The 112,888-nt window shown below is 48.8% G+C and overlaps 1 protein-coding gene across 5 annotated transcripts; it reads left to right on the top strand.

Moving 5' to 3' along the window:
* Nucleotides 1-17,149: 17,149 nt before the first annotated feature.
* On the top strand, nt 17,150-95,328 carry LOC135913105 (glycogenin-1-like). Of its 5 annotated transcripts, XM_065445769.1 has the most exons (9): nt 17,150-17,219; nt 17,562-17,900; nt 20,548-20,797; nt 21,479-21,604; nt 26,377-26,552; nt 35,320-35,470; nt 51,368-51,412; nt 71,303-71,419; nt 94,642-95,326. In XM_065445769.1, exons 2-9 carry the CDS (start codon nt 17,662-17,664, stop codon nt 94,864-94,866), a joined length of 1,329 nt encoding a protein of 442 aa, XP_065301841.1. In that variant the 5' UTR covers nt 17,150-17,219; nt 17,562-17,661; the 3' UTR covers nt 94,867-95,326. The 5 variants fall into 5 exon arrangements, with proteins under 5 accessions (XP_065301841.1, XP_065301860.1, XP_065301851.1 ...); XM_065445788.1 differs by lacking the exon at nt 71,303-71,419 and having other exon boundaries at nt 94,642-95,328; XM_065445779.1 differs by lacking the exon at nt 51,368-51,412 and having other exon boundaries at nt 94,642-95,320.
* Nucleotides 95,329-112,888: the final 17,560 nt, after the last annotated feature.

Below are 112,888 nucleotides of genomic sequence, written 5' to 3' on the forward strand. Positions count from 1 at the left end.
TGTGAAGACTTCAATGCTCAACACGTAGCCTGGAACTATAATAAGTGCAGCCCACGCGGTCGTCGTATTATGGAAGAGTTTGACCATTATGGACTATCGCTCCTTAACCTGCCGCAATCCCATACGAGGCTCGCACAGGACACAAGGCAAGCAGACATGACGCCAGACCTAACATGGTCCTCGAGACCCAGAACCTGCCAATAGAAAATGCTAGAGGACCCTCTTGGCAGTGACCATCTTCCAATTGCCATCACAGTGAGAACAAATGGTTCCTCGTGTCACCCGTCGTCTTACAAACGGGATTGTATGATTACGCACTGGGACAAATATCGGATGCTGCTAGCAGAAAACGGCCCAGTTAACAAGCTTGACTCCTTAACGCAAGCTATGCCGCGTGCCAAGCGCACAGCAACTAAGACGCTGCGGGTTTCTCCGGACCAACCTGATCCGGATAGGCACCTCCTGCATCTATGGAACCGCAGGCTCAGATTTCTGTCTTCTTAGCAAGAAAAGGGGCGCCCCCGAACACTACGAACTAAACTACGCCCTCTACAAGAAGAAATCGAGAAGTATATGGGAGAGCTAGCTTCCGAACATTAAATGCAGGTGTGCGAGCAACTCAACGGATCGACTAATGCAAGCAGGGCGTGGGCTATATTGAGATCTCTTCGTGGGCAACGTAAAACCTCAGACGCCGCAGCCCGTGTTGCCATGAAGGAAGGCATCACCAATGCCGAACTCGGAGAGAAAGTGGCAGATATATTTTCCCCAGTCAAATAGTACCATAAATAGAACCTATGCGAGGGACGATGACCAAGACGGACACGATGATCTAAACCAACCCTTCACGGCCAGCGAGCTCGAAGACTCCATACGCAGAACGAACACCCGTGGCGCAGCAGGGGTTGATGGAATAACGGCAGCGCACATCCAAAACCTTACCGAAGGATGCAAAATTACTCTTCTGTGGTGTTTAACCGTATATGGAAAGAAGGAACTCTCCCACGAGAATGGCGCCACTCTATTGTCACGCCTATTCCGAAACGGAACAAACCACCGAACTGCCTGGAAAACTTAAGGCCAGTTTCGCTCACGTCATGTCTGTGCAAACTTTTGGAGAGCATGGTGAACGCAAGGTTAATATGGTGGTTGGAGCTAAATTGTCTTCTGCCTCACACTCAGTGCGGTTTCCGGCCTGGTCTTTCTACTCTGGGTATTATGATCCGCCTAAAAGAGGACGTGCTCGATGTCTCGTCGTCGTGTCCTCGCATAGTTGTTAAGGTGGACATCAGGAAAGCTTTCGAAAGCCTTCCCCACGCCTCTATCATGCAGGCGATACAATAAATGGGCATCAAAAGCAACACGCACAACTTTACTGCTGCGTTCCGGCAAGACAGAACGTTTCAAGTTCAAGTAGGCAGCGACGTCATCTCCTATCATCATAACGGAGTTCGAGTCTCACAGGGAGCCGTAATCTCTCCAACATTATTTAACATCGTCTTAGCAGCTCTTCCTGCAAACCTAGACACAATCACAAGCATTGAGCATGCTATCTACGCAGATGATGTGACGCTGTGGACTGCACGAGGTTCCCTAGGAGAACAAGAGGAAGCCCTGCAGACGGCGTTGAATACCATCGAGAGCTTCACGAGGGAGATAGGGCTTACACTAGCACATGAGAAGACCGAGTTTGTCGTTGTCCATGGTGGGAAAAGGTCCAACTCGAAGGACGAGGAGAAAGCCAGCGTCCATCTCTCGATCGGACAGACACCCATTCTAAGCAAGTGGGTCATCCGCATACTCGGAATGTTTTTAGACGAGCAGTGTACATCCATAACGTGGTACAATCAAGCAGTAAAAGTCACCAAGCAGGTCACTCAAATCCTCCGCAGGGTTTCCAAGCGTACTAGGGGCGTTAAAGAAAAAGAAATGAGACACTTTGTGCAGGCTTTCCTGCATTCTCGCATCCTGTATGGCGCCCCTTTTCACCCCATCACTCGAACACTGCTACATACTCTGGAACGCCTCAACAACGAGGCAAAGAAAGTAATGACGGAATTGCCAAAGTACACGCCACTCCCTGCACTCAAGAGCTGCAGCGCTTTGGGTGACATCGCTGATCTTATTTCAACGCACGAGCATACCCATTTGACACGCCTCAAGTCCACAAACGCAGGAAGGGCCACTTTGGTTAAAATTGGGCTTGACATCTCTAACCTTCCGGCGCTCCTCCGGATATCTCCACCTTGGGAGCACGTACCAATTGCGGATCCCAAGCCACTACCGAAGAACATGGAACAAGATCAATTGGCAAGAAGACAGGCCCACGCTAAACGCCATAAGAAATATACGCACCAACTACATGAGGGGGGCAACGACAACTCTGGCAGGTGCCATATAGTCTATGTGGATGCTTCTATCGGAGCACCAGAGGACGACCCAATGTTCACTACGGCGTGGACAAATATGGAAGTAACCGAACGGGGCAGTAAACTCCACCTCACAAGACATGTCGTTCAGAGCTCTACGGCAGAACTGTATGCCATCCTAGATTTTGCCAAGCATGCTGAACACACTGCCAACAAATTTTGAAGAAATGCTAAGCACCACTACAGAGTGTTTACGGACTCTCAAAATGCATTTAGAGCTTGGTAGGACACTCGCACAAGCACTACTGTGGTCCAACAACTCCGCCTCCACGTCCGTCGTCTGCGTGACCAAGGTTATGACCTTTAGTTACACTGGATCCTGGGGCATACGGGTATACCAGGAAATGAGCGGGTCCATGGACTAGCGCACGCCACGCTACTATCCGCGCTGTCAAAACCGCCCGAACAATTACTGAACAACGTACCTGAAGACACGGAAATACACAGTCAGTGGTACAACCCCATGGAAGCAATAGCCGAAGCCAAGCGCCACCGATGCAGCTTTCTCTTCACTACGTCCAATCCCATGGACATTCCTCCCCTTCCCTCCCAGGCTGTCGGCAGCAGGTTCTGCTCCGGCAGGTACAGACTGGCACCCTCCTTACTCCCTTCCTCGTGCAGCGTTTTCGCAGAAAGGAGGACCCTCGTGGCCTGGAATGTTCGCGTGCGGGTACCTGCAGCCCCTGCAACACCAGCGCGGACCTCGAACACTTAATCTGGGACTGCCCGCGGTATTCTGGCCCCAGGCAAAGGACCCTTGCTTCACTCCCAACGGAATGGCGACCAACCTCCCTGCAGACCTGGGCGCTGGCGAGACACTGCAGTGCTGCGACCGCCAACGAGCTCTGGCGGTCACAGTACGAATTCCTGAATGATCCCGATGCTCCAGCCACTGGGACCAGGCTTCTTCATCTCGAGCGTACCAGCGAAAGCGTCAGACCCCATGATGTAGATAATTAGGTCCCCCATCGTTCCCCTTACCTTCCCACTCCCGCCACTTCCCAAGCCAATTCACCGCAGCCCTTTAAAGGCAAAACATTTGAATAAAGACGTGTAAACAACTTACGATGAACAATCTTTGTCTACAAGCTACCTTCCCTTCCAAACTTATTAAACCATGAAGATTTTGATCCTTCGTGTAGTCAAAATTGTCTTATAAACACTTCGCCAAGTCCATTTATTTCCAAGAATAGTAAAGCCTTTCGAATTTTCTTTTGTCTTTCTTGTCGATCGCTACTTTTCATGTTCATGCCATTTCAAGCTTATGCAAATGGTTTCTATTGTTTCGCGCCTTGTTACAAAATTTTGTGTCACGCGATGCTATGTGATATTCGTCGATTTATTTGAACTCTGTGCATGACTGACCGTCATCCTGCTGTTTTGCCAACTGTAATGGGGTCGGGGCCTCGCCAAGCTGCTCAAGCTTTTAGTCTCGTACTCCTCCTATCCAAAGTAAATAAAGCTCATTTATTTATTTATTTATTTATTTAAATTTGGCTTTCCCATGTTACTTACATTCATTTTTCCATCCTAAAAGCTTATCTACCGTTGTCATATAGAATAATCCACCTAATCTTGGCCCAACCCCCATAGTGGGTATGAGCCACGTATGTTTCTTAGCTAACCACATTATCCACATAAGTAACTCCATCTCTATGCTGATGACATTGGATTTTTCTCCCCTTCACGGCATATCAATAGTTACAGCCAATTCTGCACTCTTATTTGTCTGCACTCGAGTCCTGGCTGGACACTCTGTCTTTTTCCCTTTACGTCAAGAAACGCTCGTTACTCGTGTTTCCATTGTCAAATTCCATTTTTCTTTCTCTTCGTTATCGAAATGAGCCAATACCGCAAGTTGCAGCTTTGAAGTACTTAGGGATAACATATAATGGTACGTTAAACTGGCTGCAGCAAGTAGAAACAAATGCTAATAAAACATGCATTGTGATTGTTGCGTCGCTTCACTAATATAAAGACGGATATATACGTACGGCTACGTTGCTGATTATTTATAAACATACGTCCGCTCCATTCTCGAATTCGGCTGTGTCCTTCTCAGAATGTTCAGCATAAAAGCTAAGACCTTTAATACAAATAGAAAGGCATGCACTGCGTCTTTGTTCTTGCCTTCCAAGTTTTGTGGCTAACGATATGCTTTATCTGGAGGCTGGAATTCTTCCGCTAGAGTCCAGATTTGGGACTTAAAGAATGTTTGATGTTTAATCGCGCAAGGGCCAAGTATGGCCAAAGAGCGCCATACCCGTGGTAATTAGTTCGCAGTCTAGTTATGCGTTCTATGAAGTCGGTGTGAAGTGACTGGAAGGGGCCTTAAAATAGTCGCTCTAAAATGAGTAAAATCTGTATAGTAAGAATATGGCGATGACATATGACGTGTACTATAAACATTAAGATGCATTTCAAAAAATTATGCAATGGATAGATGCATGGATGGATGGATGGATGGATGGATGGATGGATGGATGGATGGATGGATGGATGGATGGATGGATGGATGGATGGATGGATGGATGGATGGATGGATGGACGGACGGACGGACGGACGGACGGACGGACGGACGGACGGACGGACGGACGGACGGACGGACGGACGGACGGACGGACGGACGGACGGACGGACGGACTCCATCACTGCTGGCCGGCAGTAGAGTTCTCCATGGCCGTAGAAAGCGGGACCTCGCACCTTGGAGTGGGCCAGCTCGTTGAGGTTTGTGGGGCCTCCCATGATGGATGTCATGTCAGCGGGGAACCACGTGAGAGTGTGGGCGGTGATGCTTTTGCCGTCGAGGATGTGACTGGCTTCCTTACAAACGGCGCCAACGCTGAAGGCGCGGATGGCTGTCCTGGAGTCGCTGAAGATATTGACATGTTTGTCGTCCAGGAGGGCCAAGGCCATGGCCCTCATGGACTGGCTCGGCCGCACGCGACGACGTGCTTCGTACCGAAGCGGCGTTAACGGTCGAACCCCTGTGGTTGATCGACACTACCGTTAAATTGTTGCTGTACGATACGATACGATTATACGATGTATAAAATACATCAGATTCTAAGATTGGCTCGAGCACTACTGCCTCCTTGAGCCTTTGAAACACAAGAGCCTGGAGGCAGGTGCTATGCAAAACAGTTATCGCAGCGGCACCCCTTGGAACGAGGATGCCCTATGAATTTAATAGATTTATAATATGTAAGATCACATCATTTAAGAAACCGATGACTGCCTTATTGTTAAAAAGCGCTCCCTTACCAAGAAACAGCCGGGTGAAGAGGGATGTAATAACGGTATGCAAGAGGAGAATGTTTCTTTCTCTCAGCTTCAGCGTCCCGACACTCCAGGAGCACGTGGAGGACGTTCAGCCTCTCACCACATTTACCACAGGTTGGAGGTTCATTTCCAGAAAGTGGAAAATTATGAGTGCCAAATGTGTGTCCTATTCTGAGTCGACAGAATATGACATTTGTTCGCCGTGATTTTGTTACGGAGGGCCAAAAACCGAACTGTGGCTTTATCACGTGCAGCTTATTATTTGTTTGCGCATCCCATAACCATTGCCAGTGGTTCCGCAGTTTCCTTCGTAAGAGAGGCTTCAGATAAGTAGCAGGGACCGCAATGGTAAGAGTAGCTTGCGATGTAATTGATCTAGCCATTTGGTCTGCTAGAACATTTCCCTCAATGCCTATATGGCTAGGTACCCAGCATATAATGATATGCTGGTTAGATATGTGTGCTCTACACAGAAGGGAGTAGAGCTCAATAAGTACAGGTTTTTTGGGTTTACAGAGTGACTTCAGGACTTTTATAACGCTCGGAGAGTCTGTAAATATGACTGTTTTTAAAGTTTTCATTTCATTATATGCTTAACTGTCGACAATAGTGCATGGGCTTCTGCCCTAAATATACTAGTTTCCGGGTGCAGTGCGCCAGATTCTGAAATGGATGGGCCGATGGTTGCGTAAGAAACGCCTTCATCTGACTTGAAAGCGTCCGTGTAAAACTCAGTGCTACATTTCTTATACTGTAGTTCTAAAAAATGCATTTTAATATGTGCCTCTGGCGCATGTTTCGTGACATCTACAAACGACATATCACAGTCTATGAACTGCCACTACCATAGCGGTAACAGTTTCGCTTGAGTCATAGGAGAATGTTCCAGAAGTGGAACACCCGTTTCCTTAATGAGGTTCCTCACACATAAAGCAAACGGCTTCCTCACTGCAGGTCGGTTATGGAAGAGGGTAGCAGCGTCGATATCGTTTATGGTTTATTAATAAGGATGTTCGATGTTCACTTGTACTCTCAGAAAATATGTAAGACTGTTATATGACCGCTGCAGATGAAATAGCCACTGATTTGACTCTACGTAGAGGCTCTGGATTGGACTTGTCCTGAAAGCACTGGTCGCGAGACGGATACCCAGATGGTGGACGGGGTCTAGGATTTCTAATACACTTGTGGTTGCAGAATTATAAAATATTGCTCCCTAATATAAGGCAGTGGTGCAGTGGTAGTATTAGGGGCAGTTGGTAGCACCAATGCCCCTAATACTAGGCAGTCGTGCTACCCCTCTCTTGTTTGAGAAGAGTACGCAGGTACTTTTTTGGGTGTTTATTTTGAAGCCGTTCTTCTCTGCCCATTCAGACTATTTGTTTAGCCCAAGGTGCACTTGTCGTTCATGCATTGCATGATTTGAAACTCACGTGTACATCCTCAACATAAACGGAATAAAACATTGCACGTGGAACCACTGTATGCAGGCTGTTCATTTTTGCAATAAACAGTGTGCAACTAAGTACGCCCCCTGGCAGAACACCAGATTCTTGGGTGAATGATTTCGATAAAACTTTACCAACTTTTACGCGAAAAGTGCGGTTAAACAAACAGCTTTCGATTGTGTTTAACATGTTCCCATGGACTCCCATCGCGGAAAGATCGCGGAGGATCCCGAATCGCCATGTCGTGTCGTACGCTTTCTCTAGGCCTAGAAATAAACAAAGTAAGAACTGCTTATGAATGAACGTATCTCTAATGTTTGCCTCAATGCAGACAAGGTGGCCTATTGTCGACCTTCCCTTTGAGAAACCGCATTGAAAGGGGTTTAGTTTGTTGTTACTTTCTAGGAAGCTGATTAGGCACCGGTTTATCATTTTTTTGAAGAACATTGCACAGACACTTTGTTAGCGCTATTTGCCTGTAGCTGCTGGCTAAGGTCTGGTCTTTCCCTTGTTTAAGTACGGGGGCGACTATAGCTTCTTTCCAGGACAATGGAATATACTCCGCCACCCACGTGGTACTGAAAAGAGATGGGCGTGTTTCCAGTGCTTCAGGGTATAGGTGCCTAATCATTTCGTATATGATACGATCGTCACATGGCGCCGAGTTGTTGCAAGAAGCGAGAGACGCCTTAAGTTCCGCCAAAGTAAACGGGCACTTGTAAGCATCACTCGATGACCCTTTGCGGTTTGTGTCTTCGAGTTGTTTCTGTATAGTGCGATGCACTCGAGTTATATTGAAAGTGTTCACCTAGACAATCCGCGTGATTTTCCAGGCTATCACCTTGGCTACTTACTAACGCTAGGGGTTGTGACTCCCGACCTATTAGCTTACTTACCCTATTCTATACTCTTGTTTCATCAGTGTACGAATTTATACTAGAGATGTAACTATCCCAGCTTTCTCTCTTTGCACGTCGACGTCTTCTCCGGCCTTGTGACTTGACTTGTTTGAAATTAGTAAGGCTTTCAGTGGTTGGACAATTTCGAAGCAATCTCCAGGCTTTATTTTGATTTTGTCGTGCTTTCCGACATTCGTCGTTCCAGCATAGGATGCGACGTTTACCTGCCAGTCGGTTAGCTTGCGTGATACATTTAGTTCCAGCGTCAATAATAAACCTGTTAGATATGCCACAGCGTCGTCTATACATTAATACCAGCAATGTTATCTCCGCCTAAACACGTCAGCTCTTGGAACAGTTCCCAGTTGGCCGAGCTCATCTTCCATCGCGGAAAATGTGGCAAAGCATCCATCCTGTTTCGTTAGGTTTAAAATAATTGGAAAGTGGTCGCTCCCAAAGTAGTTCTTCAGAACAGTCCACTCAAGATACGAGATTAGGGTACTCGATACTACACTCAAGTCTATGGATGAGTACGTGTTATGTGCCACTCTGTAGTACGTTGGCTCTTTCTTATTAATTAAACATGCTCCTGAGGAGGGGAGAAAGTTTTCAATTAGGCGACCTCTCGCATCGGAACGAGAGTCTCCCCACAGAGTGTTATGTGCGTTTAAGTCACCGACGACTATGTAGGGCGCCGGAAGTTCATCTATATAGTTTTGAAATTCTGTTTCGTGAAGTTCGTAATTCGGAGGAATCTATATACAGCTAATATTGACTAGCTTGTCACTAGTGACTAGCCTCGGACCGCGACTGCCTCTAGGGGCGTATGGAGTTTTAATTCCCGGCAAGCAACACTTTTGTCCACTATAATAGCCACACCCCCGGACGACACGACTGTGCCATAATGATCTTTACGAAAAATACCGTGCTCTCCAAGAAAATTTGTGTGCGTATGTTTGAGGTGTGTTCCTTGAACACACATCACCTTTGGACTATATTCATGTAGAAGTTCTTTAATGTCGTCGAGGTTATGTGGAAGTCCTCGGACATTCCATTGGAGTATTTGTGTCTCCATTAAAAAATCTGTTGTATGCAGTGTGTTTAAGAGACGACGGTTAGCTCAAGGGCCCTTTGGAGGCGCCGTGACGCAAGTTTTCTCTTTTTTGGTGCGGTCGAGAGAGGCTCGCCGCTCTTCAGGCGCTTGTGGTGCCGTCTGGCTCGTCGTTGTGTCCATCGCCTCTTGCAAGGCGCTGGACACGCGCTCTTCCGAGCGCTTTGTTTAACGTGAAGGCCTCGGCACGTTAGACGACACCTTAAAGGCCACCTGCCTGGAGGTGGATGGCCCCTTCTTCTGGGGTGGCAGAGCAGTGCTAGCTGCAACCGCCGCGGGGGCAGGTGGCGTAACTGCCGACTCACTGCTTGTGAGTCGGACAGCCTCCGGAAACCGTTGTGTCGCTGCCCCCTGACGCGTCATATCGGCAAAGGTGTTCTTGGGCTGGTATGAAACCCGCCTGCATGCCTTCTTGAAACTTATGTTTTCTTTCACTTCAATTATAACAATTTCCTTTTCTTTTTTCCAGGACGGGCACGACCGTGAGTACGTGGCATGCTCGCCATCACAGTTTACACAGTGGAGAGTGTTCTCGCAAGATTCGGAGGTGTGTTCATGGGCACTGCATTTCGCACGAGTTTAGCGGCCTCGGAAGCTCTGCGAAATGTGGCCGAAACACTGGCATTTGAAACATCGGAGGGGATTTGGCACGTATGGCCGGACACGAAGTTTGATATAACTGGCCTCGATAGACTTGGGAAGGACACGTGAGCCGAAGGTGAGTATAAGGTGCTTGGTCTGGATCTCTTTGCCATCCCGCCTCGTCTTAATTCGTTTAACGTTAATGACATTCTGTTCACTGAAGCTCTCTAAGAGTTAAGCCTCAGTCAGCTCCCGCAAGTCATTGTCCGACACAACGCCGCGGGTGGTGTGCATAGTACGGTGCGGGGCTACTGTTAGTCGGGTCTCCCCAAATGACTCTACTTTCGGCAGTTTCTGGTATTGCTTCTTATCGCGGAGCTCCAGGAGGAAATCACCGCTTGCCATCCTCGTCGCCTTATAAGCGGGACCAAAAACATCAGTCAAAGACTTTGATACACGGAACGGTGAAATGGTGCGCACTGGTTTGTCGGGGTTTCCCGAGTGAACTACATGGAAACGTGGGTAGTTGTGGACTTGGCGCATATTTAAGCAACTTACTGGCCTGACTTTTGCGAAGCTTTGCAATGCGTGCCCCTACCGCTTGCAATCCGTTTTCCTCAATTCTCGCGATTATTTTTTTTAAACGCTTTGGCGGCGCTATCGACAACCTCAAGTTGTTTTTGTTCCGATACTGTGATCGAAACTTCCCATTCGGCTACCCTGGTCTGATTTCTTCAATAACGAATTCGTTAAAGGTGAAACTTTTGAAGATATTTTTCCAAAACACGCAAAATTTCTTTCAGCGTGCATACTTGAAGGTCTCCTTCGAGATCATCTTAGGCAATTTCTGTTTCTTTTGGTTCTTTCTACGGATGCGACAAAAATATAGAGAAGGCCGCAGTGCGAATTTTTTCAAATCGGCTAACTGGCCTTTTGCTCTCCCTCTCGCTGATTATACCCCAATATTTCTTGCAGGCTTTTTGGCAACTATTCTGGCCATCAGAAAATTGGGTCCACATAAATTTAAAATGATAATTGTTACCAATGCGCTTTTGGTTTGTACAAATTTAACTTCTCATAATTGGTCACACCTGCTGAGTATACTTTGCACTCTTGCCCCAGACAATTTGTCTGAAGTACGCTTTGTCTGGACTCCCGCTTATAGTGCAACCTTCCTAAATGAATCAGCTGACTCGCTCGCATGGTCGTCACTAAATGGCCCAGTATTGAATATTCTTCCTGATTTCACTTTTATAACAGCAGCTAGACTTCAAGGCCTTTTATTTCTAAGTTGTAATAAATCATCTCTACTTTCAGCAGATTATTTTAGGCATTTAAATTTCCGGTAGAACATGAGCAAATCGCTTTCACGACAATACGAGGCGACCTTATCAAGCTACCGTTGTAGAGTTCTCCACCTAAATTTTTTACCTTCAAAGATTTGGCTTATCTATAATTAGCCGCTGCTCTTTTTGCAATGAACCAGAAACTATGGACCATTTCTTTCTTTCTTGCCGCCGCTTCTCCTCTCTCCACAGAATTTTCCGTCATGTTTCCAACTAGTAAGCTAGAGTTAGCGCTCACAACACCAAAGATGTTGTCCTTTGGTTCCTGTAAATCAGGCACAAGCCATAGTTCAATTATTACGACTATACACAAGTTCACTGAAGCGTTAGGAAGCTTTCGCTGCTACTGTACCGACTGTGGGACATTTTATTTTCATTTTATCCTAAATATATGCAGCGTGCCTCTAGCAATTTCTATTAGCATTTGGTTGCCTAATGCCTCATTTTGAATGTTTGCCTTCAGCTCCTTTTGGTATTTATTTAGGTGCTCTTTTCACTCAACGCAGTGTGGCCAGTCTCCCCTGCGGGTGCGAGCCGTGTTTTGAGGCAACAATAACAGCAACCACATAAGCGACATGAGTGCGAGGAGACAAGAGTGACGGTGGATGTGGAGTCGTGCTACCCGCCGCCGCCGCTGTGGCCCGACCAGTCCGCGAAGGGCCTTCAGCAGTCGTGGCTATGCTGTCTGTGCCTCCTTGGTAGCCAAGGAGTACGGACAACTCCCCGCGACCGTCCCTCTTCCAAAACGTGTGTATTCAACAGAAGCGTTGAAACTTGCTGCTTGAATGGGCGTTCAGAGCTTAGCTAAACACCTGCCCTGTGATGTGTGAAGTTGACGTGCTGCTTCCTCATTTCTTGCACATAGCTGTTTACTGCGTCAGCTTCATGCTGAAGCTGCTGCTGCAGGAGAAGAAAATTGATGTTGTCCGGGGTAGCAAATTTTTCTTAGCAGGCTTGAAGAAGGTTGGCTCATTCTTGTCGTACACGCATTCTTCATAATTAACGTAGTGATGCGCCAAGCTTCACATGCGTGCCACATTTGGCATTTTGCTTGCCCTCTTGTGGCTCTTTCAACATACTCATTCATTCGCTGGCTAATTGAGCCCTGCGAGAAACTTTTCGGCACGTGTAATTAGTGTAGGCAGCTCCTCGGAACGTGCTTCTGCAAACGCCAATTTTCGAAGGAGTTGCGGCTATCTAATTCGCGGTGGCTAGAACATCGCGCTTTACTCCGGGTGTACCATGAAGAGTGCTGGCCTCACCCCTGACGCAGCCACTTTCGCGTAGAACTGGTTCAGCTCCTCGTCTGCTGGTGATTGTGGCACTTGTAGCCTGGCTTCTGTGCAGTCGTCCGCATTTTTGGGCGCTCGACTCGGGATTCGTGTTGTCCATTCGTCTGATTTTTGTTGTTGAGAAGATGCGAAATCTGTGTCCTTGAAGCATTCGTACTGCGCCTGACAATTATGTGCTGGCAGCCACATGTGGCTTTCGTTTGTGCATGTCTTGGCGTCTCAGAGTGGAGATTCGACATCAAAAGCAAATAATGTGGCTTCAATGTGTGAGCACGCTTCGCCCAGCCCAGCTGTACAAGTGCAATGCGCTGTCACAATGCTTCCATCGGCTGCTGTCGGAATCCAGGCCTTGAGCGAGGGAACATTTGGCAACGGATGGGCTTTCGGAACGGCTGACCTGGAAAAAAAGTCACGAATTCAAAAAAAAGCTACTACAGACTAGGCATGTTTTTTTTTTAATTACTCTTGTTGCACAGTGCACACAACTCGACATTTGTACCGGGGTTTACGTGGCCGCGCTCGCGTTTACAAAGAAGGAACCCGCACTAGAATGACAAATCGTGCACGGCAGTGCAACAAAGGAGGAGGGAAAAAAGGGAGGGAAGGCAGTGGTGCAGGGTGGGTCCCTATTCCGAGACTACAGTGGCCATCGCGACCCACCCTGCTTGATCCAGGAGACCCTTCTGGGTCTCCAGGTCAGGTAGAGAGAGAATGGCCTCCCACGGCTCCCTTAGTAAGGTGAGTACCAAAGGTGAATTAATAGTATGAGGTCTTTTGGCGCACTCCCATGTTATGTGAGGAAATGAAGGCCAGGAGCCAACCCACGGGCACGAGTTAGTGTACAAAGTAGGGTTTATTTTATGGTATCTACCTAAATGTCAGTAGGTATGCGTCTGTATTCTTCTGTACTTCTACACCTACTCCACATTGAGGAGTTTGTATGGCGGGGCGTACTGTTGTCGGGTTCTTCGCTGGTGGTCTATTATATCGCGGACCAATAGTGGATCGTCTTTTTTTATCTTTGTGCTTACCCCCAGCTTGGTTAATTAAGCCTCAAGCTAGCTAGAGTGTGTGCATGTTGGTTTCCCGAGATACCCTTGGGGCCAGGACACCATGAAGTTACCATGATCTTCTTTCCATTCCCTCTTTTTGTGCAGAAAAAAAAATAGGAGCGTACTTTACTGTAGCAAAAGTCGGCCCTAACAGTACCGTGCTGTAGCTTGTGCAGCAAAAGTTGTTTAAACAGTACCTTACATATAGGGAAGCCTGAACATGGTATGCTGTGTAGAGGCCGTCCCGTGGTAGCATAGCAATAACAAGTAAATGGGCTGCAGTTCGGCATCGAGTAAGTTTGTTGCTTTAGCTGCTGGAATAGCGTCATTAAAAAGACGATTTCGCCCGAAAGGCCAAGCATCGATTGTGATAGCAAAGGAGTAGACAGTCATACGAAGTAAAGATAGTACTTTTATCGGCCGCATAAACTTGTAAGCATTCGCTCGCTAACTACATTAGTAAGCATAGTGTCAGCGAGCACAGCAAGCATGAACACATCACACTCGAAGACTGCGGACACTCGCTGCCAAAATGCTGGCGTGCAGCAGCAGCAGCGAGCGAAGTGACATTCGGTCTATCGCTTCAACGCAAAGCAAGCGCCGAGGACACGCAGCACGAACAAAACTACGAGCCGCTGACGTACGTACCTAGACTCTGCCCCCAAAGTACGCTCGCAAGATACCTTTACCCGCCATGGTTGCTCAGTGGCTATGGTGTTGGGCTGCTGAGCACCAGGTCGCGGGATCGAATCCCGGCCACGGCGGCCGCATTTCGATGGGGGCGAAATGCGAAGACACCCGTGCACTTAGGTTTAGGTGCACGTTAAAGAACTCCAGGTGGTCGAAATTTCCGGAGTCCTCCACTACGGCGTGCCTCATAATCAGAAAGTGGTTTTGGCACGTGAAACCCCATAATTTTTTTTTTCGCAAGAAACCTCCGCGCGCTGCCGCCACATGCGCAGTTGCAGCCGGAGCGAACACCACTCCCCCCTCTCCCCACCGCCTCGAAACGTTGGGTGCCTCGCGCGCTGCGCGAGAAGACAGCGCGCGCGAGGCATTCGCAATCGTCCCTTTCCCCCGGGGAGATCGAGCCACGATCGACGGCTCCCGTCGCATGCTTTCACTCGCACATACAGCGTAGTGCGTGCGGCGATGGTGTTATCGCCCTTGAACTTTACATGGAACCTCACGGCGACGGCGACGCCCACACCTACGGCATGAATACGCTTGGAGTGTCGATATAATTGCTATCGCAATAAAATGCGCGAATACGCCCGAAAAACGCGCTCTCTTCTGTGAACTCACCTTGCTGAGCACGACGGTACGTAGTTGCTTCGCTGAGAGACCTCTAACCTATCCGCTTGTGAAAAAGATATGAGCTCCCAAAGACTTCACCATGCTCATCTGTTCCTGTGTGGTGTTCCATCTGTTCCTCCGCCCAATGGGGTCGGTGGTGGAGCCAGGACAGCTTTCTGCCTTCCGCTGCTGGCATCGTGCAGCTTTGTGCGCACGTTCGCTATAAGCGCGTTCGCCATCATTCCTACTGAGCTGCGGTGTGCGTGGACTGGTCTGATCGGAACGGACAATGAACGTCAAGCTAACAATTGTTTACCTGCGCTGGCAGTTTCGCGTCGCTCACATATCGTGCACGAGCGCAATTGCCTACAGCGCCGCTGGCGTCGTTCCTCACCCCACCAGCGTAACGCCAGCGTTGTCAGACGCCTGGTGGCTGCCAGTGCACAGTTACTTCAGAGCAGCAGGGGCTTTGCATTCAGCTTCGCGCCAAGACGTAGCAACTGTTTAAACCGTTATATACACCATCCAAGTCGTTCAGGCACCATGCTAAGCAATGCTGAATCGCTATTTGGGCTAAAGTGCCAATTTCATAGCGATTAGAAATATACCGAAATTGTACCAACTTTGCGGTATGTTGGTATATAAACTCTTTCACTCTGCAATAGGGCACGTTTACCGGATGTCTCAGCGAACACTTTCACATCTTTCTTTAGTGTCCTGTGGCAGATAGCACAATTGTAGTTCATGAGCTGGTCTACTCAAAGAGGCGGGCCACACTTGTACAAAAGATTGAAATGCATAGTCGACTAATTATCAGAAATCCACTAAGTAAGTTTGTAACTAATTACCCATGGCACACATTGCAATTTACAAATGCTACCCGGGGAGTTCACAAGGCTGATCCACTTGGAACAAATTTTTAGGATAACACCAGTTTCGAAATATTATTTCCCGAACTTTGCAGAGAAATGCATTGGCGTTCCAGTTAGTTTTGTGCTTGCGAGCATAAAACGACGTATTGTTAATAAAAAAATGGCTGTGGCTTAGGTAAGGTTAAGCCCAGGATGCGAAGCATACTAGCCTTTATTTTAGTTGTTGAACCACTGTTTAGCCTGGTGAAATGCTGTTGCTTGGCTATATTTGGTTCGGCTAGACGAAGAAACAACTCATGCGTTACTCTGCGTCGCGTTCAAGAGTGGAACGCGAGAGCGTTCCCGTCGACCCGCCAAGGGGTGTAAGACTATGGGCTACAGGGCAGCGACTACGCGCCCCGCATTGGACGCGGTGAGCGTCGAGCAAAGCAGCGTTCGGCGCGGCAACGAAATGTGCGCCTGAGCAAGAGACGCACGCCTTAGAAACAGCTCGTTTCTAAGGCAACACCGCATTCACTAGAGGCGCTTTTGTACCGATTTGAAGCATCGTACTCGTGGCTCAGTGGTAGCGTCTCCGTCCCACACTCCGGAGACCCTGGTTCGATTCCCACCCAGCCCGTCTTGCAAGAGTTGAGCCAAAGCCACTTCTCCTCTGTCGTGACGTCATGCTGTCACGTGGTTTCATGGCGACAGCGCCGCGCCTGAGGAGCTGGGTTGAGCTCTCGTAATATGCTTCGCATAATAGCTGGAACGGCAGTGCATTTTTACTGCAAGTTTGACGGCGCACATCTCTTGAATGGAGTCATCCACACAATTCTTTTCAAGTTGATATACCTTGGAGTTTCACTCGCTTGAATTAGTAAATTGCAATATGTCATAAGGTAATCATTTAAAACTTCATTAGTGACTTTTTGTAAATTAGTCCACTATGCGTTTCAATTTTTCGTGAATGTCCGCCTCTTCGAGAGGACTAGCTCATGGAGCATAATTGTGCTACCTGCCACAGGCAATCTTTGAAACATATTGAAAATGTTCGGTGAAACACCCTTTGTGAGCTACTGGGTCTTAGTACGAATAGACCAAATTTTGACCACGGCGTATATGTCCACCCTTGATTAATCCACCATAATTAATGTGTACCATATTCTCTAAAAAATTATTTACGATTTCTACTGTGTTGGGGAATCGAACCCGCATGACACTGCTTCCTCAAACCGGTAGCCCGATGCTTTAGCACGCTGCTCCACGGATCCGCACTGGTAACGAGCTTTGATCCCACTAACGAGCTTTGGGAGAGAGCCTTGGCCAGCTCCGACCTCGAGGATCAGCAACGGCTGATTGCGAGGGCCCAGGACGTGGCCCGAGCTCAAGGCATTCTAGAATGAGGACGCCTCTCCAAAGCTGCATTTACCTAATAAAAATGTTTATTTTCTCTCTCTCTCTCTCTGGTAATGAGAGAACAGTCAGCGTTCGCTCGCACTGGCACACCACGCATATTGGAGGCCGTGCTCGGACTATTTGGTGGCGCCACTAGATGGCGCAGTATTTTCACAGGAAAGCGGGAGAGAGGAGCCTCATACACGTCTCGCGTTTCGGCGGTGGCAATAAGGTGCGTGGCTGCATTTCTTCACTACTAATCTCATTATCGTCGACCGTCATAATGACACGGGTTCTGTCGGAATCGTTTTCTCCCCTACCTATCTCCCTTTTGTATAATTGGGCCTCATCGTAAGAATTACATTGATCCTTGTGAGAAGGATAATAATTTATCCTTGTGAGACGCATACAAAGATGGGCGAAAGGTAAACGAAGCTGTAGTATGGCGATATAACCTTAAGAGTCGACACTACAAAGAATGGGCAAACATTGGACAGCCAAAATTGACAAAGAAAGCAGAAAGGCCCCTGTATAAACTTGCGAGCCGTCATTTTTCTTCTTCTTCGATGTTTAGCATGAATGCAGATGACGCTGCCGTCGACGTGCGCGAGTGATCGTCAACGTCGCACGTGCCAGGGACTCGTGAAGCGAACAAGAAGAAACTGCGGACGGACATGGCGTCGTGCTGCCCGCCGCCGCCGCCCGACCAGTCCGCGAAGAGCCCCCAGCAGTCGTGGGTGACGCTGGCCACGGACGACACGTACGCGTTCGGCGCGCTGGTGCTGGGCTACTCGCTGCGGGAAGCCCGCACCCGCTACAAGCTCACCGTGCTCGTCACGCGAGACGTGGGGCCCGTCATGCGACACCTGCTGGCCCAGGCCTTCGACGACATCGAGCTGGTCACGCTGCTCAGGTATGCCGCTCGAGAGCTCCCCGGATAATACAGATACGCGATCCGTTCGTGGCTCCACGCGAGCGTGCCGACAGCTTTTGCAAAATGGTGCCGTTAGGAAAACGGCGAACGCGCGAAGCGTCGCTCCCTGCTTTCTCGCACCTCCGATGAACCGTGTGAGCCTTGAGCGAACAAGCGTGGCGTCACGCATAATCTATGCACAGGCCTGGGGTGATCAGGCAACTACAGAATGTGACGGCCAGGGAAGCCGAGTACTTGAGCGAAGAAGAGCGTATGTCATGCACTGACTGCAATGCTTGTAGATGCCAATCGAATTTCCGGGGTGTAAACAGGGCGTCAGCATAACCATTCCAGTGTCCTTCCTGCTATGTGATGCACGTCCACTAAGTTCGTCAACGAGCAGAACTGCGCGGCAGCTGTTTGGTTGAAGCATTTGCAGAGTGTGGTTTTGGTTTTCCTCATTGGTGCCGGCGAGGTCTCTTGCCGACATTTGCATCGAGTGAAGCAGACTGGCGTAAAGAACATAAAATAAACATTGATTTTTCGGAGACAAACAATGACTGCACGTGCTCTAACCACATCTGCGTGTTAATTTTTACACGATAATACTCTTCTTTCTCTGAAACCTGTCGGCGCTGTAATTTAGATGTGAGATATGACCTGAGCTGATTCTCTCGCTGCAAAGCACAACACAAGTACTAGGATAACAACATCATTTTAAAACGAAATCATACAAGAACAGCTGAACATTAATAAATGTACTCCGTTTCTGTCATCAGTGGAAAGGCTGTATACTCTAAAGAGACTTTTTGAAGTGGCTGCGTTCGCACTTAGAAATAGCTTTCATTTTTTACCACAGTTGTGCGAAACGGTTCTTTATATAAGCTCAGTATTGAACGAACAACGTTCTATTCCTCAGAAACAAACAAACTATGGCATATGGCTGCTAATGTGTTGTTTAAGATCAATTCGCTTTTCGAGTATTTTATTTGCAGCCCGTCGCAGCAGCCTCACGCGCATGCTTGCGCGAGCAAATGCCGTTTGCACGCAGCGAAGCAACGACGAAACGCGCGGAGTGATAAACGTTCGCGACACAACTTCTTGCGCATTTTCCCCAGCGTTGCCCCCGATGATTGAGACGGAGTACAAGTAGGTGAAGAGCCGGGCCTGCCGCCGACGGGCGTTGATCACGCTCATTTTCTGTACACGATATGCTCTTTATCCAGCGTTCCGTGCAGCGTAGCGTTGGTCGAAACGGCGCGTATTTCCGCAAGGGACGCGCAGTGCACTGACGGAGACAGACACGGACCGCAGCGACACAACGCCGCCACTCTAACCACAGCATCTGTAGGCCTTCGCATGCAGCAAGGCTCATGTTTTCATGAGACATGCAAGAATAGTAGTATATTCCGCCCCGAAAATCAATAGAAATCAGATCTTCTGACTCAATTTATGCACTAAGATTCTGACACCACAAATTCTGCACTTCTTGTTTTTACTCTAATGTCGCTTCTTCTAAGCAGCAGGGCTATAAATGGCGCCCGAGAATTTTGGAGGGGCACGTGGTTTTGAGGAGCCGGGGATCTCGAAAGACATACACAGTCTGTGGAAGTCGCAGATGCAATATATGTTTGAAGGGCTCGATACTCCTCCAGAAAGTGGTCGACTGCAGAAAGTGATGAGAACGACATTGTTTGACTTGGATGAATCGGTTTGTTGTTTTTTCAAGTTCAAGAAGAGCCTAAAATTTCTTCGTGTCCATCCGGCGCCGCCTTATACGACTTCAGTTGAAGTAACTGTACACTGCACGAGATCTTTGACAACACGTGGAAGTTTGAAACAATCGTGTGATGCGCACAGGTGGAATGAATGACACGTGCACCTTAGAATAAACATGTTGGAAGTATCCTTGTTAAGGAGTAGCATCACAGCGTACTTGCTTCGCCGCCGACAACGACCGCACGTGGCGTCACCCTACTAACCTGTTAAAACCACGGCGTAAAATTATTCTTACACCGTGCTTCAAACTAACCTGCCGATCATGACAAGGCCGTCTTTGACGAAGATAGGTCCCCCTATCGAAACGTTGGCCAGCCTTTCTGAGGCATCTTATCCCTTTTTGTAAATTTTATTTGACAGTTCGCTACCAATCATGACATTTGCGTCACGGCCGCATTTCGCGTGAGAACCTTGTATAGGTTGCGTCAGAGCACGGTCTAGTTGGACACGCCGCACAGGCCTCCTCCGCTGTCTTTGCTGCCCTCTCCAGTCTTCCACGCAGCCGTGCACCTTTCTGTGTAATGCCATTCATGACGAAGGCGCTGGCGAGGACCAATCGGCGAGCATTCTCTCCTCATCCGACTTCACGGGATCGCACGCCGCCCTTTTCCTCCGGCGAGATACCCGGCCACCGGCGCACAACCATGCGAAACGGCAGCCCAAGAAAGCTATCCAGTAACCTCATTTGATTTATGGGAACAGACGAACGTTTTCAGATATTATGACATTGTTGCATACATGAAGTTTCAAAGTTATGCAAAGAAGAATACTACGCATATGTTTCTCTGTGTTTGTGTAGTCCGTAGCGCACGCAATCACCACTGTGCTGCGCTACAAACGAGTCTCTTTTCAATTCGATACCCTGCAGCGGCCGGGATCCTCTGGGCTGCCCCACTCGGGAGGCTGACGGGGTGTCGTGCTCCTACACGAAGCTCCACGTCTGGCGCCTGCAGCAGCTCAGCAAGGGCGTCTTCCTGGACGCCGATACCCTGGTGCTGGCCAACTGCGACGAGCTGTTCCAGAGGCGCGAACTGTCCGCTGTGCCTCTGAGGGGTTGGCCCGACCTTTTTGACACGGGTGTCTTTGTCTTCCAACCCTCCGAGAAGACGCATGGCCTGGTAAGCACTCCGTGTCGCCTCTGAGCCTCGAGCAGACGTTACGCACATTTAACTGTGCACAGAAATGTGAGGTGAGTTTAACTGTTTCTCTAGCACAGTTGACGAATACGAGGTATTTAAGTGCTGTAGGAGGTCCAGAGGCAAAAATTGCCGCCAGGGGAACATTCTAACCTGAAGCATAGACAATGTAGTTTGCGCAAGTCAGTGCTGACCTAGTAATAGTGAATACAGATGTGGTAAACACTAAGTCGAATAAAGGTTAAGCGATTTATTTACGTGAGTTATGTAGCTATTAACACCGTTACAGAACGTGCTATGCAACAGCTTATAGGATTCATAAAGTAGCTAAACCATAGTAAAGAAGATTGGCGATGCACAGTCAGTTACTATGTATAAAAAACAGACAAAACAATCGCGGAACGCAAATGCAATTACTACGAAGGATGGTCAGCCAATATTTCAAAAATTACAAGCTTTTGGACGACTCAAAATATACAGTCAGTAGTTCTCAGCAAGTAGAAACTACCCTGCTAGAAAGTCCCAGTGACTCTTGCAGCCCCTGAAGAAAATATCATTGCCACCCCCAGCGTTTAAACTTAAATGACACGCAAGTGGAAGGTGTTATTGCACCTGCATGCTTACTCATGCATCACTGTTCACCGTGGACTGACCTAACCACAGGTGATGAAGGTGGCCAGAGAGACGGCCAGCTTCGACGGCGTCGTCCGTGGCGTCCTCAACGAAGTGTTTGGCCAACGTTGGAGGAAGGATTTGGCGCTGCGGCTGCCCTTCACCTACAACCTTCAGGCAAGCGCATCTCTCCTACCACGGGCACGCCGCTACGCTTTGTGCTTTTATTAGGTTTACAAGTTTAGTGCTTCAAAGTAGTTACAAGATTGTGGCAGATATGAAATCCAAAAGGAAGCTCCATAATGAAAGACTGTATTGAGACCTCCGGATAAGCTCGGGAGGTGAGAGGAATGACTATATGGCCGAGCTCACTTTGGCCGAGGAAGCCGAGCTCACGTTGCAGCTCGGCCTCTTCCTTATAGAATTTGTCCACGGATCAAATACATTATCAATAGCTGCATTACCTTTGCCAAAATGTTGCAAACGAATTCCTGAACGCTACGCACCGTCAAGACAAGTAAAATATGTATTTTTTCATGAAAGAATATACTCGTATGACCCAAAACTTGTGCCCGAAATAACGGATATCAATGCTTCCATGTTTTTTGCCTAATAACTCAAGAAAATGTCACACGAACTATATCGTCACGTGGTAGTGACGGTAAAGAACACGGTAGCAATACTGTGAAAGACAAAAGTAGCTTTTATTGGGCGAACCTTTGCCGACAAAAACAGGCGACACTTAAAAGCACAACGAAAGCGGCGAACACAGTCGATGATCGTCGAAATCTGATGAGCGGGTCAAGCGCGTAAGCTTTTATACATGAGCCATCGAACTTTCAAGAGTAATGGCCGGTGCCCGCGTGTCTTCCAGAAAGTTATACACCATTCGCGTCGCGCATACATGCAATCAGATACACGAGGTTCGGCGACAGACAGCGGATAGAAACGTCGATAATGTTCTACAAATTCCTATACATGCAGGCGCATCCTGCGGTGTTCGATAACATTTGTAAGGCGGCGAAACCTGTTCTAGTCATATAGGAGGTCCTGGCAAAGTACTGCACCAAGGTGGCCAATCCTGCTCTGGTGAGGGAGAGTGCGTTACCGGTTCTGGTCCGGGATCAGGGCTGTTTATGCAATTTTATCAACAGGCGTATTTTTTTTTTCATTCCGTTGGAAAGTTGCCGGCACCTGGATCGGAACTACGGTCCTCTTGCACGCAAGGCGGATGCTCTACCTCTACGCTAACGCTGCACCACTTCAGTGCTTTCTTTGATGACGAGAAAGCGTTCGATTCAGCCAAAACGTCAGCAGTCATGGAGGCATTACGGAATCAGGGTGTTGACGAGGAAAGCATGTTGACCACAATCGAATGCTTACTTTGGGCACCTAATGTAGCTACCGAAAAAATATCGAAGAAAACGTGAGACGCGTGCTCCACAGAGAACCTTATACGCATACTGCTATGTATCCTGCACCACCGAGACAATTTTTTCTCGAGAGGTTGCGCTGAAGCGAACGCGTTGCAATCCTTCGTGTCCCCGCAGTGATGGCGGCGAGCGACCATACATTGTTTATTTTTCGCATCTGCTAGCGAGAAAGCGTCCAAAACTCTGCCAGGCGGAAATCCACTCGGCCAGAGAAAAACGAACGCGAATCGAAGTGCGCGTGCGCGGTGGTCGGGGTAACACTAGAAAGCCGCATGCGATCTGGCAGGCTCCGGCAGCCCGCGGGTAGCGAGAACGAAAAATCGAAGAGGCTCAATGTGTCCTGGCGAATGAAAGTGAAAAATAAATGAGAACGTAGTTATCTTTGCTGGCATCAGTGTCTTGACATGGATGCTTTGGCGCAGGTGCAAAAAAATACTGACAATGTTTACTGTGACATGACGGCAAAAATGAACCACGAAATGAACGCTTCGTCTCATTGGACCTCGCTGCGTATTGTCAACTTGTCTGGTAGTGTGTTGATTTGGCTTGTTTCGTTGTACGGTACAATATACTACTTTCGAATTCTAAAGTCACTGCATTTTTGGCGTCAAATGTTTATAACAACATTAAACCCACAAGGTTCGGCAATTGAAAATCTAAAGCACGACTTTGGTAATGTCAGTGCACCTTTAGCCTCAAAAATTTATGAGAACCTTATTGGCGGCGAGGAGTTACGGAGTCGCCATCTAGCGGAAGCGCCTCGCTGGCGTAGTATGAGGGATCACGGGGCGCGCTCCTCATAGGTTTTGCTGTCACCGCTCACTGAAAACACCACGCGCGAGCTCTCCCGGATATTTCTGTAAGTACTTTCGAAACGAGAGAAGTTTTTTACTGTCTAAATAATAATCTTGGGCAAACTGAAAGCACACAATCGTTTACAGACGCTATCTCTTTACCGAATACGTACAGTGAACGCCCCTGCGCGCGGTCGCCGCGATGGAGTCTCCCGAACCGGCTTCTTGCGTGAAAGTTAGGTAAACGCTGAGAGCAAGCTATGTGAAATATGTTCTTATAGTGTTTGTATTACTTAATGGAGCGTAATAGAACGAAGCCTCAATGCAGCGATCGCGCAGATTCGGAGCGACCGACTGCGCGTCTGCATGCTTGTCCGCGCACTGTTTCGCTTTCTCCGCGCGCGCGTTTTCGCACCATGCCATGAGCTTTAGGCCGCAGAATATGAGCATTTGACAGTATGCAAGCAACCATTGTTGCGTGGGTGCTATCAGAGCTGTTCAAAAATAACTTCACTGTAGAGACTTCGACGCCTACGGGGACAGTGATGTGCCGTCGCGACGATTCAATCTTTTTTTTTCTTCTAAATTATTTGACCTTTCAATATTATTTCTCGAGTTGCGTCGCACTGCATGTTTATCGGTGTTCTCAGCGTGCCATTTCCCGCTGCTCCTTTTTTTTTGTAATCCAGTGCATTAATTCATAACGCAAACATGACCATATGCCATGTTTTTTTTTAATGTGCTTCTTACCGTTGCCTTTCCACTCCACTGAACTTGCCAGTATCTATAGCATCGACAAGTTCATAGACCAAACCGTCATGACATTAGTCGGGCAGCGGACTCGGGCGAGCGTCTCAGTGTGCGTTTTCCGAACATTGCAGACCCGGCGCCGTAGCAGAAATCTTCCTCGCGTCTGTGCTTGCTGTATACCCGAGTTGTAGCCGATTACTGTTTGCCGGTTTTATGTTTCGCGAGCCAAGCTTCACGCAGCTTCTCGTCCTGTGGCTACGTGTGACTGACACCGGCCTCCGTTGCGTGCGTTCGACCCTGCGGCACCGAGCAGTAGCCTACCATGTTGCGCGCCTTCAAAGGCAGCTACTACCTATTGAAGTGCTTTCAGGCGTTGTAAAGGAGACACTCGAAGCGGGAAAATTTCGCCACTAAATGAGGACCGCAGCATGCGAGGGAACTTAAACTCTCCTTTTCAGCTCGGTTCGGCGCTCCCGAAGCAGCCGACGCGGTCGCAATGTCCACGTGATCCCTCCTAGCACGTCAAGCCGACGGTGATGCCAGCTTTTCCAGTGATGGAGCTCGAGGCCAATACCGTTCAAGTTTCGGAATCGAAATCCATGTGCTCCGTAGATTCCGTGGCCTCCGCGAGATGCCGCGACGAGCCCACTCGCCATCAAAACGCCCTTGAAACTTTGTGTTCCGATGGGGGATCCTTGCATCATGCGACTCCCGGTGCATGCGCGTTGCCGCAAAATACAGCCCGATTTCACTATGTTCGCGCTGAAATGTCTTTTCGAGCGTGAAAAGTACATTCTAGGCAAAATATAGAATGATTTCCGGTGCCGGGGGTTGTCTTGGTCTGCGGCGCATGACAGCACGAAAAAATATCGAGGAGGAGGGGGGTGGCTAGAACCCCATAAGCGCCCCTAGTGTTCCTGTATATGCTCCCGCAGGGAGGGAGCATATACAGGAACACTAAGCGCCCCCTACTGGCTACGCCCCTGGTGACGATGTAATGTTTTTCGTCGTATTTGACACGAAGGAGACAACATGACAATAGGAGACCTCGGAATAAGCGCATCAGCTTGTCTTATGTGCTGGACGCTAAGCTCTGATACAGCTCTGACTTGCGACTACGCTCAAACTGCAGGGGGACGCATCGAGTGGAACGGACGGGGAAAGACAGCACGTGCTGCCGGATCTCGGAGGTCATGTGCTGACTGAAATGAAATTAAATTATGGAGTTTTACGTGCGAAAAGCACTTTCTAATTATTAGGCACGCCGTAGTGGAGGACTCTGGAAATTTCGACGACCCATCGATATGCGGCCGCCGTGGCCGGGATTCGATCCCGCGACCTCGTGCTCAGCAGCCCAACACCTTAGCCACTGAGCAACCACGGCGGGTATGCGTTGACTGAGCAGCTACACACGCCTGCGTCACGCGAGCGTGTCTTGCCTCTGCGACTTACATAAATAGCAATGCGATTTAGAGGCATAATGCTAGTGTGTGAGAAGCAGAAAGCGACGCTCCAATCCACGGGTAAAGGAACAGATGTTTAGGTGTTAACTGGCTATGAGCGCCGACATGAGCCGTGTGATCAAGTTTCTTGCTTCTCCAAAGACCCCAATGGCGCAGAGCCTCGAAAGCAGGGATATTTTTTCATCAAGACATAGGCTACCTGCATTCCCTTATGGGCAACCGGACGTTTTTGAATGCATAAGTTCTACGCGCGCTGAATCGCAGTGTTTGATGACGAGGTCTTCTCTACTTAAAAGTTTGAATAAACCTGTTCAGGAGCAAATTACTTTATCACATTCTTCCGTTGCTTATCACAGCTATACAAAGCAATCCTGCACCACTTATTGTCACGTGCGCACAAATAAAGGGACTTCGGAAATGTTTGCACCGGCAACTCACGCAGCTCAGCATATGGAGCTCATCCACTAAATTCGCCTCGCATTCGGTACTTTGCGCTTTCCTGGAAACAGGGCTCGGCGGGGCGTCCGTTCTTCGACCGCGCGTACCAGAAGTTCGGCGAGTCTGGCACCAAGATCGTGCACTTCTGGGGCGCCGACAAGCCGTGGACTCAGGTTTACGACTGGTCCAAGGCACGGGTGCACCCTTCCCCGGGCTGCCAGCACCACCCGCAGCACCTGCAGATGTGGTAAGCCGTGGCGCGCATTCTGCGCACGTCGATAGGCGACCACTAACTATAGCGCAAGACTTCGCTTCGGGTTGTTAATGGCCCCACACTGGGCAACAGTGATTACAAAATTCGACAGAGACACTTAATACTGCTTACGTGTGGGAATGCGAAAGACTCGTAATGCCTCTGGTGAAATGTTTTTTTTTTCTAAGCTTCAAATGCTGTTAGCTTCGTTTTGGTCGACGACCTTCAAGTGACCTTGAGCCAAAAGCCAACGCCGTTATCCTGGCACTTAAACGAGAGCCTCTGGGCAAGTTACGAGAACAGAAAGAAATCACCCGGGCAACCAGACAAGGCCACCTTACATACTTCCCAAATAACTTACAACAAAATCATAGATTCCGAGTTCTTTTCAATGTATGTTCACAATACCACTTAAGCTTGTACGCTGAAGTTTTATTTGTCATGTCCTATAGCGACGACGTTCAAAAGGCAGATACAGGCCACTATACGTTTGATTGTCATCTTTTGGCGCTGAGTGGCCTTTTCAGCGCCAAGGTTCGTGAATCACACGGTGCGTCCGCCGGCGCCTCGAATAGCTGTTTGACCGAGACGAAACCTGCAATGCGGTTCTTTCTGCGACAGGAAACTATTGTGTCCATATGGACCAGTGCACATGACGCATTGCGTGGTGTGGCGTGGTGGGGTGTGCCGTTGCGAACATGCACTACACCCATTTTGAGGTTGTGGATAGTATCATCTCCAACGAATCTGGGGCGGCTTCCACTAACATTTCATAACGGAAATAATAACGAATTTATGAACGCGTTCTTGAATTCCTTATTACTTTCGTGAATAAATGTTCGTGCAAGCCACCCTGTCTTGCCGGTAGCCATTTCATGCTTACATCGACTCTCGATTACGGGAGAGCCGGGATTTTCTTCTTTGCGCGTTCCTTGCCCGCGCGAACTCTCGCCTGCGTTTTAACAGCTGCTCGGTAAGGCCCAATGGAAACGCGCCAGGTGTCGCCACTCGATCGCTTGCCCGCGACGAGTTCGTAACTTGAAAAGCCGCTCGGCGGCATTCAAACCAGACATTACCGGTTTTTATTTTATGCGCTCATCTTATACACGCATGACATGGCGCCACCTCCTACCCATTGGCTGCGCCACCACGTGCTCGACGACGCACGCACTAGGCCAGACGTTTAGTCTGCCAGATGGTTGCCACGAAACGTCCGCAAATGACGCAAGTACTAGGCACACATACGTTGTTCAAATTATCTATACCGTTTATGTGTGAAAACGTTGCTCATGGCCGCCACAATCCGTGCATAAGCTACACACATCTGTAAAAGGCGCGGAGCAGAAGCGGCCCTTTTACTAGCCATTGCTGGCCCCAGAGAGTTGGAATCTCTCACGCGCCGGCCGAACAAAAGTGTCCTGCAAGTACGTAAATGAATCGACGGAACCACGTACATGTACTTTCACGCAGTGAATAACTGAAACTGAGGTAATTGCGCAAATGTTTTAGGCACACCGTGTGCATGCGTCGTCTTTCAGCAACACGAACTCTCAACGTGCGGGCGCTTTAGGCCTTAAATAATGGTCTTTTTCTCTATTTTTTGCGCAATTTCAACACGACTTTATTAAGGCCTCTGTTAACGACGGACCAAACAAGATGTCGCCTCGAAAACTGCTCCAGGCTCGAACGAACTTTTCCGCTGATTTTCTCCGGCAGCGCGTTAGCCGTCATTTGCTATACGGCAGGGCCAGCGTAGGCGGCGCCACTGAAGAGGCCGCGCCAACCGCGGGAGTGGAGCGAAGGAGCAGGGAAATGGTTGGCGCTACTTTTGGAGGTTGACGGGTTTTACGATGAATGGATGGGTGGATTGATGGATGTCATGAGCGTCTCCTTTGGAACATGGCGGTGGGTTGCGCCACCAAGCTCTTGCTATTATACTGCCTAATGTCCTACCTAGTCTTTAAAAAAAAGAAAAAAAGAAAAAAACGCGCCATGAATTCCCATAACCAAATTTCCTGACCCCATATTGAGAACTTTGTTTTTGTAAGACTCCGTCTTTTCTTTTTCTTTTGTTTGCCGTTTCGCTATTTTTCTTCCACCAATCTTCCAATTGCCTCTTACTAATCTCTATTGCGGACTTTCCCCCTCCTCTCACTGAACCCAAGGACTGCAAGGAGTCCAGTGGTGTCTAAATCGACCGCTGGGCAGATATCTTCACATTCTAATAACACATGTTCCATCATTTCCCTAGCTTTACCGCAGCATGCAAGCACATGCTTCTTCTTCGTTCTTATATCTCGCTTTATAGGTGCGTGTTCTAAGGCATCCTGATCTCGCCTCGAAAAGGGATCAGCTTCCCTTTGAGTTATCACAAATTATTTCTTTCCTGATTTCGTTTTTTTCCTCTTAAGCAGTTACTCATGGCAGGTTTCCTTTCCACTGCCACCACCCTTGAGATTATTTCAGCCTCTCTGACTTTCCGCTTGACCTTCTTTGTTGCTGTGTTGCTCACCTTACAGGCCGCATGCTTCCTAGTTATTTTCCTCCACTGTTAATTAATCTTCATCCTGTACAAATACCTCAACACTCTCCCAGCACATTTACTTTCCTCCATATTCCTCAGTCGTTCTTCATAATCAATTTTACTGCGAGCTTCCTTCACTTCAAAACTAGTCCAGCCCATATCACCCTGCACAGCTTCATTTGTAGTCTCCCCGTGAGAGCCCAGTGCGAGGCGTCCCACTGACCTTTGGTTCCCGTCGAGTCCTGATTGTACCCCTGATTTATAGCAAACAACCGCATTTCCAAAAGTAAGTCCTGGAACCATTACACCTTTCCACTTACCTCGGAGGACCTCGTACCTATTGTATCCCCATAGCGCTCTGTGCTTCATTATGGCTGCATTTCTCTTCCCCTTTACTGTTACGGTTTTTTCCTGTGTTTCCATATATCCATTGCCTTCGTTTATCCATATACCAAGGTATTTATATTCTGTTACCCGAGGTATTTCTTGGCCCTGTATCTCCACTGTCTGTTCACTGTTTTCATTGAATACAATAACACCTGATTTTCTAACACTAAATTTCAAACCTAAATTGTGTCAGATTTTCTTGTGTCACATTTTGAGAAAGGTCACCACTCGTACGAGGCAGGTCACATTCATGGCACCAGGTAACATATAAAGTAGAAAACTATTGCAAATTGCGATGTATATTCACCCCGTCAGCAGAGCTCACCGCGGTAAACTAGGGCGTGGAGCTCTAGCATCTATATTCTAGACATTATTTTTCTGTGCACGTTAACCTTGACGCGTACTCAATCAAGTAAGCAGGGGAAGAGCAGAAAAAGAATTCGCCAACGATGTTTGAAAAATGTTCAAAATACGTACCACTGGGTATGTATGCATGGGGTCGCTGTGTGTGTGCCGCTGGGTATATGCCCCGGGGGTTAACGGGCGTCTGCTCCTCTTCAGCAAACCTTTTTTGACGTCAACTTGCAAGTATCCCCAACAATATCACACCGACACAGCGACATTGACGTAATGCGGTTTTTCTTGCAAGGGTAGGCGTCGACGTTGTGTGTGTTTTTTTTTTCGGCTCTCAAAAAAGCACGTTCTTGCCAAATATGACCTGCAACATCGCACTTTTGCTCTTTAAGAGCTTTGCATGGGAGACATTGAGCTAAGGCTTTCCCTGCAACCGAAGCTGTTTACGAAAACTGTTCCAATTTTCTCGTTAATCACACTTTGACGCAGTACTTGTCAGAATACAAAGATAGTTACTAGAGTGACTGCAGCGGTTATGAGAGATAACACGTAGCCTTGTGCGTCTACTTTTCGGCTTTAAATGAATTTCGCACAATCGTAACATAGAAGGAAGGATAGAACCCTTGACACCGCAGGCACGATATTCAAACCGTCCGCATGCTTCCCTCGTCGTCGAGCAGCTCTACTTTGTAGAGTCGAGCACCTGTACAAAGAAAGCCTTATAGGACGGAGTGACCTATATAACGGTCGGAGGCCCCAAACTTTTTATAAAAGCGTTCGACTGTATTAAATTTCTTTGGCATGACTGCCAGGTATACGTCACGTACCGCATAACATGAGTTAGATCACTCATGTGCTCCATACTCCATTCCACAAGCCGGTTGCAGCACTGCCAAAGGTACGATGCGTACACAGGCAATATCCTTGTGCAGCAGTAAATAGTTCCAGCGGTAACTGGCTTATTATTGGCTACACTAGAGAGTTTTATTTATTCTCGCTACGTGATACGGTACACCGCGATACGTGACATGTTTGGACCTCTTCGCGTGCACGTCGTATACCGAGAATTACACCCGCCGTGGTTGCTCAGTGGCTATGGTGTTGGGCTGCTGAGCACGAGGTCGCGGGATCGAATCCCGGCCACGGCGGCCGCATTTCGATGGGGGCGAAATGCGAAAACACCCGTGTGCTTAGATTTAGGTGCACGTTAAAGAACCCCAGGTGGTCGAAATTTCCGGAGTCCTCCACTACGGCGTGCCTCATAATCAGAAAGTGGTTTTGGCACGTAAAAACCCCAAATATTATTATTATTACCGAGAATTACTGTGTCAGTTACCGCCGGTTGCTGCAGTAGCGACCCTAACAGTGGTAACAAGGCAGCGCCCGTGTAATTCCGACCACCCGCTTCGATTCAAATTCGCGCTCGTTACTGGTTCTCTAACAGCAAGAAAAAAGCGGCGAAATCCGTCATCGCCAAGCTTCCTCTCAAACTGAGGTCAAATCATTAGGCATGTTTTGTCGTAATTATTGACATCGGCTATGTGTTCTCACGCTGCTAGGACTACAGAAACGGCACCGAGCCATAAAACTGGTTTGATTTCTAGTTAAGCTGGTGGCGCCACAGCATTAACAGTGGTGCTGCGCTGATGATGGGGAACGCTACAAAAGCCTAATTGTTCGCTGCATTATTATTCTATTAGCCCGCTCTAGCATGGTACATGATGACAGTAGCGAGGAAACGCTACGTAGACGCCGAGTAGACGCTGTGGCACAGGTGAACATTTGTTAGGAAATTCGGCCGTACTACTTGCTAAGGAGGCTGCAAGGCAACTGCAGGGAAAGTTTACACCTAAATCGAAGCCCCGCTGTCGCATGCATGTAAATGCAGCCTATGGTTACGGCGTCAAAATATTTTTTTCCGTCAAGCCACCTACCATGGACCACACAACATGATGGCAAGTTGATGCTGAGCAGACAACGCGGCGCGGATGAGCACATCTCAAGGGGCGTTCGGTCTCCCTGTTGGCTGAGAATTCGAATAGCCTCGCCAGTGCTGCAACCAGCTTGCAAGATCAAGCACAGCTTCCATTCGGCCATTAGAATTAACGTCGTTCTTTCTTCACGAGCGGGAGCATGTCAGTAAGTCCAATTCTCGCTTCGTGGCAGGTAACTCTTTCGGACACTGTGTTAAACTGAACTTTCACCTTCATATTCGGCTCTGGAGTACAAGATTCGCCGACGAATATGATACTCCCTAATGCGAAATTCATACGTGTTTTCATTTCGTGGTATATTGGCTGGCGCGGATAATCTGTCTAGTGCGGCACATTGCAAACGGAGCAAAGTGGGGTGTGACTGTCTCGCTGATCGCGAAATAGCAAGAGGCAACTTCGCGGGTGACGTGGGGGCGCGATTCACCGCAGCTGCCGCAACCAGACTTCCGTTCATGCAGCATTGTTTCCATATGTGGTGTCGGTGGGCATGTCATCGGTGAAAAGACTACGACGCGCTACTCTGGGGCCATCTCGTATAGCAGTCGTCGCCGCAGAGCTCGTCTTGCGTGACACAACACTTCTCTTCGCACGCTTTCGCCAGACCCTCCTCCTCCGCATTCCTACTCGCGCTCTCATCGCTCCCGCCGTCTTTCATGCCCTGCTGCGCTCTCCGCTTGCTCTTTCATCCTTTGCTGTGTTCAGTCGCACGGTTACGCCGACGCTCAACGCAGGAACGGGCGCCTAAGAGCTGCGCTCTAAAATTATGGACATAATTGGGAGACGCAAAGGGGAGAGAAGTTCCCATTCTCTCCCCTTTGTAATTATTTTTGTTGTTGCAATGCTTCATCGTTATTAGTGCCTTAGAAACTAGCCCAATCCTCAGTCATGGTCCATTTCACACAGCGCGACTATAGAGCCGTCGGTGGCTCTGGTTGCTGCCCTCATACCGGCAACATCGGGGAGACGTCGCTCAAGATTGTCGCTCGCATGGGATACCACTTGTGAGCGACGAGCGAACGCGACAGCCACCTCCATCACATCGCTTGTCGCTGTCGCGCGCGAAGGGGCGCGCGTGCGGCCTCAAATCGAGGAAGGTGAGAAGGGGAGCGAGCCCCCCCCCCCAAAAAAAATAAAGAAGAAAAAAACTGTCGGACGAGCACTGCAGCAAACACTCGTGCCGTTTATTGCGTTGGAACTCCGCTGGCAGCACTACGTCGGTGCGGAGCCGAATACCTGTGTAGCGTAAGACTCCAACTCCACTTTACCACGGAAAGCCTCCAGGGCTTCGTTCGGACTGCACCGTGAACTGACTTTGATGTTGCCGTCTTGCATTGATGGCCAGCAAATTGATCAATGAACCCTTGCGTTACTCTTGGGCGACACTTCAAAAACATAACGTTACTTACGCAATCTCCTTGCAGCGTCTGCCCAGCGCGTGCCTGACTTCGCGTACTTGCTTAAGGCGCGGTAACACTGGGTCGATACGAGACCGACAAGACACTGAAAGCAGCAATTCGCCGACTACTCAGCACAGTGCGTCGCGGAGACCATTCTATCATAGCAGGCCGACGACGATACACCCGATGGGCGTGAGTCGTAGCTCGACGGACTTTCTTGTTAACGGCACCGACAAAATCAGCGTGCAGACCGTGATCATTCGACCTAACTGCACGCTATCGGCCATCGAACCGATAACGCAATAGCCGCGGGGCCTTCACTTTTATATATCATTATTCGCGTTCAGAATGTCTAAGCATGACTTCAAATTTTAAATGCCCAAGCTCCAGTCCTCGCAAACCGTGCGCATGAAGTTTGAGCCAATGTTGTTTAGCGAAGGTTGGGTTAGGCCTCGCCCCGTCGAGTTCGTGCACCCGATACCGGGTGACCTGAACTTAAAATAACGAGTTACGATGAAGGACACTGCTTTGATAGTCCAGTCGTGGTCCTATAGTTTTTCGATGCCAACTTCTCTTTACTTCGCACGGCGCGTGCACAATAAGTAACAAGCGGCGACACAGTGCTGTGGCAACATCCCTGCGTCACCGTTCCCGATGGCTGCCGATCGCATTGGCTACGTAGATGGGTGGGTCAGCACGTGTTGTTATGCCGACACATTTCTTAATTTCAGAGAAGCACTGTTTCCCTATGCGTCATATGGGAAACAAGAGACAATGCCTTCGATATAGAGCAGAAGAAACGACTGCCTCGCTCAGTTGTATACCATCTGTGTCAGCAATGGCATCCGCCTTTACGGGAGAGAACAACACGGCCTATAAATGAGCACTTAATTTATATGAGCACAGTTTTCTCTAATAATGTTTCATGGCACGCGCAAACTATAAGTATGATGGAGTTAAAGAAAAGCGAGAATCAGAAATTAAGTAGCTGCCCGTAATATGTTATCTGAATCACATTTGCCATTGTTTCAGTGATTCGGCCGCTCATATTGTCTCGTCTCGGGGTATGTTGTCTCGGAGTATGTTGTCTCGGGGTATATGTATGTTTTGCTACGTTCTGGCGTTATTTAATATCAGCGATGCACCTTTTCCACAATATTTGTCACTCTCAACGACCTGCGTCTGTAGATGTCGATGCAAACAAGTGCACCGCTTTGATAAATCCGGCGGAGAAGGCTGGGCTCCAACACTTCTTGAATATGTGAAATGTCAGAAAAATGTTTAAGAAGAATACCAAATGCGAGCTGCAAGTGCAGAAATCAGCGACAGCAAACTCCAAGGCAGCCGTGTCGGCAAACGGAACTCGACGTGCCTTTATCGGTCGCACTGTTTGCAGAATAGCGCACATAGGCCTTCTCACCCGGTAGTCATTGAGTGCTACATGACTTCCAGAGACGACATGCTGCCCCGGAGACGGTATTATTAATTAACGGAGATCCACGAAACGCACAACAGACGCACTCTCAATATGGGCATATGTACACAAATCAACCGATGAAAGCCCCGGCACTCTTCCAAAACATTTTCAGCGGAGTGCGGCATAGGGCAGCACAGGAACATGAAAAATGCGGATTGCTAAGCACTGAGCGTAGTGTTGCCTACAGACCGCGCGTATCTAGTCTTCCCGCCGTTCCATCTGGTTAGGCCGCGATGTAAAATGATGTAACTGAATGGGCTAACCAGCTTCAATAATGTTTCAGTGACTGTTCGTACACCCAGAAACACATGTTTGATCAGATTTCGTTTTACGTGCTATTTCGACAACACAACATGGAAAAAAAAACTACGGAACATATTAAATCAACGTAGTCGGCGGCAGCGCCTGCTGATGCCGGCCCGGCCGTCACATTCCATTATATTCGTGGCGCCGCCGCATAAAGGGGCCACCGACGCAAACTGATCGTGCCCGGTGCCTATAGAAACGTTCTAGAATGCAGGTATTTTTTGGACTTGATACTATGTCATTTCAAACGGACCCTCCCTTTGCGTCCCATTATAAGCATGGCTGCCGTCTGTGGCGCATCTGAAACACCCGTCCTCCATAGGTGGGACCTGTTCAGCCGCCACGTGCAGCCCAAACTGGCGCGACACCCATGCGGCGACGAAGGCCGCAAGCCGGGACTCGTCTGCCGTGACGAGATATGCACCCCACTCTACCGGGAGGAGCCAGCTACCCCGCTGCCCATCGACACGACGGTGAGAGGCTTTAACCATTTGCTGCTAAAGCCCCTCAAACTTCGTAAAGTAGTGCCACGCTTCGAAGAATGCCGCCTCCTCCTCGCGCGCTCTGGTCGAGGCCGACGCTGCGTCGCCATTGGCCTACTAGCATCACGTGGACACTCGCGCTGTGCATCAGCGCCATTTTCGCTCGAGAAGCGTCTACGGAGTGGCGAGGAGCGCATGTTGGCGCCATAGCTACGCTCGAGCAGTGTAGGCGGCGCCACGGTCGAGGAGGGAGCATGAAAGAGAGGAGAAACGAGGAGAAGTGAAGGCGGAGGAGGAGAGTGCCGATACTTTACGAAGTTTAAGGGGCTTTATTTGCTGCCCAATCCAATACGGTTCGCGGCAATTACTCCGAAGAGCACGTCCTTGAGTGACTTCATTAGACCAATCTGCTGCCTGATGTCACTCTGGACATAGAATAAAGAACCAACTTTAGAGAAGGTAAACTGTACCTTCCGCAGTGGTACGAAAATAAGCAGCGGTAGCGCATGGAACTTATTTAGGTGGACTCCAGATGGCGCTGCTTAACCAGGAAGCGGACGTCCCTTTTTTAAAAGCAAAATTCCAATGGCCGCTTTTTGCCGGTAGCGTACGCTGGTACGCGCCGTCCTTGCCCTGCAGGCTATGTGGCATGCCTCAATGCCTTGGCTGCCGCGTAGCTGGTGCGTTCTAATTGCCAGGAGACCAAAGAGCCTCTACTGACGCCCATACAATCAAGCCATAAGTGAGTGAACAGAACGTGCGATTTTATTGGCAGAAGACAAGCAGTGTACACTCTCGTGCAATAGCCGAAATAAAATTTCCATGTGGAGATACGCTGGAATCTTTGACGCGAGCTCGTAAGCGGCTCACCATCGTCATCGCACATGGCGGTCTAGTAACGAGCGACAACCAGCGGCGCCAGCAGATTGGACAGAGTGTCCCGCCTGTTTGCAGCGGCAGTCGCCGTTGAAGATGAGCAACTTGCATTGCGATGCTATCGGGTGTTGCAGGCATCTGCTGCAGCAGCCAACACAGCGACATGGCCTACCGGGCATTTTAGCGTTGACTCCTTTCCAACCTGCACGTTACTTTTCTTTCGGGGGCCGCTAATGTGTGGCTCACACTTGGTGTCCCACATTGTCTCAACATGGACAAGTCGCTTTCTTGGGCATCACCTTCATCAGCCACTTTTGCGGGCCTTTGCACCCAACTTCACAGACGTCGGACCATGTAAGCACGTATGCTGGTCTCCGTTCGTGCTTAATCGCGGCCGAGAAAGGCCGCAGGCTCAATTTGCCCATGGCAGCAGCAGGAAAGGCTGAACGGGCAGCACGAATCACGGTGTGTAAATTGGGAGCCAATGTCACTGTGCGGACTGGAGGAGCAAATGCTTACTTCGAGAGACTGCTTCCCAATGCAACTGACCTGGTCGCCATATTCAAAAAAACGTAACACGGCGACCGTAACCAAGTAAGATAACAGCTAAATTAAACAGAAATCAATTAACACATGACGCTCAGAGAATACATTATACATTGGCTACGAACGATATGGCAACAGTGAGCATTCACATACACGGGTCTTTTAGAATAAATTCAGCCGCCTACTTACTGGCATAATGCTTGCCTTCATCGCATGTGGTGGTCTGGTAATGAGCGACAACCAGCAGTACAAACAGATTGGACAGAGCGTCGCACCTTTTTGAAGCAACAGTTGCCGTTGAAGATGAGCAACTTCCATTGTGAAGCAATCAGGTGACGCAGACATCTGCTGCCGCAAGCAACACAGCGAAATGGACTATCCGGCATTTTAGCGTTAACTCCTTTCCAACCTGCACGCTTCTTTTCTGTCGAGGGCCGCAGATGTGTGGCTAACATTTGGTGTCCCACTTTGTCTCAATGTGGACAAGTCGCTTTCGTGGACATCACCTTCGGCAGCCATTTTTGCGGGCCTTTCCACCCATACGGCTACCAACTTCATACACTTCGAACCATGTAAGCACATATGCTGGTCCATTCTGAGCAAATCCTGCCCGACGTAGGCCACAAGCACAATTTGCCCATGGCTGTAGCAGGAAAGAACGAACGGGAGCATCAGTTACGGTGCCTGTATACTGGGAGTCTATGTCACTGTGCAGACTGCAGGAGCAAACGCTTACCTCGAGAGACTGCTTACCAACGCAACTGACCAGGCCCCCACATCCGAGAAATATAACACGGCGACCACAACCAAGTGGCACAGCAAAACCAGATTCTGCAATCAATCATTCAGTGTAGCTTGCGCAAGGAACCAGGATATCGAGGAAGAAGAGCAATCATCAACGAGACTAGGAATATGGAAAATGAGAAAGCTTGCATTCAAGAGAGAAGGCACTTTGCTCTGCAAGCATTGAAGGCCAAAACATAAAGAAAAGTAAAATGGTGCATAGCACATGATGCGTAGGTTAATGCAAGAGACATGTCCATGCTGCATTTCAGGAGAGGAATTGTGCATGACAACATACACTAGAAGGTACTGCTACAGATATGTTATGCTACTAGACAGTGACAGGTATTAAGTATCAGCGAAGAATCGGTTGACCTTTATGTTTGGATGAGGATGAGTGATCGCAATGAAAAAGCTTGCATTTATAGAAGAAAAATACCACTTGGAACAAATGGAATTGACATGGCCAGGAAGCTGATTAAGGGCAAACTGACGGAACTCTTTTGGCCAGCGTCGTCCGTGATTGATCAGAAGTTGCAGGTACATCTGAAGACGAAGAATTTCTAGAAAGTCCTTTTTGAGTTAGCTGGATGACTCAGCCAATGTGTCCGTGCTGGTGGTATGGTGGCTGAAGCTCCTTTCAGTCTTGACACAGTGCTCTGCAGACTTGATATCTCATGCAAATTCTTCTACATGCGCTTCTTTGTTCGTGGTGTAAAAGCCTTGCGAATTCGGCTCCAGCCCCTTTCTGTTGGTGTAGATAGGAGCTCCTGTGATGACCAAGATATGCTTGGCATAGACTCTGTTGGGGCAGAACAGTGACACATAGATAAGCACAGATTAGCCAAACTCATGTGTGTTTTTTTTTTACGTTCGAATCAATTATACTGAACCATAAACATGAACAAGCATTGATTTGTGCTGCCAACAAATGACATGTATCTCAAGACTAGCGAGCCAATACACCATATATCAGGGATATTTATTTCTGAACCACGTGTTCTTTACCTTGTAGTAGCAGCCAATGTCCACACAATGGCCTTGCTGTAGCAGACAGCAGCTTCTGTTTAATGCATAGAGTGTGTTGCTTTATACTAGTGCCATCCTCATTGCTGTATGTCTAGAACAGAAATTTTGACTGAATCAGAACTTGAAAAAAGCACAATTTTGCAATATGAAATACAAAAACGTGTGATGTAATGGTTTGCGACTACAGAACACATGCAAATGTACACTGTCTGTTCTAGGGTGCTTAAGCAGCATGTTAAATAAATATTGCTATTGTCCATAAAATTGATGTCTGCTTAACTACAATGCATGTAAACAGGTTAAGTATTATTAAGAAAACAAATGAGAACATTTGTGCGCTCATTTATACACTGGAAGAGATCACACTGCTGGTTCCACAAGCAAATGCATGAAAGTCAAGCTATTAGAAGTGATGCATTATTTTTGTGCACGAACGTGATGCACCGGTTCACTAATGCAAAAATATTTGCCCTGGGGTAAACCAAAGTGAACAGCAAGAACATTTTGAACCAACAAGTACGAAATATGGGTGAATTATCACGCTTGCAACTGTTTAATACATTAAATTCTGTACTTTCACATCATTTTACCAAAGGATTATTCGGTTTTGTGGACGAAAGAAGTTGCCGGCGGACTCGAAAAGAAGGTTTATATGTATATTGTTACGGCTACTCAGTCACCTATGGCCACGGCTACAATAAGATGAAAAATTAGACGCGCGTTCCGATATCTCTCTTTTGTATAACGACAGCCTCGCAAGTAACGGTTTATTTAGGAAACAGCAACGGCGGATCCTGACTGCCCCTATGTTGTGCAGGATCTAGCTCGTTAACTTGTCTCCGCCTGTAAGTTAATGAGACGAAAATTATATAACGATTCAAGCAGCGGCATTAAACGACTCACCGTTATTGCCGCTGTCAGCCGCAGCAGAATCCAGCTCCCGTTTCGATGCAGATGTGTTCCGAACGGTTCACGACCTAAACCCAATTTTCGGGCTTACATGTCCGCTTGCAAACACGTCACTTCACCCCAAGTTAAATAACGCGAGACATCGAAGTGCAATAAACTACTTTTAGCAAAAAAGAAGCAACCAGTCTGAGTGCATAAACGAATGAATCCGTGCCACCATGCACTCGAAAATACTGGTAAAAATTTTAAATCCAGGCCAGAGGTCACGTGAAAGATCGATGATGTTGAACGCTTTTTGCGTTTATAGTAACAAAGAAACAATAAACTTATATGCAAAGAGTACAATATCTAATTGTTAATGATGATCTTGCTCTCTTTTTTATGTAATAAAAATGCTTCGGTAATTGTAAGAGAAAGTTTGTAAAATAATATTGCGCTTATTACGGCGCCTCTGGCGGGAAATCTTTAAACTAACGTAAGCATCTCGAAGTGATTCTACTATGTTGTTTTTGTTAGCAGCAGCGCGCGGTCGATTTTTTCGCCCTTTGTGGCCATTTGTTGAACTTGAGAGTGTGTGGGGCCTGACTCGGGACAAAGCACTAAACGCGACTAAAGCACAGAACGCCTATATAAACCTCAAGAAGGGATACTGTACCTTCCACAGTGGAACGGAAGTAAGAGTAGCGGTGACGTTATGGACCAAAGTATGCGACCGAGAGATGACGCTAGAAAAATCAAAACCAACATCGTCATAATTACCTAGTGAGCAATATGGCCGCTACGGTATCGGCTGGCGGGGATCGTTGCGCTGCTCACTCGCTGGTTTTAAGCGTTTTGCTACCGCTTTCCGGGCGGGTTCGTGTGTGCGGTACTATAAAATGACCACAGATACCTTTACTATATCGCCATGTGACCGAGAGGCCTCAACTGGCAAAAAAAAAACACGTAAGACAAGTAAGCTTGCATTGTTTATTGTCAATCGTGAATGAAGCAATACATGTCCACACTTTTCGTGCAGGTCAGGTGGAGCTAATGCAGTCAGTCACTAAGTTTACAACGTACAGAAACACAGATAATAATCTATTTAACGGAACCAAAACCTGAAATCGAGCAAAGTTTTCTCATCGTGTTTGGCGTGCCGCTAAAGCAAGGAGAAGGAAGCTTCAGATAACGAAATTTGTTCTCGGCTACACTCGTACTTGTATTGCGTGCAGTGCTGTTCAACGTATTTCATACTATAAGTATATTGTCTGCCTTCGACGGTAGCAGCTCGATTAAAAAAGAAACATAAGAAGTGCTCGGCAAAGATGTACTGTCTTTAAGGTGCGCTTGGGCTGCAATGTCGCATTATTTTCATAAGACATTGGTGATAGGCGCGAAGTGTAGAGGAAAGAAATGGTATGCTAAATTTTAGATTACATATTGTCTATTCTTGATATTTCTGCGGCGCGTGTAGTATTCAGGTGCAACAGTAAAGGCTTTGACACAAGTGGAGTAGCCTTAGGGAGGCGAGGAGCGTTATGGAGACGACAGTGCTTGCAAGGACCTCTGCAAATATTGTGTATAAACAAGGACACTAAATAAAAATTTAAGTATACCCAATTAATGCTCGCAGATCATTGGAAAATGCAATTTACGGTTTCATGTTGAAAACACATCTCAGCTTCTGTGTTCAAACAATGGGAAAAGGTAACAAGGAGACGAACACTTCAGTTGAGTAGCAGAGGTGAGCAAGGGAAGCCTCAGCTTGTACCCAACGTTTCAACTATCAAACATATTTGTGAGGGCCGTGACGAAGACAACTTCCCACCTTGAGGCTTCCCTTGCTCGTCCGCTGTTGATTGGCTGATTGTTAAGCCAAACTTCGAGTATATTTCACAAACTTTCTTTGAACACACTGTTGTCAGGTACGTCTTCTGTTTTTTGAACAGAAAGAAAATTTGATTTTATTGGTTGGTCATGTTTCATGTTTCAGAAGTGTGTACTAGGCCGGTTGTGTGAAGTTGCCTTCTCTAGCCAACTCTTACGGTGCAGGGCTGGCCTAGTTACTGATTTTATGCCAAGTGTACATGAGCCTTTTGTAGTTAACAAATTAAAAATAATGCAATATCAAGATCTAATTATAACCCTAGCACTTAACATCCTAACAACGTTCCCTTAGATTGCGTCATGTCCAACAAATATATTGGTGTACATATTACAAATAACTTAAATTGGATTGATATAGAGCACGCCATTATTATTGCTATTCACCTGCTCGGGTGCTTACAGTGTAATTTTTCCGAAGCACTGTCTATTTTAAAATTACACCTTTACGAAACTCTAACACGCTCGAAACTTCAACATGCATCTGCAGTATGGAAACCTAATCGCGTTCACCTTATTACTTCACTTGAACGAGTATAATATAACTCTGCTCGTTTCATTCTTTGTAATTATAACCGTACCGGGAGTATAACCTTAATGAATATATCCAGCACTTATTCCCCTAGCTAACCGCCGCAGTTGCTCGTGTTTCGCTATATCTTAATGTTTTTCGTCATACCACACTTCACCACAACGTCATACCGCGGCCTCAAGTACATTTCAAACAGCATCGATCATCGCAATAAGGCAGGGATTGATTCTTGTTACACGAAGTCTTTCTTTCAATCTTTCATCCCCCGTACATCTCAGGAATGGAATCACCTTCTCTCAAGTATCGTACCCATCACCGATAAGAGACTTTTTTTGCAAAACATTAGCTAACATTGTATAATCAGGAGAATCATTGCGTTACCAGCACTCACTGCTCATGTTTGTTTGTTTCACTCTACTGCTTTGTAACCATTCCCCTCTTTAATGGCATATGCCACTGAGCGTACTTTAAATACAAAATAGAATACTCAAGTGAAGAGTGACTGCCAGAGCTTCTCCACATGAAACATAATTTTCACAAAATTGCACTGAGCGGTGTTGAACGTTTTAAAATTCTTTGCAGTTTCATGTAACAAATTAACGCTCTGAGGGAGCATGCGATACTTGGTGGTGATGCCCGTCAATCGGATTTGCAAATAGCAGATGACAGACTTTGTGCATTAGCGAGTAGAAGTTTGCTACATTGTTTCTATTCCAGTCGGCATGGCTATAATGACGAGAAAAGAAACAAGTTGGGAATCAACATGTTGCTTCTTCGATTGCCATAAAATGCCCTTAAAAGCAACTAAGCTTGTATGTCAAATTTTAGTATTCCTGCTGGGTGCGATACAAAATTGTAGACTGCTACTTCACTGATTGTTGGTTCATATAGGAGGTCAGGACTGGACCGGACCGGACAGGTCGCCATTGGAATATGAACCTGGCAACGTTTAACGAAAGAACGTTATCTAGTGAGCCGAATCTAGCAGTGCTATTCGAGGAATTAGAGGGCAGTAAAAGGGATATAATAAGGCTCAGAGAAGTTAGGAGGCCAAAAGAAGCGCATACAGTGCTAAGAAGCCGACACGTCCTGTGCTACCGGGGCTTAGCGGAGAGACGAGAACTAGGAGTCGGGTTCCTGATTAATAAGAATATAGCTGGTAACATGCAGGAATTCTATAGCATTAACGAGAGGGTAGTAGGTCTTGTTGGGAAACTTAATAAGAGGTACAAAATGAAGGTTGTACAGGTCTACTCCCCTATATCTAGTCATGATGACCAGGAAGTCGAAAGCTTCTATGAAGACTTGGAATCGGCGATGGGTAGAGTGAAAACGAAATACACTATACTGATGGGCGACTTCAATGCCAAGGTAGGCAAGAAGCAGGCTGGAGACAAGGCAGTGGGGGAATATGGCATAGGCACTTAGGAATAGCAGGGGAGAGTTATTAGTACAGTTTGCGGAACAGAATAATATGCGGATAATGAATACCTTCTTCCGCAAGCGGGATAGCCGAAAATGGACGTGGAGCAGCCCGAACGGCGAGGCTAGAAATAAATAGGCTTCATACTCTGCGCTAACCCTGGCATCATACAAGATGTGGACGTGCTCAGCAAGGTGCACTGTAGTGACCATAGGATGGTAAGAACTCGAATTAGCCTAGACCTGAGGAGGGAACGGAAGAAAATAGTACATAAGAAGCCGATCAATGAGTTAGCGGTAAGAGGGAAAATAGAGGAATTTCAGATCAAGCTACAGAACAGGTATTCGGCTTTAACTGAGGAAGAGGACCTTAGTGTTGAAGCAATGAACGACAATCTTGTGGGCATCATTAAGGAGTGTGCAATAGAAGCCGGTGGTAACTCCGCTAGACAGGATACCAGTAAGCTATCGCAGGACACGAAAGATCAGATCAAGAAAGGCCAATGTATGAAAGCCTCTAACCCTAGAGCTAGAATAGAACTGGCAGAACTTTCGAAGTTAATCAACAAGCGTAAGACAGCTGACATTAGGAAGTATAATATGGATGGAATTGAACATGCTCTCAGGAACGGAGGAAGCCTAAAAGCATTGAAGATGAAACTAGCAATAAGCAAGAATCAGATGTATGCGTCAAGAGACAAAGCAGGCAATATCATTACTAATATTGGTGAGATAGTTCAAGTGGCTGAGGAGTTCTATCGAGATTTATACAGTACCAATGGCACCCATGACGATAATGGAAGAGAGAAGAGTCTAGAGGAATTCGAAATCCCAAAGTTAACGCCGAAAAAATTAAAGAAAGCCTTGGGAGCTATGCAAAGGGGGAAGGCAACTGGGGAGGATCAGGTAACAGCAGATTTGTTGAAGGATGGTGGGCAGATTGTTCTACAGAAACTGGCCACCCTGTATATGCAGTGCCTCATGACCTCGAGCACACCGGATTCTTGGAAAAACGCTAACATAATCCTAATCCATAAGAAAGGGGACGCCAAAGACTTTAGACCGATCAACTTCCTGTCAGTTGCCTACGAACTATTTACTAAGGTAATCGCAAATAGAATCAGGAACACCTTAGACTTCTGTCAAGCAAAAGACCAAACAGGATTCCGTAAAGGCTACTCAACAATAGACCATATTCACACTATCAATCAGGTGATAGAGAAATGTGCGGAATTTAAACAACCCTTATATGTAGCTTTCATTGATTACGAGAAAGCGTTTGATTCTGTCGAAACCTCAACAGTCATGGAGGTTACGGAAACAGGGTGTCGACGAGCCGTATGTAAAAATACTGAAATATATATATAGCGGCTCCACAGCCACCATAGTTCTCTATAAAGAAAGCAACAAAACCACAATAAAGAAAGGCGTCAGGCAGGAAGATATGATCTCTCCAATGCTATTCACAGCGTGTTTACAGGAGGTATTCAGAGACCTGGATTGGGAAGAATTGGGGATCAAAGTTAATGGACAATACCTTAGTAACTTACGATTCGCTGATGATATTGCATTGCTTAGTAACTCAGGGGACCAACTGCAATGCATGCTCACTGACCTGGAGAGGCAAAGCAGAAGAGTGGGTCTAAAAATTAATCTGCAGAAAACTAAAGTAATGTTTAACAGTCTCGGAAGAGAACAGCAGTTTACAATAGGTAGCGAGGCACTGGAAGTGGTAAGGGAGAACATCTACTTAGGGCAGGTAGTGACGGCGGATCCGGATCATGAGACGGAAATAATCAGAAGAATAGGAATGGGCTGGGGTGCGTTTGGCAGGTATTCTCAGATCATGAACAGCAGGTTGCCATTATCCCTCAAGAGAAAAGTGTATAATAGCTTTGTTTTACCAGTACTCACCTACGGGGCAGAAACCTGGAGGCTTACGAAAAGGGTTCTACTTAAATTGATGACGACGCAACGAGCTATGGAACGCCGAATGATGGGTGTAACTTAAGGGATAAGAAAAGAGCAGATTGGGTGAGGGAACAAACGCGAGTTAATGACATATTAGTTGAAATCAAGAAAAAGAAATGGGCATGGGAAGGACATGTAATGAGGAGGGAAGATAACCGATGGTCATTAAGGCTTACGGACTAGATTCCAAGGGAAGGGAAGCGTAGCAGGGGGAGGCCGAAAGTTAGGTGGGCGGATGAGATTAAGAAGTTTGCAGGGACGACATGGCCACAATTAGTACATGACTGGAGTTTTTGGAGAATTATGGGAGAGGCCTTTTCCCTGCAGTGGGCGTAACCAGGCTGATGATGATGATGACGACTTTCCTGATAGGGCTCAAAGCCCTCAATCTGGTAATCTTGCAAACATTTCATTTCACGTAGTTCAAGAGGACCTGTTGTCATCATGGTGACTGCTGAGCTTCTTATGGCTTGGCGTGGGCAGCTTGCAGAACAATAATCTCTATTTTGTCCATCTTCCTGAATACAGAAATGATAAAACTATGACAAACAAGCAAGCAGAAAAGGGTGAAAAAAGTTAATCAAATAAATGCGATAAACATACCTTGCGAGGATTATGGCTCTGTGGTGACACATTCACTGTTGACTTGTACGTCCAGAGACAATAGAGTCCAAAAGGGTGGTCAAATCTGAGCAGCGTCTTGGTGGCTGTAGGCAAAAGAAGAAAGAGCCTCAGTTACACACACACGCACACACACACACGCATACGCACAGGCTATTAATCCAACTGTATCACCGGAAGTACATTTGTATTAATGTGCAGTGAACTTATCACAGTATATCATTCATGCAGGCACAATAAACACTATTAATTTTTTATACTCCACTACGTGTTAGGAATTTTATCAACGTGACAAAATAACAAGAGCCTTGTTTGAATTGCCTTTGAAGAGCAATACCTTTATTATAGTTTTCCAATTTGAAAAGAAAATGAATACAGAAATCTGTTTTATCCGCCTCGCAACCGAAGAAATTCATAGTTGAAAATGCGAAACATTATTTTTTTTTCTCACTGGTGCACAGACCTAGAGGCTGCAAAGTTAATCCGCTTTCTTGGGTAGTTTCCAAACAGGTTCTGCTCAGTTCCAGCGACGAGTTATCACGCTAGCTAGCTCATTTTCTTTTTCAATCAACGCGTCAGTTCGCGGCCAGACGCGGCAGATCACTGACGAAGGAAGCCGCGTATGGATGGACGGACGGACGGACGGACGGACGGGCGGACGGGCGGACGGACGGACGGACGGACGGACGGACGGACGGACGGACGGACGGACGGACGGACGGATGGACGGACGGATGGACGGACGGATGGACGGACGGACGGACGGACGGACGGACGGACGGACGGATGGACGGACGGACGGACGGACGGACGGACGGACGGACGGACGGACGGGCGGACGGACGGACGGACGGACGGACGGACGGACGGACGGATGGACGGACGGACGGACGGACGGACGGACGGACGGACGGATGGACGGACGGACGGACGGACGGACGGACGGACGGATGGACGGACGGATGGACGGACGGATGGACGGACGGACGGACGGACGGACGGACGGACGGATGGACGGATGGACGGACGGATGGACGGACGGACGGACGGATGGACGGACGGATGGACGGACGGACGGACGGACGGGCGGACGGACGGACGGACGGACGGACGGACGGACGGACGGACGGACGGACGGACGGATGGACGGATGGACGGACGGATGGACGGACGGACGGACGGACGGATGGACGGACGGACGGACGGACGGACGGACGGACGGACGGACGGACGGACGGACGGACGGACGCTATGAGCTTCCCCTTTGGAACGGGGCGGTGGGTTGCGCCACCCAGCTCTTGCTATTATACTGCCTAATTTCCTAGCTAAGTTAAGAAAGAAAAGAAAAAAACACTATGAACTCCCACCACCTAATTTTCTGACCGCCTATTGCGAACTTTGCTTTTGTACGTCTCCGCATTTTGTCGTTTCTCTATACTTTTCTTCCGCCAATCTTCCGATCACCTCTTACTAATCTCTATTGCGGACATGTTTACTTTTCCCCTACTCTCACTGAACCCAAGGGTTTCAAGGCGGCCAGTGCTGCCTAAATCGCAATGTTTAGCCGCCTTGAGCGCCCCTAGCAGAAAAAATACAAATCAAAGTATGCGACCAAATTCAGTAGCTCCATTTGCGTGCTTCATGCTGGAACGCGCCGCGGTTGATGTTTCGCCCTCTGTGGCGATTTCTGGAACTTGAGGGTGTGCGGGGTGCGACTAAAGCGCCTGAAATGCGCTAACACAAGCGCAGACTTCAATTCAGTCACGAAAAAAATTTAGAAAGAAAAAACAGCTCTCCTCAGAACGAAACATCTATAGACGGCTCTTCGCCGTGGCAGGTAGTAGTCATTAGCGCATGGAGGAAGGAAACTAAGGAGAGGCCCTGACGTCACTCTTTGTGAAGCTAAAGTGAAGCCGGAAGTTGGCGTTGCTCATGGCGTTGCTCCGCCTATCGGGCCAGCTTTCCTCTCTTGTTTACATTTGTTGCGAAACCACGCCGCGCAGCGCGCAACCGGGCTGCTCGGACGCGCGCGCTCCGCAACAATGCTAAACAATCGCGATGTCTCATTGCATTACAATTGCCGAAGTCATGTTCAAAGAAGTTCATAATGAACTTCGCAAATTAGGCCGTGAGGTCGAATCGGCTGCTTTTTCTAACATTTATGAAAATAAACATGCCTTATAAGGCCAGCCAACTGAACTGTTCCCATCAACCGCAGTACCGGCGGCTGCCCAGTTCTTGCGTGTTTTTTTTTTTATAGGTCACCTTTATCGCTGTCTTCTACTTGCCTTTCTCTGCTTGGGCTTCCTGGGGCTCTCAGACGGTCTTGCGAGCTAGACGTCTGGCGATATCAAAAAAAAATGTACGCATTTTCACTGCACTGCAAGAACGCACTGGAGACACGTACGACACACCGACCCATTCACGATCAATTTGGAGTTTGTGAGCACAAACACCTTCCCGCTTGAGGAATCGTCGTGCTTTATTGAACAAACTTCAGGTGGCCGCGCATCACTACGACAGCGCGCCGGCGAGGAGTGAGTGAGAAAACTTTATTTCGAATCAGAACGATTCGCGTCCGGCGAGTTAGTGGGCTGGGGCACCCGCCAAGGTTACGGCCAAGAGTTCTTGCCTCTCGGTGGCTTCCTTGGCCCGCTGGACTGCCCAGGGTTGTTCTTCCAGGTTCGAGCTGAGCAGCGCGGCCTGCCATCGCGCGCGGAGTCTGCCGATGGAGGCTGAGCCGCCAGCGAGGAGGCAGAAAGTCATTTCAGACTCCGCGTTTAGATTCATTGACTGCGGCCTGAGCGGCGCCTTCTTCCCACGGTAAATGAAGCTTCACGGAACCAAAGTTCTGCGATAGTCGGCGCACGGTGCAGAACAGTACGCGCGTAGAACCGGCCTACGTGCGACCATGGAACAGCCGTTTGATGTGTTCGCAGGCGTATGTTCTGTGGAGCCTTGCCGACTCTTCCTGTGCATCCGCTAACCTTCATTAGCCTGCGCTTCTCGCGCGCACAGATAAGATACGCCTGCGGTAGGGAGGATTCGTTCCTTAAGTCAAAGCAGCCGCTTCTTTCCCATCTTCCAGGATAAAGCATCGGCTGGCAGGCGCACGGTGCCGAGGGCAGCAAAATGCACATATTCTGCGTAAAGCTCTATCAGCACGCATATTGAGGTACACCTGTGCAGGTGTGCATGAACCTCGAACGCGCTCTGCTTGAAAAACTTCGTGCTGTCGCGAGTACTGCGAAGAACAAGCAACAGTTAAGCAACATGTGTTTTAATATGCACAAAAGCAAGTTGTTACTGAACACGAACTATGCATTCATACCGTACGTTCTACGTGGCGCAAATGCACCATATGCGCTGGGAAATGCAAGAATCACTGACCTGTAAGGCGTACATTGTACAGCCCGAGCCAGCGCGCTGAAAATAAGCGGATGAAGAGGGGGGTGTCTGCGATTGGTCCGCTTCCATGCTTCGCTTGGTGGCTGGTCGAAAATTGCGGCGGCGTGCAACGGAAGGTTAAGAACGCCGCTAAAACGGATCCTCAGCAAAGAAGAGTTGGCAGAGCGATGCCGTATAGGTGCCGAAAGGGCTCGGGCTCGATAACGTTATACTGCCATGCACATAGCTTCATTATACGCAAATAAACCTATCCTCTCCGGCAGGTGCGAGTAGCCATGCCTGAGCGATCGGCGGCAGCCATCTTCTGTTCCTTTCCTTCGAAACGGGGCAGTCTCCCGGGTATTCAGAAAAAAAAATTTGTTCGGCATATTGATGCATCTTTAACGCATACACGTCACTATGACGCGATGAGTTTTCGCGGTTTTGTGACGTCGCTTGACAGACAGGTGAAGTCGACGCAGCCCGGAACCTTTTTACCAATAGCGGAGTGCTATAATGGCGAAAAGGCATCGAAGGAGAAATAATTACTTTTCGTTCGTCCGGTCGAATCATGCGTAATCACTGCGTACACGTCATATCACACGGGCAGAGGTGGTCGAAAAAGATTTGGTGGTCCAAAAAAAGAGTTTGACCACTCGCAGACGGCTGATCGCAGACGGCTGATCGCAGCATTCGAGTAAACCGTTTGGAATAGCGTTACCTTGCGGCGACCCTTATCTGAATATTTTTTCACACACGCGCCACCCGCGGGCGTCGCGGCGGCGGCGCTAGATGAGGTGGCGCGTCCAAGCGCGAGAGAGGAACCCGGTGCATACTCGCCCCATAAATGACGCGTCTCTTCTGCGGCAATAACCTCCTTTGTTGCACTGCATTAGTGCTAATCGCATCAACGTCGACATTCGCCATGCGATTGGTTATGCCGGAGCTTTCTTTAGCAACATGACGCCACTATAAACAAGTTTTTTAGCAGGTTGTATCAAAGGTGAACATTTCTGACAGCGGACAGGTTCGCACAGCGCCAGCGAGCAAGACAACCCATAACCTTACAGACCTATAAGACCGCATTAAGCAATAATTTGCACCATGCAATTCAACAGATCTTTTTTTTTGGAGGGGGGGGGTCTATATTTTTAAGGCTGTTTTACTTACTTTTACGTCGTCAATATTTTGGTGCAGCAACAACAGTAGTCAATGAGATCCGTTAAATGTGTAACATCTGATAAGAGGAAAACGGACATTAACATTGTTTTACTACTGTTTGTTGACTTTACCGAATATTTAAGTGTTTCTCATTGGCTGTTTCCCTCAGTTTCGTTGTTGCGAAATTTGGGAAGCATTATACCGTCTTTCTTCCGCTTCTTAGAATTCATAGAATCGTTTCCCTGAAAATAAGCAAGCGACATAGTTTCGCTTCCCCGTCTGTGTGCCGTCTGTATCGGGGAAAAGACCCAGTTTCAAACCCCGACTAGCTGTTTCGGTCAATTCCTGCGCCTCTTTGTGATGTGGCGCGCTGCCACTTTGCTAAGACTGGATGTCTTGCGCATCAATTCAGGGCATCTTCCACAGCCTTTGTGCTTTGTGAAACGAACAGCTATGAATAAAAAATATGTAGAGATATGATGATAAAATAGAAAAGATGAATAGCTATGACACCGCTTCGAGCGCGACCGCTTATTGGTAGATAGTCATTGCAACAAAATTGCAGCCAGGATCGCTGTACTAAGTGTACTGGAAATTACTGCAGAATATGAAGTATGGTGCAGTGATTACTGCGTGTGTACACTGATGTGCCCGTAACGTTCACGGATGGCATGGCGATATGCGCCAGATTACACAAGAAAGCTAACATTCATTTTCACTTTCATCTTCGATGGCTTCTGCAAGAATTTTTTTATAGTTACTTTTCTTTCTTTTGTGAATCCTAGGAGCCCTCGAGTCCAGGCGCTTCTGGAGCGCTTAACTCGATAACGGTGAGTGCTGCTTAAAGGTTCTCAATATTAGACCATCAATGCGCTCGTGTCTTCCACAGCGAAACCAGTGCTCGCCAAGACTCGCGTGTATGCTCATCTTGCTCTAGAAAGGCACACACGCAGTGGCGTAGCTAGGTCGTCTGGCACCCGGGGCCCATAGGTCTTCTGTCACCGCCCCTCCCGGGTGTAGTCGAGGAAGGCCAGGATATCGACAATTTCCGGGTTTCAGCACTAGTACAGCCGCCTTGGACACCGCGCACGTCCCCCGGGTCGCCCTCTCCTTCGCTTTCTTTCCCAGAGGTCGCGAATGCAGCAAGTATTGGCGGCGAGGAGTTATGGAGTCGCCATCTATCGGAAGCGCCTCGCTGGCATAGTACGAGGGATCACGCGGCGCGCTCCTCATAGACAAAAACGGCACCGAGAGCGGCGCTGCAGCGCCGGCGTTGAGAGCGCCGCATGCGGAGCAAAATTCTATTAGCGGTGGTACCCCTCTCCCATCTCTCGTTCGCGCCGCCTTGATTGCCTCCTGCACTGCGCGTGTTTGGGCACGTTTCGCGCCGCGCGCGGTGTGTGCGCGTGGACATTTCCTTCGGAGGGCGGTGTACAGTCTCTCTCACATTTAGGGGAAAACTCTAAGCGCAGCAGCTCGCGCAGATGCTCGAGGGGCGGGATCTTGAACGGCGTCGTCTGCTACGGCGGCGCACGCTGGCCGCATTGTCGAGAAACGTTCTACTGTCAGGTGCAGGGCGCTGATCACATCGTTACTGCATGAAAGGAGCCGGTATTCTTTGCTAAGCGTTGCGCGACGCCCACTGATACGCCTCGAATGTAAGTTCATCGCTGCATGGCAGTCATAGACGACGTACTGATTCCATACATTCTTGACGGCCCGTTTCTGGAAGGCGACTATATATTCTAACGCGATAGGACGCCGATCCACACTGCTCGTGCTGTGCAAGAACTGCTAGAAGAGCGCGCAGTCACTCTCTTGGAGCGGCCGCCTCAATCCCCGGGCGCCAACATCATTTAAAATGTCTGGGGCTCGTTGAAAGTATCGCTGGCGCAACATCCCCTCTATCAGTCGCCCGAGGATAGGCTTCGATCCACCATCGTCAGTGACTGAGACTTGCAGCGAATGAACACATCCCTGATCAAGTCATTCTACACTTCACTGCCTTCCAGGATGAGCGCTGTCATCGCTGCCGCTGGGGACATGACGAGATACTAACTGAAGTTCCGAGCGTGACGTGTCCAATTCCCCACCGGCGGGCAGGGTCTGTCTGGTGTAGCGAATGATTATCGAGAAAAATCACTTCCAGCTCATTGTCTGAACCTAAAACGTTCATTTAATCGTGTCCGTTTGTTTCACCGTGTTCGACTCCCATTGTTGAGTGCTTTGTTTTCCTTTCGAGTCAAGCAAAGACTGAGCACGTTGCGCGCACATCTTGGTGCGTTTTGTCGCTGCTCATTACGGTAGCACACACAGTGAAGAAATATACGTGCACACGCTCAGTACTCCGGCCCTTCGAAATTACAAATGAACCATGTTGTCAAAAGACGTTTGTGGAACTCCATTAGCGCCAATGAAGGATCAGAGTGTGGCAACGCACAACGTTTAGTAAAGAACATCAGCTCAGTTCCCGCAGTACCGATGAAATCGGTGCACTGCCCCTGACAGTACCACGCTTCCCGAAAATGCGGCCAGCGCGCGCCGCCGTAGCAGACGACGCAGATCACGACACCGCCCCTCAAGCGTGTGCGCCTGCTCGAGCTGCTGCCGCCGCACGACTCCATTGCTTGCCGCATCGCGATGCAATACGTTCCGAATTTCCCCCTTAGTGTGAAACAAACTGCACACGCTATATTTGCCTTTAAGAAGATCGGTACACTTGACGATTATTTTTATGGCTGCAATGCGGCGAAAGGGCAGCGTCTGCTTAACCATGTAAGGGACGCTGAGCAGGTAATTGGAAACGACATCGTATGTGCCGCCGGAAAAATCGTCAGCACATACGATGCGGCACATACATACGGCACCTACGAGCTAAAGTCATTTTTGCAGTTTCTCACATTATGTTTGCTACAAATCCGTGTTGTCTCTGATGGCGACAACGGACTTCTATCGACACTGTGCGGAAATAAACAAGATATATCGCTGCATAGCACAAGTACGACATGCGCACACAACTTTAACTAGTACGTCCCCTACAATATGGAATAGAGGCAGCAATGTAGACAGCTTGGTCATTTTTTAACAGTACTGAAGAGACGGAAGTTGAAAGTATTATTAATCATTCCTGCTTCAGCAATGCCGGCGCGACCAAGACGCGGGTGTGTATCGTCCAGTAACCCGATCGATCGGTGCAGTGGTGAAGCGGGAATGAACTCCGGTCATGTTCAATGCATCATGCACATATTCAATTTCTCGGCACGCGTGAACTTCGGCTACTGCTAGCGCATACAACAGACGTGGTTTCCATTCTCAGACAGCGCACACACAAACGAAACACGAGAAAGAAGACAGGACAAGCACTCGTTGAACTTAAAGTTTTTGTATGAATAAAAGGATTATGTACCGAGTAATTATTCATTTCACGTGGGTTAGATATAGAAACCGTCATACACTCAGGAGTGATCAATAAACGATCTCGCTTCGTTTGCCAGATGTTTACTTCGCTCGGCGCACCGCAGTAATCCATGTCTGTCGTCTGCTTCTTTCGTACCATTTTCTTGTGAATCGCTATAATTTCACTGGTGGCATCAACCTTTTCATGTTTACATTGCTGTCGTGACAGTTAACAACACAATAATAATTTCCGGTCATTCGAAGAGGCGCCGTCGCAAACAAGAGACGTTTCGCGCGCAGCGCGAACTGAACGCGGGCGCGACCGCGAAGGGAAGCGGCGACGGAAACCTGCACCTTCTCGCGTGCAGCGCGCGCGAGAAAGCCTTCTCTCGTGCAGCGCGCGCTCAGCCTGGCCTCCTCTGGCTCAGCGCGAGCGAAGGGAACCGGCGGAAGCAAACCCCCGGGGGATTGGAAACCGTGCCGCCAGGGGAGAAACGAGCGCTGGCGTCTCGGGCGAAACTTGGCGTGCGCTCGTCTATAGGTTTTGCTGTCAGCCCTCACTGAACACACCACGCGGGAGCTCTCCCGGAAATTTCTGTAAGTACTTTCGAAACGAGAGAAGTTTTTTACTGTCTAAATAATAATCTTAGGCAAACTGAAAGCACAGAATCGTTTACAGACGCTATCTGTTTACCGAATACGTACAGTGAACACCACTGTGCGCGGTCGCCGCGATTTAGTCTCCCGAACCGGCTTCTTGCGTAAAAGGTAGGCAAACGCTGAGGCCAAACTATGTGAAGTATGCTATTATAGTGTTTGTATAACTAAATGGAGCGCAATAGCATGAAGCCTCAATGCAGCGATCGCACAGATTCGCAGCAACCGACTGCGCGTCTGCATGCTTGTCCACGCACTGTTTCGCTTTCGCCGCGTGCGCGTTTTCGCACAGTGTCATGAGCTTTAGGAGCATTTGACAGTATACAAGCAACCAATCTTGCGTGGGCGCTATCAGAGCTGTTCAAAAATAATTTCATTGTAGAGACTTCGACGCCTACAGGGACTGATGTGCCGGACGTCGCGACAATTCAATCTTCTTTTTTTTCTAAATTCTTGGACATGTCAATATTATTTCTCGAGTTGCGTCGCACTATATGTTTATCGGTGTTCTCAGCGTGCGATTTCCCGCTGCTTCTCTTTTTGTAATCCAGTGCATTAATTCATAACACAAATATGACCATATGCCATGCTTTTTTTATGTGCTTCTTACCACTCCCTGTCCACTCCAGTGAACTTGCCAGTATTTATAGCATCTACAAGTTCATAGACCAAACCGTCATGACATTAGTCGGGCAGCGCTCTCGGGCGAGCATTTTTGCAGTGCATTTTTGGAACATAGCAGACCCGGCGCCGAAGCAGAAATCTTCCTCGCGTCTGTGCTTGCTGCATACCCGAGTTGTAGCCGATGACTGTTTGCCGGTTTTATGTTTCGCGAGCCAAGCTTCACGCAGCTTCTTGCCTTGCGGCTACGTATGAATAAGGCTGACACCGGGCTCCGTTGCGTACGTCCGGCACTGCGGCACCGAGCAGTAGCCTACCATGTTGCGCACCTTCAAAGGCAGCCACTAGCTATTTTACTGCTTTCAATCGTTGTAAAGGAGACACTCGAAGCGGGAAAATCTCGCCACTAAATGAGGACCGCAGCGTACGAGGGAACTTAAACTCTCCTTTTCAGCTCGCTTCGGCGCTCCCGAAGCAGCCGACGCGGCCGCTATGTCCACGTGATCCCTAATTTCACGTCACGCCGACGGTGGCGCCAGCTTTTCCAGTGGTGGAGCTCGAGGCCAATACACGCTGTTTTTTCTGCGCCAAATAACACAGTGTGCTGCACTGATAACTTGTGATAAGCGCATGTGCACATCTTCTGTCAGACTGTAAGGATTGGCAACCAATACAAATGCGGCATCGTGGCAAATACGGCTGACGTCACAAGTAAAAAAAAAGTTCTGTAAAGTTTTAATTACCAATTTCAGCGGCAACATTGCATTTGCAAAATTGAAAGCCGACATTCATACCTTGCCCAACAACAATTTCACAAAAATCGTCGTAGGTTCTATGGCCCGCAGTATTTTGACTGTGGGCAGCCCTGAACGAAAACGAAAATTGTGCCTCAGTGACGCTAATCTCCCCACCATATTAGAAAAACGGAAAACGCTACCTGCCTCCCTGCTGCGCGGGCGCCAATGTTATGACAATTACGACTTCATTGTGATCAATAAAGCCTTGTTTTTATTTGCTGCTATACGGACAAACGTGATTATCCTAGTTGCGGTACCACCAAAAGATTAGGAACAGAATAGAGCACGCTTCGCTTCGATTCTTGGCGTCACCATAAAAGAAAAAGGACCTAGATGAAGCCCGTGCCAGCGAAACCTGTTGGTCTGCACTCGCAATGGAGAGGGTTGAGGGATCAACCTCACTGGTCCACTGTTTCATATTTCTTTCGCTACTGCCATACTGGGCGCCGCCCGCAGTGCCAAAGTACTGTAGGTTGTAGCACCAAAAACGATTTTCTTTAAGAAGTTTTGTTGAGTTAATAATACGACTTTGAGTCCTCAATTCTGGAATTCAAGTGCTTCCTCTATAAGTACTAATTAGGGGATTATTAAGGATATGGTTATTACTTACCTGCCATAGTTTTCACGCTACCGAGTTCCTAGTAATCACAGAGACATAACTTCTTTGAATATCGGGAAATATCCTTACAAAATTCACGTTTTTTTTTAATTCTGTGCAGCTGATACAGACACTGTACTTGTGACATGAAGTCGCACAACAACAGTTTTCTTAAACTTTCGAGGGTAAGAAGGAAAGCGTGAAACATAATGGCAGGTTTCGCAGCGGCTTCTCGGAGCGAGCGGGAGAGGGGAAGTAAAAGCGAGCTGAACATCGCGGCGCCCGCGACTCTATTAGCCCCGAGAACGAACACGAGCGGCGCTGCGAGCGCCGCTCGCGTGACGTCAGGGCACGGACTCGCGCCTGTCGTCTGCTACAGTTCGGGCGTTGTCCGGGCGCTTTCTGCGGTGTTTTCGTTTGTTCGCCCTCGTTCTCTCTGCTTGTATACTTATGGTGGTCGTCTCAAATATATTTTTACGACGTCTTCCTTTGAGAACATTTATTCAAAGAGCTAATTTCTTAGACAACAATGCAGCTCTCGAAGGCAACGCTACAGTGCCAGCCGAAGCGACGCAGACCAGCCCATTGCGGGCTTTTCATACGCGGATAGACAATCGCAAGAGCATAGCCTATCGGAATCCAGTTATGATACCATACCTGCCGCGGTGCAACAAGTATGTCACAAAGCTGGCTATATATGACTTCTACAGCAGTTACGTTGATTTTATTCCGCTAAAACAGGTTTGCTCACGACGAGTAGTTCATGGTATAATATCGAATTTTTGCATTTCCTCACAGAAACGCTCGGCAATAGCACGGGGACTTAACTAATACTGGAGCTTAGATTCTACACGCCTCACTTGCTTCTTTAACTGCTTGTCAACATTAGGCGGTTCTTCACGTGTTCATTTTTTTAAGCGGCGGAAACTTGAAGTAAAGTTAATGAAGGCTTACAGCTATTTACAGAGTACAAGTAGGAATGTACCAATATATATTCCCTTTTCCGTGCTACACGTTCAACTCACCTCTTTAGAGCGCGTTTGTTAATGATTAATAATGTATGTTATGTTCCTCTTTTTTGTCTATCTTACCTAGTGTATATCATTTATTTATTTCAATGCCGCAGTGTGTTTTGCATTGTTATTGTGGAAATATTTCACTGTTCTTTCATATATTGAATAACTGCAATGTTTTATGGCCACTATATAAATGTAGTTTATATGGTGCTTGATGTGTTACCCCATGCAGCCATATTGTACCTAAGGGGGTGAGGTTACCTCAAGCCGCGTCTGTGCGACTTTTTTCCCTCATCCACCTCCACTTACCACTCCTCTGTACATGTGTGTGTGTAAATGGAAATTATTAAATCAAATCAAACTCACTTGAGAAATTTACTGGTTCTTGCTGCTTGAGGAATATACATGACGAATCTGTTTGGCAAACTGACACAGGCTGCTCGGCCCAATTTTTTTAGTCAAGTATGCCTGCTGGACCGCATCGCTGCAGCCAGACAGAAGTCGAAGCGTCAATGATTAGTAGTATGGGACATATTGAAGATATCGAAATTCCCCCGGTGGAGGGTCAGAAATCAAGTGAAAGTATATGCAAGGCTTGTGGTGCTTTCTTTATGAATGTTTGCGATTGGATTGGAGCAAACTTAATTTGCCTGCAAGGTTCTCTTTTATGTACCGACGAAGCGAATAGTTATCCGTTTGTATAATTGAATAACGCTGGATCGAGACATGGTGAGACAGAAGGTGCTTGAATTTTCCTTTTGTATACAGGAAATCTAAGCTGCGGTGTAGTAGCTCGAGAATACTTTAGCCATTCCAGTTGGCGCTGTAAAAAACATGCTTTATGGTTTTAATTCGAATTTGTAGTGAACTGATGGGTTTCGCGAACATAGCGTGCCTCGCCATACGAACAGTCGATTGCTACCGCTACGTGATCAGGGGTGTGCCATATTGTCGATAAAGGCTACTGAGGGCCACTATGAAACATTTCATCACTTTCAATCGATTGGCTCTCGATCTCAACAACGAAACTTTTCTCTCCGGTGATTGCTACTATGGTGTTTGTGAATTAACTATGTAAATACTCCACATGACGCGCCGTCGTGTTAGCAGCCATGAGCAATTCGTTTTTTTGGAGGCCTGTTTCAGAGGGGGATGAAAGTAGCAGCAAACTTTTTCATAAGAAATGCGCGCCTAACTATTTTTTTACGCATTAATGAATGGCCATAATTGAATAGAACAACACACCAGAGTAATAGGAATCATGATGAGAGCTTCGCTGGGCAGTGTCTTTCTAAAATCAGATAACATGTTGACGCCAATTACCAAATTTTTCTTCCACGTAAAATGCAATGCCTCTCATAGCTAAATACTAAAGGAATGTTAAATGTTTAGCGAAGCATCATACACAACTTCGCGCGTTGAATTTGCAGATATTCTTTTTTTAGTCAAAATTTACCGATAGACACGGCGCATATATATGCATTGCAAAACCTAGTAGACCCCTTTAACGCTACTTAGCTTGCGATATCCAAGCCGCAAAGTTTCTCGACTCACACGCTTTTGAAGAAACTGTGGTTAAGGTATGGCAGCTGAAAGAAGCCGACGTATTCTTCAATCCGTACGGTTCGAGCCACCCATACCCCAAGCATACACGAAGGGAACGAGCGCGCGCGGCAGCCGAGCGAGCCGGAGCGAGCGGCGTCCTGGCCGTGACGTCACTCGCGAGAGGGCGCCACTCCTAATTCTCGGGGCTAATACAGCCTGTCGAGTCAAACGCCGCCTAATGCTATGTTCAGACTACGTTCGTAAGGCGCCGATTTTTCGTAACATACGTAAGCGGAAGCGCAACAAGCGTATGCGTCTAGTTCAGACTGCGAACGTAAAGGTACCAACGTGCGCAATTCTCGCAAAAATCGTGGGTGAGAGTGTTAAAGGGTCGGCAACATTTACGACTGTTATGTTACGACCGTTGCGACACAGCCAATGATCGATAAGCTTTCGTCTTTCAACAACCGGTGACGACACTTCCGTCATTCCGTCTGCAGACAGCTCCGGGCGCGGGAAGTGCCATTCCGCCATTCCGTGCGCACGATTGGCTGTGTTCGTGAAAATTTTTGCAGTGCGCCTTGCGAGACTGTTTTCAGTTCATCTGGTTTATCCGCCGAGGAAATCGATGGCCGCAGATGCGTGCTCCGAACTTCGATGAGTGGTCTTACTAGGTTTTCAAGGAAGCGGAGCTGCTGGGGCGACATGCGCATGATGTTATAAAACATCGCAGCGTCACCAACTCGGAGCTTGGCGATAAGGTTGTGAAAATCGCCGTCCACGGCCCTGTCGAGAAATACTTGCCGCACCCAAACCCTTCTGCGTCGCCTTCGTTGTCTTTGGGCGATTGAATACATGACTATAAGTTTGTTTTGAGCGTGAATTTCTTCGATCTCGGCCAGCGCTCGCATGTTGGCAGGAGCCATATTGGACCGCTGGTGACGTCGATTCTGCAGCTCCAAATTTGATTGGCCTGTTGTAAAAGCCGTAATTTAAGCAGCAGTAAATGTGAACAGAGGTGCCGGCTTAACTGCCGTAACGTGTTTTACAGCCGTTACGTTCGATACGCCAAAAGAGCTGTTACGCGCGTTACGACCGTAGTGTGAACATAGCATAATGCTATGTTCAGACTACGTTCGTAAGGCACCGATTTTTCGTAACATACGTAAGCGGAAGCGCAACAAGCGTATGCGTCTAGTTCAGACTGCGAACGTAAAGGTACCAACGTGCGCAATTCTCGCAAAAATCGTGGGTGAGAGTGTTAAAGGGTCGGCAACATTTACGACTGTTATGTTACGACCGTTGCGACACAGCCAATGATCGATAAGCTTTCGTCTTTCAACAACCGGTGACGACACTTCCGTCCTTCCGTCTGCAGACAGCTCCGGGCGCGGGAAGTGCCATTCCGCCATTCCGTGCGCACGATTGGCTGTGTTCGTGAAAATTTTTGCAGTGCGCCTTGCGAGACTGTTTTCAGTTCATCTGGTTTATCCGCCGAGGGAATCGATGGCCGCAGATGCGTGCTCCGAACTTCGATGAGTGGTCTCACTAGGTTTTCAAGGAAGCGGAGCTGCTGGGGCGACATGCGCATGATGTTATAAAACATCGCAGCGTCACAAACTCGGAGCTTGGCGATAAGGTTGTGAAAATCGCCGTCCACGGCCCTGTCGAGAAATACTTGCCGCACCCAAACCCTTCTGCGTCGCCTTCGTCGTTTGGGCGATTGAATACATGACTATAAGTTTGTTTTGAGCGTGAATTTCTTCAATCTCGGCCAGCGCTCGCATGTTGGCAGGAGCCATATTGGACCGCTGGTGACGTCGATTCTGCAGCTCCAAATTTGATTGGCGTGTTGTAAAAGCCGTAATTTAAGCAGCAGTAAATGTGAACAAAGGTGCCGGCTTAACTGCCGTAACGTTTTTTACAGCCGTTACGTTCGATACGCCAAAAGAGCTGCTACGCGCGTTACGACCGTAGTGTGAACATAGCATTAATGTTTGCCTGTGCGTACGTGACGCCATGCTTGTCAATTTAGTTAGCGAATGTTTACAAGTTCATACGGCCAATAAAACTACTATCCTTACTTCGTAAAGCTATCTGATAATTTGCTGTCGCAATCGATGTTTCGCCTGTCGGGTGAAATTGCGACTTTTTTTTTCTCAAACACTCTTTTCAACAGAAGCCTATTCCTCACTCTTTTCCGGCTGCTATATTATAGCTGACATAAATCAAGGAGGTTGTTTAGATGATTGCGCTTCTTCCTACTTTTATTGCGTAAATTTATTGACGCAGTTAACTAAACAAGCTGAAGTAAGCGAAAACCTGCGTTTCAAATTTCGATAGAGAAATTTCGAGTTTCGAATTTCGATAGAGGGCGATAGTACGATAATCGTACTGTCACCGACTATCGTATGCTAACGCTCGATTGCGCCCGCCCGCGTAGAAATGAAGCTTTGGCCACACAACTTATCAGTGTCGTATCAGTCGAGTCTCGCTAATTTCTATTGCTTCTCAACACGTACTCAACTAGCCTCGAACCACGCGAAACTTAAGGTCAGGCTACACGTACGCTTGCCAGCGCGCGCTCAGCGCTGTCCGTTCCTGGCTAGATTCCTTAGCAGACTTCGCTTCGTATTGAGCCATTGCGCAGAATGCGCTGTTTGAACGCGGCTACGATCCGTCGGTCAAGGTGGTGCAGGACAAAGCTCTACCGCAAAAATAGCACATCCAGACTGGAGCCCATGAACGCACTCCGGCCCTGTCGTGTACATAGCCAATACAGATCCATCTACCTGCATCTGCTCTGCAGCACAGCGTAGATACCGCGGCCGCCACGGGTTGGCGTGACAAGCACGCTCGCTGTAAAGTGGTTTTAGCTAGCTGTAATTCCCCTCAATAAAAAAGTAACGACTTCCTCTGAACTATGCCGCTTTCTGTCTCGCCTGCAACACCTCCGGAGAGTCGACTCTCCTATTGGTCGAAGCGCCGTGGTCACGTGCTAGCGCGCGCTTTTTTAGTCCGTAGCAGACACCGGCGTCATTGCCGGGTATCGAAATCGCACTTCGGTTGGTTTCTGGCAGCGGGCGCGCCACCTGCTGCCGTAGTGACTGGCCGCACTCTGTATGGGATCCGTATTTCGAACCGTCAAAGAGCGGTTCCCCTGCCTTCTCACCACTGGAAATACCATCAAACGACGCATCTCGGCGACCGGCATCGATCGAGACCAATTTCTCGCAAGATCTGGTGAGATCCTCACATTATTATATTGGCTTTGGAATTTTTGGACCACCGAGGCCGCCGCGCTGAGCCTTGCCCGCGCTTCACCTCGCCATCCTAGACGCGGGCTCGCGTCCTTTCCCACGCCAATTTACTCCGCTCAGATGGAGACCGACGGCACCCGCTCCCTCCACACAATGGACGCCGACGCTTCGTCCGGTCAGGTCGAGGACACCAACTGGTTTCTCATGGCTCAGAAAAAGAAACGCTTAGCTGAAGCTACTACGAACCTTCCGCCTCCTTCGGCACCCGAAGCACCCCGCAAGACGAACACGCTACTCCCGCCACTGCCTGTCGACGACTACAAGATTGTCTTCCGCCCGAGAGACGGCCTGAACCTCGGTGCGTGGCTTCATCCTTCTGTTGCCCGAGCCATCGGCATAGCAGCGGGGCTGGACGGCGCCGTGCTCAACTAACTCATTATTTGCATTCGCACTGAGCAAAATCTTGCGGTGCTCAGCACACCGGACGAGAACTTCGCGGCACGGCTGCAGAAAGTTCGACTGATCTCCATGGGCCTCACTCAACACGCCGTTCAAGCGTACGTAGCAGCCCCAGACAACTCCTGCAACGGTGCAGTCTCAGGCCTTGGGCCCAACACCACTACGACGACGCTGCTCGAAAACCTCCGCTGCTCACAAGCCCATGTCCCTTGTCCAACACGATCGCATGATGGGACCTGCGAATACGGCCCTGGTCACATTCTCCGGCACCCACGTACCCCGCTACGTCCTTATGTACGGAGCAGAACTCCGCTGCCACGTATACCGACCGCGACAACAGGCGTGCAGCTTGTGCTGGTCGATAGGCCATCCGGTGAACGTCTGTCCCACGCCCGACAAACCTCGTTGCCCGGCGTGTGGAACATCAAACCCACCGAAAGAACTTGAGTGCACAACTAAATGCATTCACTGCAACGGCGCTCATCGTGCTACTGACCTTCGCTGTCCATCGCGTCAACTGCCGCCACACAACAAATCGCGCGTGCTTTGTGAGAAAAAAAAAAACATGAGGACCAGCGACCCCCGCCCGGATCAGCGCAAGACCAGCCTAGTACGACGACTCAGCAGAGCGCTCAGCAAGATATGAACCAAGCGGCAACGGCACCGGGGAGCTCGGCGGAGAACGCCTGGACTAGAGGACGCAGCCGCACTTGCGGATCACACGAGGATTGCCGCCAAACTGACTTGAGTCGCTCCAAGGGCCGCTCCAGCGGCCGTTCGAGGGACCATGGCCATAAGTGAAATGGATCTGCCAAGAAAGAGAAAACGGTAAGCTGGGCAGCGCAGTTCCTACCTCTATCCCCCTCTCCACATCTCCACACCCTTTCCGTCATACAACACTCTAAGCCCAAACCCACACCGCAACCCATGATGACCGACAATTTGCCGCGTCTTAATGACTCCGCACAAACTTCTCGCACCGACCACTGTACCGAACAGGCACTAAACGAAATGGCCGTCTCTCTACAGACAGAATTGGTTGCCATAATGCAGGCAGAAATGCAGAAAATGAAGGCGGTCATTATGGCTGAAGTCACAGCTACACTTCAACAGCTAATGCAACAGGCCCTGCAACCCGCAGTCCAGCAGATAGTGGCCGATATTAAACAACAAATAGCGGCTGCACTCGGTCAACTTTCAATCTCTCCGCCTTCGTCCAAGCGCTCCCTGTCCCCTTCACGTGAAACACAAAGATATACTTACCTTCGTCCTGAGCGATTACCGTCACCGGACCGAAAACCCGCCTCACTGGGCCCGCAACACTCACTTCCCGGCACCGCCCAGGCCGATGAGCCGCCACCCGGACAGCCCCCGGGTACAAAACACACACAAATAATACTTGATCATGGCCAGAAACCGTAAACGGACACGCGCTGCCCCCCAACTCCTAAGCATGTGACAATGGAATTGGAGGGGGTATACCACCGGAAACGCGGCTCCCTTGCGCAATTCATCGCCACACAGCCCCATCCCCCCGATGTAACAGCGTTGCAGGAAGTATATTGTAATCCTACACTTCCCGGCTACAACACATACACAGACACAATAAATAGCAACACACCACACCTCACAGCCACATTAGTGTCCAAACATTTGACCGTTATCGAACACATCCTCGAAACCTCACCCCTACCGCACGTGCTTCTCGACTTGGTCCCGTGCTCTCGCTCCCATAGCAGCCTGTTCGTGCTTAATATCTACAGCGCACCTAATGCAAGGAAGCATGAGTTCGGATATATTTTTGCACATCTATGCAAAGAGGCTAAACAGATGGTCATTGCAGGCGACTTCAATGTCCCGCACCCGGCCTGGGGTTACCAAACAGAAACACCAAAAGGACACCGGCTTGCTCAGGTTCTTGCGCTCCATCGCATGACTCTGCTGACAGAACCAGATCAACCAATACGATTAGGCAAAAGCGTAAGCAGAGACGCGTGCCCTGACCTCACGATGGTCAGAGGGGTAGATCAACACTGTTGGAGCAATCTCGTGGAGAACTGTACAGCGACCATTACATTCTAGCTACTGAACTGCAGGTACAACCAACACGCACTGCTGAATGTACTGTTAAGATAACAAATTGGGATAAATTCAGGCGTAACCCGTCCTCCCTAGATCCTCAGGACACCCCCTCCCTTTAGAAGTGGATCAAACAACTTCAAACTGATCTAAAAACTGCAACTCAACACATCACTGCGGCAACAGAGACGCCCGATGTGGATCTCCATTTGCTCCATCTCTGGGAGGCCCACAGAGGCCTGACCCGACTGTGGCGGCGGGAAATACATAAACGGAAACTTCGCCTGCGCATAGCCCGCCTAACTACGGAGGCAGATGACTACGCGAGCACCTTCACTAACAACAATTGGCATAGCCTTTGCGATCGCCTCAGCGGCACGCTAAGCACACCTCGCACTAGGTCGCTACTCTGCGCATTATTAAACCCTACGCAAACCAAAATGCACACAAGCAACGGACTCCGCACCATCCTCCACAAATCAGGTCTCGATGACACTACTTCGCACTGTACAGCAACGCTACATTGCTACAGGCACCCGCCCCACCTACAGAGACTACCCACACATAGACGCCACCCTCCTAGACGCCGATATTACAGAAGCCGAGGCTAGGGCCGCCTTGCAGGGCATTAGGCGCAACACCGCACCCGGGGCTGATGGGATTCAATACACACTCCTACGCAACCTAGATGATTGGGCCATTCAGGACTTCATTCTACAATGACCCCTGGAGGAATGGCACGCTTCCACAGAAATGGCGCCATACTAATCATACAATTACATCATACTCATTCCAAGGACTTGAAAATTATAGACCGATCAGCTTACTGTCCGTTGCCTACATAGTATTTACTAAGGTAATCCCAAATTGAATCAGGAACACCTTAGACTTCTGTCAACCAAAGGACCACGCAGGATTCCGTAAAGGCTACTCAAGAATAGATCATATTCACACTATCAATAATGTGATAGAGAAATGTGCGGAATATAACTAACCCTTATATATAGCTTTCATTGATTACGAGAAAGCGTTTGATTCAGTCGAAACCTCAGAAGTCAAGGAGGCCCTACGAAATCAGGGTGTAGACGAGCCGTACGTAAAAATACTGAAAGATATCTATAGCGGCTCCACAGCCACCGTAGTCCTTCATAAAGAAAGCAATAAAGTCCCAATAAAGAAAAGCGTCAGGCAGGGAAATACGATCTCTCCAATGCTATTCACAGCGTGTTTACAGGAGGTATTCAGAGACTTTTATTGGCAAGAATTGGGGATAAGAGTTAATGGAGAATACCTTAGTAACGTGCGATTCGCTGATGATATTGCCTTGCTTAGTAATTCAGGGGACCAATCGCAATGTACGCTCACTGACCCGGAGACGCAAAACAGAAGGGTGGGTCTAAACATTAATCTTCAGAAAACTAAAGTAATGTTTAACAGTCTCGGAAGAGAACAGCAGCTTACGATAGGTACCGAGGCACTGGAAGTGGTAAGGGAATACATCTAGTTAGGGCAGGTAGTGACCGCGGATCCGGATCACGAGACTGAAATAATCAGAATAAGAATGGGCTGGGGTACGTTTGGCATGCATTCGCAGATCATGAACAGCAGGTTGCCATTATCCCTCAAGAGAAAAGTGTATAACAGCTGTGTCTTACCAGTACTCACCCACGGGGCAGAAACCTGGAGGCTTACGAAAAGGGTTCTACTCAAATTGAGGACGGCGCAACGAGCTATGGAAAGAAGAATGATGGGTGTGACGTTAATGAATGAGAAAAGAGCAGATTGGGTGAGGGAACAAACGCAAGTTAATGACATCTTAGTTGAAATCAAGAAAAAAAATGGGCGTGGGCAGGACATGTAATGAGGAGGCAAGATAACCGATGGTCATTAAGGCTTACAGACTGGATTCCAAGGGAAGGGAAGCGTAGCAGGGAGTGGCAGAAAGTTAGGTGGGCGGATGAGATTAAGAAGTTTGCAGGGACAACATGGCCACAATTAGTACATGACCGGAGTAGTTGGAGAAGTATGCGAGAGGCCTTTGCCCTGCAGTGGGCGTAACCAGGATTATTATTATTATTATTATTATTATTATTATTATTATTATTATTATTATTATTATTATTATTATTATTATTATTATTATTATTATTATTATTTCTTAAGCAAGCCAAGCCACTGTCCCTCCAGAATCACCGACCTATATGCTTAACTTCGTGTGTAAGTAAACTCTTCGAGCGCGTTGTACTTTCGCGGCTACAACCCTTTCTCGAAGACAGCCATTTTTTTCCGGATACACTCTTTGGCTACCGCCTTAACCTCTCTACGCAGAACGATTTGCTGCAGCTTATGGAGGACGTTGTGGATGACCCCACTGCGGCACAGGCCAGAGCTATTCTGGCCCTGGACCTCAAGGGGGCCTTCGACAAGACCTAATTCTCGGCAATCTGGCTTCTTCCTAATGCAGCACACGTATCTATAACCACGTCAGAGCTTTCCTTTCGGGCCGCACAGCCACTATTGGCATAGGAGAGCTCCGGTAGGACGTTATCACACTCACAGGTAAAGGAACACCACAGGGTTTGTTCCTATCGCCCACTCTCTTCAACGTGGCTATGGCTAAGCTGCCCCCCTTACTGGACCAGATACCCACCATCCGGCACGCTCTGTATACCGACAACATTACGATCTGGGGAACACAGGGATCCGACAGGGCCATCCAGGGTGCTCTCCAGGAAGCTGTGCGTGCCGTGCAAAACTATGCAGCCACGTGAGGTCTTGCCTGTGCAGCCGAAAAGTCCGGATTGCTCCTTGTGCATAGGCGGCGCCGCAGAACCGACGAATCCTCTAATATATCCCTGTTTTTACATGGCAGCCCCATCCCTCAGGTAGCTAAGACTCCGTATCTTGGGCCTCCACATTCAGTCTGATGGCAAAGCCTCGCACACTACGCACCCTTTGGGTCAGCAGATAGCACAAGTCACACATATGATAAACTGCATTACTAATCGTAGAAGAGGCCTTCGCGAGAAAGACGTCCTCCACATAGTACAGGCCCTGATAATCACCCGGCTCACCTATCACTTACCCTATCATAATCTCACCCTCACTCAGACTCAGAAGATGGACGCCCTTCTGCGGAAGGCAGTGAAAGCGGCTCTTTGGCTGCCTCCACATGCTTCCACACAACGGCTTCTTCAGCATGGTATCCACAACACCGTAGGCGAGCTTGTCGAGGATCTTCGCAATGGTCAGCTCCAGCGTCTCAGACGCAGCCGTCAGGGCTGCGCTATACTCCCTCGCCTTGGCTACTCTGTCCCTGAGACACCCACACACGTCTAACAATATCGCCTCACTCCTGCTCTACGTGCTAGCATACAAGTAGCTCCGATTCCCCGCAATATGCATCCCGAGCGACACTCCGCCCGTAGACGTGCCAGAACTCAGGTCTTGGCACGCATTTTTGGAGACGGCACCACAATGACACCGGTTTTGTACACTAACGTGGTCCGCTACCCAGGGAGGCGGGCCATGTCTTTAGCCGTAACTGACAACACAGACGCGCTTAGGGTGTTTGCCGCATTCTCACAACGTACAGCTGCTCAGCAGAGGAAGAGGCTAGCCCTGGCCATTGTCCACGCCTCGACCCTTCCCGCACAAGACACCCCCATCACCATTGTGACGGACTCGCAGGCTGCCTGCCGAGCCTTCGCCCAAGGACTTGTGACTGCACACACACATCGAATTCTCGCCTCTGTCCCCCTCCCGCGTTACGCAGAGTGCGTATCGTCTGGACTCCTGGACACGCCTCTCTTCATGGTAATGAACGCGTTAATGCGGTAGCCCGAGTCTGATTGGCCGGCACCATCGGAAGAGCTGTCCAACGCACACCACGCACCGCCAGAGCCCCTACAGTACACCGAGACGCTCGAGCACTACCGACAAAGCCGCCATAATTATCCCCCTCCTCATCCTTCGCCTAATAGGGGAGATGCCGCTATCTGGAGGCAACTGCAGACCAATTCATTTCCATGTCTCCACATGCTACATATATTTCATCCCACCCTATACCCTTCCTATTGCCCCACTGTGGGGCCAAACCCATGGTGTACCACTCCACATGCGAATGCCCTAATTCTTGGGGAGTTCCTCCTATACCCAACACTACCCTTTCCTCTTGGGAGTCTGCGCTGCTAAGCACAAGCCGGCAGGAGCAGCAACGACTGATCCAGCGGGCTCGCGAAGTCGCGCATGGCAATGGAGCCCTGGACTGAGGGCCCCACTCATCGAGGAAATTTTCTACTGGTTTTGCCAAATAAATGTTTATTGTCCCTCTCTGTCTCTGGCATCGTAGTTTTGGCAGGAAGCGTTTCTCTAGCGCTGGCGCCGTTTAGGTATTGCGGCGTTGCCTAGCCTATCTTGCGCTTATGGGTGCAACAACCGAGGAGGATAGGGGAAAATATTTTTCGTTATTCCATCCGCAAGAAGCAACGCGGCTCGCCGAAATATTTGGCTGCAGAGGACCGGCCGGGCGAGCTTTATAAATGCGCGGGACCCGCGCCTTTGTTAGGAAAGTAGTCGTTCATCAGAAGTCATACGTACTTTTACGGACGATTTGGAAAGGCTGCAACGCGAGCGTCTGCAGCTTTTTTTCGCACTAAATAACGTTCGGCGTTGTTGTAGTTGGAAACGTTCACTCGCTGCTACGAAAGCCGTGCTTCATGTTATCTGAGCCTCGTCGTTCACGCTTCTAATTCGGCAGGCTTCATTATGATGTTGCGCCCATTGCTTGGCGCGCTCGCTTCGTTGTAGTTGAAACCGTTGCTGGACTCAATCGGACACGAAAGTTGCGCTTCGTATGTTAGTTCGACACACCGTTCAGTGACGCGTGTTGCACACTGAAGTGATGCGCATTGCTGGACGTATTTCTTTTTTGTTTTAGTTGTACTCTGCTAACGAACTCGAGACTAAAACGGCGGTTCTCATCCTTTGAGCCCCCGCTGTTCATGCTACTCGTGGTGCAGGTCCAACATTTATATAGCGCGCATTGGTGCACGTATCTGTATTTGCGGGGTTGTTATTAAAGTCGGCAGTTACTGTACCTAGGCACAATAACGGCAGATATATCTTGAGTACGCCATGTCTGCGCGCATAATCTACTAACACAGACATCTACTAAACACAGTCGAAATTATATTTGGTTCAAAGGTGTCGTGCAAATAAAAGCTGGTTGAAACATTTTTAACGCGGAGAAGTAGGGTAGGTCGGTCAAGACGATTTTCAACGTTCGTACGTTTATAAAATTGTTATGGCCACGCACGTGGCGGGCTCACATATCAACAGTTCTTATTTTCGAAATTATTTCTGAAATGTCACGGCGTATATTTTCTTCCGTGCCAAGTATCATTTCTCAAAAAGCTGTGCCATACCAAATATTAGTTTATTCATCTTAGGATCACTTCACAGAAGGCCGATTTGAAAGCCGAACCTTCGGAATTACAGCATCAAGAAATTAAGGCCAGATGCATTACAAAGCCTTTTTGTAGTACGAGCAAACGCACCTTTGACAAAACATCTTCTGGAAGTAGTACACCACCATCGGTTCATATGGAGCCTAGACCCCACGTCTGTGTTTTAAAAAGTAAAAGGTAAATATCCACGTAGATCTTTTTCTGTGCTGGCTTTGGCAATTGTTGTGTTTGTCCTCTAGTGAAACTATGGTTTTAAGGAAAGTTGCTTCCATTACTTCGAATAAAAAATAAGAAAAGGCCGTTGTATGTGATAGCCTGATCATATTATGACAGATTCATCGCATATTGTACATTTTGTTTGGAATTTTACCCTCTTGCTTTTCAAATAATGTAATTTATCCTTTTATTTCTTTGGCTGCAAGAAGTATTTGTTATTGAAGAGCCGTTTTTACAAATGCGTATAAGTATTATAGTGTTTCCAACGTAAATAGGTGCGCAAGAACATTAAATAAAATTTATCGTCAGAAATTTTCCACCAAGCCATGCTTCTGTCGGGTTTTTCATGCTAGGTGGGCGCTTATTCTGTCAGAAAAATTACTTTTTTTAATGTTTTATACTGTACTGCATTTGTAGCGTAATGTCTTTCGGTGTGTATACCACCCAAGCAATGACAACTTTAGGGCTCGCGCACACAGAGTTCCTCCAGTGGGTCCAGTCGTGCAGGCGTGGGTTATATGCTTGGCCGCCACGGGGTCCGGCTTGATACCCAAGCCGGTCTCGGTCTGTGCTATCTCTAGCGTGTAGCCTCGCGTGCGTGCTCGCAGGAAGCGTCGAACGAAGAGGCGACCACGAAGGCCTCGCCGTCGGTTCGCACCCGCAACCAGAGCGTGGCCAGCCTGCTCAGCATCCTCGGCGACACGTCCATCGCCAACATCATGCAGGTGGGCCCTCAGTCGAATGTGCACGCATATGAACGTCAGCGAGGCACGCGTGTACGCCTCCTGCAATCGTGCTGGAATGTGAGATTGTTAAGGGTTAACGCCGACAAGAATGCGCTGTATCATTTGGAATTCGTCAAGCTCCAGTCCTTTGAAACTCGATATCCTCGATAACGTGGTAGACGTTGACCCTCAGAAGAGGAAAGCTAGGCTTGAAACAGATTTTTCTTCAACTCCTTGTCGAAACCTCAGCGAAGGCACGTCAGGGTGAGATAATGGATTTCAGTGTATTTTTCTCGTATTAGGACCACAGCAGTAACTGTGCAGCGGTAATTTTCGAAATTTCTTAACTTCAGTATCCAGCTCCTCTAGAATAGTCCGGCTTTACTGACGAATAATCGACTGCGTTAACCAACTACGTCACAATCCATGACGTCACGGCAAGCTGGTGCGGGGAACCAGCCATGTCTCGTTCTTGAGTCTTTTCTAGATTACCAAGTGGCCTCCTCTCTCTCTCTCTCTCTTGGTAATCGTGGCCTTTTTGGTGTTTCTTTTTCTTGTTATTGTAGCACCGTAATTTAATAACAAAGTGCAACTTTTCTCTTGCTTCGACAGCGTTTTCGTGTCATTAAGGTTTATGTGTTGTTATAAGTTGGTCCACTTTTTATTAGCAGCTATTCTTTCTGTACATCTTAAACCTGTCGCACATTTCAGTTTTTCTTGTTGATTGCTCATAACCACTACCCTCTTGCCTTTGGCACTTATGTTGTACTAAATAAATGAATAAACTCTAATATGAATGCGGTACAAGAGAGCAGCAGGCAGCGTCTCTCACCCAGAGCAGCTCAGGCAATCTCGAGCTCGCTCCTCCCGGACAACTGGCGATGTGGCTGCAGCGCCGGGCATTCCTCTTCACTACAATCGCCCCCCTCCTCCCCCCCATAGGAAAAGGAGCCATCCTGGTGACTCATGATGAACATAGAATCATCATCATCATCAGCCTGGTTACGCCCACTGCAGGGCAAAGGCCTCTCCCATATTTCTCTAGCAACCCCGGTCATGCACTAATTGTGGCCATGCCGTCCCTGTAAACTTCTTAATCTCATCCGCCCACCTAACTTTCTGTCGCCCCCTGCTACGCTTCCCTTCCCTTGGAATCCTGTCCGTAACCCTTAATTACCATCGCTTATCTTCCCTCCTCATTACATGTCCTGCCCATGCCCATTTTTCTTGATTTCAACTAAGATGTCATTAACTCGCGTTTGTTCCCTCACCCAATCTGCTCTTTTCTTATCCCTTAACGTTACACCTATCATTCTTCTTACCATAGCTCGTTGCGTAGTCCTCAATTTGAGTAGGACCCTTTTTCGTAAGCCTCCAGGTTTCTGCCCCGTAGGTGAGTACTGGTAAGACACAGCTATTATACACTTTCCTCTTGAGGGATAATGGCGACCTGCTGTTCATGATCTGAGAATGCCTGCCAAACGCACCCCAGCCCATTCTTATTCTTCTGATTAGTTCCGTCTCATGATCCGGATCCGCAGTCACTACCTGCCCTAAGTAGATGTATTCCCCTACGACTTCCAGTGCCTGGCTGCCTATTGTAAATTGCTGTTCCCTTGCGAGACTGTTAAACATTACTTTAGTTTTCTGCAGATTAATTTTTAGACCCACTCTTCTGCTTTGCCTCTTCAGGTCAGTGAGCATGCATTGCAATTGGTCCCCTGAGTTACTAAGCAAGGCAATATCATCAGCGAATCGCAAGTTACTAAGGTATTCTCAATTAACTTTTATCCCCATTTCTTCCCAATCCAGGTCTCCGAATATCTCCTATAAACACGCTGTGAATAGCATTGGAGATATTGAACTTTTATCCCCATTTCTTCCCAATCCAGGTCTCTGGATATCTCCTGTAAACACCCTGTGAATAGCATTGGAGAGATCGTATCTCCCTGCCTGACGCCTTTCTTTATTGGGATTTTGTTGCTTTCTTTATGGAGGACTACGGTGGCTGTGGAGCCGCTATAGATATCTTTCAGTATTTTTACATACGGCTCGTCTACACCCTGATTCCGTAATACCTCCATGACTGCTGAGGTTTTGACAGAATCAAATGCTTTCTCGTAATCAATGAAAGCTATATATAAGGGTTGGTTATATTCGGCACATTTCTCTATCACCTGATTGATAGTGTGAATGTGATCTATTGTTGAGTGGCTTTTACGGAATCCTGCCTGGTCCTTTGCCTCACAGAAGTCTAAGGTGTTCCTGATTCTACTTGCGATTACCTTAGTAAATAGTTTGTAGGCAACGGACAGTAAGCTGATCGGTCTATAATTTCTCAAGTCTTTGGCGTTGTCAGGATTGGGGGCTCAATCCCTTCGTCCGTAGTCCTTTGCCAAGATTGGAGTACGGCATGAATTCGAAGGTAGCTGGCCCATGCCGTCGTCCAACTTATTTACGCTGAGATCGTTGATGAAGTGAAGAACTGCTTCTCATCGAGAACGAGGAAAAAGGGGTTTATTTACAGAAATTAACTCAGTCTAACATGACTGCTTGAGAAAAAGAGTATTAGTCCAACAGGACTGCATGAGAGAAGTGAACCAGTCTAACATGACTGCTCAGGAGAAGTGCGTCCAACAATCGCACAACCACAGTTTTTATACACTCGATCCGCTGGTCCTACGACGCGGCGGCTGTTCGTTTACACACCACCAACTCGCAGCTGCTCTGAAGACCAGTTTACAGACACAAAGGCACACACATTCCGAAGCCCAAGCGACGGCGTTGAAGGTGGTGCCGTTCCGGAAAATCGACGTTGTCGATCGCGCGTCGCTCATTGTTCCGAGCCACTCCAAACCGTGAGAAGCACAAAAACAAGACGTTCCCGCGGTAGCTTCTTCAGGCGTGTCAAATCAGCTCCGCATTGGGGAACTCTAGAATCATTGTCCACACACCGAATTCGTCCCGTCACCATGTCGAAGGGGCTGGAGGAAGGCGGCGGGTTCCAGCGCAAAGGTCGCTTCTTTGAACGCCTCGCAGCTGCAGCACGGAGAGGTGGAGAGCGGGAGGTGCGCGTCTTGCACCCCTTGTCGTAATCGGGTGGCAAGGTGACAATCTTGTTGTGCAACCCGCCGTTCTTTACAGCGCCTCCATGGCCCCAAAAGTCTCGACTGTCTAGCGCTGACAACCGCTAGGCAGGAAGAGAACGGCTGCTGGTCAGGGGGGGATTGATGTCTTGGCTCGCAGCGACCACTTGTGCATTGATGTCACCGCCCCAAAACATCCAACAAGGACAGGCAACTGCAAAATGAACCCCACAACACGGCTCTGCGCCGAGATGACGTGCATTGGCTCTCACTTTAGACTCGCTAGGCTTCAAAAAAAACAACAACAACATAAGTGCAGAAACAAAAAAAAATGCTGCATTTCACTATGCCAATTTCTGAAGCAAATTCCTGCTGACAAATTCAGCAATCATGGAGGGAATCCTGCTAAATGAGAGGGGATCTTCTTCGCTTAATAAAATTAACACTAGTAACCCTAAAATTTAGGCGGGACCCTCAAACGCAGAATTCAAATTAGCCTGCTCAAACCATCCGCATTGCTATGCAACTTTCCCTTCTTATATCTAACGGAGAAGTTGTACTCTTGGAGAGTGAGGCTCCATCGGAGCAAGCGGCCGTTTTTGTGTGACATTTGATTGAGCCACGTCAGAGGACAGTGGTCGGTCTCGAAGATGAACTTCGCTCCGTACAAATAACACGACAACTTCTGGGCGGCCCAAACCAAACAAGCGCATTCCTTCTCTGAAGCGCTGTAGGCTTCCTCTCTTACATTTAGTTTACGGCTGGCGTAGAGGATAGGATGCTCCTCGTTATCGTCGCCGACCTGACTAAGTACCACGCCCATACCTCTGTCGCTTGCGTCGCATTGAACTATTAATTCCTTTGTGTAGTCTGGCGCGCGAAGCACAGGGCGAGAAACCAATAGCGTTTTCAAACTTTGGAAAGCGTTCTCTTTGTCCTTATCCCAGAGTACGTTACTCGGTGCTCCCTTTCGGAGGGCGTCTGTTAATGGACTTGCCAATTGCGAGTAATTCGGAATGTACCGTTGATAGTACCCCACAAGTCCCAAAAATGAACGAACGTCCGTTTTCGTGCGCGGCTGAGAAAAATCTCCAATCGTAGCTATTTTCAGCTCAGCCGGCCGTCTCATGTCCTGACCAACAACATGGCCCAGATAAGTAACCTGCGAACATCCAAACCTACACTTTTCCGCTTTCATCGTTAAGTCAACTTTAAACGTACGAAGCCTCGCATTCTTGTCGTAATAGAATTTGGCGTTCCTTTGAGCTATTTCCATGTTCTTTCCGACTAGTTCTCGGGTTGCGCTTAGCCGTTCCAATAAATTCAGCACGTATTCAACCACGGTTGGACTCTCCCCTCTTTCCTCCCACATCTCTCTTAACATTCTCAGTGGAGAACGGAGTGTCCTCCCATACACTAGTTCAGCTGGAGAGAACCCTGTCGCTTCATGTGGAACCGTTCGCAAAGCAAACAAAGTTGTCGGCAGACAGTTCTCCCAGTCCTCCTTGTGCTCGTAACAGAGCGCACGCAAAGCTCGCTTAAGCACCGAATGCCACCTCTCTACACTGTTTGACTGAGGGTGATAGACAGAACTGTGTATTAACTTTACCCCGCACTTTTGCAAGAATGTGGAAGTCAGTGCGCTCGTGAATACTGACCCTTGATCTGCCTGAATTTCGGCTGGAAACCCAACTCGTGCAAACACTGTCAAAAGCGCGTCTACTACTTCAGTGGAGCTGAGCTCTTTCAAAGGGATTGCTTCTGGAAACTTGGTAGCCGGACACAGCATGGTAAACAAGTACCTGTAGCCTGATTTTGTTTTTGGAAGAGGCCCTACCGTGTCTATTACAAGCCGTCTGAAAGGCTCTGTTATTAAGGGCACTACCTTCAGTGGAGCTTTCCAAGTCTCTCCTGGTTTACCAGAACGCTGGCAGGCGTCGCATGATCTTACAAAGTTTTCTACATCTTTGAAACAGCCAGGCCAGTAGTATTCCATAAGCAATCTTTCCTTTGATTTGTTTATGCCTAGGTGGCCGGACCACCCATTTCCATGACAAAGACTCAAAAGGTCCTCCCTATACTTAGTAGGTATGACTAACTGATCTAAAATCTTACCCTTTCGATCTCTGTAATGCCGATACAACAATCCTCCTCTCTCATGTATCGTTACGTTGCGCCTAGCAATGCCTTCTTTAGCTGTGTTACGTAATTTAGCTAAGCTCTCATCATTCTTTTGCTCAGCTGCCAGTGACTCTCTATCCACGCGTAAGAGTTGATCAAAGTTCTTTGAGGCCGGTGATAACAACGACCCTGTCTCGCTTGTGAGCGCGTCTGCTTGCTCTTCCTGCAGGCTAGAACTCTGACACTGTAGTGTTACGCTCTCATTGAGCTGGTCAACTGGCAGGCTCTCCTCAACTGTTCTTTTGTCCCTCGGGCCTAGCTCGGATTCGGGTATTGAAGCTATCCCCTTTTCTGCTTCAGCTGGAGGAGCTTGAGCATTTTCAGCCGAAAGCGCCGCGATCTTACGAGCTTGGCCTCGGGTCAATGCCTGTACTATGCCCTCTCCCAGTTTGAGCCCTCTGTCACGCAGTAACTGATTCGAACGATTCGAAAAGATGTAGGGATACTGCAGTGACAAAAATTTGGAAACTGCAGCCTCAGTCTCTAGCTCCCCGAATGGTCCACTGATTTTGACTTTGGCCATGGGCAGACATACGCTGTGTTCTTCTACAACCTGTTTTATCCATGCTACTTCTCCGGTGAAGTCCTCTACCATCACGTAAGACGGATGGACAATGTCCAGCGTGGCGGCACTGTCTCTTAGCACTCGGCATGGTTTTCCATTAACTTGCAGGTCGTGGAGATATGGACTTAAAAGTTCCATATTCTCATCCTTTTCCTCCACGTAGGAAAAAACTACGCTAGGCTTCTCGCAGTTTACAGCTATATGTCCCAGTTTGTGGCATTTGTAACAGCGAATTGGTCTAACAGATTCGAATTTTCTTTTCTGTTCTTTTTGTGTGGTTTCTCCGTTAAGTTTCTCCTCGCTCTTTTCTGCGGGCTTTTCCGCCATGTCTACAGGCTCGGATCGTCTAGTTTGCGCACCCTTTTTGAACGGAAATGGCTTCCGCGGTCCATTTCGACCGTCCCAGTTTCCCTCCTCGGCGTTCAACTTTCTACGGGTTGCGTACTCTTCGGCTAATTCAGCCGCCCTTTCCACAGTGTTTACATTACCTCTATCTTGCACCCACAGTTTCACAGCTTGGGGGATGGTTTTGTAAAACTGCTCTAGACACATGCATTCAATGATCATGTCTCTGCTGTCGTACGCTTCCGCGCTTTTAAGCCACTCGACTAGGTTGGCCTTTAAGCTATATGCAAACTCCGGATAGCCCTCGCTATCTTTCTTGCCTGTGCTCCTAAACCTTTGCCGAAAAGCTTCGGCTGAAAGGCGGTATTTCTTCAGGAGACTAGCCTTAACTTTTGCATAATCATACGCATCCTGCACACTCAGTCTGGCGATTACTTCCGCCGCCTCACACGGCAACATAGACAGCAACCGCTGTGGCCATGTACTCGGGCCGAAGTTCATCTTCTCGCAAGTCCTTTCAAAATTGCTTAGGAACAAGCCTATGTCGGTCCCGACCTCAAATGGCTTTAATAGCCTGTCCATGCGGTATGATTCTGCCTCACTTGATCGTCCTAGAGCGCCTTCACTTCCTTGAGACAACTCCAAACGTTTGCTTTCAAGTTCAAGTTGCATTTTTCTTAACTCGCGATCTTTATCGCGTTCCTCCCTTTCTTTTCTCTCTCGTTCTTCTCTCTTTTTCAGAAGTTCAAACCCCAGTTGAACTTCTTCCTCACTGGCCTGTTCGGAAATGATATGCAATAATTCTGATTTTAGCATTTCTTTACGTACATCTAGGCCCAGTTCCTCACCAACAATCAACAACTCGTCTCTCAGCAGTGTCCTTAATTCCATGACTGCTGCTTTACTGCCTTGATTCTGCTCTCTAAATCTAGCTAGTAAAACACAACCTAGCTAACACACAACAATCTAGCTTCCCTACTGTTCTAAACAGAACAACCACAAAATGAAGCCTAGAAAGTCAAAGCAAAAACCAAGCACTCACCGCAGATACAGCACCATGTCGCAAAGTCCATCCCACCGCTGCCAGCCAGTTGTCAGGATTGGGGGCTCAATCCCTTCGTCCGTAGTCCTTTGCCAAGATTGGAGTACGGCATGAATTCGAAGGTAGCTGGCCCATGCCGTCGTCCAACTTATTTACGCTGAGATCGTTGATGAAGTGAAGAACTGCTTCTCATCGAGAACGAGGAAAAAGGGGTTTATTTACAGAAATTAACTCAGTCTAACATGACTGCTTGAGAAAAAGAGTATTAGTCCAACAGGACTGCATGAGAGAAGTGAACCAGTCTAACATGACTGCTCAGGAGAAGTGCGTCCAACAATCGCACAACCACAGTTTTTATACACTCGATCCGCTGGTCCTACGACGCGGCGGCTGTTCGTTTACACACCACCAACTCGCAGCTGCTCTGAAGACCAGTTTACAGACACAAAGGCACACACATTCCGAAGCCCAAGCGACGGCGTTGAAGGTGGTGCCGTTCCGGAAAATCGACGTTGTCGATCGCGCGTCGCTCATTGTTCCGAGCCACTCCAAACCGTGAGAAGCACAAAAACAAGACGTTCCCGCGGTAGCTTCTTCAGGCGTGTCAAATCAGCTCCGCATTGGGGAACTCTAGAATCATTGTCCACACACCGAATTCGTCCCGTCACCATGTCGAAGGGGCTGGAGGAAGGCGGCGGGTTCCAGCGCAAAGGTCGCTTCTTTGAACGCCTCGCAGCTGCAGCACGGAGAGGTGGAGAGCGGGAGGTGCGCGTCTTGCACCCCTTGTCGTAATCGGGTGGCAAGGTGACAATCTTGTTGTGCAACCCGCCGTTCTTTACAGCGTCCCCTTTCTTATGGATTAGGATTATGTTAGCGTTTTTATAAGATTCCGGTACGCTCGACGTCATTAGGCATCGCGTATACAGGGCGGCCAGTTTCTCTAGAACAATCTGCCCACCATCCTTCAACAAATCTGCTGTTACCTGATCCTCCCCAGCTGCCTTCCCCCTTTGCATATCTCCCAAGGCTTTCTTTACTTCTTCCGGCGTTACCTGTGGGATTTCGAATTCCTCTAGACTATTTTCTCTTCCATTATCGTCGTGGGTGCCAGTGGTACTGTATAAATCTCTATAGAACTCCTCAGCCACTTGAACTATCTCATCCATATTAGTGATGATATTGCCGGCTTTGTCTCTTAACGCATACATCTGATTCTTGCCAATTCCTAGTTTCTTCTTCACTGTTTTTAGGCTTCCTCTATTCCTGAGGGCATGTTCAATTCTATCCATGTTATACTTCCTTGTGTCAGCTGTCTTACGCTTGTTGATTAACTTCGAAAGTTCTGCCAGTTCTATTCTAGCTGTAGGGTTAGAGGCTTTCATAAATTGGCGTTTCTTGATCAGATCTTTCGTCTCCTGCGATAGTTTACTGGTATCCTGCCTAATGGCGTTACCACCGACTTCCATTGCACGCTCCTTAATGATGCCCACAAGATTGTCGTTCATTGCTTCAACACTAAGGTCCTCTTCCGGAGATACCTGTTCTGTAGCTTGATCTGGAATTCCGCTATTTTCCCTCTTACCGCTAACTCATTGATCGGCTTCTTATGTATCAGTTTCTTCCGTTTTCTTCTCAGGTCTAGGCTAATTCGAGTTCTTACCATCCTGTGGTCACTGCAGCGCACCTTGCCGAGAAGGTCCACATCTTGTACGATGCCAGGGTTAGCGCAGAGTATGAAGTCTATTTCATTTCTAGTCTCGCCGTTCGGGCTCCTCCACGTCCACTTTCGGCTATTCCGGTTGCGGAAGAAGGTATTCATTATCCGCCTATTATTCTGTTCCGCAAACTCTACTAATAACTCTCCCCTGCTTTTCCTAGTGCCTATGCCATATTACCCCACTGCCTTGTCTCCAGCCTGCTTCTTGCCTACCTTGGCATTGAAGTCGCCCATCAGTATAGTGGTTTTCGTTTTCACTCTACCCGTCGCCGATTCCACGCCTTCATAGAAGCTTTCGACTTCCTGGTCATCATGACTGGATGTAGGGGCGTAGACCTGTACAACCTTCATTTTATAACTCTTATTAGGTTTCACAACAAGACCTGCCACCCTCTCGTTAATGGTATAGAATTCCTGTGTGTAACCAGCTATATTCTTATTAATCAGAAATCCGACGCCTAGTTCTCTTCTCTCCGCTAAGCCCCGGTAGCACAGGACGTGCCCACTTTTTAGCACTGTATATGCTTCTTTTGGCCTCCTAACTTCACTGAGCCCTATTATATCCCATTTACTGCCTTCTAATTCCTCCAATAGCACTGCTAGACTCGCCTCACTAGATAACGTTCTAGCGTTAAACGTTGCCAGGTTCATATTGCAATGGCGGCCTGTCCGGAGCCAGTGATTCTTAGCACCCTCTGCTGCGTCGCAGGTCTGACCGCCGCCGTGGTCAGTTGCTTCACAGCTGCTGGGGACTGAGGGCCGGGGTTTGATTGCGTTGTTCATATAGGAGGTTGTGGCCAAGTAACACACCAGGGTGGCCAATCCTGCTCTGGTGAGGGAGTGCGTTACCGGTTCTGGTCACCGGGATCAGGCCACACTCCAGGCTATAGAATCATGGGGTCGTAATGCGGCTTCAGGCGTTGTACGCGGACGGTTTCACAACCCCGACAGCGTTGGTCCGTAAGCGGCGTGACAGGCTCGACAATATGGCTCACAGGTGATGTCTGCACTACAACACGGTAGGGTCCTTGATATTTGGAGACAAGCTTGGATGAGAGTCCAGCAGGAATGGCAGGAAGCCAAAGCCACACAAGGGAGTCCGGAAGAAAGTGACAATGCGGGTGACCATCGTCACGTCGATATTTTTGTTGCCATTGGTCGACGTCTGTAAAGGAACGGGCGAGCTGACGGCATTCCTCCGCGCGGCGGGCAGCTTCAGAGATGGGCGTACACTCGGATGAGTCGGGTCTGTACGGAAGAATGGTGTCGAGGGTAGCCGAAGGTTCGCGGCCATACAAGAGGAAGAATGGGGAGAAGTTCGTGGTCGCCTGTGGTGCAGTGTTGTAGGCGGACGTGATGAATGGCAAAATGAGGTCCCAATCAGTGTGACCAGAGGCGACGTATTTGGAGAGCATGTCGCCAAGGGTGTTGTTAGATCTTTCCGACAGACCATTAGTTTGAGGATGGTAGGCGGTGGTGGTGTGATGAACGACGCGAAATTCAGGAGGAGCGCGTTTACGACTTCGGAGAGGAAGACACGTCCTCTATCACTCAAACGTTCGCGAGGTGCACCGTGACGGAGAATAAAGTTTTTCAGGAGGAAGGATGCTATATCACGAGTGGTGGCAGCAGGCAGAGCGGCTGTTTCTGCGTATCGCGTCAAATGGTTGATGGCGACGACTATCCAGCGGTTTCCGGAAGCCGTGCTCGGAAGGGGTTTCTACAGATCAATGCCAATGCGATTGAAGGGTCTCAAGGGTCAATGCAATTGAAGGGATTGAAGTGAAGGGTCACAAGCGGACGACCAGGCGTAATCGTTCAAGTCGCTCCGTAGAAGCTGATTCAAGGGAGCGGTGATGGACGGTAAATTCCTAATGAAGCGGCGAAAGTAAGAACACAGGCCAAGGAAGCTGCGAAGTTCTCTTACGGAGGAAGGTTTGGAAAAATCAGCAACTGCACGGAGCTTGGCCGTGTCAGGAAGAATACCGTGTTCAGAGATTGCATGGCCAAGGATGGTGAGTTGCCTTGCGCCAAAGTGGCATTTCTTCAGGTTGAGCTGTAACACTTCCTCCAGCCTACAGAAATGGGTGGGAAAATCAGATGAAAAAATAACCACATCCTCTAAGTAGCACAGGCGCGTTTTCCACTTGAGACCACGCAAAAGGTTGTCTATCATACGCTCAAATGTTGGAGGAGCGTTGCAAAGCCCGAAGGGCATGACCCGAAATTCATATAGGCCATCTGGTTTTACAAAGGCCGTTTTATGTTGGTCTTCGGGTGCCATGGGGACTTGCCAATAGCCGCTGCGTAAATCGACAGAACTCCGCGCCTTCGAGGCAGTCAAGGGCGTCTACTATTTTCGGCAGAGGGTAAACATCTTTACGAGTTATTTTGTTAAGACGACGGTAATCGACACTGAATCGAATCGATCCATCCTTCTTCTTAACAAGAACAATGGGACATGCTCAAGGGCTATCTGAAGGCTGAATGACGCCGCGCTTGAGCATGTCAGCTACTTGGTCGTCAGTAACACGGCGCTCTGTCGCGGATACACGATATGGTCTTTGTGGCAGTGGCGCACTGGTACCCGTGTCGATGCGATGACATACAGTTGACGTGCGGCCCAAGGGAACATGCTGGCAGTCGAAAGACGAACGGAACTTGCCGAGAAGGCGTAGAAGCTGGCCGCGTTGAGAAAACATCAACGTGTCGGCGATGGATCTGTGTAAAACATCGGACGAAGTCGGCTGCTGTACGGGGTTAGAGGTCACTTCGGCAACCTCATGAGGGGCGATGGAACCAGTTGGCACTTCAATGATGGCAGCAGGATCGACACACTGGGCACGTCCAACGCAGTCGCCACGAAGCAAAGTGAGAGGACAGGACAATCGGTTGGCGACGAGCAGTCTGCTGGCGACGGCATGAACATCCAAAAGAGCGAAACGCAGCGGGGAACATTTGCGATGAGCGAAAATTGCAGATGGCGTAAAAAGTGCGCTGGCATCAGCAACAATGTTGCATGACACTGTGGCAAGGGCAGATGAGTGCGGTGGAATTGTAATGTCTTCGGCAACGAATACTTTATCTTCCGTTTCACGAGCGTCAAGGAGCGGGGCATGACACAGCGTTTGAAATTCCACTTAAGCACGAGAACAGTCCATTACGGCCTTATTAGCGGAAAGGAAGTCCCACCTCAAAATAAGATCGTTGGAACAAGAACACAGCACCAAAAATTCGACGATGTGGAGGAGGCCGTTGATCACAACGCGAGCACTACACGCAGCTGCAGGCGTGATGCGGTCTGCGCAGGCAGTACGAAGTGACACGTTTGACAGTGGCGTCGTAACTTTTCTGAGCGAACGGCAAAGTTTGGCACTAATGACTTAAACTGCGGCACCAGTGTCAACGAGGGCGAGTGCAGCGACGCCGTCCACGTACACATCAATAACATTAGTCGAAGAAGGGAGAGGCGTTGGTCTGTTCGTGGGTGACGCAGGTTTGCCTCTGGAACTGCGACGATTAGTTTTCCCGTTCCGGCGTAGGAGGACGACGACGCATCGGCGAAAGCGAGCGGCGTCGAGGCGATGACGAACGGCGGTCAACAAGAGGGCGGTGGTCCGAGTAGGAAGACATCTGGCAACGGTTCTGAGACACGGGGGATGACGGGTAGGGGGAAACGTATGCTTCGGTGTCAAAGTTACGGCGGTAGGATGTTGCGCGGCGACGACAAAACCGTGCAGCGTAGCCAGGTAGACCTCACGCAAAACATAGTGGCCGGTTGTCAGGAGTGCGCCATTATCCACTGCTGTGTGGGTACCGCGGCTGAACGAAGTGAGGAGGTGGACGCAATGGCACGACTTATGGGAATGGCGCAAAGATCGGATGGTGGCCGCGCGAGAGCCTCGGCGTAGCTGAGAGTTGCAGTCACCTCGGGAAAAGCAACGGAAGTCGGCACCAGTGGAGTCCCGCTGGTGGGAGAGCTGCGCCAACTTGCTCGTGCATAACCCTGCGAAGGTTGGCCGACAAGCGCGAAACTCTGGCAAAGCTCAATGACCTGAGAAACAGTGCCTGGGTTTTAGGACAGCAGCATATGAAAGGCATCGTCGGAAATGCCCTTCATGATGTGACGTACCTTGTCCGCCTCCGCCATCGTCGGGTTGGCACGCCGGCAGAGGTCGACGATGTCCTCTATGTAGCTGGTGAACGTCTCGCCAGTTTGCTGGGATCGGCTTCGTAGGCATTGTTCAGCGCGAAGTTTGGGCACGCCAGGGCGGCCAAAAACTTCGGCCATGCTGGTTTCGAAGCTGGCCTACGTGCGGAGATCGGCTTCGTGGTTTTTGAACCACAGCTAGGCGACGACCGATAAATAGAAGATCGCGTTAACGTGCTTGAGGGGTTCGTCCCATTTGTTGGTGTTGCTGGCGCGTTCATACGATCCCAGCTAATCTTGAACGTCTTTCTCATCGGTGCCGCTGAAGATATCAGGATCCCGCTTACGCTGGGCACCGGCAAATAAGATGGCTGGAGTAACCGGTGGGGATGTCCGGCTGGGGTCATCCGGCATGACGGATGGCAAAGTTCGGGTGCGTAATTCCAGGTTGGGGGAAAACCGTAGCACCTTCACCGGAATCTAATATGAATGCGGTACAAGAGAGCAGCAGGCAGCGTCTCTCAACCAGAGCGGCTCAGGCAATCCCGAGCTCGCGCCTCCCGGGCGACTGGCGATGTGGCTGCAGCGACGGGCATTCCTCTTCACTACAAAATAAATAAATCGCCATTTTGCAATGCCGCTTTTAACGAGATATCCCTTTGTAATGAACGAGCGTGTTAGTTTGCTGTTAAACTAACACGCTTTCGTCACAACCCCTGAAAAAGGTTGTGATCAGCAGAATTGTAGTGACCAGACCCGCGGCCATATCGCACGGCAATGAAGACACAGTAGCCGCTGTGAGGGGCGTAGGCACACTGACCGCACAGGTTATGCGCTCTCCTTTTCATTGTACATCGCCCGCCCCCTGGTGGTGTCAGCTACCACACTTCCTCACCCCTTAACACAACAGATTAACAGCATAGAAGCAGTTACAGTTCAAGGAGAAAACCGAAACACCGGACGGCGTTCCCTAATGCTCCGACGAAGCCGAGGTGTGAAAGGAGGCTTGCAACAATCGGTGCGTGTTGATGTTATGGTGTCACTAGTCTCCAGCTGATAAGGCTTGCCGGATAGTAGTGGTTGACCATCCAAGCGTGTCGCTGCTTCAGGTAAACCACTGTCAGTTGTACCTCCGGTTCCTGAGGATAAAGTCAAATGCGGTTCCGAGCGTGCGGTAGAAAGGTTGGAGCACTGACGATTGTGCTGGTCGGGCATCGACTGTGGCCTTACGTGTTTGAGAGGCCGGGTCCATTGTCGCCCGTCATCCAATTGTAGCTCCATTTGTGAATTGTTGTCTGGTGACTACAGCGGGAATCCAGCTCGGACCTGACCGAAAATTCCTGATGAGTACTCTGTTTCCTGGTTGTGCTGGCACCCTCGGTTTCGTTCTTTGATCGTACTCCATTTTCTGAGCGAGTGGTTTCTGGAGGACTGTTTTCCTTGGGCCCGGTCGCAGCAGATCCAGTGCAGTCCTGAACTTCCGTCGCATCAACAGCTCGGATGGGCAATACCCGGTGACCTTGTGGGGTGTCGACCTATATGATAACAGTATCCGCGCAATTTGTGCACGAAGGTCCCACTGGGCCAACTTTCTGTAATTTTACTTTCATAGTTTGAACGGCTCTATCCGCCACACCATTAGAACCAGGGTGATAGGGCGGTACTAGCATCGTATTCACGCCGTTCTTCTTCAAGAATGTCTCGTACGTTTCACTCGCGAATGCGGCTCCATTGTCTGATACCACCATGTCTGGGAGGACCTTATTCGCAAACATGACCCGCATGCAAGCAATTGTACATTCCGCTGAGGGTGACGAAACGGGAAAACTACATTTGGAGAATGCATCGATTGCAATAAAAAAATAGGCATTCCGGTAAGGTCCCGCATAGTCCACGTGGATCCTTGTCCAGACCCTGTCCGGGAACGGCCACGGCATCATAGGCACTGGTCTCAATGGTCTCTATTGTTGTTGGCAGGCGAAGCACTCTTGAACCATGGTTACGATGTCACTGTCTAACGACGGCCACCACACATGACTTCGGGCAATGGCTTTCATTTTTGTGACCCCAGTGTGGCTCTCGTGTAGTAAATTGAGGGCTTCCTTGGAGGCTGGAGGGTATCACAACACGGTTTCCCCAGAGCACACAGTTCTGATGCACACTCAACTCATTGGATCGGGACACGTACGCCCTCCCCCCCCCCCCCTGATGTCAAGTCTTTAACATGACCAGACCATAAATCCTGTACCACTTTTGACAACACCGGATCTCTTGCAGTGGCTTCTGCAACCACCTTTGATGAAAGGATACGAGGATAGCCACCATCAAGCATGAATACCTACGCAGGCACCCCTGAAGGACAATCAATTGTTGACAAGGGGAGTCTACTCAACCCATCTGCATGGGCTATCAGGCCTCCAGGTCTATAATTCAAACTGTAGCTGTACCCTGCCAGCAGCAGCGCACAGCGAAGAAGCCTTTGCGAGCATGTTTCTGGAATAGGCCTTCCAGCACCTAACAAGCCAAGCAATGGTTTCTGGTCGGTAGCCGCTTCAAATTTCCGTCCCCATAGATACTGCCTGAACTTTGTGACACCAAACATGAGATCAAGTGCCTCTTAATCCAAGTGAATGTAATTCTCAGCGGCCGTGAGGCTTCTTGATGCAAAGGCTATCGGTCGCTCTTAACCAGTAGGCTCTCTGTGCCAGTACTGCCCCAGGCCATGAAAGGAAGCATCAGTGATCAACACCGTGGGTTTGGAGAGGTCATAATGGGCCAAGACACGGACGGATGCGAGCAGCTCCTTGCTCTTCATGAATCCACATTGCTCAACTGCCGTCTAGCGCCACTTTGTTCCAGTGGTAAGCAAGCCGTTCAATGGCTGCAGTACATCTGACAGGTTGGAGAGAAACTTTCTATAGAAGTTCACCAAACCTACATAGCTTTGCAACTCTTTCACATCTCGAGGTTTGGGAGCATTCCATACTGCTTCAGTCTTGGCAGGATCTAGATGTAGCCCGGCAGCACTTATTATGTGGCCCATCTACTGAGCCTCGGGTGACAAAAACTTGCATTTTGCAAGTTTCAGCTTCAAGCCCACCTCTTCCAGGCGCTCTAGTACCTTGTAGACGTTTGCCCAATGTTCGTCGTCATTAGCGCCAGTTGCCAAGATGTCATCGAAGTAAACTGCGACATGATCAAGACCTCCCAGGAGGTCTTCCATTTCCCGTTGAAATATGGCTGGGGTGCAAGCAACCGCGAATGGCAGACTCATGTATTGAAACAAGCCCTTGGGGGTATTGATAGTGACAAACTTCTGTCACTGTTCTTCCAGCTCGATCTGCTGGTAGGCGTCCTTTAGGTCTAGCTTTGTGAGCCTTACTCCTCCCTGGAGCTTTGTGAATAATTCCTCTGTGCGTGGCACGGGATACGTTTCCACAAGTGCTATGGGATTTACAGTCAGCCTTAAATCGCCGCATATGCGCAATTGACCATCTTGTTTTAGCACTGGAACGACAGATGCTGCCCATCTGGCAGTCTTCACTGGTTGGACCACGGCTTGGTGGAGCAGTCTCTGCAGCAATTCCTCAAACTTGTCTTTCAAAACAAAGGGCTTCCGCCGGGGCTTAAAGAATCTGGGTTTGGCATCTGGCGGCACCAGCGAGCCTTGACCAGACGGAATGTGCCTAAACCATCTGAAAACACTGCTTGAAAACGGTCCACGGCTCCTTGTGCAGACGACGCAGATAAAATAGATTCCGGGTTGCTGATTCCGAACTGGAATTCCTTCATCCAGCTTCTGCTAAACAATGCTGGGCACTTTACCACAAACAGCGGCAGCCGTCTCTCCTCCTCCCCAAGCTTTACAGCGGCCGCGAACATTTCGGCGACTGTTCGCGTGTCTCCTCAAAACTCCTCAGCTGTACGTCGGATCGTTCCAAGACAGCCGATGGGAACAGTTGTGTGAACTTTGTTTCACTTATGATTGAGACAGTGGCGCCCGTATCAAGTTCCATCTCTAGTGGAACCCCGTTAATGATAACCGCAATGCGCATCGGCGCAGGCCCAGCCACTTGAAGTGCCCAAAAGTCGTACGGTTCCGGCGTTTCAATCGCTCCGGGTGCCCCACCCACTTCATCCACGGTGTTCATGCGCCTTGAATATGCGCGCCGCGCCTGTCTGTTTACTAACTCGCTATCACTTTTGCACACTCTTTCTAGATGCCCTTGCCGCCCGCATTTGTAGCAAGTTCAGTTGACGTGTTGGCACTGGCGCGCTTGATGGGTACCGCCGCAGCGGAAACACCCACGTTCGCGACGACCAGGTTTCACTACGTTTGTTGCCACCATGACACTTTCGACTGTCAATTGGGCTGACTCCGGCTGTGGCATTGGGTGAGCGCTTAGCGTACGGGAATCCTTGCGAGCAGCCTCGATGACCCGTACCGCACTCATTGCGGTTTCCAGGTTTAAATCGGCTGTTTCCAGTAACCGCGTTTGCATTGGCATGTCGTCATTGCCACTGACGATTTGGTCTCGTAACATGCGGTCTCAGAATGACCCAAATTTGCAGTCATCGGGCAGTCGCTTTAGCGACGCGAAGTACTCACTCACTGCCTTCTATGTCCCGCCTATATGCCATGAGAAGAGCTTGAAACTTGCTGCCACTTCCGACTCCTTTGGCGCGAAGTGGTTGTTGAGGGTCTCAAAAATTGCCGCTAAGTTCGCTGCGGCAGGTTTCTCAGGGGCCAGTAGGCTTCGCAGCAAGGAACTCGTCGCGGCCCCGCAACACGTTAGAAATACGGCCGTCTTCTTACCGTCTGGCCCGTCGTTCATTGTCAGGAATAGTTCCACCCGCTCTCGGTACTCGGTCCAGTCGGCAGTGTCCGCCTTGAACTCGTCTATCTTTCCGATGACCGGCATGCTTGTTCTTGCGTCGCTGGTGTCGTTCACTTGAAGCATTTTCCCTCGTCGCCAGTAGTGGTGACCAGACCCGCGGCCACAGCGCGCGGCAACGAAGACACAGTAGCCGCTGTGAGGGGCGTAGGCACACTGACCGCGCAGGTCATGCGCTCTGCTTTTTATTGTACATCGCGCGCCCCTTCGTGGTGTCACTTTTCATGTCACTTAAGTTTATGTATTCGTTATTGTAAGTTGGCCCACTTTCTATTAGCAGCTATACTTTATGTACATCTTAAACCTATCGCACATTTCAGTTTTCCTTGTTGATTGCTCGTAACCACTTCCCTCTTGCGTTTGCGCCTATGGTGTACTAAATAAATGAATACATAAATAAATCGCCATTATGCAATTCCGCTTTTAACCTCAATTTCTTTTGTAATGAACAAGCGTGTAATTTTGCTGCAAAACAATTATTCATCACAACCCCTGAAAAAAAGTAGTGATCAGTAGAATCACACCGTAAGTTTATTTTATGTATTTATTCAGTACCCACACGAGCCAGAAGGCAATACATTGGGGAGGGGAGAATGAAGGGGGGTTACAAACAGTAAAAAACGTTCACAAGGTTTGTTTGTTTTTGCACAAGGTGTAAGGCAAAAAATCAAAAAAAAAGTTCAACAAAAGTTAAAGCACTTTCAAGACCCCTCCACGTTAAGTTACCCACGGGCAATACCACAAAAAGTTCAAAGAAACGGGAAAGTTGAGTCACTTCAACAGGGCAAAGAATGCATCGTTTAACATGACGTTGACGACACCGACAGGCAGCCTATCCATTCTTGTATAGTTCTCGGAAAAAAGTATTAATCAGTTCTGTATTGCTCGGAACTTCTGGTACCTTTAGCCCATTGTCCACGCGTACTGACCGGTAATGAGGCGGCATTATATACGCTTCCCTTTGTATACTAATTGCGCCGTAGTATATCGAATGAAAGAGCTTCGGACGCGGCTTTCTGCATCGTACTTCTAAGGTATCCCATTTAGAGTCTTCCTTAGCACTTGTAGCGTTTAAATTAACTTTGTATCGACCCGACATGTACCGCACACCTACATTCTGTACCCTCTCAAGTTTATCAATGTGACGTGCCGTAGGAGGGTGCCGCACTACGCAGGCGTACTCCGAGGATGGACTTTACGTACGTTTTATATGGCAGCTTGCGCGTAGACTGGCTGAATGCTCTGGAGCTCCTACGAAGAAAACCTAGCATTTACCCTGCCTTAGTGGTTACAAAATTATACACAAAATTTTGCACAAGTATGATAAACCAGCCTGCAACTGGTTTTGATGTGAAAATCAAATTTGTGGGGAAGTACGGTTAATGGCTGGGTGTATTCCCAGTGCGTTGTGCTAGAAAGATCGCGGTTTAGACTTGGGACAAACGCATCTAGATCATAATACCGTATGGTGTCATCATCATAATCATCATCATCATCAGCCTCTTTTATGTCCACTGCAGGGCGAAGGCCTCCCCCTACGATCTCCAATTACCTCTGTCCTGCGCCAACCGACCCCAACTAGCGCCCGCGAATTTCCTAATTTCATCGTTCCACCTAGTCTTCTGCCGTCATCGACTGCGTTTCCCTTCACTTGGTACCCATTCTGCAACCCTAATGGTCCAACGTTATCTAACCGGCACATTAAATGACCTGCCCAGCTCCATTTCTTTCTCTTGATGTCAATTAGAACATCGTCTATACCCGTTCGCTCTCTGACCCAAACCGCTCTCTTTCTGTTTCTTAACGTTATGCCTAGCAATCTTCGTTCCATCGCTCTTTGCGCGGTCCCTAACTTCTGAAGCTTCTTTGTCAGTCTCCAAGTCTCTGCCCCATATCTCAGCACTGGTAAAATGCATTGATTGTACACCTTCCTTTTTCGATGATAATGGTAAGCTTCCAGTCAGGAGCTGGCAATGTCTACCGTATGCGATCGAACCCATTTTTATTCTTCTATGAATTTCCTTCTCATGATCAGGGTTCCCTGTGATTAATTTACCTATGCAAACGTACCCCTTCACAGACTCTATGGGCATTTCATTTTTCAATTCTATAACGTCTCCTTTTTGTAATTTAGTATAATGCTTGCATTCTTCCAGTTTTCTGGGACCCGGCTATTCATCATTATCTTTGTCTTCTGCATATTATTCTTCAACCCCACTCTTACGCTCTCTGTTAAGGTCCTCAATCATTTGTTGTAACTTGTCTGCATTGTTGCTGAATAAAACAATGTCATCGGCAAGCCGAAAGTTGCTGAGATATTCAACGTCAATCCTTACGCCTAAGCCTTCCCAGTTTAATAGCTTCAATACTTCTTCTATGCACGCAGTGAATAGCACTGGAGAGATTGTGTCTCCCTGTACGCCTTTATCGTATACGCCTTACGAGTGGTGGTGGTTTAGTACGTGTTGATGACGTGACACTAATATCATCTCTAGGCAGGTCCCAAGGATTCCTTTCTCTTTTTTTTTTGGGGGGGGGGGGCAACACAAGGTAAGCTTTCTGTGCAAATGAGGAGGGGGGGGGGCACCTTTACTAGCGCAAATGTGAATAGCACCCACCGTTCGCCATAAAAATGCGTAATCCCACAAAAGAGAAATAAGGTAAGGTGTATGTCACAGGTGAACGCCTGTGAGATGGACCTGTCCTTTGCTTGACAAACAAGGAACCACATCAAATGGACTCGGGCAGGAAAGAAGCGCAGGGAGAATACTGCCAAGAACAATTAAACAAGCGAAAGTGTAAAATAACAATTTCTAGTAGCGTTTTCTTTTAATTAGCTCTGGAATAAATAGAGAAATATATATATTTGCGGAACAATCACAGTTCTTTCGCATCCCACGTTTACTGCTCTATCAAGTAAAGTGCCAAAACCGACTCGTATTGTTATTTGGGAAGTTGCGTAAAGATGCGTGGCTGGAACTCCCGTACAGCCGCGTAGAGCGCAGGACGCTGCGGTTCTAGGCGTATTCTGCCCACCGCGGAATGTTAGAAAAACATTCACATCAGCATAGCAGAGAACTGGCTACGTCAGGTGGCTAGGCTGATAAGAGTAGAAGCATCATTCAAAACACACGGAATATTTCTCCATTTCCGGCGGCGTTTTCTCCATTTCCTTTTTAATTATAAAGGTGTTGATGCACAAATAGTTTCACAAGCAACTGTTAAATTTGTTAATTTTCGTTTTTCCTTCCTGTATGGCTGTTGACTCGACCCTCCCTTAGTAGATCGCCTAATTTCTCAACTCCTTGCGACTCTTGTTTCAAGTTGCTAATTTTGCATGAAAAGTGCTGTACAATTAGGGAAAAACCAGACCAGGTAATGGGCGACATTCATATTGATTGTGGCACTAACAGTTATTGCAGGGTTTGATCATGGACGCTGTTTCGCATGATTTCATTTTCCGCCTTATGTAACCTATATCACGGGTATATGGTTCCGAGGATATGCCAGCGTCGCGGCGAGCCGTCACCCGAGGAAATAATGAAGCAAAAGGAAAAGTTAGACGCAACTGCCATTAGACAGTTTTAGTTTAGCATTTGCAACCGACCGTAAAAGCATTACGTACGTAAAGAAATAGCGCCGTCCTTACTACGCATGCTCGGATCCACGGTGGAAGACGTGCGCTATGATATCGTACGTTATTTGGCAAGTTTAATGACCGTAATGCTCACGGACGCTAAGAAATAGCGTTGTCGAACATGGCGCACGCATGGCTCCCGTTTCAGCCTGAATTCTCGTCATGGCTACGCTCTCACTCGCGATGATCGCCAGTAACTATTGTAACTAGCTTTCGCTTTCTCTAAACTTACCTGAAAGGTTAGTTATGAGCGCATAGCGCGTCTATTTTTCTGAGATTGTTCGGCGATTCTGGCGCCCGTACGCCTAACGAGACGCGTCCACATAGCAGCAGCAGGATGCTTGCTAATGGATCGTCTTGGCTTGGACACGTTTGGCACGAGGCTTCAGATGGTGCTCTGTTTTATAAAGTTTTCTTTACGTTTGTGTTGGCGCTAGGTAAGCTACAAGACTTGAAAGGGCACGCACCGTAACGTCCCGCAAAGGTGCTTACGTTTAACGTACTTAAGACGACAAACGCAATTCTAATTGTCGCCTTACGTACGGTAAACGTAATCACCTTTGTGGGACGTTACGGTGCGCGTCCTTTCAAAACGTTTAGTTTACCGCACTGCGCACGTAACCGCAGAAACCCAATTACGTTCAGAGCATGCGCAGTGACGACAATGCTATTTCTTTACGTACGTAATGCGTTTACGTTTGGTTGCAAACGCTAAACTCAAACTGTCTATTAGAGACTTTTAGCTTGTACGCTATTCCGGTAAACGGGAGCGGTTTGGGCGGATTACCGGATGGTCGGGGCGTAAACGTGAGCAGTGAAGCCGCCTGGTGTTGTAGAGCTCAACCAGACAAACGCATAGCTAAAACTGCAGTAACTCACCATATCCTGCTTCGCCACTCGCGCAAATTTTTGGCAGCGGCGTAATTGTGAACACGATTACGCCACTGTCGAAAATTTACCCCAGCAGCTAAGCAGAATACAGTCATTAGCTCTGTGTTTGTGTAGTTGAGCTTTGCGCCACCAGCTGGCGCCACCGATCGGGCCGCTCACCTTGACGCCCCCGCTAAACTGGAACACCGCCCGCGCTTGCCCGGATACCGGACACGCTAAACGTCTCTATTGTCTGCGGCCGCAACTCGTTCCACGAGCATACGGACCAGCCGACTACGAATTGAATCCCTTTGGTGATCACTAGGACCACTCTATAAACAACGAAGGTTGAACTCAAGAAGCAACGCGCGTGATTGTTGCAATAGATGGTGACAACTAAACGCACCTCGAAATAAACGCGCGGGCACCGAATCGATGAGAAAACTGTCCTTCACACTCAAAGAGACACTGATAACTACCGCGACCCAAAAGGAGGGCAAAATGCAGCAAAAATGTTGACCGCCGAATAGCTGTCAAGTCTCAAGAATCATTTGGCGGCGCTTTAGGAATGTGTGTGAGGAGGGATGGCGCGGGTAGGGGGGGGGGGGGGTTATGCCACCTAATTTAGGGGCTAACTCCCCCCCCCCCCTGGGTGAGTGCCTGATCATGACTAAACGGCCGCTTTGCTTCTTTGTCGCCAACTCTTTTTGAGCGAGTGTCTCCACCGCTTGCAGGGCTCGTCTCGGTCGGACGTAGCACGGCACGACGAGGACCGCTACGACGCGTGGGAGCGCGGGGAGATGGACTACATGGGCGCCGACGCCTTCGCCAACATCCAGCGCAGGCTGGACGAAGCCATCAAGGGGCCGCAGGGCAGCGAAAAGCACGAGACAGACGAGATGGACAAGCATGGATCCCTCTCGGAGTCCACCTACCTTGACGTCCTCACCGACAGCTGAGCGCGACTCTGGAGCTGCGCGTCTAGCTGCCGCCTCACGCAAGAACACCCTGTCTGGAAACTGAGCGAGCTGACCAGTAGTAAACGCCTCGAACTCACGTCACCCTCTTCACGTCCTATATTTATTCCATTTTCTTCAAGGGCGCGCAATGTAAGGTGTGCCACCGAGCGGAATTTCTGACCGCGCGAAAGGCCTTGTGTCAGACTTTGCAAAAGCATTGCAGCCTCCGTCCAAAATTTTAGCTTTAGGCGTCACGAATGGTAGGAAATAGTAGGAAACTCTATGACCACGGCGAACTAAATATATGGGAGGCGATGGCCTGGAATTTGTGTAATCTGCGCTAACCATTAGGTGCACGCATCGTCTGCTTGGCTGCTTTCTTTAAAGGCTGTTAATACCACAAGTAAGTGCCAACCCTGCAGCTTTGCCTTTGCAGCTATGCGTCAATAGTGCAGTCAATCCCATATACCTGGTGGTTTTTCTTAGAAGGTCAAACATTTCTAAACCTTGCCTGTGGCAGATAGCACAGTTATTGCTGTCTTCATGAGACGACCATTGGTTCGACGAGAAATAAAGTACTTCATTATTAATTATCGTAATACCTCATTACATTTGCAATTAATTAGACACATATTTATATCTACCAATTATAGCCAGAGAGTTCGATGGCAAGGCGTATCCACTTGGCAAGAATTCTCAGGACGGCACCAGTATCGAGGTATTTATTCTCAAAATGCCTGACGGAATGCAATAGTGTTACTTTTGTGCTTGAATGCCTAAAACAGCGTTCCCTTAAAAGAAGGACAATTATTACCTCGAAACTGGTGCACTCCATAGAATTCGTTCCAAGTGTGCACGCCTTGCGAAGTACCTAGCTACAGTTCTTAGATTAAAATATGTGCCGTAAAATTATTACATAAGAGTTAGGGTAATTATGTTAATTATTTAGTTAAATATTTTGATTTCTCAAAATTAATGACCGCCTCATCGATTAATTTAGATCAAGGATTAGAATTATGCTATCTGACAGAGGCGACCTTAAAATATGTGGACCTTCTTAAAAAGAAACACCCGGTATATCGAACTCGAACAGGGGTCCTGTAACGTAAAACTATTCCAATATGTTTTTATTCCAATCTCGTCACGTCAAATTTGCTTAAGCGCACGCGCAAGCATCGGGCGGTAACCCGCAGGGTTGTATGAGTAGACCAATAAAACGCTCTCCTCGTTTATAGGTAGTCACTTTGTTTGCATTAAAAACGAATAACATTGCCTACACTGAGCAGCTTGTCTTATCTAATTGGCTGACAAGAGGCGAGGAGCACGCTCAAGTGGAGAGGGATTCGATGGGGCCTAGCCAGTGCACTGAAAGTCGATAACTGGATGAAGAGGGTGGTGCCGGCGTCTGTTTTTGGTCCGCTTTCCCTTACCTATCTTGCGGTGGCTGGTTGAAAATCGCGACGGCATGCAGCAAAAGGTTAAGAATGCCGCTAAAACGAATCCTCAGCAAAGAACAGTTGGCAGAACGAAATTGTAAACATGCCGAAAGTGCTCGAAAACGTTACACGGCCACACAAAAACCTTTATTGTATGCAAATAAGCCCATGCTCCCCGGCTGGTGCGAGTAGCCAGTGCCTGAGCCACCGGCGGCAGCCATCTTTTATTCCTTTCGGAACGGGGCAGCCTGTGCCTATTCAGAAGAAAACTCAGTTTTGTTCGGCATATTAATGAATCTTTAACGCGTACACGTCACTTTCACGTGGTGAGTCCTCACGGGTTTTATGACGTCGCGTGACAAGCAGGTGAAGTGGGTGTCGCGCGAAAACTTTTGACGAATAGTCGAGCGCTAACGGCGAAAAGGCGCCGAATTATAAACAACAATTTTCTTTTGTTCTTTCCAGTAATGCATAATCAGTGTGTCACGTCATATCAGATGGGGAGCTATCGCGGTTTTCGTGATGTCGCGTGACACACAAGCAAAGTGGGGGTGGTTCGAAAAAAGTTTTTGATCAATGGCGGAGGGCTGATTGCAAAATTGGAATAGAGAAAGTTGGAATAGCTTTACGTCATAGCGCCCCAGGATAGCGAAGAGCATTGTGTGAATAACTTGGTACATGAAATATGCAAAACTGAAGCTTCTCGCCGAGCACAGTGCGAACAGCGGGAATTTACCAATTTGTTTTTCTGATGCCGTGTCTACACGCACAAAATGTTACAAATTTTTTGCACTCGAATGCTGTTAATTACTCCCGCAGCGGAACGATCTGTGATAACACGTACACTGATCGCTGCGAGGCCGCGGCGAACCTTGAGCGTGTCGAAGTGCTTGCGCGTTTTTGTTTAGGATAAGGGGCTCTCTAACGTAAAACTATTCCAAACTTTTCTATGCCAATTCTACTATCAGCCCTCCACGATTGGTCAAAAACTTTTTTTGACCACGCCGACTTCACCTGTCTGTCACGCGACGTCACGAAAACCGCGATCCCTCCCCATCTGATATGATGTGTACACACTGATTATGCATGATCTGACAGAAAAAAGAAAAACAGTTATTTCTGATTCGACCCCCTTTCCCCATTAGCCGTCGGCTATTGGTAAAAAGTTTTCGTGCTGCACCCACTTCACCTGCCTGTAACGCGACGTCACAAAACCGCACAAACTCACCACGTCAAAGTTACGTGTACGTGATAAAGATGCATTTATATGCCGAACAAAACTGAATTTTCTTCGGAATGGGCGCTGGCTGCCCCGTTCCGAAAGGAATAAAAGATGGCTGCCGCCGATCGCTGAGACGCTGGCTACTCGCACCTGACGGAGAGCATGGGTGTATTTGCGTATAATAAAACTTCTTGCCTGGCCGTGTAACGTTTTCGAGCACATTCGGCACGCTTACCACCGCATTCTGCCAACTCTTCTTTGCTGAGGGTCAGTTTTAGCGTCATTCTTATGCTTCCGTTGCATGCCGCCGTGATTTTCGACCAGCCACCACAAGCTAAGTAAGGGAAAGCCGACCAATCGCAGACGCCGGCACCCCCCTCTTTATCCGGTTATCGATTTTCAGTCCACTGGCTCTGCCCCAATGAATCCCTCTCCACTTGAGCGTTCTCCTCGCCTCTTCTCAGCCAATTAGATACGACAAGCCGCTCAGTGTAGGCAATGTTATTCGTTTTTCAAGCGAACAAAAGTGACCTCCTATGAACGAGGACAGCGTTTGATTGGTCTGTTAAGACAACCCTGCGGGTGACCGCCCGATGCTTGCGTCGGCAGTTACGCAAATTTGACGTCAGGAAATTGGAATAAAAACATATTGGAATAGTTTTACGTTATAGGGCCCAAGGTGTAAATGGACGCAGCGCCGAAGCGAGCCAGCCAGCGCCGTGCAGCCACCAGCGCTCTTGTACTCAGTGGCGTATACGCGTAGTGCATTGTCTATAGAGGCACCACTGATGGCCGCCTAGCGGGTGCTATCCAAAGCACGCTCGGGAGCACCAGCAGACGGCAACCCTTTGCTACAAGGATGGCTGAAGTTCGCGGCTGCGATTTCTTCCTTGTTCTGGTGCCAGACTGCTTCTGCGGTGACAACTACTAAAGGAAGGCATGGGCCTCTGTGATCGAGAGCGTTCACGTACACGATGTTACCGGAGTTTGGGACAACCCAGTCTGCATGCGTGCCAGGCGCGTCCCCCAGGAAAGCGTAAGGAAGCCAAGTTACGAAGTGGAGCCCGTGTTACGAAGCCGTTTCGTTTTGTTGACTAATGAGATGTATCGATCGCTTTTTTAGTGTATTTGCCTCTTTTGACTTTTCTACTACTGCTGCTGTCGCTGTCTTGCACGCCGCGTCGGGGGAGTGGTTCAAAGAGGGAGTGCGGTACTGAGGAAAGGCGACGAGAGAAACTCATTTGGACCTTTCCATAGCGTCACAAAATGCCCTCTGGAAATTCCTGCTCGGTGTCGCAACAATACCTTCTCGACTGTTGTAGTTATCCTTGACCCCCTCAAAAGCATTGCAGGAGCTGTAGTGCTTTCTACTAACATGCAGCAGACCGGATGGGAATAGATAGAATGGTAGAGATGAGGTAGTGAGAGGAGGCAGAGAATGGGTAGAGACGACGCACTCACGAAACGAGTGAATAAGAACCTTGCCACTCTACGCTTGTATACGTGGAGGGAGGGCGGGAGACGGAAAAGCCGACGTAAGAGGCCAAGGAAACGCGACTATAAGACACCACAGCGGTTACAGACGAACTGGATAAATTTGAATTCAAGGTGCGCTGTGGTACGTTCTTACTATTCTGAAAAATAAACCCCGTGCAAATTCGCTAAGCGGACGACAGACTGCGGTCGCCCATCAAATCAACACTTCTGCATCCGCCATGGTAGTTTTGACAATGATGTTGGTCGAGGTCACGGGTTCGATCCCGATTAAACACCCGTGTACTTAGAGTTAGATGTACGTTAAAGAACCCCAGGTGGTCGAAATTTCCGGAATCCTCCACTGCGGCGTGCCTCACATTCAATGTTTTGGCACGTAAAACGGCATAATTTTTTTTGTTCATCCCGATTACAGCAGTCGCATTTCGACAGGGGCGAAATGCAGAAGCGCTAGTGTACTGAGACTTGGGTGCGCATTAAAGAATCCCAGCTGATGAAAATTAAAACGAAATCCCCCACAGCCACCTGCCCCATAATCAGACCGCTTTTTTGCACTTTTTCTTATGGGTGGAGGAGGTCGCCGCAAACAAGTGGCCATCTACAAAGCCCTGAAATTTCTCTTGAATAAAGTTGTTTCCTCCTCATAATCATACTGTCGTCTTGGTACGTAAAGCCCCGTAATTTAATTGACGTTTAACACTTCTGGCACGATGCGTAGCGCCGTGTGAGGCAATGGCAGTGCTAACCTCCTCGCAGGCTATTAGCAATGGCACACCGCAACGCCTCATGCAAACACGTCTCGTTGTGTGTTCTGTGCACTACGCAGACAAACAGAAGTGGTGGACGTAAGTAATGCTTACCATCAACTCGCTATACTAGCATTACATTAAACGCTGAAAAACTTAAGCATTCGCCTTAAACTTCACCGCTGATTATCGTCAATTAAAGCAAATAGCACAGGAAGCTTCGCTTACATCGATAATTTCCACAGTGCATGGGATCCGCATAGTTTTAAAGCGAAGCTTTCTCTGTCCACTGATTCGTCCATGAGCGCCGAAAACGCTCTGCAGGAAAGCCAACTTACGCATCTGTGTAGAACACTGCAGTTTACATTCGCAGTAGCGCGCCAGCGTCGTCTGGCTGGCCCGTCAATGCCTGATAACGGCGCGAAGCGACGAGCTCAGCAAGAGTAGCGCATGCGCACAAAGTTCACTGGAAGCGAAAGTGGCGTCTGCTAGGCATGACACCAACCCTGTCGCGATTAACCGAGCTTCCCTGCTATCGGAGATCGCAAGTGCACGAGAACGCGGGATCGTCTTAGGATCTGGAGGAGGAAAATCAAAGCAACAACAATAATCAACAGCAATAATCGTGATCAGTCTTGCTTGCGTTTCCTCTCTTGAAAACGCTGCGCTCGCTACTTTCCTGTCGAGAATACTCTTTCATGCTGATAATGCGCATGGCGTTCGTGACTTGGAAGTACCGGGCTCGCGGCGTTAAGGAAAGCAGATGCGGACAACACAGATGACGATTATTGTGTGGCAAGATACGACCCAAAAGGTGTAATTTTGCTTAACAGTGCACACTTAAGCAAAATTACACCCTTCTGCCACAACAATAATCGTCATCTGTCTTGTACGCATTTCCTTTCTTTACCGCGGCGGTCCAGGTACTTCCAAGTCACGAACGGCATGCGCGTTATCAGCATGGCAGAGTATTCTAGACAGGAAAGTAGTGAGCGCAGCGTTTTCAAGAGAGGATACACTCTTAAAACGGTTGCAGCCTTTGGGGTGTATATTTGTCCCACAACAATAATCGTCATCTGCCTTGCTTGCGTTTCCTTTCCTAAAAACTCGGCGCTCGCTACTTTCCTGTCGCGAATGCTGCGTCACACTGATAACGCGCATGCCGTTCGTGACTGGAAAGTGCCGGGCTCGCAGCGATAAAGAAAGGAAACGCGGGCAACACGGATGGCGATTATTGTTGTGGGACAAGATACGCCCCAAAGGGTGTAAAGTTTTCTAAGAGTGTACGCAAGTAAGGCAGATGGCGATTATTGTGTGGCAAACATACACCCCAAAGGGCGTGCATTTGCTTCACCCTACACTCTTTAAAAAATTGCACCCTTTGGGTCGTATCTTGCCACACAACGACAATCGTCATCTGTCTCGCCCGCATTTCCTTTCTTTAACACTGCGAGCCCGGTACTTCCCAGTCACGAACGGCTTGCGCGTAATCAGCATGACAGAGTATTTTCGACAGGAAAGTAGCGAGCGCAGCGTTTTCAAGAGAGGAAACGCAAGTAAGGCAGATGGCGATTATTGTTGTGTGGCAGATATACACCCTAAAGCGTGTACTTTTGCTTCACTCTACACTTCTAAAAAAGTTACACCTTTTGGGGCTTATCTCGTCCCACAACGATAATCGTCATCTGTCTTGCCCGCGTTTCCGTTCTTCAACGCTGCGAGAACGGTACTTCCCAGTCATGAACGGCTTGCGCGTTATCAGCATGACAGCATAAAGAAATGATGACAGCATTCTGGACAGGAAACTATATAGCGAGCGCCGAGTTTTCAAGAAAGGAAACGCAAGCAAGGCAGGTGACGATTATTGTTGTGGGTCACTTATACATCCCAAAGGGTGCAACCGTTTTAAGAGTGTAAAAAAAGTTTACACCCTTTGGGGTATATATCTGCCACACAACGATAATCGGCATCTGTCTTCCTTGCGTTTCCTTTCTTGAAAAGGCCGCGCCCGCTACTTTCCTGTCGGCAGTGCTATGTCATGATAACGCGCATGCCGTTGGTTACTGGGAAGTATACTGGGCTCGCAGCGTTAAAGAAGGACAGATGATGCGGACAAGACAGATGATGTTTATTGTTGTGTGGCAAGATACGACTCAAAGGGTGTAAACTTTTCTTGGAGTGTAAGAGTGTGCGTGCCCCAGACGAACTGTATTTATCTGCATTGTATTACGCGCGTCACGCAATGCATTCCCGGCTGTCACCATGGGTATATAGCCGCGGGTAGAGTGCACGGCAGAAGAGTCTGTCGTACGCGAACGCAAGTGTAGAGTCGTCCATGAAAGTGTGTGTGCGTGCGTGCAATCAACGGCTACATGACCTAAAATAGAGGCTATGCAGCTTAACGAAATTGAACTTCAACGTTCAAAAAATACATCCCTAAACGGGAGGGAAGAGAAAAGTAGAAGGCAGGGAGGTTAACCAGAATAATGTCCCTAAACCCTAAACGAGCAATCAAATCACATATATGGATAGCATCGGTTCGCTCAGCATTTCTTGGGTTCGTTGCGTGGTCATTGGCTTTGGTCTTTGATTCAGGTTGCATTAGCGGAAAGCTTCGCGTTCAACCATCTTTCTTTAGGAAAGGGGCTTTTTTTTAGCTATTTACACCCGCCACTCAACAATTGTCCTTCGACATGTCTTGAGGCTCGGCCCACCGCACACATGCGGTGGCTGTTGCTTGTTTCACTCCGGAAACGTGAATCAGAGACGCACAAGCAGCAAAGCAAATATCCACGCAATGTGGCACGACGTGGCTGCCTCCTTCCCGGGCGCACTTCGCAAGGCCGTCACCACTCCGTCGGCGCAGACAAGGCGAATCATAGGAAACTCCGTGACGCGAATAGCCAGAATTTATTTTCTGGGAGGTGGGGGGGCAGGTGAGTGGTCGTCGAACGAGCGGCAACGAGTCGATCTAGGCAGTTGTAACGATTCCACAGTGGTTTTCAGCTCACAGAACAAGCTCGTCCATTCTCGCTAACATATAACTCCGCGAGCACGAATGAAACTCGTTTAGCGCAGACCCGCGATTCGCACCGCGTTGACAGCTGCCACGATGGGGTCTTTTCCGCGAAAAGTACCGAAGTGCGGATGCGATAGTTTGCTTCAAACTGTGATGAGAAATCCGTCCAAATGGAGATGTGCGTCGAATTGCATCGTTTTGGCCGCTCACGAAACCCTAAAATTCTCTAGTGAGCGTTCTGCCTTTCGCTGAAACCCTCGGTCTATAAGACCATTCGGCCGGTGTAAACATGTCCAGTTCAGCATCCTAGCTATTCCCAGAGCCACTCAGTGAAAAGATCGAGTGTCATCCACGCTTTCTTGGGGAACGCGTATCGGACCTAGGTTCCCCTTCGCCTTCTTGAACTGCTGCGTAGTTATTTTCTCTTGCCAATAACGAATGCGGCGACTTCCAGCGACACGCACCTTGCTAATGCTGTCTTGCGTGGTACGTACCGCCGTATAGCACCTGCCAAAACAGTGCCTTTCGTCCGCAGTTTCCGACGGCACGAAAGTGACCGCAGCCCCGTTGAAGGCTTGCAGACTCGCACGTGACGCCGACCGCCATTGAGCGCCCTCTGCTCGATATTTGCTCGCTTCTGCTATTCGGTCATTCCAGCTACTATAGGCGGCGCGACGGTAGGTCAAAATGGCTGCCGAAACGGTGATGAGGCGATCTCGCAAGCGTGTGCATCTCGAGCAGCAAACCACGTCAGGCCCCCTAGTTTCGCTACAAACCATACTTTCGCTGTTGCTAAACAGACGCAAAGGTGTGTAAATGAAGGCGAAACTACGTTCGACGCCGGTCACATCGTGTGCTGCGGCATCAAGTCCATTCGAGACGATTTTTGCAAAGGCGAGCGCAGAAGCGTTGCCGAAAAAGGAGACGCGGACAGGAAAGACGCTCACTTGGGACTAGGTATATATTCATAGAAAAACCACCAGGAACGTTATTGCGCATGCGCTGTCATCGAGAATTGTCAAAAGAAATAAGTTTACATTTTTATAAATATAAAATTCGTTTAACGGGGTATGTATGTATCACTACAATAATGACAGCTATAGTGTAGGTGATAGCAACAACGGCACGTTTAGGTGGCCTCACAGAAGTCATTCCAAAAAAACCTTCGGGGAGGAGAGTGGCAGAGGAGGCTGCATAGAAACTTCGGCCGAGGGCGAGGAACGCAAATTCCTTATCCATCAAATGCACTGACGGGGTACCAATCCAAAGGTGAGCATGAGCGTGAATGGGACCTGCCTCGAGGATTTCCCTTTCCAGTCTGCCTTTGGATCTGCTTTTAATCTCGGTTTAATCGAAAAGGGGTTTACAGCCACAATCCCTGCAGTGCGCAGGAAGGTGCGCGGAGTTGCTCAGGGCCATTAAAAATGAAGAATGTTCTCTTAGCCTGCCATTTAGACAGCGCCCCGTCTGCCAAATGGAAGCTATCCCACGGTCGAGTGGTATCTTATATACCCCTTCCGTAGCACAGGAGGTGAGCGGTTTAATGTGTTTCTTTTCACAGGTCTTGTTCTTCTTATGGCCGTTTTGCAAGGGCGCACAACCAAGAAAGCTTGAGAGGAGCTCTGAAGACGAGGTCAACGCCATGTCTTTTCCCGATCCTTTTTAGATTGTGTGAAATCGTTTTGTCACTGAAGATATACTTAGTTGCAAGTGAGCGTCTTTCCTGTCCACGTCTCCATTTTCCGCAACGCCCCTGCGCTCCCCTTTGCAAAAATCATGTAAAATTAACTAGCCCAACAGCTTACTGTTCCATTACAGACACTGGGGTCAGCGTCGAATCGCTCCGCCTGCAGACGAGGGCAATCAAGGGCTCGCCGCACTGCGTTAAGAGGAAGCTTTAGCTGCGGTGCTCCTGTCTAACTACATGTAAAAGGAGAATTCGTTTTTCTCGGCAACCGCTGCACCAAATATTACGAGGTTTGTTGCATTTAAAAGAAAAACTTAAAATCTAGTGATTGTTCGTTTCGCGTTTCCGATTTAGGTGATCAATTTTTTACTGAAAATTGGCAAAAATAAAAAAAATTAGGTAAACGAAACTATCGAGTTTAGAACGCTGTAACTCAGCAAAAAAAAATTATATGACAGTTCTGTGAACTGCATCTAATAGTACATCTAAAGCGAACAAACTTGATATATTACACATAAATCCTAATAAAACTGTAATCTGGAAATACAGCTTTCGCAGAACCCTTGTACACAGCGTAACAAATTTACGTAAGATTCAAATTCACATATCAAATTTGTCCGCTTTCAATGGTCTAATAGATGGCGCTTACAGAACCGCGATATCTGTTCTTGATGCAGAGCTATTACTTTGTAAACATTGTGCTTCTAAAATTTTCGAACTTCCGAATTTTTTAAAGTTCTTTTTTACAAAATTCAGGTACTAAATCGAAATTCTGCTTGCACACTCACTATAATTTATCTTTATCTCTCAAATGCAACAAATTTCATTAAAATCGGTCTAGCGGTTATCTTAGAGAAACGTTTTTGCGTTTTACATGTATTTGAATAGGTCGCGTCGGAGTTCGGCCCGAGCTAAAGCTTCCACTTAACGCCGCAGTACGTGAAGGTACAGGCTCTGTGAAGGTCAGTATGTCGTTACTAGCCTTGACAATGCTCACGGGCATGAAGCCATATATTTGTGTTTTCCCAAACACTCAGTAAACGCAAGCGCACACCGGTAACAGACGTTAGTTGTTTTTCAAGCGCTCCTGTTTTCAATTCAACAAATTAATCCTGTGCAGTAAGAAAAAAGCTTTAGTGCACTTCGAAATGTAAGCTAAAGGAAGAAACGGCTGTATAATACAATTTACGAAACTCGTAACGTACAAGGGTGATCGCGCTCGTTTAGAGCCTCGAGCAGCGCACAGCGGAGCAAATGAACTGCACTTTAGCGTAGCTGTTTGACTAAGGACAAAGTATACTTGTGCCTGAACGGGTTTCACGTTTTTGCACTTGCGTTTCGAATTTTCTTCGTAGCTCGGTACCTGCCATAAAATTTATTTCTTCCTTGCGCAGAGCTCGGCTCGATCGCTGTGGACAAGTGGGATCTCCTCTGTACGCGATCCAATGTCTTGAAAATGTGTTACGAGCTTCGTAACTGGTTCCAGTGCCTCAGGTCGTTAGGCCTGTCTTGAGGTACATTTTAAAGATACCTTAGCAGTGAACACTCGTTACGGCACGGTCTGAGCACTGCGGCACGCTGCACATGTGATTACTATTGCCTTTTTTCCTCATCGTCGCGTCCATGCATACCGCCAGACCAAACCGCCGACTGAGTGCGTCGCAGGTGTCTATCACCGGGTGACTGCTTCGGAGGAGGGCCACGTGGCGCCGCCTGCGTCGCTGGAATGGCCGAATACTGTGGCCACGGCGGCCGCAGGCACAACTCAGACAGCCGCTACTTCGGCCAATACGGTAAGCAGTGAGTGGGCAGACGACAAAAGAAGAAAAAAAAACACTATCGCTACAAACGCAATGCGCACACGTTTCATTCATCCGTTCCGTCTGCTTTGTAACCCTATTGTACACGCAGCTACCGCCTGAAGGCTAGGATATGTATCAGCCTATAGTTTGCTTTTACCCTTTATATTTTAGATTTTATAGCGGTAGATTTCTCAGACTGTTATACGTCCGTGCGCCTGTTGTCGTTAAGTGTTTCTGCAACAAGTTCGTTCGGGAACAGGCAAGTGTGCGCGCAGAAGATGCCCGTTTTCGACGTGCTCCGACCACGGTGGTTGATTGCGACCGCATAATTCTTCACGCAGCGCGGATCGGCTATAACATTATTTGGGAAAGACTTTCTGATCACCTACTGCGCAGCATAATAGGTGCACCCATGTTGAAAAATGTTGCGAGTAGCTGAGCGATCCCTCGCCTGCTCTTTGGCTTCCGGCGCAGAAAAAACAAACAAAAGACGGTGGTGCCCGCCCATTATTCCACGTTTCACTTCGCTGCTATTAGAAGTGAAGTAGCTCGAGCAAGTCAGTCGCGTGGGGCGAAAATATTGGTCACTTATTGCGCGCTTATCGAAGTTCAACATTCCTTGAGATATTGTGGCAGGTGCGGTGACATGCAGTAATGCTTGTGTTGCTGCTGCAGATGATGTTAGCCTGGCCATCATTGCCGGCAATTGGCTATTTAGCGCTGGTGGCTAAGTTTGTGTTTGCCTTGTGGAAGCGTGTGCATGACGAACGGTCGTAAACACGGGTACTCCTTGTGCAGCTGAGGTGGATTAAGCTCGCATAATGTCTCATACCACACTTTCGCAGAGCGACGAAGGGCTTGGACTTAAGCGACAAAACAACACACGACACCTGATGGAATTCAGGGAAAAATTCTGCAGTGGGCTAATTGGTTAGTTGGTTCGACGTAATTAGCACTGTCGCGCAGAGCGACGAAGGGACTGGACTTAATGGACCCCTCACCAGGCCCAATAGCAAATCTTGGTTATACGATGGAAGTTGTTACGTGTCTTCTAAGGAGTGTTCTGCCGCAAACATTTTTCGAACCGCCCCATTAATAGCCGCGATAGAAACATTTCAGTGCCGCGAACCCGTGATTTCAGAAGGCGAGCTCCACTGCATAGCGAGACGTTCTCTCCACTCGTCCCGTCTAGCCTCCGCAAGCGAAATTCCTTCCCTGCGTTTCCCCATAACGGACCTCGAAGATCGCGTGACACATACGTCATGGGCTCCACTTTCATTCATTTTTTTTTCGCTTTTTTCTTTTTTCTTTTTTTTTTGCGGCGCTGCACACTTCCACTGACGGCGTTGCGCGAGAGCTGTTGTGATGTTTCATTTCGCGCAGCGCACGATTTTGCGCGCTATGCACAAGGACACATGACTAGCGGTATAATTCAGTGCTACACGAGTACAGAGGCAGAACAAGCGGATCACGCGCTGGATGGATAAGTGAAAAACTTTGTTAGGGTCCTTTAGGGCGCGCACTAGCGCGCAGCGGGCCGCTCCCACGTCGGCACAGAGAGGCCGAGCCTCTCCACCGCGTCGCGGGCCCGTTGGACAGCCCATAACTGTTCTTCGAGGTTGGCGCTGTGTAGCACCGCATCTCAGCGTGAAGAAGTGTTGCTTTCATCGCCGCGTAACGCGGGACATCGCCAGAGCATGTGAGGTAAGTTCGCTAAGCCATTGCATAGTGCACATGCATTTGTTTCTTGAAGCTTCTCGAAGAAATTAGCGTATATGTAATTGTCTATGGGCTTGCTTTTTATTTCTGAGTTACGAATTAAGAATAGCGATAAATTCGTCTTACATGAATTTGTCGGACATACACGAGGAAAATAACTCGGGGTATAAAGTGGGTTATCCCCATTTACTTTAACTTTGTGTTGAAGTAGATATGTTTAGTAAGCACGTGTGTAAGTTTTTAAAGCGGACAGCTTTCCTTGGCTTTTTTGGCCGTTTTCGCGGTAGGTCGGCGGTACGACGGTAGGTCGGACTAAGGGCTCATTCACACCGGCGACTTGAGGAGGTCGCGCTACCATTTGCGACTCGCGACCAAAAAGCGACCGAAGGCGACTGATGCTCACACCGGCAAGCCCGGCTGAGCGCGACCCGCAAGTCGCAATCCCGGAGATTATCGTTCTCAGCGAGAACTCTCGGAATCTACGCGGAATTTGAACGCGACGCCGGAGGAGGCCGGATGTAGACACACGAAAGATCACTTCCGGTGCGCACTGATTGGTTTATCAGTTTTGCGACCACGGTCGCGCGACTGAAAAATCGCGCAGAGAGCGACTGGCCCAAAATGGTCGCTTTTCAAGAAAGGCGACCATTTGCGACTGGTCGCTTTGCGACCAACTTGGTCGCGCGACCACTGTCAGTCGCCCGTGTGAATGAGCCCTAAAGCTACTCGGTCGGACTTGGAGAGAATGCGAGGAAACGCGCCAACGGAAAGGGCGCGCGCTCTGTCGCTCGTTCGTCGCGGCAAGCCGAGGGAAAGGGCTCGTGCTCTTTGCCAAGCGAGTGGCGGTGACTAACCGGAGAGAGAAGGAAGGCCGGATGCTGTCGCGCGCTCATTGACACATCTCGCTGGCCGTCCCGCGGTGACCCGCCGATCGTGGATGAAGGGGTTGACGGGAATCCCTAGCGGATTCTCACCCTCGAGAAATACACCGCATGCGCAGGCGAGGTGGTGGTACAAACTTTATTTAGTGAGGGCAAAAAAAAAATGGCTGTGGCCTAGCTAAAGTTAAGCCCAGGATGCGAAGCATACTAGCCTTTATTTTAGTTGTTGAACCACAGTTTAGCCTGGTGAACTGCTGTTGTTTGGCTATATTTGGTTCGGCTCGACGAAGAAACAACTCATGCAGGCGAGCGCACGAGCCGAGACCCGCCTATGTAGCTACGCGGCCGCAAGTGAGCGCACGAGTTGAGCCTCCCCTTTTGCAGCTGTTATGACGTCATATGGTAGCTACGCGGCCGCGCGCGGCACAGCAAGGAAGAGCGTGGTTGTGCGGCTAGTATGCTTCGCATAATAGAAGCAACTTAATAACAAACATAGCAAACTTAAAAGAGAATAGGCCCACATATGAGACGCGCAGCAATGAACAATGGCTCATACCCTCAATGGTAGCTACGCGGCCGCGCGCGGCGCAGTAAGGAAGAGCGTGGTTGTGCGGCTAGTATGCTTCGCATAAAAGGAAATTAAGATGCAGCCGTTCCGTGCGTGGCCTTCAGGCTGCCGGTCGTGGCCACCAAGTCATGCCTGGCGGCGACTTCCGCTGCCCAGATCGTTAGCCGTAGCTGGACATCCGGCTCCGAGCTGGCGAAAGCAGCCTCCCACAGCTGCGGACTAGATACATGCCAAGAGGCAGGGGGTGAGTGTTTAGGGCATGAATACAGAATATGAGCATAGTCTGCTCGTGGGTGTCTGCAGAGCGTGCATTCAGGTGAGAAGGCACCGGGGTGAATTAGGGCAAGTCGGGCAGGAGAGAGGAAAGTGTGGGCCTGTAAACGGCGCCACGTGCTCTGTATTTGTGAGGGGGAGGGAGGGACAGGCGAGCGTTTCGTCGAACTCTGATGGCATTGACGCCGGCACACCATCTAGATAGAACATGTGGACTAAGTCGACGCGTTCGCTCATCACGGCTGTCACGAAGGAACTATGGGAAGGCGCCGAGGGAAAGAGCACGTAACGGAGTTACGGGGATGGCGGCATAGAGGGACTCTTGTCTGAACCGCCGTTGGAAGAGGTCACGCCGGAACGTGCTCTGCTGTTCCACGTCCCTCTTCGCGACGCCAGTCGCGTCCGCGCTCCCTCTCTGCACGGTGTTTCCACCGCACCCTTCGAACTGCCAACTAGTGGAACACTCGACCACACGTGAACTGTTGCTTTTGATCGACGCTAGCGCATAGTGCCACCCCTTCGGCCACAGCGATGGAGCCGGACACGTCCACACCCACGGTATCAACTGCTGAAGGGCAAGCGCTTGATTTCGTCGGACGTGTGTTCCTGCAGCTCCGGCTTTTGAAGTGTTTTTTTTTTCCTTTGGAACTGAAATTCCGCCACCTCTGGCCACTCCTCGTAGCCAGTCCACCAGTGGCGCTGAACCGAGCCATCGACGGCCCCCGGCAGCATAACAGCGTCGCCTAAAGTGAGTCAGAATGCTTTAGGCTTAGCCGCCTCATCGCGTGAACAGCGATCCCGCCAAGGCGCAATAACGCCACGCAAGAAAGAGCAGCCGCGGCAGCAGTTAGCTGTGGAGATCATCGCGACTACTCCTGCTGCTGAGTCGGTTACCGCCACCAACAAAGAGTCGATGGAAGACGAGGTAGGGGACCCGCGAACACAGGCGTCTCTGTGCAACGCTGCATCACCGGGCGCGTCTCCAGTGCTTGCCTCGTCACTTGCTACTGTCCAGAAGCGTCTGTGTCTGCTGAATCCAAACGCTTTCCCGGAACGCTCGTCTAACAGCCCCCCTGGATCGTACAAACTTGCCATCCGTCCAAAGGAAGGCTACAACATAGAAGACATCCCTACGACGACCCTTCAGAAAACGCTCGCTTCTTGCGTCACCGCGAAGGGCTTCTCAGGCTACACATATCACCGGGCCTCCAACACGGTGTCGGTGTGGGTGCCGTCCTTAGAGAAAGTGTGTGCCCTGTGCACATTGACAGCAATCACCCTTCCCAATGGACGCGCTTGCCCGTTCAAGCATACCTGCTCTCTGGCACGGACATCTCTCGCTACGTGGTAACAGGGGTCGATCCCGACGAACCGTCGGAAACTCTACGTGATACTTTGACTTGTGACACTCATCACGTGCTGCTAGCCCGCTACCTAGGACATGGTCGTACATGCCTGGTAACATTTTCAGGACCCGCTACCCCAACCAAACGGTTTATCTGCAATGGGTGCGTCCTTCGACCTCGTTCATACCGCCCAAGCGTAGTATATACTGTTACCAGTGCCTACAACAAGGCCACATGCGTGCATCGTGCCCTAACCCGGCTCCGGTGCAGACAAATGAGCCAAACACCTCCCAAGCATTCCGATGTGGTCTATGCAAACCCGATGACCATTCAATAAGGGATCGCGCTTGCCCAACGAAACGTAAGGCTCAGAAAAGTAAACGCGGCGTTCGCACTTTTTGCACTACTCCCCATACTGTTACGTTTCGCGTCCGACGTGCGGTATAGCCGGCGCGAATGCAACGGACGCCGGGGCTTCGTTCACAGCGGCGGCCATTTTGGCCAGTTCAGCGCTGTCCCAACGCCTCCTCCAAGCGCGTCCAGGCATGTTTCAATGCCACGTGTCTTCATGTGTGTGCGTGTGTGTGTGTGCATGTTGGTGCCCACGCTTGTCAAAGCGCGGCAGCCGGAGAGAGGAGATCCCCAACTGTGAAGCGAGGAGGTCTGACCAGAGCTGGCCCGGCGGATGCGTCACTTCTTGTCACAACGTGTCCAGGCCCCGCCGTCACGTGCGCCTGTATCGAGGCGTTCCTTCTTGCCCTCAACTCCGAGAGTATAAAAGCAGCTGCCCCCGGACGCCAAGAAAGAGGCTTCGAATTCTTCCGTCGAGTAACGTGCTCTGCCGTCTCTCCACTTCGGTCGACCTGACCGGCCGCTCTTTTGCGATGCTAGAATAAACAAGTTGTTCTGTTAGCAGTCGACTCATGCTTTGCCAGGAGCTTCGGATGCTTACAGCTGTGCCCCAGGCCGCCAGGCCAACGCTACCCTTGGGGCTTGCGACCCAGATGCAACAACTGGTTGCCAGCGGTGAGATCGCGACAACGGAGGCCAGCAGAGAAGATATGTGGTTGACTGTATGCTGAGTAGCACAACGACCATCCGGGAGCAGTGCAACGAGCCCTGTGTGATGACTGGTTGCCTGCAACGAAACGACTGCGCTGAATTCTTGGCTGTGAGGTTTGGTGAGTGCGGGACTTTCTTCTTCTGAGTTTTGCCAGGCTTTTGTTAGTGTCAGAAACAGAGCTGGTAATTGTGGTTGTCGTTGCTGCCGGGTTAGTTTGCGGCAAGACTATAGTAAGCAGTAGAGAAAGCAGCATTCAGAGCAGCCATGGATTTGAAGTCGTTGTGCAAACCGAAATTGTTGGAGCTTGCAAGGGAGTTGGGTCTGGATGTCTCAGACAAACTCAGAAAACCAGAACTGCTGAGGGCGATTCTTGATTTAGAAGCTGAGGATGACGAGCTGTCGGAATGCCTTGAGACCATTGAGGAGAGGGCAAAAAGACAGGAGCGCGAACTTAAAGAACAGAAAGAGAAAGATGAGCGTGAACGTAAAGAACAGATAGAGCGAGAGCAACAAGAGAAAGAAAGAGAGCGCGACCGTCAACACGCTTTGGAAATGAAGCGTCTCGAGTTAGAGATGGAACCGGCTCGTAATGGAAGTCAGGCACAGGGTGCAGGAGAAGGAGTATTGTTCAATATGACTGACCTGATGCGGCCGTTTAAGCTTGGAGAGGACATTGGTTTGTTCCTGGTTAACTTTGAGCGAACGTGCGAAAAGCAGGGGTTCTCTCGGGAAACGTGGCCACAGCGCTTGCTCACTTTGTTACCCG

The sequence above is a fragment of the Dermacentor albipictus genome, chromosome 1, assembly GCF_038994185.2.
Source record: "Dermacentor albipictus isolate Rhodes 1998 colony chromosome 1, USDA_Dalb.pri_finalv2, whole genome shotgun sequence".
NCBI lineage: Eukaryota > Metazoa > Arthropoda > Arachnida > Ixodida > Ixodidae > Dermacentor > Dermacentor albipictus.

Coding starts and splice junctions, on each gene's coding strand:
- LOC135913105 (XM_065445769.1), top strand. CDS start 17,662: ATGGCGTCGTGCTGCCCGCCGCCGCCGCCCGACCAGTCCGCGAAGAGC. Junction 20,798..21,478: donor CCGAGAAGACGCATGGCCTG/GTAAGCACTCCG, acceptor ACCTAACCACAG/GTGATGAAGGTGGCCAGAGA. Junction 35,471..51,367: donor CGCTGCCCATCGACACGACG/GTGAGAGGCTTT, acceptor TGTGAATCCTAG/GAGCCCTCGAGTCCAGGCGC.